Raw genomic sequence first — 142,231 nt, forward strand, 5'->3', positions numbered from 1 at the left:
TTTGTGGGGAATGGGTAATCTTGAGGGAACCAGAACAGGAGGGTGAGAATAAATACGCAAAGCGGGGAGAGGGGGTTAAGAAAGTATTCGGTGATAGAGGAGGGTTAGGTATGTTGTTATCTGGGTTATATAGACTAGGGAGAAGTGGGGTGAGTCATAAGGGGTGAAAGGGCAGAGTGATGGGCTGTCATCTTGGCCCAATTTTTGTCTTTACTGATAACGGAGGGGTCTGTCTTTGTGACTGTCCGATAGGAGGGAGCTGCTGTCCATGTAAAAAGTGTAGGCAGATGTAGGTAGAGAACCTGCTTATGTATGAGAGGGATGGGGAGGAGGTCCTTGAGAGCTTTTGGACAGGAGTGTAGGAGGGTTTGGGGAAGGTTGAGGCAAAGGGGTAAATGTGTGGAGACTGAAGAAAGAACAGGCGAGGAATGTGAGTGATGAGCTTTTGATAAGAGAGAGAATCTGAGATGGGGGAAGGGATTGGAGTCCTTTGTAAGTCGGGAGTTGAGGGAGATAGTGGTGCGAATAGGTGACCTGTGAGAGGGGTCCCAGAGTTAGTGTGTTAGATTTAGCCATAAGCAGAGAGGTGAGCCAAGAGTGTGTGAACAAGGAGATCAACCATGGATGCTGTTGTCTAGTTTTGCAGAGGTCGGCTATGGGGGCAAAGGTCAGTCCAAGAAAGTGTTTATGTGTTTTGGAAGTTTAAAGATGGAAAGCTCCGCATAGATTTGGGAGGCAGAGACTGGGGCAGAAAGGAGAACATTTTAAGTGTCCGAGATAGGTGGCTTGGAAAGAAGAGAAGATGGAGATCTGGTAACTCCTGGAACTAAGGAAATTGAGGAGTGAGGCAGTGTTAATGAAGTGATCACTTTAAATCACTTTCTAGGACCCTCATAACTTACTTAAGTTTTTATATTTTTAGACCTTTGTATACTTTAAATTGTTTTCTGAGATCTGCACAATTTCTATCATTTATTTTCTTTGGCCTGCATATCTTACTTGTCTGTTTCTCATAACCCTTAGAAACTCCAAATTTCTTTTAGTGTGAAGCCTGTCAGCAAGGTAAACTGTACACACGAAACAGACTGAACAGGCAGCAGGGTGTTTGCTGTTGTTAAAGCTACAGTTAGCCTTCAGCGTCATCAGAGATCTGAGAAGGGTAAGTTTGATCAGGAAGTATTATTTAAATGGTTTTTGTGTCAATTAAAATGACAGAGACTTATTTAGACAGCAGTTTGAGGCTTATGCTCATTGGAGACAGAAGCAGTGGTCTTTGAGTGTCAGACAAGAGCCACATTTATTCTTTAGTTGGACACACAGTGGGCCTTCGACTGTCAGACCCCTGTCTGAATGTTTCCTATGGAGGATGAACTTGGGAAAACTGACCTGACTTTGACCAGGCAGAGTACAGCAGTCAACCCCCAAATGTCCACAGTTTGTACAGGTTCCTGGTGCCAGGGGAAGCATGGGGCAGTTCTATCCAGTGATTGGCATTACCACAGTCCAGATGGTGTTGTCAGTGCAGCGTCCCATCCAGCTTCTTTAGACACCTTAAAATTGTTTTGTTAGGAGGAGGTCCTTGCGTATTGTGGGAAGTTTTTTTATTGAACATCTTAAATGCCAAATAAAGCAGATCTCTGAGGAGTTTGAAGACCAAGCAACTGTTAAGAATGCCTGATTTTAGGCTTAACCCTAACAACATGTACAAATTTATAAACTTTATTTATCAAATATATACTGTTATTTATCTAAATTTTCTTTAGAAGCCTGATGTTGAACAGTTAGTAAAGATATAAGTAGTTAGGTGTAAATCTTTAAATCAGCTTTTGTTAATCTGAGTAGACCACTATAACCTTAAAATTTTATCATCATATGAAATATATTTTAAACTAGACTTGAATCATATACATAGAACATTGCAGCAAATATAATTTTTAATATCATTCAAATCCATGCCAATTCAAAATAGTTTAGACTTCTCATTGTTTTTTTTTTTAGCCTATTTGGGAGATTCAATGATACTAAGGGCTCAGTAGACCTGAGAAGTTTCATAATTGTTCTTTTATACCAAGTGGTCATCTTAAGATGGTGAAGTCACGTGGCATGCACCCTTTAATCTTGGTAAAATGACTTCTAGCCATGTGGTTGCTTCCATTTTGATGAGGTCAGCAGTCAAGATAGGGGACAGTTACATGATTGTTATTTAAAACATTAATTCTTTTAAATAAGAGTTGAATCTAAGTTACATATACAGTATGCTATAGTAAATTAAGATTACCTATGTGTGATGGTTTGAAAGAAAATGGACCCCAAATTAAGAGGTATTATTAGGAAGTGTGGCTTTGTTGGAGTAGGTGTAGTCTTGTTGCAGGAAGTGTGTCACTGTGGAGGTAGGCTTTGAGGTTCCATATATGCTCAAGCCACCCCCAGTGTCTCAGTTCACTTCCTGTTGCCTTCAGATAAAAATGTAAAAACTTTCAGCTACTTCTCCAGCACCATGTCTGCCTACAAGCTGCCTTGCTTTCCACTCTAATGATAATGGACTAAATCTTTGAACTGTAAGACACCCCAAATATATGTTTTCCTTTATAAGAGTTTCCAATATCATGTTGTCTCTTCAGAGCAATAGAAACCCTAACTAAAGCAAAAGTTGGTATCAGGGACTGGGTTATTGCTATGATATTCCTGACTATGTCTTTGTTTAGAAGAATTTGGACTTTGGTACTTTGGCTAAGAAAGCAGTAAAATGTTTTAAGCACTACTTAATGGACCATATTAGTAAGATCATGGAAGATAAAGGTGCTGAGAATGATCTGAACTGTGGGGGGCTAGTTCAAGAGTTTTTAGAGGATAAGAATTTTAATATGTTGCCTAGAGATCATTCTTGTGATATTTTGGTGAAGAAAGTGGCTACTTTTAGCCCTTGTCTGAAGAGTCTGTCTGAAACTAAAGTGAAAAGATTTGGATTAACTCCATGGGCAGAAGAACTCTCAAAACAGCCTAGTACAGACTCTGTTGTGTGCTTACTAGTGTTCATGCTTATAAAGATTTATAATGAAAAGGAGTGAGCTGAGCAAGGACAAATAAAAATGTAAAATTTGAGAAGAAAGAGGGTACCAGGAAATGGAATGGAACTAAATCCTCTCCTCAAGGAGATAAACGGATTAAGGAATGGAATAAAGGTTGTGGTGACCTCAGGGCTAGATCCCACACAGTTAAGTTTTCAACTAATGAAAAGGAATTAAAGAAAAGTTTAGAGCTGGCTGTGGTGGTGCACACCTTTAAACCCAACACTCTGTTGGCAGAGGCTGGTGGATCTCTAAATTTGAGGCCAGTCTGGTTTACAGAGTGAGTTCCAGAACAGCCAAACCTAGGCAGTGAAGGAAACCATTGAAAACAGAAAGCTGGTGAAGATGTAATTGAACAAGAGGGCCATGTTCCAGCCCCAGCAAGCAGCAGAACTTGGCAGCTTCAGACGCATGCCTCTGTCTTTAGAGTTTAGGATAGAAGAAGGAGGCTATAGAATTTGCTTCTGTGACTAAGCCATTGAGGCCAGGCATATGTCAGGGATGTCCCTGAATGAAGGCCCAGAGAGGCCATTGTGTGAAACTATGAAGTTGAAGCCTACCAGCGTCATGTTTGCCATGCCAGGGCCTGGTAGAGCCCTTCAGGATTTCCAAGCATTGTCACACAAAACAATTTATCTCACTACTCAGTTTCAACTCCAGTAGCTGGCACCAAAGGATTCTTTTGAGACAATAGTTAAAACATGGACACAAAAGTATTGCTTGTATATGAATGTAGACTTTCAAGAGATCACTGGGGGTTTGATCAAGTTCATGGAAACACTCTGAGCATGGACGTAAAGGATTCTAGAGTTGGAAGAAAGAAATGAAGGAGAAAGTTAACTTATTGGATTTTGCTGAAAAGACTGATTATTTTTATATAATTTCCATAGAAATGGGGAGAAATATAGGATCATGGAAGTCTGGGTATTTCAAAAAAATGACAGCTCTTGAAAAGGGAGGGGCTATAGGAACCAATATCATCAGAGACCTACTATCTAGAACACTCTGTTGGCCCAGGTCTTGACATGTTTGTGGAAACCTGGCCTAAACTGTTGGGACACACTGCAGGATAGATGGGCCTAGACTGTTCAAGATAAAATCAATCAATTACCAGAAGCTTAGTGTGTTTCTTGGGAAACAGTGTTTGAGATCTGCTTGGGCCATACAGGCAAACTGCTGTTCAAACTGAGCCTCTGGGCCTGTCAACCAAGCCTGTCTTCGTGCTGATGCTGCCAGCATCCGTGGTCTCACTTGCGCCTTTCCTGCACTGTTTGGCAAAAAAACAAAAACAAAAACAAAAACAACTCATGCTCTTGGATCCTAGGTAGACTTGATTAATCAGTTACTCTTGAGTGGCTGTGACCAAAATACCTGGGAGTAGTTTTTCCTCATTGATTCAGAGTTTTCTCCCAGTTGTTTGTGTGTGTTGGTGGCGGGGGGGTGGGGAGGGGGTGGGGGGGCGGGGGGGGGACCAGAACACCTCACATAACTGTGTCAAATGAAGAGACTAGAGCAGTAACAGGAAGGTGTCAGGGCATGATAAGGCTCCGAAGGACACATCCTCAGTGACTTACTTCCTCCTACCAAACCCTATCTCCCAGTAGCCTAATATCCTGTTCAAAATTTGAATCCATTGTTTGATTAAACCCTTCATTAGGTCTGAGCCCTTGTGATCTAATCACTTTTGGGAAGATACTGACAGACAGGATGAAGAGGAGCTTTGCTAATCAGGGCATTGCCCAACCTAACCAAGTCGAAAATCAAGAGTAATCTTTAGACATGGGTTTAATCCCCTCCCTCACCCAACTAGCATTTTCTGAAGTCATTTCCTGCAAAATGTATTTGTAGCTGGGTTGTTGCTGTCTCTGCAGATTTACTTTTCCATGCCTGAGCTTGCTGATTGCTAACCACACAGACAGACTCGCGTCCACATCAAGGTCATTCTTGTCTGATGGCAGCTACTTGGTCAAGGTGTCCGAGAGAGGATCCATTCTGCCTATTCTGTGAATTCAATTCTCCCAGGAGCCCTGATTCCTACATAATGGAGAATGGATCTGGAACTCAAGGTCTGGGCACTAAGGTGTACTCGTGCCTATTGGCAAATGGCTGTTTCTAGGTTTTCACCAGACAGCTAGGAAGTGCACATATGTATGCCAACTTACATATTCACACACACACAGCTGTACTTAACCATGTTTGTGTCTGGGCCTGTCTTTAGGCAAACTTTAGCAAATACCTTGAGGTTTATTCCTAACCCCATTTAATCCAGCGTCTCTGGGTCCATTCTTATCTTTCCTCCTTACCCTGCTTGTAACATCTTTTTTTAAGACACGACTGTCATTAGCTTCCACACACGTGCTTATTTTTCAACCCTACTATGGATACAAAATAATCTCAAAATTGCTAACCTAACTGCTGAGAAAAATGTATTAACTAGAGGTTCAATGTTGGCAGGCAATTTGTTTTGTGTTTAGTTTGCAGCTTTCTGTCAAAACACCGCTTCCAAAGTTACCCATTCAGTTCCTGTTTTCCTTGCTCCTTTCAGTGTGGTTATGATTCATCTGTAGCATGCACCGTCTGTCTTAGTTCGCATTCTATTTCTGAGCACCTCTCAGTGCCTGCTAATAGCCAAAATTTTTACATGCAATAGAATTCATTCCCTTGGTGGGACCCCAGGGAGGTGATTAGGGCATAAAAATTCACTCCATTGTAACAAAACTCCTTTTAGGAAGTTTGTTTGGGTTTTTTTTTTGTTTGTTTGTTTTGGTTTTTGTTGTTGTTTTGGTAACTCCTTTAGGTTGTAATAAGTGAGATAATGTATCCCATCACCACAGATCTATATAAAACAGTCCTATTATTTCCAAAATCTCCTACACTGTTCTATAGTCAATCCCTATGACCAAACTCAATCCCAGGAGCCCTTGATTCACTGCCCATCTCTATATTCTTTTGCAAGAGTGTCATATAAAAAATTGTCAGTATGGAAATCTTTTGTACCTTTTAGAAATTTGGAATCATTTAGATCTACCCATCCAGTTTTGTGCATTGGCCCTTTGTTTATTTTGGGTTAGTGTTCCTTCCATAGATGTAATACAATTTCTTTAAGTGTTTACATATTGATGGATGTAAGAACTGGTTCTCCATTTTACTCTCATGAATAAAGTTTCTTTGTACATTCACAGACATTGTCATTCCTCTCAAATATATTATTAATGATTTAAGGTAACAAGGAGGAGTTTTAGGTATGGTCATGTAAACTTTAATCCCAACACTTGGGAGACTGAGGAAGGCAGATCTCTGTAAGTTTGAGGTCAGCCTGGTCTACATGGAGAGTTCCAGGCCAGCCAGTGCTACACAGAGAGACGATGTCTCAAAACAAACAAACAAATAACTAAATAAAAAGAAAGGAATGAAAGTAATGAGCAAATTACGTTCGTATGTAAGCACTAAAAGCATTAGATTTTTATATTTAAATTATCCTACAAGTTGTTGGGTGTTTTGACTACAATTACAATTGTCCGTTTATAACTGAGATGGGGTCTGGGTTTAAAGTGGCTGAGAAATTCTACAATGTGGAAAATCTTCAGAGTCCAAAGATAGAATAAGGACTGACCTGCTGGTCTGCTAACCGCAGCTCAATTATTGCTACAAACCTCTGACAGATGGTATGCTAGGATGATATCACAAATGACAGTCCTTGTATGTGTGGGAAGGAGCCAAGGATGTGAACTTTCACACCAGCCAAAACAATCTATGTCCCTGTCTCATTCTCTATAGTCAACCTGGCTTTCCCTCAGTTGCCAGCAGCTCTTCCTCTCGCCCTTGACAGGAGGTCTCCTTGAGAGACTTAAATTTGTAATTTTCAAAGATGTAGGCAGAAGCCCTCCAGTCTTATAAGGTAGGGGCATCCTCCAGCTGAAACCCAAGGACAAAATCTCCACAGATCTGCTACTTCCCTTAGAACACCAACGTCCTTGATGTCCTGCTTTCCACACTCCTCAGCTTCAAGCTAAAGTGACTGAAGCCCCAGTGTTCTACAACAGGACAATATATCTCCATCTGGTTTGCTTTTTGTGGTGTTTTTATTCCTTGGGGCTGGAATTTTCCTTGTTTCTTTATTCCCACTCATGAGTCTGATCCCAGAGAACAGGGTAAGAAACTGCTCCTTTGCTGGCCAGGCCTCCTCTGAGTTCACGTGGCCCGTGAATGTCATTCTCTGTTACAGACAGATGCTCAGTCTATAGTGACCCAGTGAAGCCATCCTCTGCCCCAGCACTCTGCATATGCATTTATGCCGTGTCCAGATTCTCTCTTACTGTCTTTTTAATATTTAATTTCCTGATGACTAGTGTAGATAGACTTTCTTTCCTGCTGCCAGCTCCAAATAATGACACAGAGACTTCTTATTAATTAAAAAAGCTTGACCTTAGCTTAGACTTGTCTCAATGAGCTATTATAACTTAAATTAATTAATTTATATTAACCTATGTTCTGTCACATGGCATGACCTTTCTTTCATCTTGCACCTCCTGTTTCCTCCCCATCTGGCTGGCGACTCCACCCTTCTTCCCAGAGTCCTCTCTGTCCCTTGAAGTCCCACCTAACCTCTTCCTAGCTACTGGCTGTTCAGTTTTTTTTATCATACCAATCACAGCAATATATTTTCACACAGTGTACAAATATCCCACAACATTTCCCCCTTTTGGTCTAAATAAAAAGTAAAGGTTTTAACTCTACTACAGTAAAATTATATAAGAATAATTATCAGTAAGAGTTACATTCACAATGCTCAGTCCATTAGTATTGGTCAAATTTGGAGAAATTGCTTTATTATATATCTTATCTTGATGAGTCCAAAGTTTTATACCTAAACCATTTTCTATTATAACTTGTATTACCAACCTAAAATATTTTTTAGACCTTAAAACATCTTCTTAGATAAACAACTTAGGCTTTTACGTTTCTCAACCTTATAAACTTTATATCTCTTATGTATGTCTCTTTTCTGAATTTGGTAACAAGAAAATCTGTAACTATAACTATCTGGCCTTTGACCCCATCAAAGTCCCAAGAAGGATATAATATTACATCAGCAAACAGGAAGTGCAGAACAAGCAACTTCAAAAACTACAGAAATGACAGAAACAATAGTCTTCCTGAACAGTCACCTAAGGTTCCTCTGCAACGTTGGGGCACCCATCTTCAGCCTACAGGCCTAGAATATCTGACAGACCTTTTGAGAAGCAGGAAACTTTCGAAGGACTGTCCAGTCCTGTCTTGTCAAAGTTCAGCATTCGCTTTCCTTTGTGTCCCACTTGTCCAATTTGGACAGCATACTGTCATCAGTCAAGGCAAGGCAATTTCTTCTCCAGTGGTTAACTTTGCCACAATAAAAGCAAACTTTTATATGGAGGTGCTTTGATGCCCATAATCCTTTTTTTAAAAGTAAATTGGTTTGCTTACAGAAACAAACATGTCTTACTGTCATGAAAATCTTAGTTTTTTTTTTAATCTTAAATTCCATATTCTGTAGATCTCTGAAGTGTTTGGAGATCATCTGACTATATGTCTATCTAAAATATATCTCTGTTGTTTGACCTTGAAAACATATCTAACATGACCACAAATTTGATTGCTGGATGACTAACTATAAACCTGTATTTCTTAATTATCCTAAATAGTTTGTAATAATAACTTTCAAGGACTAGAAATTTACATTACACTGTTAAATGAGCTACATAGGTACAAAACCTTAAACAAAAATAGAAACATATATACATATATATTTAGTATAACAAAAATAGCCTTAAATTTGAATCGATATACAAAAATATCTTAAACAAGAGTAGAAGCATATATAGTGTATTTTCTAACAATATAACTTTAAATTTGTATCAATATGCAAAAATCCATATCAATGTAAAATGTTTGAGATTAATAGCTGTTTTTTAGTTTAAAGTGGATCAATAATCTACTCTTTCACCCTATCATTCCTATATCCCCCTTTTTTCTTTTCAGAAAGAGATCCCTCATGTCTGCAGCCAAGATCCTCAAAAGGTTTCCCCTGATCAAATCTGATCTTTATTAATTTTGAAGAGAACCATAACATTTTGTTTCCTGTGAAAACAAAGGCATAACCTCTCCCCCAAAGCAACATATTTTCTGACTTCCATTTTAAAGTTAGTTTTCATAATCCAATGTATCTTAACAGCTATTGGTTTTTGAACATTAACATTTTAAAAATTCAAACTCAACAAAGCACCACACAGGATCCAGACACCCCATGTATTTCCATCTTTAAGTGACTTATTTTTATATTACTTTACTTCCTCTTTAAAGACTTTATTATTTTTAAAATATTTTTTATGTGACTGTCTATATCCATTTTCTTTTCTTTATTTGGCATCTAAGCACATTTTTAAGCATATTGAACCTTTTTGGAGGTTTTTTTGTGTCTGGACCTGGCTTTACTAAGAACCTGCAGCATTCTCTGACCATGTGAGACAAATCTTAAACCGCCATGTCAGCTGCCATGCGGCTCTGCTTAGCGCATAATGCTGGTGCATGCAACTCCATATTCTGAGACCTGGCCCACCTGAGAGACTGCAGGACTAGGAATCCACATCCAGCTCCTTGCCTAGAACTTTTCTTAGCTTTCTCAGGCCCTGTGTTTGGATGTTTTAGCCTCCAAGTTGGCCACCATATGTAGACTTTCCTTTCGGCTGCCAGCCCCAAATAACAACATAGAGACTTCTTATTAATTAATTAATTATGAAAGTGTGGCTGTTAGGGTAGGCCTGTCTCACCTAGTGTACAAATATCCCACGACAGATTAGTGATGTTTAGCATCTTCTGTGAGCCTGTTGCCATCCCCATGTCTTTGCTGAATATGTCACTCCACTGCTTTCCAACCCCACAGTTCTGGTGAGAATTTAGCTCCGATTTCACCCAGGGTCCATCATGCACAAGGATTTGCTTCTCTCTGCTTTTTGGACTCTCTCTTTATCTTTTGCATTTTGGGTTCTGATGTGCCCACAAACATGTTTCCTTTGATGAAACAGACATATATTTCAATTGTTCCTCATAAGGGTGTTGTATCCAAACGCTGCTCTTCCACAGTGCCAAGGTGAGTTCAGGGATCTAAACTGAAGCCCAGTCAACGCACAGACATTTTGCAGCTCTGTGACTCTTTATCTGCTTTCATAAATTATGTCCTCTGGAGTCAGGTAAACTATAAAGTAGTGACTGACTGATGAGGGAGAAGGGAGGCTTTCCTGGGCCTGTTCTCATGTGACTCATCTCATAATTGGGGTTCGCGGGGGCATAGGTTAAAGGAGACAGCAATCAAGAGGAGGACAGAATCATAGATTTGACTCAGAACAACACTTTTTAAAGTTTTTTGTTTTAAAAAAACCAGTTTACTGAGGTACAATTGAGGTACATTAAACTGCAGTATTTAAAATGTGTGTAGACTGATAGTACTAATACATTTCAGCATTGTGCATGCTGGTGAAACCCAGCACCATAATCAGGATAACAAACCCATCGTCCCCAAAAGTGCCTTCGGAACTTCTCCCTCTTGACTCTCATACCTGCTGGTGACCCTCAAAGACACACTAATCTGTTGACTTTCTTTCTTTTGTTTTTTCCCTCCAAAGTCACCTGTTTGTTTTTGAGATTATATAGCACAAATGCCAAACTTCTGTCTAACATCATAAGCAACCCTCCTGCTCCTGTCTCAAACCAAAATGACTCGGAGTCCACACTCACTGTGTTTTCCCTAAACTGACACGTTGTTTGGAGAAACTTTTCAGTTTTGCTTTTCAAAACAGGGTTTCTCTGTAGCCCCGGAACTTGCTTTGTAGACCAGGCTGGCCTCGAACTCACAGAGATCCGCCTGCCTCTGCTTCCCGAGTGCTGGGATTAAAAGCATGCGCCATCGCCGCCTGCCTTACTTTTCCTTTTTCTTTTTCTTTTTAATGGAGGTCATATGGCATCACCAGCAGGCCTAAAATATAATTGAGGTTGTTTGAACCTTCTAGAATTGATGAGATTGACTCCCAACCACCTTGCATTGACTTGGCACAACTCAGTAATGCCGCTTTGCTGATTGTTGGTGAAGCATGTAGGCATCAAAGACATTTACTTTGGAGATGACAGCAATGACAGCAGTGGCCTCTGCTGTGCTCTAAATGATGGCTTTCTCAACAGCCTTGCCCTTGGACACACATCAGGTATACTCTATGTCGTAAAGAGGCCGTGTGTGGCCCTTAGGTTCAACCTATTGTACCTTCTGGTTTGTTTCGTTTTTGTGATCTTGGAAGACAAACCTTGAAGTTCTTTTTTAAAAAAAAAATCCATTGTTTTAAGTTTTTGTTTTTCAGAGACAGGGTCTCAGCTCAGATGGCTGTGAAACAGCTGTCCAGCAAGGATGATCTTAGAATGACCTTGCGCTCCTGATCCTTCGGCCTCCACTTGTCAAGTTCTGGCATTACAGGTTTGTGCTGTGACCCTCTTCAAACCCACGGCTTCCTGCACACGAGGCAGGCACTCTGCACCCTGAGCCACATCCTTACAGTCTTGGATGCTTTCAATCGTCTCTAGGTCACTAAGAATGTACAAGGCAATGGGAAGGCTATGGAAATAACTGCTTTACTCTATTGTTTAGGGAATGATGACAAAAAGAAAGGTTTACCCATGTTCAGTACAGGTAATAACTTTTTCCTTCTGAACATTTCCAACCTGTTAGATCTATGGACGGAAAACCCACAAATTCAAAGAGCTGACTGGATAGACCACTGGTTGTGTTTTTCTGACATGTAACTAACACATAAAAAGCTAATGACGAGAGTACATAAAAATCCAGGCCATTCTTGACATCGGGGTGCAGATTCTTTCCATACTCTGCTAAAAACTATGAACTCTTTTGAGAAAGTGTTTCAATCAGAACCCTAGAGGTAAAATTTTGACTCCAATTCCAGGATCTCAGATTTTAAAAGTTAGATTTATAGGAATCAGTAGGTAAGGAGAAATATTAAAAAAACAGTATATTTGTACAAAGATAATATTAATTATGTTTACATAATCAAATATCCTATACCTCCACACCATGTGTACAATAACAATTTTGCATACAATTTCGACAGGTTGATTTTGATGTAAGTTTGATTTGGTTCTAAAAATGAACTGTGGATGTAGGCCCCATCCTTTTTATTTATTGCTCAGGTAACACAGTAGTTGTCTATTAACAGAAGGATCTGAAATGCTATACTTTTTTTTTCAAGGTCTGACAATTTATTACTCCTGAAGATTTGCAGTTTTGACGGGACTCAAACTTAAAAGTAGAAGTTCTCATCAAAGACAGCCTACATCTCCTGTTATTCTGATCCTGGCATTTTTTTTTTATTTCCCTCACTCTCCTGGAGAAAAGTTTAGCATATTCTGAAGCCTTCTCTTTGCTTTTTTCTTCATAGAGTACGTCAGTGTTTGTGTTACAGGACACAAGGAATGATAAAATGTTGAATCTTGGGTACTTTGGTACTGGACTTCTTAGCTTCTTTAAGAGCTTTCTGACAACGGATCGGTGGACATCATCTTTAGAGAGAATGAAAAGCTTTCAGATTCTTTCAGACTCTTTTCAGAGCTCGTTGGGGCCCCAGCTGCTGAGACACAGCTGTATCTGTCAGCCCAAAAATATCCTTCTCTTCTCTTATTCCAAGTTGAGAACACTCAGCAACATCCACACTGCATCTGCAGAAAGACTCGCACTTTCTTCCTCCGGTTCTCCTTGGTCTAGGACAAGAATGCCCCTTACTCAACAGCAGGAGCCCTCTGCCAAGGGTCAAGACCCCTTGCTTCATGAGGAAACTTTGCCTGTCATTTCCACTCCTGCTTTGGACCACACAGCCCTCTGGTCTTCGCCCAGAGTACCTATCGGCAGGTACTTCTGTGTCCATGCTTCTCACACAAAGTGTGGTGTTTGTGGTTGTTGTCCACTTCAGTGAGCTCCTCACAGCCAGGGGCTGAGGAGGAGATACTCGGCGTCATCTTGACACCAATGTGTCAAGAACCTAGGAGGTTCGCTGAAGAAAAGGTTAATTTTATTATTCTGAGTGGTGGTGGTGCAGGTGCCACAGAGCATGTATGGAGGTGAGGGGACAACTCGGTGAAGTTGCTTTTCTTGTTCCAAGGCTTAAGCTTAGGTCATCATGCGGGTTCTCCAGCCCTTAACTGATTGTTTTCTTAGTGTATTGGGTTTTTGTTTGTTTGAAATAAGATCTTGACCTTGAGATTCTCCTGCATTAATGTCTCCAGTGCTGGGAATCCAAACATCAACCCCCACACCTGGCAAGTCTCATCTTTAAGAAGGAAATCGAGTGCTTTACTCTTTAGTGAGCCAGTCTCCGTGGCTTGATCTATTGAAATCATCACTCAGTTGGAAACTGTGTGTTCTTAAGGAGGTGGGCGGGAGACAGTAAGTCAGTAGAAGGTTTGAGGCCCTGATAGATAGGCCACATGGAATCCAGCTTCTCCCGCTTCAGCCCTCATTAATAATCCCTGGCCTTTGCTAACTTCATCTCTAAATGGGAATAAAGTACCTCTTGGAGGTGTTTCTACGAGGGTTAGAGTCAATAAAAACAAACTGTATTACATCCTAATAAGTGGGTGCTGTTTGTGGCGCGTTCTTGGTGTACACAAAGAGTAAGATGCCTAGGATTTCTGTGCCCTATAATCAAACTGCCATGAAATTCCTCAGTCCAGGTAACAATTGCTTATTCGGATGAAGGAGCAGCAACTGTCAGAGAACCAATGTTGATATTGCCAAACTGCCAGAATTAAATTCATACCATCTTTCCTTTGACACTCCAGTGAACCACGGCTTCTGAATGTCACTTAGGTGGTTTGGCAGGGGTTGGTGAGGGATCTAAAGTGGGTAATAATCCAGAACCAACATGCACAGGAGAAAAACCAGTTCTTAAAAACACCCTTCCTTCCTTATTGCTGGCTTCCTTGTTTTTTCTCTGGCTTCCTTGTTTTTTTCTTTCTCTGGCTCAATGCATTCCAACACAACGACCAATATATCTGTCCTATAGTTTTGCTTTTTATTTCCAAGAATATGTTTTCATGTCTTTGTGACATAACGTCCCCTGGTTTCCTTGAGGAAAAAAATGACTATGTTCTTTCAATCACATCCAACTGCTTAGGCCAAAGTTTTCTTTTAAAAAATTATATATATATATATATATATGGGCTTTTGCCTGAACGTATGTCTGGGTACCACATGTTCTGGAAGAAGGGAAGGTGTCTGATCGCCTGGATCTGGACTTACAGACAAGTGTGAGTAGCTAGGTGGGTGCTGGGAACCAAACCCAGGTCCTCTGGAAGAGCAGCCACTGACCACTTAACCACTAAGCCATTTCTCCAGCCCCGTGGGTCCAAGTTTTCAAATGTTCAGTGGAAGGCAGTGTTTGCTCAGAAAGCAAGGACTCAGGTCATCTGGTTCTGACCCCAGCACCATTTTTACACTTAAACGAAGTGGCTGATGGCGGTTTCCTTATTTCTGCCGTGCATCGACTCTCACCTTGGTTGTGGGTGAGCTTTATTCACCAGGACAATCCAGCCTGCAGACCTTACGTGACAGCACCCAGTACTGAGGGTACCGCTGCCGGACTAGGGACGAGCTCCCGCGGGACTGGAGAGCTGCGTGCGCAGCGCCACCGTTGCCTAGGAAGCCAGCGTCTCCGTTGCCAGGGGAACGGCACCGCGCTTTCCGGCACGGTCGCAGCGCGAAGCGGCTGTCATGGCGGAAGCGGTCTGGAGCACTGACACCGGCGAGGCCGTGTATCGCTCCCGGGACCCTGTGCGCAACCTGCGCCTCCGGTAGTCACGCCACCCCAGCTCCGGGGCCCCCTAACTTAATGCTCTCAGACAATTTCATCCTAAACTTTTGGGTGTTCGGAGGCCCCCACTTCCGCTTGCAATTCCAACTACTTCCTCTGCCATCTCCGCACATCTAACTACCAAGACCTTTTCCCACTGAAAGCTTTCAAGCACACCTTCCAGACCTCACTCCTGTCCAAGCCCCTTCAAGTTCTGGTCACTTTCAAACTCCTCAGGCCCTTGTGTCCCAACACGCCCTCTCACTGACTTCTCCGACGCCCCTAACCCACCTCCTCCCCGCCGTGGTCCGCTTGCAGACGCCTCGGCATCTCCGCCTCTGTGATTCCGGTTTTCCTATCCTTGCTGTGTTTTATCTCCTGGCTGTGTGTCTTTGATACGCATATTTTGGACTTCTCTTTTCTTGACAGAGTTCATCTGAAAAGAATCACATCAAGCAACTTTCTTCATTACCAGCCTGCTGCCCAGATGGGGAAGGACCTCATAGATTTGGCCACTTTTAGGCCTCCTCAAGTTGCTAGTGGGTGTTTTTGTTGATGATGATAAGAATTGAGAAAAGGGTGCGGGCAGTAGAGGGGAGGTACAGAGGAGAACCGAAGCCTCAGAGAGGTTGAGCTGGTTGCCCCCTGCCACATAGCTGGGGCATGTGGGAGCGTTTGATCTTTTTTACATTTTTTATATGTGAGCATGTCCATGCCACAGTGCAAGAGTGAAGCTCGGAGGACAATCTTTGGGGGTCAGTTCAGTTATCTCTTTCACCCCATGAGTCCTGAGGCTTGAAATCAGGTTGGCTACGGGCCTCTTTACCCATGGGCCCCTTTACCCACTGAGCCATCTCACCCACCCCAAGTGTGACTTTTGTGGGGAGGGGGCTTCGAAGAGAAATGTGTTCCTAACTCCAAATGTGAAAACCATTTTTAAAAAGGAGTCTGCATGTAAATGTGATTTTCCTTGCCTTGGAGGCCAAAAGAGAGGACAGAATGCTTATATTGGGCCGATAATCTTGCATGCTGTTGTTATTTCTCCTTCTATTCAGAAATATTCTTAGGCAAAAAGGATAGACTGGTGGCTCACAAGGTGTGCATCTTTCCAAAGGCGCACAGAGCCAGGACTGTACTAAATAGGGTTCTTTAAAGTATCATTTGTTTGCCTTCCCTGTCTTTCCTGAGTCAGTGTTTCTGGATGCTTCTGTGGCGGCTTCGGGATGTGAGAGAAAAGCACTAGACTCCTCATCCAGCAAATGCGGGAAGGGCTGGCCTCACGCTCTAACTAAATTTCAGTTCCTAATACTGGGTTCAAAGTATTTCCTGGAAGGCAGGACTGCGTTTTATTCAAATTAGAGCAGTGATTAAGATGCCTCAGGTCCTAATCTTGGCTTCTAGTATTAGCCAAAGTGTGTCCATGACCTCCATTCTTTGTCTAGACTGAGTACTTATGAGTCACTGAACTCCAGTGGGGTTTGCGGGGTCAGTGTGCAGAGGGACTTTGAAGGCAAACCTGGTGATATACACATGTAATGTCGGCACCACCTGGCTGAGGCAGGAGGATCTGTACGAGGAGGCGAGACTGGGTTGCACAGTGAGACACTGTCCCAAACAGCAATAATGGATTTTTAAAAACCCAAATAAAGCAAGAATAGGAACGCTGGTTGTAATCAACCACAGAGGAAGGCGTGTTGCCCGGCTGACTCATTCTGTTGTGTTTGGAGGTGGACACCGCCCCGATGAAGAAGAGGAGGAAGAGGTTGTGATTGGGTGGCAGGAGAAACTCTTTAGCCAGGTGAGCCAGTATTACCTGTCCTCAGTCTCCCTCCGCCTGCCCGCCTCCCCCCTGGCTGGTGACTCACACCGCCAAACTAATTTCCAGAAAAGGTTGTGGAGGTTCACACTTGCCCGTTTTGTTTATTTGAATTTTGTTCTATAATGGCTGTAATGTCCGTAAACTGCTCGGTTTAGTGTTCTGGATCAGGTGCTCCCCGTCTCTGGACTCTGCAGCATCTCTAGTAGCAGAGCTGAATTAGAATGTCCACTTGGTTTCCTCTAACTCTCACATGCTTAGATCCCCTGCCCATCATTATTAAAATAAGTGGTAGTTGGTTATCAAAACATGTCGACCAGCTCCGTAGAAGTGATTTGGTTTGGTAGCTATAGAAGCCAAAGTCTGAGGCAGTCCCAGCCAATCTGTTTCTTTGGGATGATTTCAGTTTGAAGTAGATCTGTATCAAAATGAATCCGCGTGTCAGAGTCCATTGGATCATCAGTACCACCAAGAGGTCCTGAAGCTGGAGAATTCCGGCGGCAGGAGAAACCGGCGCATCTTCACCTACACCGACTCTGATAGATACACTGACTTGGAAGAGGTACTGTTTCTTTTGAGGTACCATTGCTTCCTTGTTTGTCCCCCCTAGTTTTCTAGTCTTGCTGATACTGTGTGGTAAGTGGGATACTCAGTAAGGGTAGAGCTGTGATTCTAGAAACTGCTGTGAGCTGCTGGCAGCCAGGCTGGAGTGGGCAGAGTCTGCAGGTAGTGTGGCTGTTACACTCTTCGCCCTCCTAGAGGGCCGTGGGGGTCAGGGAGGGCAGACAGAATCTAGAACGATCTATTTAAAATTCGTTCAAAGCCAGGCAAGTGGCAGTGGTGGCACACGCCTTTAATCACAGCACGGAGGGCAGAGGCAGGTGGATCTCTGTAGTTTGAGGCTAGCCTGGTCTACAGAGCGAGTTCCAGGAAAGCCAGGGCTACACAAAGAAACTCTGCCTGAAAAAACAATTAATTATTAAATTCCATCAAGACTCAGGAATTTGCAGGTGAGAAGAGGAATTTGTCTAGGCCGTGGGGAATGCCTGTGTTTCTGCAGGCACCAGTGAGCCCTTTGTGGGCTTTTTTTTACATTCTCTCCCGCCATTAGCTACGTCTTCTCAGGAAGATCGGAAGTTCCTTGAAGGTGAACTGTATTTTCTGATTTTTGTGTTTCGGATCCCAGAGCTCTGCCAGGAGCAGATGTTAGTGTGTTTCTTTTGAAAGATTTGGACTGTTTTCTTCAGGAGAGCTGTGAGCTGGCAGAATCTAAATTCTAGACCATTTTGGAAAAGCAAATAAAAATACAGCTGGTGCTAGCTTTCCCAAGTGCGAACTTCCTCCAAAGCCCACATCCTATCTGGCATTTTTGACCACTTAGTTAGCATCGCTATTTACTGGGCACACTTACCCAACCTTTTTGTTGGCACGTGTCCAGAGAATGCAGGCTGAAGTTACTATTAGCATAAACGACTCTTTTCTAGAATCCTAAGGAAAACCATGGTACAGTAGGAGATTTCCTTGGATTGTGCCATCTCTCCCCTTCCTTGGCACCGGTAACTATGAGGTTCTATCGGTTGAGTTTGCACCCTGGAGGACGGGTCAGAAGGAAGGCTTCCTCTCTGGTGTTTTTACCCACGTGGCCCTGTCCTCTTTTCCCAGTACTGCCAGAGAGTAACGACTGCAACCAGCGAGGTGCCATCGTTCCTGGTTGAGCGGATGGCGCACGTCAGGCGGCGCCGCCAGGACAGGCGGGGGACGTGAGTGCAAGCGGGATCGGGGCTCTCCGTGGTGTCTCGGGCTAAGGTTCCTGTACGTTCTACTGACCGCTACTTCCCACCCAGTTAGAGACCCAGTGGGAAGGGGTTCCCTTATGATCTCCTTCAGGCGCTTTGTGGGGTGTCAGGGAAGTGACCCTTTCCTGTGATTCCCTCCCAGGGAGGGCAGCAAACTCAAGTCTCGCATTATCACCTGGGAGCCCTCGGAAGACTTCATCAGAAACAACCACGCCATTAACACCCCCCTTCAGACCATGTACATTATGGCAGACCTGGGACCCTATGGAAAGTAAGTGACACTTCGCCTTGCCAGCCCGGTCCTTCCCCTTTTCTCCTGTCACTCACCCCAGCTTCCTGTTACAACCATCTGGGACCTTTGCGGCGGAGGGTCTTTTCTCTTTTGCTGTACTCAGAAGAAACAACGTCACCATGAAAGCTCCTACTGCGTTCTGTGTCCCATCCCCGAGGTGTCTGACCACCTTTCTCTGTGTCTCCATGGTGACCCCAAACCTTGATGACGGTTTCTGGTTCCTAGGCTTGGCTATAAGGCGTATGAACATATCCTCTGCATTCTGAAGGTGGACAGCAATGGGGTGATCACCGTGAAGCCTGACTTCACCGGCATCAAAGGACCCTACAGGTGGGAAGGAGAAAAAGAGTATGCCCAGGCTTCTCTGCTTGCCCTCCCGCCTCTAGCTGAGCAGATTCCAGAAAGCCCTGAACTGCTCCTAAATGTTTAGTTTGCAGGCACTGATTCATATTCTGCCCTGGGTTATAGGCCTTTAGGAAACGTCCAGGAAGCATGGAGCCAAAGGAATCCCATTAGCTGTGCAGTTGAGTGAGAAGGATTCGTGCATTGCAGAGTATAGGGGCTGGCTAGGAAAGGGAAGGGGACTCAGCCAGATCAGGTCCAGTCTCCTCATCTATCCGAGAGGACAGCACTGTGAGAGACCAAACTCTCCCACCCTGTCCCCTCTTCAGGTGAGAGGACTGACTGCTGTCGGGGGTCCCGTGTCAGTGAGGTAGAACAGGTCCAGAACTGGTCTGGTACCCTTTCCGCTTTGCCACTATTTCCCTCTCTTGGTCATCTTTAGGCCGTCTTCATCATATACTTCAAGTGAGTGGTGTCACCAGCCATGTTGACTCCCTGGGCAGGGTCTGGAAGGCCACTCCTCTCGCCGACAGAAATGATCCTTTTTGTGGCTTTGACCTTACAGAATCGAGACTGAGGGAGAAAAGCAGGAACATACTTCTGCTTGGAAATACACAATCGACAATGTGTCCTCACTAGCACAGCCAGAGGAGGAGGAGCGGGAGCAGCGTGTGTTCAAGGACGTAAGCACTAGTTTACGTGAAACCACGTCCGGGTGGCTGCTGAGGGGCAGCCCACCACCATCCAGGAAACACAGGAAAAGCAGGCGGCTTTGACCATACGGGAGCATAATACCAGTGACCATGTACCTGAGTATTGATTGTGCTCCATGCCAGGCATATCCCAAGCATTCTGTTTAGCTCTTCCCACCCTGGGAGGTGAGCATTCGTACCACTTTATAAACAAGGACCCCGAAGTTAAGGACCCAAGTAATAGAGCTTATACACTTGAGAGCCAGGTTCACTCCCAGACTGGCCAACTTCAGCACCTCTGGGTATCACTGTTAGTTATTAGCAGGGATGTGTTGTTGGGACTGGGCGACCTGTTCTCACTTGATCAAAAAGGGGAGTGAGGATTGAGGAAAGGAATAGACAAGAGGCTGAAGATAGAGTTGGGAGAGCTTCTGGTGAATACTGTAACAACCCCAAGTCTATCACTCATAGATAGATCACTCATAGTCCTTATATACCCCAATCAAAAGCCGTGGGCACAAGACTTCCTTCCCATGATATAAGGAATAAACCATTATAATTACCTTCTTACTTCTCAAAACACCTAGTAACCTCACCCTAAGGCAAACATCCCATTGTTTGGCCTTTGAGGAGCAAGACATTCAGTAACCATATCTTTGACCCAACATCCTGTTTGGCCTTGAGGAAGAATAGGTTTGAACTCTCTGACCATGATGAATCAAGATGGAATGGATTCAGAACTGTGGGCTCCCACAATGTGTGTGTGTGTTGAGACTGTCTCATGCTAGCTCAGACTACCCAGGAACTCCTAGGTAGCCCAGGTTGGCCTTGAGTTGGCAGCATCCAATGTTGGGATGGCTGGCACAAACTTGGTGGTATCTAGTTTGCTTACCCAGCCCCGATTTCCTCCCAGTCAGAACCAAACCCTGGCCTGGCTCTGTCTGCATTTTGAGGATTGGTTCACTTTGTTTCCTCAGCTTTATGGCCGCCACAAGGAGTACCTCAGCAGCCTCGTGGGCACAGACTTTGAGATGGTGAGCAGCTCAGTTTCCTGCAGTGCTGTGAGTTGCTAGGCGGCGTCTGGCTGTGGAGGCCCTTATAGTACCTCTCTCAGAAGGCTCCAAGACGCGCTCTGCAGATGCATTACACGACTCTGCACATTGATGAGGACCCTGCATGCCTAGAACAGGGTCTGAAAGGGAACACACACGCTATGTGAGCCTCTCTTAGACCAGGCTGGGTGATGGTGGTCAATGGGCATTGGGCAGCGAAAAGAATATTTTGACTTCTTGTCCTCCATGTTTAGGTGGTTTTTGGTTTTTATCAGTGGTAATGCATTAATGTATTAATTTACAATTAATTAAAATATATATAGAAATCAAAAAATATCTTCCTCATACTTCATGTGGATGTTGTTGTAGAGCAACTCAGACAGGGGAAGAGGTGTCATTTCTGCTGATCAAGTGTTTTGGATCTTAGAAATGAAACCTGTAAGCAGTCTAGGTCAGTCACCTGGGTGCTGTCTGGGTTTCCCTCTCACCAGGGATTCCATTTCTAGATCTGCACACAAGGCTAGAACTGCTCACTGGCTTCCCTTTCTCTGTCTCTAGGAAAGTAACTCATACTGTTTTTATAGTATCTAGGTAACAAATTCTAATGTTAAAAAAAAAAGTCAAGACAGATAACATAAACACTTTAAAAAGAAACTTGGTGACCTGAAGAGCCCCAGGGTTACCTTCTCTGCCATCTCAGTACTGTGCTGTGTCTCTATGAGTCTGGAAACAGGAACAGTTCTGTGGAGAAGTGCCAGGGCAGAAGGATATGCAGTAATGTGGCAGAGGTGGGAGATTCAGTGGAAGGTTTTCTGCAGGTTTGGGGACAGGGTTGGAGGGGCAGCTTGATTCCCTCTGCTCCCAACACCTTCCCATTTCTCTCCGCTGCAGACTGTCCCAGGTGCCCTCCGGCTCTTTGTAAACGGAGAAGTAGGTAAGTGTCTTGTCTTGGAGTCAGACAAGGGTCTGCTGGAACTCTGAGTGCCCTACTCACCTCCACTTAGTCTGGGCTGAACATAGGAGACTGAGTGGTGAGACGTTTCTGGAAGCAGAGAATTCTGGTTCTCCGAGGGCTTATTTGCAGAGCACGTGGCCCCTTTAAGACCTGACCAAGAAGGGCAGTGAGAGAACGGGCTACTCTCGTGCTCTGTTTTCTCTCTTAAGTTTCAGCCCAAGGCTACGAGTATGACCACCTCTGCATCCATTTCTTTGTGGAACTGCCAGCTGCTAGTAAGTGCGTTTTCTTGCATTTCTTCTTTTCTATCTTTTCCGACAGTTCTCGGGGCTTTCCTTTCACTCCCACAGGACCAGTTCATAGGTCACCCCCACCTTGCCAGTTCTAAAGGTTGCTCAGATCCTTCCCCGTAATGAACCTCCCTGACGCAGCTGACCCAGCTGACCCAGCTGACCCAGCTCACTTTCTTCATGAAGCATCTCTCTTGGCCCAGCGCCCTCCTTCTCACCAAGAGCTCTTTGGGCTCTTTGGTGGATTCCTCCTCATCTCCTTGTCCTAAACTGTGAGCACATCGCAGCTAAACCTGACCTGGGTCTCTAGTCTCCAGAGGCAGTTAGACCCATCCCATAGCTTAAATCACACCCATGTCTGTTGCCCTCCAGGATAGACAATCCTGGTCACTAATATCCTCAGAACCGATCAGCTTTGAGCACTCAGTCAATGGCGGTAAATGGCTAACGCATTGCGTGAAAGAGTGAATGAATGAATGAATGAATGAACAAATGAATGAATGGATGTCTAAAAGAACTCTGTCCTCGCTCAATGACTTCCTGGCCTTTCTAGTGAGCTCATTGTGTCTTCGGCTTTCAGATTGGTCAAGTCCATCATTCCCGCAGTTCTCGGGAGTGACCCAGACCTGTGCCACCAAATCGCAGGGAATGGTATGGCGGATGAGAGGGTGTACCTGGGAGGGAATGACAGCTCCAGGTGGCATTTGAAGCTTCACGAGGCCAACCCCCTGTGTAGTGTGTGGAGGAGTCATAATTGGGGCTGTTTCTATGTTTGCCTGCAGGGCTGCCCCGGCTGTCTTGATCTCTCAGAGAATGACAGCAGCTCATGTGGCTGTCCCTTAGCCTGTTGGCTTCCTACGAGGCTGGCAGTTTCTCTTTCCCCTGTGTGAAGGTGACCTTGGCTTTGGACACAAAGAGAACCAATTCCACCCTGTGACACCGAACATAAATGACACTCCTCCTTTTTAGGACAAGGTGGCCTATTTCTCCTACCCGTTCGCGTTTGAAGCCTTCTTTCTCCACGAGGATGAATCAGCTGGTGAGTGGCTGCGGTCCCCAGCCTCACTTCTCTCCCAGGGCCCCCTCTCCACAACGGTCCCTGTGACCAGATTGTGCCACCTCACCTACTTTCCAGACGCCCTCCCGGAGTGGCCCGTGCTCTACTGTAAGGTCCTCTCCCTGGACTTCTGGCAGAGGTACCGTGTGGAAGGCTATGGGGCTGCAGTGCTGCCGGCCACCCCAGGTAAGCTCTGTCCCTGCTCTTCCCTATGCCCTCGGCCCTAGCAACAAGACTAGCACTTCCATAAGACCCCCATGCTCCTGAGGAGAAGTAGAGGTGATTAGGGATCAGGCTCTCTGACTTGAAAGATTGCTTGTAGCTTGGCAGGATTTCTCCCGTGCCCTGAGAGAACTGTGAAGCTGACCTTCTGAAGTCCAGCAGCCTGATGGTTGTCATATGCCCCAGTCCTCCAGTTAGACCACAGCCTTGACAGAGAAGCCGCGCGGTCAGTGGGCTCTGGGCCTGCAGGTACCGAATGAGGCAGCGATCCTTCTGAAGTAGAAGTACAGGCCTGCTGATTACTGTTCTCCCAGACCCTCTGTGAGGTGTATGTTGCACTTGCTCCTACATTTTCCTAGGTCCAAAGAGAAAGAGGCTCTTGGAGGTTGGCAAGCTTGTCTTGAGCACACAGTGATCCCTGGAATAGCTGGGATTAGGAGTTCTGTCTTACTGTCTTCCGGTCAGGCGGTCACCCACCATGATAATCTTTACATAGGTCAAGCCATCACCAACTCAGGTCACTGCTGGGAAGTCAAGCATGGAACCTGGCCCTTTCCCCTCTTGCTTACACAGGATCACACACCCTGACCATCTCCACATGGAGGCCCATGGAGATGGGCCTTGTGGCAGAGCTAAGGAGGTTCTTCATAGGCGGTTCCTTGGAGCTGGAGGACCCCTCCTACGTGAGAATCCCGGGAACCTTCAAGGTGACTTATCTTTGGGGAGACTGCTGAGTGTTTCTGTTCCTGTAGTGTCTGGACTGAGGCCCCTCCCCTCATTGTTCGTTGCCCCTTCCTTCCTGTGGCTTGTGCTGCAGGTCCCGCCCTATGATATCTGTACTAGGAGATCCTTGGGAAAGAGTGTATTTAGAGATTCCTTTACCCCCATTAGATAACTGGCCCCTTCTGTCACTGAAGGCCTTGGTCAGCAGATGCAGGGTGGACTTCTAAGAAACAAATAAACCTTCTCATTCTCAAATGAGGGTAGAATGTTGCTGGAGTTACGAGAGGGGAGCCTGGTGTTACCCTTGTGCTGGGGTCAGGATGACAGAGTGAAGCTTCCTCAGTGATGCTACCCGTCCCAAGGCTAGGAATAGGAATGGCAGCAAAGCCTCTGGTCTAAGTCTGCACAAACTGATCGCATCTCCGCTGTCTGCTCAGGGGGAAAGGCTGAGCCGCTTTGGATTCCGCACTGAGACGACAGGTACTGTCACCTTCCGCTTGCACTGCCTGCAGCAGTCCAGGTGAGTGACACTGTCCCCCACCCGTCCTTGTCCTTGTTGGTTGGTGAGCAGTCTTGACTATCTACTGGGCCTCCCTGCAGGGCTTTCATGGAATCGAACTCCCTCCGGAAACAGATGCGGAGTGTGTTGGACCGCCTGGAAGGGTTCAGCCAGCAGAGCTCCACACACAATGTACTAGGTAGGTTCCTCCTTCCCCAAACTGGACACCCGGAGCCACTTTCTTCTCCACACCACAGTAGCTGACTAGGTGACAATATTTCCCTCCCTTACAGAAGCCTTCCGTAGAGCCCGGCGCCGCATGCAGGAGGCCCGAGAGAGCCTCCCCCAGGACCTTGTGAGCCCCTCCGGAACACTAGCCTAGCTCTCTGCAACCCTGGCTGTGGAGCAAGAGGACAAGGTGAAGGATGTCTCATCCGGTGCTCTCTCACTTCATCTTGCTTTTTAGAGGCCACATTGGTCTACCAAACTGGAGGATCTAGAAATTTCCAGCTGGCTCCTCTGTGTAGCCTTTAGCAGGACTTTCTTCCCTGTGGAAGTAAAGCCGGAGACTCTGGGGCCCCGTGTGACTCCTCTTCCTATTTCAGCTGCCAAACGTGGGCACCATAACAAGGCCGGCTGTGTAGTCTGAGACTGGCTTGGTGTGAGCCCAGCGTTAGCCTGTCCTCAACCCCGGATCTTTCTGGTTTGTCACATCATCTCAGTGGCTTCGCAGCCCTTAAAAATGGAGTTTGGTGGTCAGGAGTAGTGGCACCGCCTTTAATCCAGCACTTGGGAGGCAGAGGCAAGTGGATCTCTGTGAGTTCGAGGCCAGCCTGGTCTACATAGATAGTTCCAAGACAGCCAGAGCAGCACAGTGAGACCCTGTCTCAAAAAACAAACAACAACAACAACAACAAGATGCAATTTGACATCATCCAAGGAGGAAGATGCATGAGGGAGCTCAGTCTCTCCCTTCTCCCAAGAAGAGTGGAGGCTTAGAGGCCTCAGCTTCCTGAGTAAATCTCTGTCCCCTCCCCTCAGGCAGCTTCATTCTACAGTGTAGGGCTGGCTGGCTGGGTTGAGGACATGGCCTAGGGCAGTTCCCTGCCCTTCCTGCTAGCTGCATAGGGTCTTTCATTGTGTTTGTTTTTCATATAAAAAGTATTTATATTGACTGATCTTCTGTGGACTGTCATTCTTTCTACCTAAGGCCCAAACTCTTCCATCTTCCCTCCACAGAAGAGACCATGTGGGAGTCCCAGTCTGCATCTTAGTAACTCTTGTCTTCCATACTTGGGGTAAAGCTTGGAACCAAGGCCACACTCTCCCCAGCCCAACACAGAGACAGCAGGCCCTGTCCTCAGTATTGTTTTATTGCTAGAAGTAAAGAGTGCTGCCCTTCCTGCAGGGCCAGAGGAAGGTTGTGGCGTGGCTAAGATCCGGGACTGTGTGGTCTTCCAGTCATGCTCTGGGGCAGGGACAGGAGAAAGTGCTGGTAACCCTCCCACAGTCCCTTGCGGGAACCTCAGAACCTCGTGGCTTGACTCACAGGCTCTTATACCTGGTGCTGATTCATAACCGACTACCTAAGAGGTTGCCAAGGTTAACGGGTGCATTGCCATTGCATCCTTGGCACTCAACCAATGAAGCCAGCTCTGAGCTGTAGCCAGCGAAAGCTCCAGCAGGAAATGGGTTTGGGGGAGAAAGCAGCCTCATGATCTCCTCCTTACCCTCGTCTCCAAGACTTGAGGGTTTGGCATGGAATCCTGAGGAAACAGCAGAAATAAGCGAGGGAATTTGTTGGATATCCAGACAGAGATACTTTAGGACATTTGTGGTAAAACTAGGGGCAATGGAACACTTCTAATTTTCCCTGCCCCCTACGAAGTCCTAGACCCCAGAACTGACTATCGGCCCAGAAGCTAGCATTCCTAGAAGCCATTAGGAAAGAGTACCATACTCCTAGAGACAAGCTCTATCTCGGGGAGAGGTGTGAGGGCCTGGCTCGTTACAGGTCTCCCCTTACCTGCTGAAGCCTCATCTGCCTCGCCAGGCTGACAGGTTCAACTTGGGAACACGGCTACAGCTCACAAAGCCCCTTGGATAGATGTTAGCCCTGAAGATGTCCTTCGCAACAGTGGTAATACCAGTATTGTCGCATATAATCCGAGATAAAGAAACTCGTCTCAGGGCTTTGCGCTGTCTTCTGGTGAACACACCCCGTTTCTCCCACCAGAACCTGAAGGTCGAGAGATGCATGAGAAAGCTGGGGCATACTGCATAGTGAGTTCCTTTCACGTGCTTGGCACATTCTATGTCCTTCCTTCCATGTGGTGCTCCTGCCAGTTTCTGCCCAGTGAACTACACAGAGGTAAGCAGATGACAATCGAGGTGGCCAAGGAAGGATTTGAACCCACACTTATGCACATCCACTTAAGGACTCAGGTCCAGATTAGTTCTTTCTGCCCGTGCCTTCTGGGATCTTGCTCCTTAGAGGCCACATTGGTCTACCAAACTGGATGATCTAGAAATTTCCACCCAGAACAATGGAGCTACCTAGTCGCTCTTTTGGCCTAAGGAGGCTCCAGCTCAGTCTATGTCAGCCTTGCCTTGGTCAGCATTTCTTTCCCATGGGGGAACCCCCAGGTCTTCTTTAATGATTTATATATGTATTGGTGTTTTGCCTGCATGTCTGTGTGAAGGTGTTGAATCCCCTGAGTTGTCTTATGGGTGCTGGGAATTGAACCCTGTTCATCTTCAGTGCTCTTAACCACTGAACCATCTCTCCAGCCCCGAGAAACGAAGCTTTGAAAGGTGCTTTCTCACTCATTCAGTCACACCGCGCTGTCTGTCTCCTCTACTTTAGGTGCCAGGGCTCACTTACCTGTCCCCATCTCTGGCTCTTCTGAACTGGTTCTCAAAAAGACAAGCCAGGAGAGGCCCCACTCGGGCCCCAGGCAGAAGAGGCTCCGCAATGGCTCCCATCCAGATGTCAATGTTGTCAGGTGTCCCATACAGTCTCAGGAACTTCCTTGCCAAAGCCTGATTTCTTAGCACCTGGCTAAGCTGGGCCAAGTTTCGGGGCTGGGAAAGCCCACAGAAGCGTCGCCAGGCATTGTATCCTGCGGGAGAGCCAGGAAGCAGCTGTCAGTCTTCCATAGTTTTTGTTGCTCCCCACAAATCCTCCAGAGTATGTTCTGTGATCAATACTGAATGGAACCAGAAGATCACCATCCTCTCTAGATTGTAGGGGGACAGTCACGTTTTGTGTGTATCAGACTGAAGAGTGTGTCCTCATGTAAAAATCCCACAGACACAAATTTGCTATTGTGTACGTGTTTACATACGTGTGTGGGCTCACATGCATATGGAGGTCAAAGGTCAACATTAGGTGTCATTTCTCAGATACTGTCTATCTTTTTTTTAAACTGGCCTAGAACTCATCAAGTAACATAGGCTGGCTGGCTAGGGAACTCCAAGCATCTGCCTGTCTCCTGCCTCCCAAGCCCTGGGATTACAAAAAGCATGCCATCCAGGCCTGACTTGTTTTTTAAAAAGTGACTTACGGGCAATGAATCGGCTCCTCATGCTTGCAAGGCAAGCACTCTACCAACCCGGCCCCACAGATCTGACATTTCATGATATTATTAAATGTCATACACATTTTATAGGCACAATACTCAAAACATTTTTTTTTTAAAATTAGGTTTGAAGACTAAGTAAACAACTGGCTAAATAAGAAAATAAACCACAAACGACAAACATAGATACAAATGCACAGCAGAAATGGACCACACACCAGAAGATTCCATGAATATGAAAGATCCAGATGGGAAGCAGTGGTCCCCAGCGCTGGGGCAGGGCTGAGGGGTGACCTTTGCGACAGAGTTTCTTCTGAAGGGAATGGAAATGTCTAAATATTAGGTCACGGCCACTGTTTCTCAGCCTTTTAAGAATGCGGTGGCCGCTACACATCTCTAATTGTGCAGCTGTCTCTTTACAGAACTCGTGTGGGAGAACTGGACAGCAGGTGAACCTCAACAAAGCTGTTTCAAAACGTTCCCCAAACCGGCGGTGCTGATTCCTCTGCCCCCAGGATCCTACACCAGGGCTGGACTCCAGCAGCCCGTGGCATCCAAACACTGCCTTCCAGCCAGCAAAGGTGAACAATGCCCTGCTTTCTCACCACTAAGCACTGCTGCGCGGCTCTCAAGCGCTCCCAGGTACTCCTTTGTGGAGTACCCAGAGGTACACAGAGTTAAATCCAGCCAGCCTCCATCGGTCCCAGGTCGGTTAGTACTGAGTGGGGCTCAGAGGAGGCAGAACCGTTCCAGATTTGCTCCTGACTGGGGAAGGGGCTAGAGGAGACTGCAAAAGCCAGTGTCAGGATAGTACTTCTGAGATCGCCTGTAGGAAACAACTGTTTGTGGGACTGGAAAGTTAGAGTAGGAGTTCGAGTGGTTAGCAGTGCCAGTCTTCCAGCAGGGGGCGCCCACAGCTCCTTAGCTGTAGGGAGCACCAAGTTTAGGAAAGCTGGGGAGGTGACTCTGCTTGCCACACAAATATAAGGACCTGAATTGGATCTCCAGAATCCACTTTTAAATATATATATATATATATATATATATATATATATATATAGAGAGAGAGAGAGAGAGAGAGAGAGAGACACACACACTCTTATAATTCTAACAAATATGAGGACTTGAATTGGATCTCCAGAACTCATATATATGGATGTAGTCACGCACTCTTATAATCCTAGTCCTGGAGAGGTAGAGATAAGGAGGTTCAGGGCTGAGCACCCACCACAGCCTACATGGTGAGTTCCAGGTCAGTGAGAGACCCTGCCTAAAAAAGGCAGGGTTGAAACACCTGAGACTGGCCTCCAGCTTCCACGTGTGAGACACACACACACACACACACACACACGGAGGAAAAGGAAAGAGTCCTGACTGCTCCTGTGCCTGCCGTGTGCTGTAGTGAGCAGAGCAGGCTGTTGGAAGTCCCCAACCCCTTTACCTAGGAGTGAGCATCAGGGACACCTGAGGCCTCGGGTTCTATCTAAACAGGGAGGTTGGCTTTGGAAGGAAGAAAGGCAAGGCTGAAACATCTTCATGGTGGTGGATGGGGCCAAACAACAGGAAGAATGAAGACATTTTGAAATCAGATTTTTACTTCATACTGTGACTTTGAGCACATTACTATCCACCTCTAACTTACTCCCCATCTGGAACAGCTGCTGCAGAAGGTCTTTGGAACTAGGCAATGATATCAACAAAGCAAGCATCTGCTCTTTTCACCTCCTAATCCACTGACCTGACCCTGAGGTGGGCATAAACCTGAAGCCCCTATAGCAGATGGTGATGACCCAGGGAGTTGGCAAGCAAGGGATTGTGGGGGGCATCAGCATGGGCTTATCCTGCCCTGCACTGCCGCTCATCTTGTTCCTGTCAGAAGGGAGGGCCTAGGACTGCTCTGAGCTCCCCAAACGGCCCCGTCTGAGGTGCTGCCTCACCAGGAAGTCCGTGGTCCCGACTTCGCTGCATGTTCAGAGCCGCCAGGTCCAGCCCGATCCTTCTCACTTGCCGGAACAGCTTGTCCCGGAGCTCATCTACCACCATGGAGTCTTGCCGGTTTAGCTTAGCTGGCGTGGCCATGAGACCTCGGAGGATAGGGTCAATGCCACCTGGTCGCAAGGAATGAGAGAGGTACTGATTTGACTAACCTCTAACCTCTCAGAAGCTCCTGGGTTGGGGAGTGGGGACATCCCATGATGTCAAGCTAGCAAGTAGGAGTCCTTACAGGTTCATGATTTACCACTCTCATGCCAGTCTGTCCCCCTTAGAAATCCTCCCTTATCAGGCCTGATGATATGGACAATAAAGATATGATGATGATCTTAGCTACTTAGGAGGCTGAGGCAGGAGAGTCGTTAGTTTAAGGCCAGCCTAGGCTACTTTTTATAAAGCCCTTATATAAAAATTTAAAAGTAGGGGCTAGAGAGATGGATCAGAGGCTAAGAGCACTGCAAGTTCTTCCAGAGGTCCTGAGTTCAATTCCCAACAACCACATGGTGGCTCACAACCATATGTAATGAGCCCTCTCTGGCCTGCAGGCACAAATGCAGGCAGAACACTATATACATAATAAAAAAATCTAAAACACAATTTAAAGTAAAAGGTATGGGGTATAGCTTAATGGTAGAGCACTTTCATAGCATGCACAAGGCCCTAGGTTTAATTCCCAGTGAGTGAGAGAGGACAGTCGGGGAGTCCTCCCTTAGGACACAGAGACCCATTGATGGCTGCTTTCTTTTTACTGTCCTGGGAAGGCATCTGCAGAGGCCCGACCAGCATTCAGCAGCCCATCTAAGGAAGGGGTGCTTGGACCCTCACCACCCTTGCTTTTGGGAAACCCAGTCACCTTCATGTATGATTCGCCAGCTGGCAAAGAAAGCGGAGCTAAGTGGAACATGGGAGTTGGATCGTGAGGCCCGATACTGGTGGTCCAAGCGGAACATGAAGGGCTGCAGCATGGTGTGGCCAAAACGGAAGGCCAGGGTGAAAACATTGGCTACACGTGGGTCCACGTTGGAGCAATACCCTCTGTAGGGACCCAAGGTTCTTCTGATCCGGGCCTTGCCCAGCACCAGAGGCAGAAAGTCTCGGTAGGTGATGATCTGGAAGAGATGTCACGGGAGGAGTGTTGCCTGGGTAACCCACAGCACCCCCCTTTCCTCTGGATAGACTCCTGCTTTCCAAAAGGCTTCTTGGGCACAGTAGTGACTGCTGCCATTGTGTGGGGCATGGGGACACAGCCTCCTATTGGAGGATGAGATATTGAAACCCCAAGAGAACACCACAGATAAAGTTACGGTTAACGGCAGAACCAGGGTCAGAGATGCGCCCCAAGCATCCAGACCCAGCAGCCTTGAGGTACAGCCTCAAAGCCATGTTCATGAAGGTTGGGAGCCACTCTCTCAGATTTGTGCTGGCCTCTGGGCCCCATACCTGGACCATGGCACCCACGATCTTCCGGGCCTCATTATAGAGCTTGTCTCCACTCCAGCGGGGGTTCAGGCGCCTCAGTTCCATGGCCAGCCGATTGTGTTCTCTCACAAAGAGGGTATGCAAGGACGCCAGCTTGGGGGTTTCACTCGACCGGGTATCACCTTGAAAACCCCAAGTTCGGGTCTCTCGGTAAGGGCTGACTGAGGTCTGGGACCCAGGGACCCGGTGAGGCAAACTTCATACAGCTGTGCTTCCATCTCAACCGTACCACATGACTCCTTACCAACCAACACCTTCCTCTCCAGAGCAGAGAGCATGGTGGGCTCCTGGGTCCCTAAGGGGCTGGTCCAGGTTAGGACTAAGGCAGATACACTGAGCACCCACTGGTCTCCTTGCCTGCTGATTCTCTTCTACGAGAAGACCAGATCCTCAACCCTGACCACACATGGTGGGAGACAGCCCTGGGATGATAGAGGAAGGTCATTGGTTAAAAAATAAACTGCTTGGCCCTCATAGGTTAGAACATAGGTGGGTGGAGTAAACAGAACAGAATGCTGGGAGGAAGAGGAAGTGAGCTCAGACGCGATGCTGCTCCTCTCCAGAGCAGACGCGATGAAGCAAGCCGCCAGGTCAGACATGCTGAATCTTTCCTGGTAAGACTGGTGCTACACAGATTATTAGAGATGGGTTGATCGGGATATGAGAATTAGCCAGTAAGGGCTAGAGCTAATGGGCCAAGCAGTGTTTAAAAGAATACAGTTTGTGTGTTGTTATTTTGGGGCATAAGCTAGCTAGGCAACCAGGAGCTGGGGCGGCAGGAACACAGCCTGCAGCTCCCACTACACTGGGAACCTTGACCTTGGGACTACATACCACCTGTCTGCATCTGTCTACCTGTTCCCATACTTAAATGTGACATCATGCTGCCCTTCCATGGAAACAGGGGAGCAGGCACATTGGGTAGGGCCCATTTTTAGTACCCAGACCTTCCTCATAGGCAGGCCAGGCCAGGACAGCAAGTCCAGTCACCTCCTGGCTTCTCACCCAGCCCTCCTACAGAAGGTCTTGTTTAGACTGAGCTCCTGGAGACCTCTGATGAAGGTAAGCATTGCTTCCCCCGACCCCGGAATACACAGTGGTACAATCCTTACAGAGTGAGCTTTAGTTAAACAGTGGGACAGAGCAGCAAAGCAGAGGCCTGGGAGCTACACTGACTTCGTCCCAGTATAGACTCTGCCCTGAGAGCGCCGCTCTCTTGAACATGAGCAACCTTCCTGGGTCTCAGCCTCACATCTGTAAGTTGAGGATGATACTCCCTGCCTTTCGGGCTGCTGTGAGGTTCAGGGATTGTCCACCCAGAAGTGATTACTGTCCTTACCACAAACCCCACAGGAAGGCAGGGTAAGGACTGTGGACAGAATGCAGACTATATGTCTGCCGGAAGGGACCACATAAATGCATAACTGTGCAATAAGAAGGGAGGCACTGGATAAGAAAACAACCTAAAGAAGAAAAAACTGAGGTACATGGGCTGGAGAGAGGGCTCAGCGGTGAAGAGCATTGCCTGTTCTTCCAAAGGTCCTGAGTTCAATTCCTAGCAACCACATGGTGGCTTACAATCATCTGTAATGAGGTCTGGTGCCCTCTTTTGGACTACAGGCATACATGCAGACAGAATATTGTATACATAATAAATAAATATTTTAAAAAAACCTGAGGTACAGGGAACAGTTACTTTCAGGTAACTGAAGAAATGTTCCCTTTCTGTCACAGGGGAAGGGGTCAGCCTTAGGTCTTCTCTTAGCTCCCAATAGCATGACTAAGAGCAATGGGCAGACACTGATTCAAAATAAAAGGGGCGCTTCCTATAGTCGGCTGGAGTGCCATTCAGGTGGTGAGCCCCTCGTCACTGGAGTCATCAAAGCAGGGATATCTAACCACGCCCAGGGGATGGGCAAAGGGACCCATTCCCACCTACCAGCTTTCCCAGATCTACTGATGGTCCCCCGAGGTCCCGAATAGTGTTTCCTCACGACACCCCATCCTTCCCCTCCATTCTGGGAAGACTCAAACTGCCCCCCACATACACACAGACCCACCTGCCAGAAAGCAGGGGATGCGCACAGCGCGGTTGGTGAGGAGACAGGGGTCCTCATGCAGGTTGTCGAAGGGCAGTAGGGCTCGGCCGTTGTCCTGGAAACGCTGGTTGGTGGCCAGCAGTCCCCAGTAGTTGGTCCGATTGCGGAGCCTCAGGGCGAGGGAGACCTCGCTGCCGTACACCATGCTGGCATCCACGAAGGATGTGAGTGCGTTGATCTGGTTGCGAACTTTGTTCTTGTTTTGGGGGCACGCCGGCGCAGAGCGGAAGAAAGGGATGCAGTCACGCTGGTTCTTGATGCGGGGGTCATTGGGCGGAATCTAGAGTGAAGAGCACTCAGTGACCCTGGGCCTTCCCCGTATCAGGCTCACTAATCTGGGGTATCCCCCACTCACTTTTGACATTGCTCAAAACTTCCCTACTTCAGGAAGTCCTCCAGGACTCACCCAGACTCAAACCTGGGGCTTTTTTGCCTGCTAGGCCAGGGCTCTACTCCTGAGATGAACCCCCAGCCCCGGACGAAGCTTTGGAAGCGATGAAGAGCTTCCTATAGCTGGAGGAGAGACAGACTGAGCCTCTGAGAGACAAGTTGCTGAGCATGTAGTTAAGCAATACTCAAGGGAGGCAGCTGTCGTGCTTGCTGTACGAGCCAAATGCTAACACTGTGCTATGAGGACTAGAAGAGGGTGTGCCCCTGCGCTAAAACTGGAGGAAGGGGTTTCCTGACACACAGGCCCCTGTGAGTGCCTCCCAACCTACTGCAAGCAAGTAAACCTGTAGGCATAGGCAAGTGTGTGTGTGTGTGTGTGTGACATACAGAGAGAGAGAGAGAGAGAGAGAGAGAGAGAGAACTCCCCACTTCCCAAAGGAAACTCTGCTCCTTTCAATCTGGAGGAGGACCCTGCTCATAGCCCAACCCCAGGAGTTGGCAAGAACTGCAGGGATCTTAGTCCAGGAACAGCAGAAGATAAGACCGAATAGTCTCCGAAAACAGGAGCCCAGAGGCCTTCTCCGCTGGACTTAGACCCATGGGTCAAGGCCTGTCTCCGACATGTCTCCTCTGTGAAGCTCCAATAGAGCCCAGCCTCCCCCACCCCTCCAACACACACAGCGGGGGCATTTCTCCCAGATTCCTGTGGATGGGGCTCATTTCTCCCAGATTCCTCCATCCCTGTTTCTGGGCTGGAGGCTACTGCAGGGACCTGGAGGGTTGGCCAAGGAGGGTACCTTGATGGGGAAGCAAGGAGGCAGCTGGGCACAGGTCTTCTCACAGTCCACACCCACAGTGAAGGCCACTCTGGCTGGGGACTCTGGGGCGAAGTCCAAATCATGGTCGATAAACTGGCCCCACTGCATGAACATGAGGGACCGGCCCTGGTCTGAGGTCAGCTTCTTGTTGGGGAAGCGCACAATCTGATTGGAGACAGCCCGGACCTGGTGGGGAAGTACAGTGAGCCTGCGTCTGGGCTCATGAATCAGGCCAGGTGCTGAGACCATCCCAGCGTTCAGGGAATGCCAGGCCCCTGCCAGAGCTGACAGTTTCCCACCAACCCCTTCCTCTCCTGTTCTTAGACACGCAGCCCCCTCTTCTGGTGGTTGTCATTTCCAGAAGGACGGTCTACAGCTTGGCCCCAGGCTTCTGGTGGCACATGCTTATGTCCCAGGATTCGTGAGACTGAGGCAGGAGGATTGTAAATTCAGTTGAGTTACCTGCCAATCTGAGCTACACAGAAAGATCCTATCTCAACAGATGAGAGGGAGCTGGTTCAGACCGGCAGGCCAGCCTCACCAGGCCTCCCAGGGAGATGAGATCAGTGCGCAGACAGATAGGTTAGAGGGCTGATGATCTTTAGATACAGAACTAAGGTGGTCTAGTATAGAGAACTGGACAGACAGAAGAAAATTTAACATATTAATACTGAGGCAGGTAGGAAACTGTTATATTAATACATCAATAGAAAGTTGACAAGTGTAAAATTGCAGATCATAGATTCACAAGTGCATAGAACTTTATATTCAGCAGGAAACCGATCTGAACATGGAGTCTTACACCGATAATCCCAGCCCTAGGAAGCAGAAGTAGGAAGATTGCTCTGAGTTGAGACCAGCCTGGATTACATCCTAAACTCAGTCCAGGACAGGCTATAGAGTAAGACCTCGTCTCAAAAAGTAAAACAAAGGGACTTGGAGATGGTTTAATGGGTAAGAATGCTTGCTATGACCTGAATTCAAATCCCCAGAGCCTACACAGAAGCCAAGCATGGCTACACGGGCCCGTAGTCCCTACATTGAGGGCTGAGACAGGCTAATCCCACTAGTCAATCAACTGACATGAAACAGCAAGCTTCAGGCTGGATGGGAGACCTCGCCTCGTGTGTGTGTGTGTGTGTGTGTGTGTGTGTGTGTTTACGTATGTATATGCATATAAATTCATATATTTTTATGGTGTGGGTAATTAAAAAGGAAGACTCCCAGCTTCTTCCTCTGGCCTCCGCATGCCTGTGTAGACCTGTACACACAGAGATATGAGAGAGAGAGAGAGAGAGAGAGAGAGAGAGAGAGAGAGAGAGAGACTCTGACACCCGTTCTCTCACGCAAACAACAAAACCACTCCATTCCATAATAGGTAGCACAGGTGCCACAGATCAAGGTCTATACGGTTGTTTATGCCAAGGACTTCCATTCCCACGAGCTGAGATTTTTCTACTTGCAGGTGGAGAAACTGAGACTCAGGAAGTAAGCCACTCAGCAGGTCAGTGGGACAGCCTAGATTTGAGCATGATGACTCAGGACTGCGTTTTACCCTCTGCATTTCAAAGACATCAAGCATTTTCCAGGCCCTCCACTCCAACTCACAAGAGGAAGGAGGAAGCCATTGCGCCTCTTGCCGGGGGTCCAGCCGAAAGGGAGCGACCTGTTGTCTTCATACTCAGCAGGCAACCAGCGGGCCAGGGCCTGGTTGGAGGCTCCCAGCCAGGGTCTCTTCCTGCGGCAGCGAATGGGTAGGAGTTTGGGGGGGGGGAGCAGGGCCTGAGAGAGTGGCTAGCAAAGGCAGGACCCCGAGGTTGGCAAGCAAAGGCAGGACCCCGAGGGTGGCCAGCAGAGGCAGGACCCCGAGGGTGGCCAGCAGAGGCAGGACCCCGAGGGTGGCCAGCAGAGGCAGGACCCCGAGGGTGGCCAGCAGAGGCAGGCCCCCGACACCCACTTGTTGTTGCATCTCCCTGTGATGGTGCGGTACTTGTTGCTGCACCTCTCCACCTGGTCCTGGAGCGCGCAGCCGCTGGCCTGGGACAGCAGGTGCAACTGTGGTTCTGTGAGCACATCTGGGGAGGAGGGGGCAGGGCTCTGAGTCCAGAACCCTAGTTCTTCCCTGGGGTGCTCAATCCCATCCGTTTGTCATCTCTAACATCCCCTAGGCTTTTCACCCTGCCTCTCACATCTGACTTTTTTCCCCTCCCAGGCTTGGGCAGGCCTTGGGGGACGCAAGGGGAAACACCATACCAGTGACATTGAAAGGTCTGGATCCCGGGGACTGCAGCTTCTCTTCTAGCAGCCCTAAGGCCACGTGCATGTAATCAGCAGCCTGAACAACTCTTCTGGTGGCTGCTACTGGCTGCTTGAAGTAGGCCAGGAGGTCCATGGGACTGGCCGAGCCGCTGCGAAGGCGCTGCTTGATGCTGTCACAGAGAGACAGAGAAAGAGGAGGCTGGGGGGGAGTGAGGGTACAGGCTACCAACAGAGCTTCAGCCCAGCAGAGCCAGGTTGGATAGGATGATTTTGCCAAGAGCCCATCCACCCTCACTGACCCTCCCAGGCTGATAAAGTCCCAGGCCCAGGCCTACCTCTTCTGTGTCCAGTTATAGGCAGCATCCACCAGCAACTTGGCCTCTGCTATGCAGTTGCGAAGGACTGAATTCTCCACTTGACTGGGGGAAGCTGTTCAAAAGCATGGGCACTCAGTGTTCAAGGGAGCTGCGGACTCCCCTGATTTAAGCACTTTTCCCTCCACACCAAGCTTCTGCCTTGGTATCCAAGGGCTTCTTACCTGGGGCAGTGCCCCCAGAGGGTTGGGTGAGGATGAATGTGGCTAGGGCCCCTACCAGGGCCAGTAGCAACTGCATCATGCAACCTGAATCCCTGCTGCAGCTGAGCAGGCAAGCAATGCCACAGACGCCACAAGGGAGTCTCCCGACTCCCGTTCCTTTCTCCCCCAGAGGACCGGAGATGGTTTCTTTCCTCTTACTCTTCTCTGAAAGGAGCTAAGGACTTTATATCCCACCCTGGTGGGGTAGAGGGGGTAGGTCTTTGCACCCAGAAGCCCAGCCCCCAAGGCGGAGCTCTAGAATCTTGCTTCACTCCTCCTCAGGATGGGGACATCGCCCCTCTTCGTTCCCCTCACCTCCTTTGTTCCATACCCATCTCAACACTTGGGTCCACGGATGCATTTCTCCCACAATCCAAAGCAGTGCTGGGGCTGGAGATGGCACCCACCGAACAATGGGTGACCAAGGAGCTGACAAGGCTTGGCCCCATCGTTAACTGTGGCCTGGGGAAGTCGCTCCTCATTCCCAGACCTCATTCACATCCCTAAAATAGGTAGATGTTTGGAAAGGGCAGAAACGGGATCTGGACTTACTGTCATCTCCCCCATTCTCAGCACAAGGCTTCATTCATGTATTCATTACATGTCTGTACACTAAATGAGCAGTCAATGATTCAGCTCCCTCTCCCATCCCTTACCTCTCTAGGGCTCTCAGCCCTCTCCAAGGTGCCAGATAAATATCCCAGGGCACACCCGGAGTCACAGCGTGGTGTCACAGGTAAAATCATGCTGCACTGAGCTCAAGGCCCACTGTGGGTCTGGGAGAGCCCTGGTCTTTCCTGGATGCACAGCCATGGTGGGTTTACCATGTGCTACTATGGGCTTGACAAAAAGAGCCTGCTGCACTAGTCCAGAATGGCCTGGGTCTCAGTCTGGCTTTTCACTGGCAGGGAGATCTCGGGTGGACTCTCATTCCTCAGTGGAGAATTCAACTCAGTTCTTCGGCCCCTGTTCATTCCTCCATGCTTTTCCTCCTGGCAGGCCCTTCACTCGAGGAGCCTGGTGACTCCATCCCCACGCGCCTGGAAAGCTAGGGTTCATCTCTGAACTAGGCTCCAAAGCCACTGCCCCTGCACCCATATCCTGGCCCCTTCAGGAGGCCACATCCGCTCCTTCGTCAGTGCAGACCCTGTACCTTCTAGACCTCAGGAGATTCTTCCCAGTCTCCTCGGCCCCTGCCCCACCTCAACCTGCACAATGCCTTCCCTACCCCTCCTCCCACAGCAGTGCCCCCTCCACAGCCAACCCGCCTCAACAGTTGCTCCTGAAACAGGCACTTCGCTTTGGCAACTCCTTTCACAAGCTCCAGTTGATAGGGCCTCCCTATCTTAACCTCCATCTTCAACAGAGGCCCCAGCCTGTGTGCCAAGGTATAAAAAGTTACAGGGAAGAACAGAAGTCCACCAGGTCCCCTGATGACACCCTGATAGACCTCAGTTTCCAAACGTGTGAGCCAGAACCATGATCCCAAGAGACTTTAAACTAGGACATGCAGAGCCAAACTTCTCTCCCCTCAAGATGCCCCAGACTGGAACTGAGTGCGCCAGGTCACCACAGTGGTCTTCTCTCCCCCACAGGAGTCACTGGTTTTTAGCAGCAGGCAGTAAGGTGAGAGTGGCCATAGCCATGGATTGTAGTGACCTTGGGGATAAGCTAGAGACAGAACCCTGAGCTCTAGACCCAGCCCTACCTGCTACATTGGTGATATTTAAATAGCTTAAACATTTGGGCTTATTGACTGCTCAGTATAATAATGATGAGGTAATAGATGGGCAGGGACCCCATAAGGGACCCTGCAAGCTTGATCATGGAAGACAAGTTCTGAAGGCATTGCTAGGGCTAGTCCTTGGGTCTAGATCGATAAAAGTTCGTGCAGGAGACTGAAGGGAGAAGCATGGCCTGTCGTGTAGTTTCCCTAAACCCTGAAGCTAAGTCCTTCTTTCATCTTATATTCAACTGCCCTCCTATGGGTCCCTGTACGTAGGCTCCAACCATGCTGTCTGGTTATAATCCCCACCCTTTGACCACTTTCAGAGCCCCCACTTTTGCCTAGCTCCCTCCAGGAGACCATCTAATCATAAAGGACCGAAAGAGGGGAGGGACCAGAAAAAGAGTGTAGGCAAGGGTCATGGGTCCCCATGCCTTTCCCCATGGGGCTTTTTCCCATGAGACATCATTGGGGTTCTTTTATTTTCCTTATAGCTAAGTTTTGTCCAGTGGTCATCAAGTTTATCAGACACTAGGACCTTTTTCAGTATCCTCCTCTACACATTAAAATAATTTGAGTGATATGCATTAAATGAAACAAATAATAATGGCTAGAAATGTATGGAAGTTTTCTTTGATGATCTTTGTGTACATAATCATGCCAGTAAAATATATATGTGTATACCCACACACATACATACACAAACACACATACACACACATGCATATATACTATATACACACAACTGTATGCATAAACACATGCACACGTACATACATACACAAGTACACGCATATATACACATAATACACACATAAATAAATATGCACACGTATACATACACACTACACACATACACACTAGCTGGATGTGTGGTGGCACATGCCTGTAATCTCAGCACTTAGAAGGTGGAGACAAGAGTATCTGGAGTTCATCAGCCTCGGCATCACAGGGAGTTTGAGGTCAGCCTGAAGTGCAGGAAACTCTGTGGAAATAAACAAACACATGCATACACTCATGCAGACATGCTAACTATATAATACAATGGATTAATGCGTTTTAATTAGGTTAATGCGTCTTAAGTTAAGAGGAAATATAAACATACAGCTAGTTTTGTTGTTGGTTTTGGTGTTTGGGACATGAAGCCCCAGCTGGCTTGAAACTCATCCTCCTGCCTCCACCTCTCAAATCATGATATTACAGGCATGTGCCACCACTCCTGGCTTATAATAGCAGTTTTAGTATTTAATATATCATTGCATTTTCTCAGTTTGCTCTTTAGTCTTAAAGTCAGCAGTTACGCCAGGTGCGGTGCACACACCTGTCATCCAGCACACGGGAGGGAGGCTGATGGAGATCAAGACCCTCCGAGCTTCACAAGAATATCTTAGCAACAAACACAAGAGTTAAAGAGAAGAAGCAGCTCAATCTTGAAGATCTAAATAAACTAGTAAAATATTTCACATGTAAAGTAAATTGTATTTAACGATACCGTTTGCAGGGCTGGAGAGGTGACTTAGTGGCTATGAGTTTGCACTGCTCTTCCAGGGGACCTGACTTCAGTTCCCAGCACCCAGAGTTGACAACTCAGAACTGCCTATAACTCCAGCTCAGATTCAATGCCCTCTTCTGGATTCCTGCACCTGTGCTCATACACACATACCCACACACATACCTGTGCATGTATATGTCTATGTATGCATATATAGACATATATATATATGAAATTAAAATTAATAAAAATAAATCTTTTTTTAAAAAAATACAGTTTTCAGCTGGGTGATGGTAGCACACACCTTTAACCCCAGTACTCCAGATGTAGAGGAAGATGGATCTCTGTGAGTATGAGGCCAGCCTGGTCTACAGAGCAAGTTCCAGGACAGCCAAGGTTGCACAGAGAAATCTTATCTCAAAACCATCCCAAAGATATACTTTTCACACACTGTTTTAAACTTAAATATTAATTAAAATGCTAGTCTTCATATAGAACAACAGAATTAAGGGGGCTGGAGAGATGGCTCAGTGGTTAAGAGCATTGCTTGCTCTTCCAAAGGTCCTGAGTTCAATTCCCGGCAACCACATGGTGGCTCACAACCATCTGTAAAGAGGTCTGGCGCCCTCTTCTGGCCTTCAGGCATACAGACAGAATATTGTATACATAATAAATAAATAAATATTTAAAAAAAAAGAACAACAGAATTAAAAGGAAATCAAACTCTATCTCTTCAACTTTATGAGTGCTGTGCTATCGTCATTGATAGCAACTATTTTTTGTCTTGTTTAAGACAGGTTTTCATGTAGCCCAGGCTAGCCTGAACTTGCTGCGTAGGCACAGATGACATTGAACTTCAGCTTCCCCTAACTATTCTCACTCAGAGCTGCAATTACAGACATATACCACCATACCCAGTTTGTGTGGTGCCGGAGAATAAGCCCAGGGCCTTACACATGCTGGGCAAGCCCTCTTCCAGCTGAGCTACGTCCCCAACCAAAGGGAATGTTTAAATGCAAGGGTGCCCAGCTTAGTCCTTACTCTTGAAATAAACGCACACAGCTGAGGCAGCCATTGCATAACTGGGAATTTTCTAAATTACCCATCGTACTCATGAGCAATAAAAAACCCACTAACTCGAAGCTCACAAGGTTTTTTTAGAGTTGTACAGTGTTTGCAACAATTACTTATCACACAGTGCAACCCAAACTGTAATTAGGGAGGAGAATTTTATTGCTGAGACTAGTGGCAATCGCAGGGTGGCCGTGAGTGGCCTGACCCATGTACTTGACCTGTGCAAGTTCGGAGAACCTCCTACTTTCTGTTCAGGGGTCACCAGCTTGCCCTGCTTCTTCATTGGTGACAACACACCGCTACAGTTACACGTATTTTGGGTCCCTGGTCTTTGAGCACCTGGGGGGGAGTAGGGGCCGTTCACATGTTGTCCTACAGGTGCATAGTCCTAGGGGAAGAGTCACTCTGAGGAGTCTGTGTACCTTGTCTCTGGAGCAGCAGGAACCCCAGATGTTCCCACACCTCCTCAAACCCGCAGCGTCTCTCCAGCCTCCACCATCATTCCTCCCCACCATCCACCACATCTGCCCTTAGCGGATATACCCTCCCCCACACACACCTCTGGGTCCTAGGTGCTACCTTTTGACACAATTACTCATTTTACTCCAATTTCCTCCAGGAAACCTTCCAATGGCCATTTTCTGCTTGCCCTCAAATACACCTCAGATGCCCCTCTTTAATCTATGGGGTGCCACACAATGACATTTCTCATGGCACATGTTAAACTTTGTCCATCTTCTAGATGGTTGGGAGAGGAGACCCCACACACGACCTTTCTGGTGAATATCCAGCACCCAGCATAGGGCTGGGCCAGGTCTCAGAAGGGAGCAGCATTTTCACTTAACCCCCTAAATCCACCCTGAGAAGAAGCACACATCCTCTCCCTGATCTAGCTGGAGCTTCTCAAATTCTCTTTGTTCTCAGGGTTCAGTTAGGTCACGGATCCGGGGTGGAGGGCAGGACCTGAGTCGTGAAGTAAAGAGAAGGTAGACAGCCCACTAAGTGTGCTAAGGATACCAGTAGGGATACCCTGCAGGATTGGGTGTTTGGAAAGCTTGACTCTCTCTGAGGCTGGTGTGAGCTCTTCCTTCAGCAAGTGGAGCCTGGAACCTGCTTCTGAGCCTGGGTAGGTTTCCTCCCAGGCCTGCCAGGGACACAGGCTGGGGAGTCTCAAGGGCAAGCTCTTCTTTGAAAGGAAAATGGCCAAAATAAAAAGCTGAAGTCACCCCATTCAGGACCTATCAGGAGGACCACACTTAGGGCAGGGATGAGACTCAAGGCTGTGTTCCATGCCCAGCACTGAGTGGAAAGATGAAGAAGAGGAGGGAGAGTTGGGGGGGGGGTAGAGAAGGAGGAGGCGGAGGGAAAGGGCACTACATTGGGTCACAGGAGATTACAAGGCTTCTTGGAGTGCTCGGGAAGTGGGGCTCTGACCAGCCTGCCCCTCAGCTACTTGTCTGTACTCCCTGCTACCACCACCCCCCACCTCAGGCTGTGAGGATATGAGACCACGAAGGAGCTGGTTCCAGTAGCTGATGTCAGCATCTGATCTCTCCTGTTGTCTCCTTCTAACCCCCAGCAGCTCCTACACAAAGAGGCACACGGGGGTGGGGGAGTGGGGGGGTGTCACACAATCTGACTCCTACCCCGCTTGCAGGGTTAACCTGCTCTTCCTCTGCTTTCTAAATACACTGGCTTTCAGCTTCATGGCAGATGCTACCCTCTTCCAGACAGGAGTCGAAAACTGTGAGGGCTCTTGTCCTCAGCTTGGCTGTCTCTCACTGAGTGCCCAGGTCCCTTCTATCCACAGGGGATCCTTGTCCTCTGTACCACCAGCTGTGACTCAGCAGGCTTAGGTCTTCCAGTCCTTAATCTCACAGCTCCTTTCCTAGCTTCCTGATGCGCTAATGAGTTGATTCTGCTCCTCCTGTTCCCTGTAGGTCTGTGAGAGCATACAGAAAAGGCGGCTGTGAGCTCATTCGTAAGCGTGCCTGGCAGGCCTGAAGAGGATTTATGGAACTCGTGTGATTGCTGTGACCATGCCTGCCATGGCTGCTGGGTCAGGAGGTGGATTTGTGCCTGTACATTTCAGGTACCTTTGGTAAGGGCCATTATTCTCCCGGAACCAGACTAGTTGTGGGTCAATGGGTGCTGTGGCAGAGCCAACCAACATCCAGACCCTACCCCACAAGGACAGCTTCCTCCTCAGGTCCCTTATGCCACAGCACTGGAGACCCTTCCCTTCCATCCTCCCTGGGCAGTCTGAAACCTCAGGCTTCTGCAACCACTTTCACAAGAACCGTCTACCCGCCACGGTGGAACTGCTGGCCACAGCCCTGATTAGATCTCTTTATCGCCTCTGCTTCAACTGTCCCGGTAAGACAAGGGACACAGCAAGGTTCTGAACTTGGCAGACCCACTCTTGACCCCAGGGAATCTTTGGAAAGAGGATTGTTTACCCTAGTGTCTCAAAAAACACTAAGATGTGTATGAAAAAGGGGCTCGATTAAACCGTAGTAGCTCTGCTCTATGCTAGAGGCGAGGAGTGTGTTTGTGTGTGTGTGTGTGTGTGTGTACTGTGTACTCTTGAAAGAGGTGGTTCTGAGTTCTCTGCTTTTATTTAGCAAGTTCTGAAAATGCAATTTGGAGCACTGGAGGGCTGGCTTGGACGTCCAACATTATGACCCCCTCTCCACTATACCCCTGCACCGCCTGTGTGCCTCTGAGCAGGAACTTGACCTCTCGGAACTGCTAGTCAAGTCAGAAAGAGGCAGAAAGTCTCAGAACTAACTCTGCAGCTGACCTGGAGCTGGCCCAGCACTGTCTCCTGGATCAGGATCCTGTGCACTGACTGCTCAGCTGGTGGAGATAAAAGAGCCTGGAACAGGGGTTGGTGGGAACCTGGGAGGGAAACCTGCATCCTTCTTTAACTCTCCTGTATAAACGGAGCCTCCTCATTTGTTTCCCAGAAACCTAGACCCAAATAATCACACAAAAACTGTATTAATTACAACACTGTTTGGTCAATAGTTTGGGAGTATTCCTAGCTAGCTCTTACATCTTAAATTCATCCATTTCTATCAATCTGTGTATCACCACGAGGCTGTGGCCTGCCAGTAAGATTACGGCATCCTTCTCATTTGGCAGCTACATGGCAAGTCTCTGACTTCGCCTTCTTTCTTCCTGCCTTAGTTTTCCCGCCTAGTTCTATTCTGCCCTGCCATAGACCAAAGCAGCGTCTTTATTAACCAATGGTAATAAAACATACAGCATACAGGGGTGAATCCCACATCACCCCTGGGCTTGCATGCCTTTAATAGAGAACCAGCATAGGGCAAGAAAACTCAGTTGATAAAATGCTTGCTGCTCAAACATGAGGATCCAAGTTTGATCCCTAGGATACGCTTAAGAAAAAAGGTATCGAGGGCTGGACAAGTGGCTTCTCAGTTAAGGGCATCTGTACCCACACCCACAATGAGCGGCTCACGGCCACTTGTAATTCCAATCCCAAGGAATCCGAAGCTCTCTTCTGACCACTGTGGGTCCCAAGCACATCACTGGTGCACACACATATGTGCAGGAACTCACTTGTTTTGGAAACAGGGTCTCGCTACAAAGCCATGGCTATCCCAGAACTCACTCTGTAGACCAAACTGGCCTTAAACTCACAGAGATCCACCTACCTCTGCCTCCCATGTGCTGGGGTTAAAGGTGTGCCCCACCATGCCTGACTACATATGCATTGTTTTGTTTTTTTTAAGCCAGAAGAGGCAGAGCCTGGACTATCCCTGGGGTATGATAGCCAGGGAACCTAGCCTGATCAGCAAGCCCCAGGGCCCAGTGAGAGAGTTTGTCTCAAAAAACAAGGCGGGGAAGCCCCTAGCATCCACGCCAGACAATTCACAACCACCTCCAAGTCCAGGAAGCTTAGAGCCCTCTACTGGCCTCCATAGGTACTGTGCCCACATGCACAAACATACAGAGATTCATAATTCATAAAAAAATTAAAGCAAGATTGACAGTGTCTAAGGCAAAATATCCAGGGTTGACCTCTGGCCTCCATACATATTGCACCCATATACACACATATGCACACACATACACACATATGTACACACACATATACACATATGCACACACATGCATGCAGGAGCACAGACACAGCCTCCATAAGAAAATTATTGCACCCACATACACCTCCATAAGAAAATATTGCACCCACATACACTTCCATAAGAAAATATTGCACCCACATACACACATATGCACACACACACACACACACATGCATGCAGGTGCACAGACATTTCCTCCATAAGAAAAGACCCACAGTGATGCATTTTTGCATCTCCAAATACCTAAAATCATGACTGCATGGGGCTTTAGGAATTCAGACACTTCCCTGGGGCCCCTGAAAGAGTCAGAATGTAAAACAACAGTTTAATCAGGAAAGGATGTAGGGACTGCAATTCAGCTGATGTTCTCCCCAGGTGGTAGTCCTGGTCTTGAGGATTTTTAAAAATATTTATTTATTTATTTATTTATTTATTTATTTATTTATTTATTTATTATGTATACAATATTCTGTCTGTGTGTATGTCTGCAGGCCAGAAGAGGGCACTAGATCTCATTATAGATGGTTGTGAGCCACCATGTGGTTGCTGGGAATTGAACTCAGGACCTTTGGAAGAGCAGGTAATGCTCTTAACCACTGAGCCATCTCTCCAGCCCCTGGTCTTGAGTTTTATCAGTCCCAGGAATACCTTTGTCTAATTCCCATGAAGGCACAAAGGCTTTTCTTTTCTTTCTTCCTGTCTTTCTTTTTTTTTTTTTTGGACAGGGATTCTCTGTGTAACAGCCCTGACTGTCCTGGAACTTGCTGGCCTCAAACTCAGATCCTCCTGCCTCTGCATCCCAAGTGCTGGGATTAAAGGTATGCACCACCAAAGCCTGGCATCCCACGAGGGCTTCAAACAATCCCCACCATCACTACCACACTGAGTGACAGCATCTGATCTTAAAAGGTATTGAGCCTCTGCTTCCAGTGATAAAAGCCACAAAGGCACACACAACCAATGGGTAAGAAAACCTTGAAGCAGGAGATCACACAATACACGCGTTATTTTTCTCATCGTTGTGGGAAGGTGTTTGTCAGAAGGCTTATTCTTATGGCTCATGGTTTAAGGAAGTCATAGCCCATGGTGTCTAAGAAGGCTGGATGGATGAGGCACGAGATAGCTGGCCATATTCCTCTGCCATAAGGAAGCAATGAGGGAGGGGGAGGAAGGGAGGAAGAGAGAGAAAGAGAGGAATCCTGGTCTCCTCTGTGATCTCAGATCCCATCCAGTCAAGCCAACAATGAGTACCATCCATCCCACAAGGCAGCCAGGCACACTGAATTCTGGTGAGACGCTAGCTCCTGTGAAGGACAAAGACCCCTTTTTCAGGCTTAGTGTTGGCAGCTCTGAATCTCAGCTGGGCATCCCAGAGCCTGCAGTGCCTGCGGAAAAGGCCATCTGCACAGCCGCCTTCATGAATGACCCCCATCCCCCAACCTGACATCTCTCCAGCTCTCCTGTGATGGGCCCTCAGGATGGAGAGCTGTCCTAGGGGAGTGGTACAGGAATACACTACTTAGGCATTGAGGCAGAGACTGAGCTGGCAGAATGCTGAGAGGGTGGAGTGGTGTCTAACCTCGCACATAAAATCACCCCACACCCTTTCAGAGACAAACAGAAAGCTGGAAGAACCAGCCACATGTCAAATCATACCCTCTCAGGGGAACTAGAGTAGAGGCCCGACCCATAGAAGGGTCACATTATACTGCGGGATTCAGATCCCCTTTAATGTGTTCAATTAAATATAGAAATAAATCCAAGTAGGTCATTTTTTCTGTGGTCCAGGGAACTGAACCTACAGCCTTGCACTTGATAAACAAGCATTCCAACTGAGTTTTTAAATTTTTATTTCTAAGTAGGTACTTGATAAGTCTAGGCTAGCTTTGAACTCACTCTACAGTTCAGGCAGGCTTTGGATGTACAATCCTCCTGCCTCAGATTTGGGGGATAAGGCTTACGCCTTATTCTTGGTGGGTTGGAGGATTGTTTGTTTTAAATGTCCAAATACTGTCACATGACATGTCACATGACATCAGTGTCCAGATTTGTGGTTGAGTTTACACTACAGCTGTTCTCAAATAATCCAGACTTTCAAGAAAAAAATATGACATAAACTAGTATTCTTGGTGCCTTTTGAATGAAGCACTCTTTCAATGGGGGCTCTAATGAGGAGGAGTCATAGGAAAACTGAGTCTGAACCCTGGTTACGTGGCAGAATGGTCAGGCTGCATTCATTCAGCAGGGACACATGTAGCCCACAAGGAACTGGGTTTTTTCTATTTGTATTCTATGCGTGTATTTATTTACGTTTGCGATCGTAGGAAGAAGATGAATAAGAAAATCACACCTGTTCTTGTGCTATGGGTTGGAGAGATACCATGTGACCTGCTTAGCAAGTAACCTCTGCTCCTTGAAGAATAAACCTGAAAAGGCTTTGTTTTCCCCAGACTGCTCCTGTCTAGACATCATCAACGACCCCACCTCGCTGAGTGACCCTTTCCCCCAGCAACATCTCAATCCAGTCCTATCACTTACCATTGCTTTTGTGTATGGCAGCAATTGATGGTTTTAATCTGGTGTGTGCTGAGCTGTGTATTTAAGATGCTCTTTCACATTTGCCCCAAGTCCTTGCATCACGCCTCAAGGTGGTGGTCCAGGTGCCTCAGGGTAGAGAGTGGGGAGGGGTCTGCTCTCTTGCTCTGCTTCCTCTGTCTTTGCAGCATCTGCTTGCCTATGCAGGTGCAGAATGGGGTAGAAAAGGGAAAATGATATATACTTCCTTCAGGCTGAGTTCAGACCCAACCCCACTCTGGCAAAGCCACCACCTCCTGGTTGGCAGAGCTTCTTTGTCAGCTGGAGCCATAGGGCAGGTCCAGGGACCCATGACTCCACCTCTTGGTTCTCAGAAGGGCTGATTGGGGGATTCCTCTTAAGTCCTACGGCTTGGGAGTTGGGGATCTGCATCAACTCCCTTCTCCCGCTCAACCTTCACTTCAGCAGTCAGCCATCCCCAGGTTTGCACTTTGACTGGCTCCAAATCAGTCAGAGACTCCAAGCCCCTCTTCCCGTGTTCATCCTCCCTTCCCACAATGCTCCATCCAGTTCTTATTCTCTTCTGATTTTCTCAGTTCTCTTAGTGGCATGCGTTCCCCGTATGTAGTGGAGCTGCAGGAAGGTTTACAGCTAGTAATTACCCGCCTACTGGAGCATGGCCTCACACACTATTTACCGGGATGCTGAAGCACATCCGGTCCTTCTCTCCTCCCCCCCCACCCCATTCCCGTTTGCTGCTTCGAATTGTTTGGATCCCATCTCCATTCACCGTTCAAGCAGAGAATCCTGATTTATAAGTTTTCCCTCAAAATAAATATCTATCTCTCATTTCTGGGCTACTGTGGGATTTCTTTTAAGCATCCGATCTCTGAACCAACATAGTAGACCATACACACACACACACGCACACACACACACACTCAACACACATATACACACTCATACACACATTCACACTCAGGCCCATTGTCTTAAAGTTGTCGGAATCTCCCAAACAATGCCACCATGCCTTGAACACTTCAGCCGAGTGTGTGTGTGAGGTGTGTGTTCATAATCATAACACAAGCAGCACACACACACAAACACAGAGATAGATAGATAGATAGATAGATAGATAGATAGATAGATAGATGATAGATAGATAGATAGACAGATAGACAGATAGACAGATAGATAGATAGATAGATAGATAGATAGATAGATAGATAGATAGATAGACAGATACAGAGAAAGAACACATACATTATCCAGGAAGTATCTTATCTGACATTGTTCAGGATTGCCAAGGTGTGGCGATAATAAAAAAGCATTTCTGTAATTTTATTGTTGATGATGAATTATCCAGAGAAATCCGACTCCCATATGACTTGCCCAGAGACACCCTGCCCTGTCTTTGTTGTGCCCCTGCATCTATCATGAGCACCTCCAGGGCAGGAGTCATTATCTTTGACTGTCCCAATGGCTTCTTCTCTAACAGCGGTGTCATTGGATGGTGCCATTTAAGGGATGTTCTCAGTGCTTTCACAGCAGGCAGTGCTGGGAGGCTCTCCTACGTTTATCTCTTCTACGTTTATCTCCTAACTCCCTCAGCGCTTGCTCTGGGTACCTGTTGGGTGCTTTGCCATGGATACCACTACGTATATCTGTTTGGGGTTCCTTGGTTCTTCAGGCATCTGACCAAAGGTAGAATGGTCTCTCTTCCCTTTCATTAGCCGAAACAAAACCAGGAACTTTTCCTAAGAATTCACAGTGTGTGTGTGTGTGTGTGTGTGTGTGTGTGTGTGTAATATAATATATATATATAATATACATATATGTTACAATAGAACTCAATGAGTAAACAGATGACATTCAAAATAAACACTTGTTCAGTGAATGAATACAAGACACGGGCATAGATCGTGATGGATGGACTGGATGGTGCCAATTAAGCCATGCTAGTCTTATTGCTTTTGTGGTATACAATATTGGAGATACCAACCCACTTCCATCATCACTCTCTTGGAACAACCCTCACCCACAACCCTGCTGAAGGGGGACAATATGATGACACTTATATTACAAGGACCTAAATATTCCCCAGCCAGTGGGGCACATGGCCCAACCTCATTGTGCTGGATACTTCTATTTCAACATGACACAAGCTATAGTCGTCGGAGAGAATGAAACCCTAATGGAGAAAACTGTCTTCATATAATTGGCCTGCAGGCAAGCCTATGAGGCATTTTTTTAAATTAGTAAATTGATGGGGGAAAGCCCAATCCATTGTGAGTAGGGCCACTCCTAGGTGGGTGGTCCTAGGTTCCATAAGAAAGCAAGCAGAACAAGTCATGAAGAGAAAACCAGTAGGCAGCTTTCCTCCATGACCTCTGCATCAGCACCTGCCTCTAGGTTCCTGTCCTGCTTACGTTGCTGTCCTGACTTCCTTCCTTAGTGATGGACTACAATGTGGAAGTGGAAGCCAAATAAACCCTTTCCTTCCCAAGTTGCTTTTGGTCATTGGGCTCCATCAAAGCAATGTTAACCCGAACTAAAACACTCACCCAATCAAATGATCCTGATATCATTAGAAGCCTGATAGACTGAATTAGGCAGTTACAGAAAGTAAAAACCAAGTCTCACAATTTGGAACAATGACTCCCATTTTTGTCATGTACAAGATGGTTACACAAGCACCAAGAGATGAAGGCAGAAAGGAAGGGAGCGATGTGGGATCATTCCTGTGGTTTCTTAGTCCCACCATAGACTATATTTTACACCTAGGAGACCTTTCAATCCTTTTTGTTTCTTTTGTGGCATGTGTGTGTATACATGTTCATGTGTGTACATAAATACATGGGTATATATGCTAATGCAAATGCTTGTGGAGGCCAGAGTTCATTGTGTCTTCCTCAATTACTCTCCACTTATTTTATTTTAATTTTTTAGGACAATTCTCTCATCACATTTGAAGCTTACCACTTTGGTTAGCCTGGCAGGCCAGCAAGGCTCAGAGATCCCCTGTCTCTGCCTCTCCTTCACTGGTCCCACAGATGCATGACACCATACCTGGCTGTTTTCCTGTGTTCTGAGGGTTGAACTTGGATCTTCAGTAGACTGAGCCTTCTTCCTAGCTCACAGATCCTTCAAAACAAAAACAAAGCCCACAATACTCTCAGTTTTGAATTGTCTAGGATGCAGCCTCTTTTGCAATGTAAGCCATAGCCTGTTTCTTCTCTTAGCCTGACACCCTTCCACACTGATGTGGAGGGAAGAGAGAATAGGTGTGTGATAAAGGGAAGCAAAGCACACAGTGAACTGGAAAAGAAATAGCTCTAGATCACTGTAGACGGCTTTGAGGACCATCAAAGAAGGAAGTGGGAGGAAGAAGAGCTAGAAAGTGATCAATGAAACAAGAATCAACAAACTAGCACATCCTGTGGATCAAAATAGTACACAGTGTATCCTGTGGATCAAAATAGTAATGGTGTATCCTATGGATCAAAATAGCACACAGTATATCCTATGAATCAAAATAGTACACAGTATATCCTATGGATCAAAATAGTACACGGTGTATCCTATGGATCAAAAATAGTACACGGTGTATCCTATGGATCAAAATAGTACACGGTGTATCCTTGGATCAAAATATTACACGGTGTATCCTATGGATCAAAATAGTACATGGTGTATCCTATGGATCAAAATAGTACATGGTGTATCCTTGGATCAAAATAGTACACGGTGTATCCTATGGATCAAAATAGTACACGGTGTATCCTTGGATCAAAATAGTACACGGTGTATCCTATGGATCAAATAGTACACAGTGTATCCTATGGATCAAAATAGTACATGGTGTATCCTATGGATCAAATAGTACACGGTGTATCCTATGGATCAAAATAGTACATGGTGTATCCTATGGATCAAAATACTGCATCAAGCCCCAAATGCAAATTTGTAAAAGAGAATGAGAGAAAAATGAATGATCAAGCAAATTAATCGTATTCTGTTCACAATTTGCAAGAAACTGTTGCCTCTGGAAACAGGCATGGATGGGAGACAAGAGCAAGTAGCAGACTCTTACCAGACATGATCCTGCTTCTTACGGGTTTCACCACCCGGGCATGGTGCACAACCATCCTCACTGTGTCCCATCCTCTTTGTGTCTCCTTTATGTCACAGAGAAACTCCTGGCCACTTCAGCTCATGATTCAACTGACAGAAGAAAAATGCCAACGGTGATAATAGCAGCAACGCTTCCTGGTTCTATGTCTTCACAGTATCCTCTCGTACACTCTTAGATCTTGACGGTTCTGTGATTATTGAGAGTGTTGTTTGGTGAAGAGAGTTGAGGTAGGACATGTTGGGGACCATCTACATTCACGGGCACTAGTTTGATGTGAAAGATCAGAGCTCCTAAAAGGACTAGGAGTGCAAATCATGTAACCCCAGCCCCCATGCTCTGGTCTCGGAGCAAAAGGACTGTTTAGAAGATGGATGATACACAGAAATGCTCTTCTAGGGGAGATGCCATCAACACAGAAGAGAAGTGTCCATCAATCAGAGTAAGGACAAAGAATTATGGCTGATCTGGGACAAGCAAACATTTTTTGTCACTGTGGGAGTGTTAGAATTCTTGGTCACAAACTTTAACCACAAAGACAGTGCTTCCATTTTTCATCAAAAACTAAGTTGGGTCCCTGGGACTGAAGCAATTTAAAGGATAAAAGATTTTGATAGGCTCACAATTTCAGAACACAGAGTCCAATCTTGTGGGGATGGTGCGGTGGGTGAGGAAGCTTGTTCCATGTTCGCAGGATGGTGAGGTGTCAGAAACCCAAAGTAGCTGATAACACTGTATTGGTGCAGCAGAATCAGAGAGCTCTGGAAGTGGGGCTGTTGTATAGTCTTCATGGTCTACACCAATAACACATGTCACACAGCTAGGTCCTAGATTCAAAGGCTCTATAACCTCCCAAAACAGTTACCTCCGTTACCAGCTTGGGTCCAAGTATCCTCACCGCTGAGCTGGTCTGAAACAGTTCAGACTCAAACCATAGCAGTTACTAAATTTCAAAGCAGATCCTTTACAAAGAGAGACTACACAAACATAACTAAGCAATGAACAGAGAGGATGTACTCTTCTGAGGACAGGCCACAAAGCAAGACCTTACCAATAGTCACTCTTTTATACAAGCCAGCAGGTACATCCCTAATCTCTTCAATGCTGCCTGCATCTCCTGGTTCCTGAGGGTATAGATCATAGGGTTGAGCATGGGAGTCATGACCGTGTGACTGATAGACACAGCCTTGTCCATGGGGAAGGGGGTGAAGGGCCGGGCATACAGGTAAATGCTTGGAATGAAGATCATAGACACAACAATGATGTGGGTGGTGCAGGTGGAAGCCACTTTCCTCCTCGCCTCTCCTGAGTGGGACCTCAGCATCACCAGGATGACCAAGTAGGAGATCAGAAGCAGAAGGAACCAGATGACATCCAGCATCCCACTGTTGAAGATCATGAGGAGCTCCAGCAGGGAGGTGTCTGTGCAGGCGAGTCTCAGCACTTGGGGGACATCACAATAGAAGTTATCCAGCACATTGGGGCCACAGAAGGGCAGTGGGAGCATCAGAGACAGCTGGACAATGGAATGGACAAAGCCCACAATCCATGCAGTAACCACCAGTACCATACAGTGCTGGGTGTTCATGATGGTGACATAGTGGAGAGGCCGGGAGATAGCCACGAGGCGATCATAGGCCATCACTGAGAGGAAGAAGACCATGGCCCCACCCAGGAAGTGGAAGAAAAAGAGCTGGGTCATGCAGCCTTGGTAGGAGATGGTCTTCTTTTCAGAGAGGAAGTCCACCAGCATCTTTGGGCAGGTGACTGAGGAGAAGCAGAGGTCTAAGACAGCGAGATTGCGGAGCAAGAAGTACATAGGTGTGTGGAGCCTGGCATCCAAGGTCACCGTGACTATGATGAGGAGGTTTCCCAACACAGTTGTGCTGTAGACGAACAAGAACACCAGAAACAGGAAGAACTGAAGCTCACAGCTCTCTGAGAACCCCAGGAAGATGAACTCTGACACCCATGTGAGGTTCCCTGGGTCCATGGTGTCCTGTGCATACGCTTAAAGGGAACGGCTGACAGATACAGACGCATGAAGTGACTCCTTGCCCTTTCAGTATGCAAGGACTCAGACTGAGTTGTTCAAGTTTGTAAGATGCAAATCTTCATGTGAAGAGTATGATACCACCTACCTTGTCCCTGGGAAATTGACTAGTAGGTTCTGGAATATACATTCATGAGTTATCTTAAAGCCATCCAAAAGAATATGCAATTTTCTCTCCCAAGATCACTATAGTAATGGAAAGATCCTTAGAGTGAGACCCTCTAGGATAAATTTAAGATATTCTTTTTTCTCCCACAGTTAACCAGAAGTAACTAACTTATTTCCTTGGGATCTCAGCTCTGAGTGTGCAGCTGGGAATAAGAAAGGCTTTTTGTCTTGAGTTTTCTCTTAGGTTGAATAGGATGACACATTTGAAATTCCTCTGAGTGGTGCTTGAGATAAGCCATAACCCTTGCCCTCTGGGTATCTCAGTGTGATTCTCACTCCCATCCCAGTCTTTAGATTTTTGTGCTTGTTTTCACACAAAATATTAGCAGGCTTTTCTGTGTCTGTTTTTACTGTACAAGTCACAAGATCCTGAGAACATAGATTTGGATCTCAAAATTCATTTGTTCCCAGCGGAGGGCCTCCTGATCATAAGCAGTATTTATTCAGGAGCTGATGCTGCTTACAGGGTGGGTGAGTAATTATAGAACACTTGGGTCCCTGTGGAGGAACCCCTGGACATAACTGAATATTTGATATGGAGTTGCTTCTCCTCCCCAACACAGGAGCCTTCTGCTTGGTGATGCTCCACGGGGCAGGTGTGTAGGTGATAGCGAAATGGAGATCGAGAGGTCCAGGTAGTTAAGACATAGATTATGCATCGTTGGAAGGGATGCTCGAAGCTCCTCTGAAAGGATATCAGATTTATAAGATGTTATAAAATCTGAGAAAAAGGGAGGAGTTGGATGCAAAGAAAAGGGAATGGATGAAGTAAGATTACAAAGAAGGGAGACAAGTTAGAGGTCAGGAAAAAGATTGGGAAGTGGTAGAAAGAGTGGGCGGGGCGGACACAGTTAGACGAGTTGGTGCATAGAGAGACGGAGATGGGGACAGAGACAGAGAGACCGACCAGGCGAGGGCTCCTAGCACTGTTGTTCCGTCTCAGTCTTTTCTAATCTCTCCTCTCTGACTGACTGCCATCTATTAGCTCTGGAGACCATTCACTTCTCATCCTTCACTTCCGTGTTTACACGCCCGACCCCGTTTCACACAGACACCTGGGTGGCGAGACTCCCTGGATGGGATGTGACAGTGGTTTCTCATTACAGTCTTCGGTGACTGTCTAGTGCCCACAGCTTAAACCTCCAGCTTGTAGAGGCTGTGCACGACGCTCTGTGCAGAGAACTGGGTTGGAACAGCATGTTTACACACACACACACACACACACACACACGACGCCCTTTCAGTACTTCTTACAAGACTAAAGATGCCACCCCCATTCAACTTTGCGGTCATGTCGCTAAGGACCCCTTTGCTGTCTGAAGAATGTACAGTTTTTCTGCAGGTGCTGTCTCTTTGTTTATTTCCATATCATTAATAGTAATTCCCATTTAAAAAAAAAAAACCTGTGTGAGAATAAATTCTTCATCTTTAGATTTCTCAAAGCAGTTTACAAGCAACCCCCTCGGCCGGGCGGTGGTGGCACACGCCTTTAATCCCAGCACTTGGGAGGCAGAGGCAGGCGGATCTCTGTGAGTTCGAGACCAGCCTGGTCTACAAGAGCTAGTTCTAGGACAGGCACCACAGCTACAGAGAAACCCTGTCTCGAAAAAAAACGAAAAAAAAAAAAAAAAAAACAAGCAACCCCCTCGTGGCACTGAGAATTTTTCCTGCTGCCTCTATTAACGATATTTTATTTTATTTTTTTTTTTTTTTTTTTTTTGGTTTTTTTGAGACAGGGTTTCTCTGTGGTTTTGGAGCCTGTCCTGGAACTAGCTCTTGTAGACCAGGCTGGTCTCGAACTCACAGAGATCCGCGTGCCTCTGCCTCCCAAGTGCTGGGATTAAAGGCATGCGCCACCCGTATTAACGATATTTTAAATCCTATAGCATTGTAAACCTAGCAGCAACCCAAGCAACTCTGACTCAGAAGTTGTTTCAGCTGCTAGCTAACTTCATGAATTAACAATCAACTATGTAAACTTGCTATGTGCGGCTCTGCAAAGAATTTGATACTGATTTCCCTGAAAAATAGGTTTGGTTTTCAGCCGCCTCCTGCTGACTCCTAGGGCCCAGTTCTACGCTCAGCTGCTCTCAGTTCTCACCTGGGTACCTGATATCCACGTCACATCATCCACCCCAGCTGGACCGGCAGACTCTGCTCCCTGCAGTCTCTCATGGCACTTAGATTGGTTCTCAGGTCTGTCACTCATTCGCTCCCACGTACTGGCAGGCATTCGCAAGGTTCTTCCAACAGCTGACCAGTGTGCCGGAGAGCAAACAAACCCCTTTCTCTCACCTTGACTTCAACCCCGCATGGCAGTCCATGGCTTTCCATCTTTTTGGAGGTTCTTTGCTGAGGCTTCAGCTTTCCAGTCCTTGGCCATCCCTCAAGTAAGCTACATGTTTGGGACCCTAGAGGAACAGGGAATATCCCAGGGGAAACCTATTGGACATGGATCAGGAGGCAGGGCTCGACTCATTACTACCGAGGCCTGAGCAGCAATATGGGACTTGTTAAAAAAAAAAAAAAGTTTCCGTATGTCTCAAAGCAATGCTCTCTGAGAGATCTTCCTTGGGGACCCAAAGCACAAGAAACATGAATAATATTAGAGATTCACATGAGGTAATTATTTGCTGACCAAGTTCGGAAGGGCGATAGGGTCTTCAAGAGAAGCAGAGAATTGAGAAGAATATGTCTTGGTCGCTCTTAACCCTGAGAGAATTGCCTCTATGCTCTGAATTGTCTTATTTGAAATTGTTTAATTTTTACTTTTTAAATTTTATTATATATTTTTAACATTTATGTTTGTGTTAGTGCACACACCCAGGCTTGCACATGCGGGCTCACATGCACACACACACACCATTGTGTGCATACAGAGATTGAGGAAATCTTTCAGGAGTCAGCCTTCTCCTTCCGTTAGATGGGTTGGTCAGGTTTCTCAACAACTGCTTCACCTGATAAGCCCTCTCACTGGCCCAACATCGTTTAATGTAACTTTATAGCCACTGTCAGTTTTACAAGAAGGAATGCAACAGAGTGTAAGGAGGTCATCAAGAAATACTGGGGCAATCTGATTTATTGTAGGTAAGGACTTTCCTTCACCTTTCTCTTGGGATAACACAAGTGCAGAGATTTCTGATGTGAAATCATCATGTTTAAATCTCACTCCCTGTTGCAAATTGCAAGGCGCTTCGCAAGTTTCTTCAACGCTGCCTGCATCTCCTGGTTCCTGAGGGTATAGATCATAGGGTTGAGCATGGGAGTCATGACCGTGTGACTGACAGACACAGCCTTGTCCATGGGGAAGGGGGTGAAGGGCCGGGCATACAGGTAAATGCTTGGAATGAAGATCATAGACACAACAATGATGTGGGTGGTGCAGGTGGAAGCCACTTTCCTCCTCGCCTCTCCTGAGTGGGACCTCAGCATCACCAGGATGACCAAGTAGGAGATCAGAAGCAGAAGGAACCAGATGACATCCAGCATCCCACTGTTGGAGATCATGAGGAGCTCCAGCAGGGAGGTGTCTGTGCAGGCGAGTCTCAGCACTTGGGGGACATCACAATAGAAGTTATCCAGCACATTGGGGCCACAGAAGGGCAGTGGGAGCATCAGAGACAGTTGGACAATGGAATGAGCAAAGCCTCCTATCCATGCAGCAACCACCAGTACCATACAGTGCTGGGTGTTCATGATGGTGACATAGTGGAGAGGCCGGGAGATAGCCACGAGGCGATCATAGGCCATCACTGAGAGGAAGAAGACCATGGCCCCGCCCAGGAAGTGGAAGAAGAAGACCTGGACCATGCAGCCCTGGTAGGAGATGGTCTTGGTCTCATGAAAGAAGTCCGCCAGCATCTTTGGGCAGGTGACTGAGGAGAAGCAGAGGTCTATGACCGCCAGATTGCGGAGCAGGAAGTACATAGGTGTGTGGAGCCTGGCATCCGAGGTCACGGTGGCTATGATGAGGAGGTTTCCCACCACAGTCGTGCTGTAGACGAACAAGAACACCAGAAACAGGAAGAACTGAAGTTCATGAGTCTGGGAGAGTCCCAGGAAGATGAACTCTGACACCCATGTGAAGTTCCCTGGTTCCATGGTGTCCTGCGTGTCCACTCAAAGGGAATGGCTGACAGATACAGATGCATGAAGTGACTCCTTGCCCTTTTAGTATGCAGGAGCTCAGTCTGAGCTGTTATGTCCATAAGATGCATGCCCTCATGTGACAACCAGGATACCACCTGCTGGCTGGTCTCTGAAAAGTCTGTGAGTGTCGCTACACACACTCAGGAGATGGTGTTCCAGTTTTGCGTTTGTTTGCTTGGTTCCCTGGGACAAGGTGTCACTGTGTATCTCAGACTGCCACGTAACTCAAGCTCCTCCAATCTCAGCCTCTCCGACACTAAAACGACAATTGTGTGGTACCATGCCAAGCTCATGAACTCCCTTAAAGCCATGCGATAGAGTCTATGACCTGCCTGCCCAAATCTGCATAGCAGTGGGAAGACACTTAGCAAGACGCTCTCAGGTGAGTTTCAGGTTTCATTTTCCTTGAGATGGGTGACTTGTTTTTTTAGGATCCCACCTGGCACACCAGTGAAGAGGGAACAACGACAACATAATATTTCCTTTTCTCATTTCCTGTGGAATAAACAGAAAGGCACACGAAATCCCTGGAGCCATGCCTGGAATAGCGGACCGTATTCAGCTCAGTGTCCCGGTCCCTTCATCCTCCCAGACTCCCATCCTCACTTGTTTGTATCAGATCTGATACATTTAACACATCAATGCTAATGGAGCCTTCACATTGCTAGTGCTTCCTCCTCACCTCAATGACATGGTCCTGGAAACAAGGGTTTGGCTTACAAATTTCTCTGTCCCCAGCATCGCCCAGGACCTGATAATAGAAAGCACTTACCTTGAAGCTGTGGATGGGGTCAGGGTGAACAAATAGTTATAGTGTGTGCAGTTTCCTGCTGTGATGGAACACAGTGACCAAAAGCAACCTGGGGAGGGAAGGGTTTATTTCATTCACAGTTCCTTATTGCAGTTCATCATCAAAAGCAGTGAGGGCAGAAACTCAAGCAGGGCAGGAACCTGGAGGCAGGAGCAGATGCTAGAGCCATGGAGAGGTAGTCCTTACTGGGTGCTCCTCATGGCTTGCTCAGTCCATTTCCCTCTAGAATCTAGGACCAGCAGCCCAGGAATGGCGCCACACACAAGGGGCTGGACCCTTGTCCAGCAATCACTAATTAAGAAAATGTCCTGCATCCAGACCTTATGAAGGCATTTTCTCACTTGAGGTTCCCTCTTTTCGGATGACACAAGCTTGTGTCAGGTTAACATAAAACTAGGAGTACACACGCCCAGTAATAACTGGACACAGTTGGAACCCAGGGCCATCGAGCTACTTCCCACTCCTCGGCACGGAGGCCTCTTCATTTGGTGAGGTTTCATAGGGCAAATATGCAGGCAAGAGTGAGCTGGGGTTGAGGGGTTTGTGAAATTAAGACATAGATGGTGACCCCTGCTGGAACAGGGCTCAGAGAGATCTTCTGGAAGCATACTGAATTTACAGACATAAAATTATAAGCTAGACAGAAAGGAAGTTGCTGAATAATCGTAATGGGGATAGACGAAGAGAAGGGAGATGCAAAAAGGAAATGAGGGAGTAGAGAAGGTGAAGAAAGAAACTGGAATTGTTAGGGCTGAAGAGTGAACAGGAGCTGGAAAGACAAGGGGGACAGATATAGTGACCAAGTGAAGGCAAGGGGTCTCCCCACCTTCCGTCCTCTCTCAGTCTCCCCCATTCTTACCCCTCTGATCTATTGCAATCTACTAGGTGCTGGATCCCATCATGTCTCTTCCCATTCTCCACGTTCATGTGCTCTCTGCTCCTGTCTCCGTTCACACAGCAGCCTGGGAGACCTTTCTGAAAGGGGATGTGGCCATGCTCCTTCCTTGCCATATACTGAATGGCCATCTTGTGCCCACAGCTTAAAGCTCTGACTCTGAGAAGCTGCACAAAATCCTGCACACAGAAACCGCAGAGAATAAAGCTCTGCACACTGCGTGCAATTCCCCCTAGCATTCCACGTGAGGCTGGAAAGGTCACCTCCATATCCCACACCTCTGTAATCAGTGTCCCTGTCACCCAAGAACCAACATCTATCTGAGGAATTCACAATTTCTACATATACCATCCACTCAACTAAACCTGAATCTTCTGGAAGAGCTCCTGCTTCCTTAAATAACTTTTGTTAGGAATCCAACCTAGAAACCCAGACACACCTCTCTCTGGCTCCTTTTCCTGCATCTCCCACAAGAACTAATTCTCCACCTTCCTGGGCTCCAACCATACTTCATAAGCATCTCTGGGACAAAGCTGAACACTTTTCCTATGACCTCCTTAACTGATGGCAAAACCAGTAACAGCATCCACAGCAGAAATTCTGATTTAGATGATGCTCCAACAACATCTTCCAGTTTCATGTAATGGTTTTAGGCGACCTTGCTTTGTAGACTGTGGAGACATGAGCTGGGGTTTTGCCCATCCTTTCTGTCTTTTGCTCTCAGCATCCTCCCTCCCAACAGCAGGGTCAATTTTAAGCTCAGCCTGCTCCCCGTGTAACCTAGAACACCTTTTTATCTTCACGGCTACCATGTCTGCAGTACCTCAGTCTCCCCCACACTTCAGGCTCACTTCTAGGCAAGCCTGTGCTGCTACTCACTTATTCTTACCTTCTGCTGGATGTTTGCAAGGCCCTTCCAACAGCTGCCAGTGTACGGGAAAGCAAACCCTTTCCTCTCACTGTGCTTCAGTCCAGGACGGGACTGTGTGGCTTACATCTTCTTGGAGGTCCTTTGCATGGCTTCAGCTTCCTATTCCTTGGCCATCCCTCATGTGGGCTATGTGTATGGGATCCTAGAGGAACAGGGAATGTCCTCAGGGTAAACCTATTGGACAGGACTCAGGAGGCTGAGCTGGGTACATTACTACTGGGGCCTGGGCAACAATGGGACTTGTTAAAAAGTTTCTGCATGTCTCAAAACATATGTTTTTTAGGAAGTCATCCTTGGTGGTTCAACATACCAAGATACTGAGAATTTTTGTGATTCCCTTGATGTAGAGTTTGCCATCTAAGATCCAAAAGACAAAGTCCTCAGTGGGGGCTGGAGAGATGGCTCAGTGGTTAAGACGTGTACTGCTCTTAAATAGGACCGGAGTTAAGTTTGTAGCACCCGTATCAGGTGGCTCACAACCACCTGTAACTCCAGCTCTAGAGAATTTGACATCTCTTGTTTCTGTAGGCGCCTGTACTCATGCACACGTGCACAGGCACACACATGCACACAGATACACACACACACAGAATTTAGAAATGAAAACTTTTGCTATCTATGACAGAGCTCCCTCCAGACTCAGGGCAAAGAATGCAGAATTATGCCCTTTAGTGAGAAGAAGATGAGCCAGTATTTGAGGAAGCTCATTGAATAAAAGAAGTTGACCTGGTCAGCTAAGGAAAATACATATGCCACAAGCCATCCATCTAATCTTGAAGACACTTTCCCTGCTCTCTGATTGCACCTTTCTAAAACAACATTCGAATCCTGTTTCCAAATTTGTGTTACAGTTTTTTAAGTTCCCCATCCTGTGCCTTTTCCGAGGGGCATTGATATTCTACTGCATTACACCGTGGTCTAGCAAAGGTCCTCTGGCTTAGTGCATTTGATCGGCTACCACGTGTTCCATGGCCTGGGTGACTTGTAAGCAACGGCCATAAATGCAAGAAAAATTAGACATCCCTATAGCTCCCTCCCAGGCTCAGAGAAGAGCAAGGAGGGCCGGAAAGAATGGAGGAGCTGGAAGAAGAGGTGGAGCATCATGTATCTATCTCCTCCCGACTGAATCAGGTCCACCAGGAGAGAAGACTCGGGACATGGACAAAATTCACCCACAAGGCTGTTCCCCGGCGTTATACCATGCAGGACACTGTTCTGCGGAAGAAAAGACTCTGACGGAAGCTGCATAGGAACCTACATGGATTCACCTTCCATTCCATGAGTCATCACCCTTTCCTGGGTGAGCCTAGTTGTGTAGTCACCCATGCTCCTGTGGGTAATCCATCCTAATCAGGCCATTGGTTCTCCAAGCCAGACTCTGGGGCAATTGTTTCTTTGGTCTATCGGTGCTCTCTCTGGACTGGAGAGACATGTGTGCTCATCTTGTTGAATGACATCCCTTATCTCCCAAGCCACCAGGATTTGATTACATTTCAGTGTGTGAATGTAGGGAGAACACAAAAATTTACCCAGTAACAGTTCCTACGAGAAGAAGTTGGGAAGAGTTATAGTAGAAAGATATTTAACTTGTTTTTACAGCTTCAAGTACAATTTTCAAAGTAAAAAGTTCAATTAGAAACATTTTTAAGATTGGGCATGGTGGCTCACACCTTGAATCTCAGCACTTGGAAAGTAGAAGTAGGAAGATCTCTGTGAGTTCAAAGCCAACCTGGTCTACATAGCAAGTTCCAGGAGAGCCAGGACAATGTAGAAAGACCCTGGCTTAAAACACACACACACCTACTACCCATCTATTTATCTTTCAACCTATCTATTTATCTATCTATCCACTCATCCATCTATCTATCCATCTATTATCTATCATCTATCTATCTATCCATCTATTATCTATCATCTATCTATCTGTCTGTCTGTCTGTCTGTCTCTTCCTTGAATTGTCACTGGTTTCCTGAAGTTCCTCTTCTTTCTCCAGTTTCTCATTTTGTTGGGTTTTAGTACCTGTCTTTTATGGTGGAAGACTTCTTCATCTGCCTGATTATCTGTGCTTAGGCATCACAATTTGAACTCAAACCACTCACAAGCTCCCCGGATGCTGGGTGTGACCAGGGCTTGGTCAGTCGTTTTTCGAGAAGCCCCCTGAGTGACACATTACAACTGTACACCTGGGCTTTCTTTTTTTAAACTATCTCTGAATAAAATGGTCTGTTAGCTCTCCCATCTCAGAGTTCTGCAGTAGCAGGAGGAAGACCAGGAGGGAGAGCCTCCCTCGGCCTGTATGAGTTCTCAGCAGCTGACCTTGGTTTCCCTGGTCCTCTCAGCTTGCCATGCTACGTGTTGGCTTCACCAAACATTTGAGTTGGTGACCCTGACCACAGTAGTGTTTTCTTCTCATTGTCAGGACTTCTTACTCAAGACAACTGTGTCATCTCCTGTCGTCTTGGGTACCACATGCAGACACTGTGGTTTGACCTGGAAGAAAGTCCTCTGTCCTTTTCTGTACAGACTGAGCTGACCACAGTGCTGGCCAAGTGGGTCCTATGAGGATTCTACTGAGGTAGTTCTAGGGAATTTTCTCCCCCAACACACACACACACACACATAGTTATTTCGTGCTTTTCTCTTTTATTTTTTCCTCACTAAATGTAAAAATGAGAAGATATGACACCCAAAACCGTAGCAACCATATTCGGCATGAGAGGAAAGGTAAGGTATCACCAAGAAGACAACACAGAGCCATAACATATTTTGATCTGCTGAATTAACCAACTCAAAAGTACTTGTCCTAAGGTCTTCTATCTGAGACAGTGGTTTCCTCCTAATTTGAGGTGTCATTAGCTTAGTTATCTGTTGACCAGCAAAGGCATCTCATTGATACAGATCTCAGAGGAGATGGTCAATGTTTTCTGGACAATTTACTCCACCCCCACCCCGGTCCAGAAGTATCACACAGTGAGCACCACATTGAGTGGAGGCTGTTGTCACACAGAGTGAAGATGGGAGATTTGTCCAGCATGGTGGATCAGGAGGTTGTGACAGAGAAAACATCTGGGGGACCACAGACCCTGCTCCTGGAGAAGAGGCGACCTGGAGGACGTGAACGGTGTCATGAGACATTTAAAAGTCTTTATTGTGAAGAGAGAACCTGGCTGAGATGACACTGAACACACAAGTCCATGTCACTCTCCTCTCTAGTTCAAACTTTGCCTGTGAATATGGATAAATGCGTGAGGAAGAAAGGGAGACAGAGACAGAGATGGGACAGACTCAGAGCTGCCATCATGGCGCACAGAGAAACCAAGAGGAGCCTGTGACTTCCATGTCTCATTTGGGATGACCCTGGAGGGAAGCGGGGGAAGCTCCTGCATGTGCTTTTAAGCCTGCATTGGTTTGCAAAATGGTGCGCCTCCTCAGGAAGACACAGAGAATACACACAGAGATAAAGCAGGAGGAGAGGGCAAGGCTAGGATGCAGGGGAATGGAGAAATATCTGCTTGCCAGATACAGTTCAGGGTGCTTGAAGACTTTCAGAGAAATGCTCTGCACCCTTGACCCCCAGGGGCTTTCCCTCCAGGGTTGGGGATCCCCACCTGTGGCCCCGAGGCTAGACTCAGTGGAACCACATTCTCCTAACACTTGCTTTGACTTTTGAGCAGGTCGCTGTGTTCTGAGTGCCCCTGTTTGTTTGTAAAATTGTTTAACAGGATGGTAACCTATTCACTGTCACGTTTCTGAGGACAAATGAGACACAGGTGTGAGAGTCCCTAACACAGTTTCTGTTACAGGAGTGGGCTATCAAGGACTATTAGTGAAATCCAACTTGAACTTTGTGAGGGCTTTCCTTTGCATTTACCCGGGATCATGCAAGCTCAGGGAAATTTGCCATTTAAAGTCATCAGGTTTAACATTCACTGCTGTGGGATAATGCTCTTGTACACTCTAAAGATTTGTCACTCGTATTGGTTTAATAAAATGCTGATTGTCCAGTAGCCAGGCTTTAAGTATAAGTGGAGCAACCAGACTAGGAGAATTCTGGAAACAGAAAAGGCAGAGATGAATTCACCAGCCAGACACAGAGGAAGCAAAATGAGAATGCTTTACTGAGAAAAGGTACCAAGCCACGCGGCTAAACATAGACAAGAATTATGGGTTAATATAATATAATTTTAAGAGCTAGTTAAGAATAAGTCTAAGCTAATAGGCCAAACAGTTTATAATTAAGCCTCTGTATGTTTCTTTGGAACTGAACAGCTACAGAGCCAGGCGGGAGAGAAACTACTGTCTATAATTTACTTCCGGTTGCAAATTGTTAGGTTCTTTGCTAATTTCTTCATGGCTGCCTGCATCTCCTGGTTTCTGAGGGTGTAGATCATGGGGTTGAGCATGGGGGTCAAGACTGTGTAGCTGATGGACACAGCCTTGTCCAAGGGAAAGGGAGTGAACGGCCGAGAATAGATATAGATGCAGGGGATGAAGATCATAGACACCACAATGATGTGCGTGGTGCACGTGGAAGCCACTTTCCTCCTTGCCTGCCCTGAGTGAGACCTCAGCATCACCAGGATGACAGTGTAGGAGATCAGAAGGAGGAGGAACCAGATGAGGACCAGCATCCCACTGTTGGAGATCATGAGGAACTCCAGCAGGGAGGTGTCCGTGCAGGCGAGTCTCAGCACTTGGGGAACATCACAGAAGAAGTTATCCAGGACATTGGGGCCACAGAAGGGCAGTGGGAGCATCAGAGACAGCTGAACAATGGAATGGGCAAAGCCGCCTACCCAGGCAGCCACCACCAGTCCCACGCACAGCCTGGTGTTCATGATGGAGATGTAGTGGAGGGGGCGGGAGATGGCTATGTAGCGGTCATAGGCCATCACGGAGAGGAAGAAGACAGTCCCCCCACCCAGAAAGTGGAAGAAGAAGATCTGGACCATGCAGCCCTGGTAGGAGATGGTCTTGGTCTCATGAAAGAAGTCCACCAGCATCTTTGGGCAGGTGACTGAGGAGAAGCAGAGGTCTATGACCGCCAGATTGCGGAGCAGGAAGTACATAGGTGTGTGGAGCCTGGCATCCAAGGTCACGGTGGCTATGATGAGGAGGTTTCCCACCACAGTCGTGCTGTAGACGAACAAGAACACCAGAAACAGGAAGGACTGGAGCTCAGGACTCTGTGAGAACCCCGTCAAGATGAATTCTGACACCCATGTGAGGTTGATCTGGTCCATAGTGTCTTCTCCATGCACTTAGAGGAAATGGACGACAATATGGATGCCTGAATGTCTCCCTGCCCTTTTCAGTATCAGAACTGTTCAGGTCCCTAGGATGGGCACCTCATGTGAAGACCACGACATCACTTGCCAGCTCGGCTCTGTGGAATTGGCGAGTAGCTGCTGCAATGCACATTCATGAGATACGGATTTTGTTTTGCCTGTCTGTCTGTTCAGGACAGGGTGTCGCTATGTAGCCCAGGCAGGCCTCAGACTCCTGAGTCCTCATGAGATCTCTTAAAGCCACCCTCAAGAACCTGGGACCTGCCTTTCCATGCTTGACAGAGTGTTAAGAAGACATTCAGAGTGAGACACTCTGGAGCAAATTATGGGTCTTTATTTCCCTTAAGATCTGATCAAGAATAACAGACTTACTTTGTTAAGATCTCAGTCTCTGCATGTATAGCATACAAAGAAAAGGGTTTTCCTAGCTAGGCATGGTGGTGCAAGCCTACAGTTATAGCATTCAAGAGGTGGAGGCAGGAGGACCAGGAGTTCTTGGTCAGCCTTGTCTACACAGGTATAAGAGACCAGCCTGAGCTACCTGTCCTCCAATCTTTAAGAGAGGGTGGAGCTTTCTTTACTGGCTTCTCTGTGGGACTGGAGAGGATGCCACCTTTGAAACCCTTGTGTTTGCGCTGGTGAGCAATGCTCGCCAGCCCCGGGTTTCCCAGGCAGCCCTTCTCCTCCCTCGTCCCAGGTTTACATTTTTGCAAAGCTTCTTTCACGGTTGATTGTTTTTCCCCCAAAATTCAGTCACAAGGGTCTGGGGACATGGGTCTGAATTTCACAATTAATTTGCTGCCAGCAGTGGGCAGCCTGGTTATAAGCAATGCTTAATGAGATTCTGCTGACAGTTGCAGGGTATGTGAGGAGTTACAAAGATGTGCAGTTTCATGCCAGAACCGCTAGACACAGCGGGAGACCTGAAGTGTCCTGTTTCTTCCCATTCCCTTACCAGGTGAGGCTCCACGGGACACCCGTGCAGGCAAAGGGAGCCAGGGGTGGGCAATCCGTGAGAGGAAGGAGGATGACACTCAGAGCTCTTCCGGGACGAGCTTGATTTTATCACCTGTCACAAATCTAAGGAGAAAGAGTTGAATGAGAAAGACTTGGAGCTGGTAAAGCCAAAGAAAATTCCAAGGAAAAAAGTGGAAAATAAAACAGGTTAAGGAGGGAAAGGAAACATTGGGTTAGGGAAACACGTGACGTAGAAATGGAAAGCCCGATGGATAGAAGACTGACAGGGTGAGGGCAAGGGGTCTCCCCACCTTCCCATCCTGTCTCTGTCTCCCCCATGCTTCCTCCTCTAGCCTGTTGCAATCTATGAGCTGCTGGATGCCATCATATCTCTTCCCATTCTCCACGTTCGTGTGCTCTCTTCTCCTGTCTCCGTTCACACAGCAACCTGGGAGGCCTTTCTGAAAGGGAATGCGGCCATGCTCCTTCCTTGTCATATACTGAATGGCCACCTCCTGCCCACAGCTTAAAACTCCGACTCTGAGAAGCTGCTCAAAATCCTGCACACTGCGTGCAACTCCACCAGCATTCCACGTGAGGCTGGAAAGGTCACCTCCATGTCCCACACCTCTGTAATCAGTGTCCCTGTCACCCAAGAACCAACAGCTATCTGAGGAATTCACAGTTTCCACATATACCATCCACTCAACTAAACCTGAATCTTCTGGAAGAGCTCCTGCTTCCTTAAATAACTTTTGTTAGGAATCCAACCTAGAAACCCAGACACACCTCTCTCTGGCTCCTTTTCCTGCATCTCCCACAAGAACTAATTCTCCATCTTCCTGGGCTCCAACCACACTTCATAAGCATGAACACTTATGAACACTGCCCTCACCCTGTCAGTCTTCCATCCATCGGGCTTTCCATTTCTACGTCACGTGTTTCCCTAACCCAATGTTTCCTTTCCCTCCTTAACCTGTTTTATTTTCCACTCTTTTCCTTGGAATTTTCTTTGGCTTTACCAGCTCCCAGTCTTTCCCATTCAACTCTTTCTCCTTAGATTTGTGGCAGGTGATAAAATCACACGCACACCCCCAGAAGAGCTCTGAGTGTCATCCTCCTCCCTCTCACGGATTGCCCACCCCTGGGACAGCGCTGAACACTCTTTTCCTGTGACCTCCTTAACCAATGGCAAATCCAGTGACAGCATCCACGGCAGAAACTCTGATTTAGATGATGCTCCAACAACATCTTCCAGTTTCATGTAATGGTTTTAGGCGACCTTGCTTTGTAGACTGTGGAGACATGAGCTGGGGTTTTGCCCATCCTTTCTGTCTTTTGCTCTCAGCATCCTCCCTCCCAACAGCAGGGTCAATTTTAAGCTCAGCTGCTCCCCGTGTAACCTGGAACACCTTTTTATCTTCACGGCCGCCATGCCTGCAGTACCTCAGTCTCCCCCCCACACACACACACACTTCAGGCTCACTTCTAGGCAAGCCTGTGCTGCTACTCACTTATTCTTACCTTCTGCTGGATGTTTGCAAGGCCCTTCCAACAGCTGCCAGTGTACGGGAAAGCAAACCCTTTCCTCTCACTGTGCTTCAGTCCAGGACGGGACTGCGTGGCTTACATCTTCTTGGAGGTCCTTTGCATGGCTTCAGCTTCCTATTCCTTGGCCATCCCTCATGTGGGCTATGTGTATGGGATCCTAGAGGAACAGGGAATGTCCTCAGGGTAAACCTATTGGACAGGACTCAGGAGGCTGAGCTGGGCTCATTACTACTGGGGCCTGTGCAGCAATGGGACTTGTTAAAAAGTTTCTGCATGTCTCAAAACACAGTTCTTTTTTTTTTTTTTGTTTTTCAGGAGTCTCCCTTGAGGACCCAAAGCACCAAGAAAAGCAGCAATTGTGCTTTAGGGTTTGCCATTCATGATCTTAAAAGACAAGATCTGTCGCAGGGGCTGGTGAAATGGCTCAGTGGCTAAGGGCACTTAGTGCTCTTGCAGAGGATCCAGGTTCAATTCCCAGCACCCACGTTTCGGTGAACTACCATCTGTAACTCTAGCTCCAGGAGCTCTGAAGCCCTCTTATAGCCTGAAGCTCTCTTTTCTGTCCTCTCTGGGCACCAGGCTGCATGTGGGGCACATTTCTACATGCAGGCAAAAATTTGTACATATGCATTTAAAAGTAAAATACCTTCTAATGTCTAATGAAAATGGATAAATGTGTGAGGAAAAAAACAGGGAGGAAAAAACAGAGATGGGACAGACTCGGAACTACCATCATGGTGCACAGAAAAACCAGGAGGAGCCCGTGACTTCCATGTCTTGGTGGGGATGGCACCAGAGGGAAGCGGGGGAAGCTCTTGCATTGTGGTCTAAACTTAGCATCACCTTATGCTGAGACTTTTGCAAAATGTTGTATACGCCACAGTGAATAAATGTACAGAAATAAAGTTATGATAAAACCAGGTACCAGAAGGTTAGAAAAAAAAAAGAGAAACACCTGTCCCCATCAGATGCAACTGAAGGCACCAGGAGATTTTCTAGGGACTGTTGCATGTTCTCAGGTCCCCTCAAAGCTCTCATCCCAACTGGGAGGTCACATCTGTGCCTCTCAACTTGGAGGAACCAAGTTCTATTGTTCAGTTGCTTTTACTTTGACCAAGTAGCCAGATCCTGAGCTTTCTTATCTGTAATGTTTTAATAAAAAGTATGAAAGAATCAAATAGTGCCTGACACAAGAGTAGCTCATCAAGATATATTACTGTAATCTGATTGGTTGGTATGTGTGTGTGTGTGTCAGCACACATGTGTGCGTGCACACATGAATGTGTGTTCATGCGGAAGGCAGAAGGAGAGCTCAGGAATTGTTCCTCAGATACTGTCTACAAGAGTTGGTTTTTTTTTTTTTTTTTTTACACAGTGTATCTCATCGGTCTTGAAATTATCAAAGTTGATTGGCCAGTGATCCCCAGCACCCACACCTCCTTCTCCAGGTCTCGAGTTCTGGGTTTACAAACAAGCACAGCTACACCTGGGATTTTGCATGAGCATTCTGTGGATCAAATTCAGGTCTTTGTGTTCTCAAGATAAACACTTTACAGCTGGGCTTTCTCCCTAGTCCTGGTCATTCTGTATAAGGACTTTCCTCTGCTTTTTCTCCCCATGTAACTCAAGTCCAGAGAAAGTTGGAGCTGAAACCCAACTTATTTAAAGTTCATCCCCTTTACTAAGCATGAAGTGTTTTGCTAGTCTCTTCATGGCTGCCTGCATCTCCTGGTTTCTGAGTGTGTAGATCATGGGGTTGAGCATGGGGGTCAAGACTGTGTAGCTGATGGACACAGCCTTGTCCAAGGGAAAGGGAGTGAACGGCCGAGAATAGATATAGATGCAGGGGATGAAGATCATAGACACCACAATGATGTGCGTGGTGCACGTGGAAGCCGCCTTCCTCCTTGCCTGCCCTGAGTGAGACCTCAGCATCACCAGGATGACAGTGTAGGAGATCAGAAGGAGGAGGAACCAGATGAGGACCAGCATCCCACTGTTGGAGATCATGAGGAACTCCAGCAGGGAGGTGTCCGTGCAGGCGAGTCTCAGCACTTGGGGAACATCACAGAAGAAGTTATCCAGGACATTGGGGCCACAGAAGGGCAGTGGGAGCATCAGAGACAGCTGGACAATGGAATGGGCAAAGCCGCCTACCCAGGCAGCCACCACCAGTCCCACGCACAGCCTGGTGTTCATGATGGAGATGTAGTGGAGGGGGCGGGAGATGGCTATGTAGCGGTCATAGGCCATCACGGAGAGGAAGAAGACAGTCCCCCCACCCAGAAAGTGGAAGAAGAAGATCTGGACCATGCAGCCCTGGTAGGAGATGGTCTTGGTCTCACGAAAGAAGTCCACCAGCATCTTGGGGGAGGTGACTGTGGAATAGCTGAGGTCTATGACAGCCAGGTTCCGGAGTAAAAAATACATAGGCATGTCCAGCCGGGGGTCAAAGGTCACAGTGACTATGATAAGGAGGTTTCCCACCACGGTGGTGACGTAGACAAACAGGAACACCACGAACAGGAGTTTTTGGAGATCTTGAGTCTGTGAGAACCCTAACAGAATAAATTCTGACACCCATGTGATGTTCTGGGTTTCCATGGGGCCCTCCCCTTGTGCCTAGAGAGAGATGACACCAAGTAAAACATTGTGAGTTCAGTCAGGATTTTTGTTTGCTTGCTTGTTTTGGAGGACCAAGATTGGTTGGTCAAAGTGATTTCAAGGTATGACTTGACAGAGTTTCCTGGGAGTATAAAGACTTTGCCGAATTCCTGCAGGCTTAGCTCCCTGGTCACATCTGTCATGGCCATCAATAGGTAAGCTCCCTGCTCCCCTGGACCACAGTGTATTTGTGCGATGGTTTATTTCTAACTCCTTCTTATACAAGCATATGGCCTTGTGAAATCCAGCTTTCACAAGTCTGCTTGAATCTATTAGTAAATAAACATGTCATTGCATACCTGGGACCTCAGACCCAGCCACCTATGAGCATAAATCATGAGAGGGTACAGAGACTAAGGACTTTAGGTAAACAGAGGCTGCATGGCAGGAATTTGGGGGCAGGGTATGCAGACTTGAGGTATGTGCACTAAGAAAGTGTGATGCACACCGACACACACACGCGTGGAGGAAGAGACAAGCAGACGATGTTGGATAACGAGTGGGCATGATTCACGATTCATGCTGCTTGTATTTTCCTACTTCTGTGGGTCTCTAATGGCATGCGTGTTTCTGCTGCTGAGTAACTTAAGCTCAGGACAAAGGAATTTCCCGGAAACTCTGACACTATGTATTCACATTTTATGCAAATACTCTGTAGACACATCATGCTAGGCAATCTTTGTGACATTTTCAAATTTATGTATGGTGACCGAGGAGATGACTCAGCAGTTCAAAGCACTTCCTGCTCATTCAAAGGACCCAAGTTTAGTTTCTAGTTGCCATGTAGAGTGGCTCACGACTTCCTATAGGGTCAGGGGACTTGATGCCCTTTTCTGGCCTCCTTAGGTGCTGCATTCACACATTTACACACAGATATAATTGCAAGTAAGATTTAAATGTGGTGAGTAGGGGCTGGTAGGAAATACAAGACAGAGCTCTCCATAAGATGATCTACATCAATGGGCAGTGGCGGTGCGCACCTTTAATACCAGCGCTCGCGAGGCAGAGCTGGATGGATCTCTGAGTTCAAGGTCAGCTTGGTCTATAGAGAAAGTTCCAGGACAGCCAGGGCTACACAGAGAAATCCTGTCTCAAACAAACAAACAAAAAATTATCTACATCTAAGAGGCATAACAAGCCCCTAAATATTATCATGTTAATCATCATGTGACATCCTTATTTATCTTCAAGTATTTGTGTAAAAGAGATGTTCCAGGAAGATGCAGTCTGTTTACCCTGTGACCTTCCTGTCCCCTGAAGGGAGGCAGATCTCTGTCAGTTCAAGGCTAATGAGTTCCAAGACAACCAGAGTCACAGAGAGAGGAGACCCTGTCTTGAAGAAGAGGAGGAAGAGGGAGGGAGGGAGGGAGGGAGGGAGGGAGGGAGGGAGGGAGGGAGGGAGGGAGGGCCCCTGGCAACTGGAAGGCCCTACAAGCTCATCAGTGGGAAGAAAGTGATGTAGGTGAGATAGAAAACAGCAGGGGGCGGGCAGGAAGCTATGGGACAGGCAGGAGCTGGGCATTGTGGGAGCTGCCCCAGTAGAGGGCAGGACACTTTTATCTTCTGCTTCTCCCTATGGTGTAACGTTCCTGCTTGATGGCAGACTCGGAAAATGACAGTACAGCCCCCCCTTTTTCTGTCCTTGTGGCCTTTGCTCCGGCTCCGACTACAGCCACCACACGCTCCTCTGCGCCCTCACCAGTCGGAGTTGCAGGCTGATATCTCCTCGGAGGAGTCATAGTCTTGACCTTGCCTTACAATGCTCTGTGAACGGGGAGAAGAGGCCAAGCCTGGTCATATGAGCCTGTAGCTCCAGCTGCTCAGGAGACTCAGTCGGGAGGATTGCAAGTTCAAGACCAGCCTGGGTATCAAGCAAACTAAAGGCCATCCTGAGCAACTTGGTGAACCCTGCTTTAAAGGAGAGTAAGATGCTGGGAATAGCTCAATAGCTGGATGCTAACCTCACATGCACAGGGACCTTGTCTGGTACCTGACTCTGCCCCCAAGAAAAGGGGAGCTGAGTGCAAGAAATGAGATTCACAAACTGCTAGTAATTGCCAGGAAGGGCAATGAGTGAACATTAAAGTTCACTTATCTCTCTACTCTGTGGATTAAAAATAATAAAATGAGGCTGAGCAGTGGTGGTGAAAACCTTTAATCCCAGCACTCAGGAGGCAGAAGCAGGGAATCTCTGTGCATTTGAGGCCAGCCTGGTCTACTGAGTAAGTTCCAGGACAGCCAGGGATACACAGAGAAACCCTGTCTCAAAAAAAAAAAAAAAAAAAAAAAAAAAAAAAAAACCAAAATAATGATGATGATAAAGAGGAGGGCTGGTGAAAGGCTCAGTGGGCAATGAACCTGTGGCAAACCTGAGGACCTAAGATTGACCCCAGAAACCTCTGAAAAGTTAGAAGGAGAGAACTGATTCCACAAAGATGTCTTCTGACCATGTGTGCCATGACAAGCATGCTCCCCATACAGACACATCACACACACACCACCGCCGCCCCCACCACCACACACACTACACACACCACCACTACCACACACACACCACACACATACATACACTCATACACTACACACACACCACACCACAGACACACAACACACACACCACCATACATACCACACACACACACATACACACACATACACACACACACACACCACACAAAGAAAAAAATCGAATTTGAACAAATAAGATGGATGCACTAGAGAAACAACTCAGGGGCTCAGCCACCTGTGTGACAAGCACAAGGCCCAGGACTGGGAGCCCCAGGACCCAGAGTGACTGACAAGGACAGCGATGTCACCCACTGGCCGCCACACATTTGCACACCACACACACATTTTTAGTAAATATTGAAGACCTCAGAGGTACTCTAATTTGATATTTGTCTTCGTAGTACTTGGAATTTTTACTTTAAATTAACTATGCATAAATCATGATAAAAAAATAAATTTGAAAATAAAGTAGCTCGTGAAGGAAGAGTGTCTCCTAGACAAGGTTGTGGGCAGCTATGACGCGGTGCTCCTAGATATATAGGATTCACTTCCAATGTACCAGAGCCACAAAACCCACAGATGACAATGCACACCACCATTCATCACCCCACTCCCAAACACCAAGCAGCACTACCAGCAACTTTCCTGCTAGTGTAAATGAATTCTCATTTGTTCCTGAGAACCGATTATGATGACCAGAGACATGACAGACACTGAATCCTGATGCCACCAAAGCTCTAAAGGATTGAGAGATTTAACTTTTGTCTTTTAAAAATTCAACTCTTGTCTTTTAAAAAATATTCAGAGCTAATTATTTCCTATGGAAAAATACTTAAGATTTACATATAAGGGTTGGAGAGATGGCTCAGAGGTTAAGAGCACTGGCTGATCTTCCAGAGGTCCTGAGTTCAATTCCCAGCAACCATATGGTGGCTCACAACCATCTATAATTTGATCCGGCTCCCTCTTCTGGCATGCAGACTGAACACTGTGTAATAATAAATAAATATTTTAAAAAAATAAAAAAATTAAAATAAAAAAAAAGATTTACCTATAATTCACCAACCACCCAAGAAATTATAATAAAATATAAGAAGAAATTCATTTCTTGGATTACCACATTGGCAAGATAGGTTGTAAAGACTGGACTCCTCAACAGTGAGAGAGACTTGAGGGAGGCAGAAATCACTGTGCCTAACAATTCTGAAGACAACTTGAAATATATACTACATACCTTTTTATATTCTTGCCTATTTGTTAGAACAATAAAATCTTATTCTTAGACTGTATATTTAAATACATTCCACATAGAATTCTTATAATATCAATAAACCAGAAGCAATGTAAACATGCAAGTACAACATACTATCTAAATAAAACGTGACACCTCCACGTGATGAAATTCTAACTGCAATAAGTACGCATTCTAAAATGACATTTGGGGGCTGGAGAGATGGATGGCTCAGTGATTAAGGGCACTGACTGCTCGTCCAGAGGACCCAGGTTCAATTCCAGACACCTACATGGCAGCTCACAACTGTCTGTAACTACAAGATCTGACACCCTCATGCAGACATATGTGCAGGTAAAACACCAAAGCACATAAAATAAAAATAATAGTTAAAAATAAATAAAATGACATTTGATTATATTGATTTTATTATATATATATAATTTTAAAGAGATAATTACAAAATATTTTTAGCATTTGGAGTTGTTTTTGAGATGGGCTCTCACTCTGAAGCTCTGGCCTGGGTATAAATCAGGCTAGCCTCAAACTTGGGGTGATCTCCCTGCCCCCGAGCACTGGGTTTGTAAGCAGTGGCCCCCACACCTGACTGACATTTTGCTACAACGTTAGAAAGGCAGGGAAAAGGTTAAAAATAAAAATATCAAATGCTGACGGTGGAAGTAGCATTTACATCTGTGAAGAAACTGACTGCATTTTTCTCCTTCACAATTTTTCTCTTTCCTCATAGTTTAGAAATGGTCACAAGATTTCCACTTAGAAGCCAGGTGGTGGTGGCGCACGCCTTACTCGGGAGGCAGAGGCAGGCGGATCTCTGTGAGTTCAAGGCCAGCCTGGTCTACAAGAGCTAGTTCCAGGACAGGCTCCAAAAAGCTAAAGCCTTCCAGGTGAAGTTCAATGCCATCCCTGTCTGCTGAGCCCTGTCCTTGTAAAGATGGCCTGAGGGACAGGAACCTCAGAACACCAACAGGAAAGGTGGAGGAGAAGGGGAGGAGGAGGAGGGGAGAAAAGGGGGAAGGAAGGGGGAAGGAGAAATGTGTGTATGTGTGTGTGTGTGTGTGTGTGTGTGTGTAAGAGAACCAACGTCCTCCTGCAAGCTCTGTGAAAAGAAAATGGAAAACAGCAAGCCCCCATTGCACAACAACCCCCCCTTCTTGTGACAGGCTGTCATTCGCACTTCCCAAGGTCACCTTAATGGTTGCAGTCAGCCAGCAACCAAGTGTCCTTTCTCCTAGAAGCTGGGCTCCAAGAGACCCTACCTGCCCGGTCAGTCTGTGGTCACTCACTCCTTCACTTCACACCGACCTTTCTCTCTGGCTGTCTGGTCTCCCAGTCCCACCCCCAGCAAGGCTTCTTTCCCCTCCACTCCGCACATCTTGTCATCAAAGCAGAGGAGCCCTTCCTTGGAATCACTGGCCGGTCATTACTCCTACCTGACTCACTGCTCGGGGCTCTCAGGAGGGTTCCTTCCTCCAAATTGTGCTTCATTTTAATCAACACTGTGGTGTATACAGTATGTCATCAACTTCTCAAGAGATACCTTCCCCCATCTAATTCAAAAATGTTTTTAAAAGAATTTCAAGGCCTTCAAAATTTTTACAGAATTCCAATTAGTGTCTACAGGGAAGAAGTGACATTTAGGTAGAGTTTCAGGAATGTCCTCATATCTATTCTAGAGAGCGGTCCATCTTTCTTGAACAATCTGCCACTTAGTAGCATTTACAGTCATTTATTGTCATGATAATATTCACCAGTATTTATTTCCTGGGTGTGTCCTGTGTGCTAAAAACTGTGGTAAACAGTTCAAACACGTTCTCTTATGTAATGCTTATAAAGTATAGGAAAGACAATGACTTTTCTCTATGTGTAAGTAACCTGAGGCTTACCGAGGGTAAATAACCACCCAGATCTCACCAAGAAGGACCAGCAGAGCCAGATCTGATTGGCCCCAGAATCTATACTCAGAGCTACCATTCTCTTCGCCCTTGCTTTCCTCTAAAAAGCCTCAGTGCAAACAAACTGAGCCCCTCCAAGGTCCCTCAGAAGACAGACAGGGTGGCATGTGGACACTATTTGGTCCTGCTCAGCCATCTGAACCCCACCCTTCTATGAAGGTGCAGAAGTCACTAGGTCGTCTAGAACATTGTCATGTGTCAGTATTTTTCCATAAGGATGTCTCTGACACCTCACAGGTTATACTCTCAGCATGAGGTCAATATGCCAACTACTACATGGTGCCCAGTGCACACACCCTCTCCCATAAATGGCTCCCAGGAGAATACCTGTTCTGTGGTGATTAGAGCATTGAAATGGACAGAACCCCTGGCAGCTGAGGAATGGGGGAATAGCTCCAGGTGAAGGAACCTGGAAAGGCATGCAAGGGTCCTGATATTTGGGGAAGCACAAGCCTTGCCTTTGTAAGATCAGTGTTCCTCACACAAACCCCTAAGAGTCTTTGCAAATGCTTCCTCTACCTATAGGAACAAGAGAGTGGGCTTGGAGGGGCTGCAGACAGGGAGATACATGGATGGAAATGGGTGGGTAAAGCCAAGGACTCCCAAGACTTTCTGTTGTTACTCGGTTGTGTCTCTCGTTGGCCATTACTCTTAGGAAATCAGTCCGCATGACACTAAGAGAGAGAGGAGGCTAGTGAGCTTCCACCATGATCATCCCAGTGCGAGCAGTAACGGGACTGACTCAGGAGCAGGCATGATAATGCCGCAGAGAGACCATGGATAAGAAATTAAAATCTGGGGTGAGTAGGAGCGGCAGGAAGAGGAAGGTGGAAGCAGAGACTTAAAAAGGAATATTAGAGAGTGGGAAGTGAGAGCGTAAGGCCTGGTTGTCTTTTCTCTAGGTGTGGGAAGAAGCTGCAGTATGGATGTGGGTGTTGGGGGAGAAAACTGCGGCTATATTTTACCTTTCCTCCCACCCTCTGTCCTAAATTCTCCCCAACACATAAACCAGTATAGACAAAAGTCTTAACTCCAGATAGAACTGCTCCCCATATCTCACTCCTCCGGGTTTCTGGCCCAATGACTTCTTACTTTCCCTACAACCTTATCTGGAGTCTCTCAGTCATGACTTGGTCACAGGAAGGACGCCAAGGCCATCACCTACCTGTAGCCCAAAGGGCCAGTAAGACTCAGAGCCCCCATCTTCTACCCATCCTTCCCCTGCAGGTCCATTCTCCTGTCCTCTCTCGGGCTAGAACATAGAAGATTACCCTTAAGAAGAACAATTTCTCGAGGGACAAAAGTCTTAATTTACTTAAAGGAAAGATGGGCTTCGACCGCTGAGGGCAAAGGAGCAATGGGAGTCATTAAAAAAAAAAAAAGTATGTGATCTATTGCATCAGATGCAGGTAATGACTGAGAGACTGCCTTGGGGCCAGTGCTTCAGGACAACAGCTCACAGGACCAGGAGTAAGAGCCCTGAGGGGAAGTGAATCCAGGGAGATCTCCAAGAACTAACGCCCTGGGAGTCAGCACCATGGACAGCGCTGAGAAGGTTCCAGCTTCTCTGTCACCTTAGTTGGAAAAGTGATCTCTGTCCTAAGACACTATCTAGGGGGCAATTGCGACCTAGTAAGCCCCAAAGCCTTTCTCACCTACACTCCCTCATCTCGGCTTCCAGTCTCCTCTCCTTGTAGCCAGAGTGAAGTTACTCATCATAGTTTGGCTACGTTCACTCTCAAACGTAACTCACATCTGAAACTCACAGTGTTTCGGGGGCTGTATCCAGGACATCACATGAGCCATGCTAGTGCTCTCTCGCGGCACTGCAGCCCCACCTCTCCTCTTACTTAGTTCTAAAGCAGGGTCTCACACGTTGCCCAAGCACTTAGGAGCCCAGGACCCGGCACATGGATATTTGTAATTGTTATAGCTCCTTGATGAACAGCTTCTGCCTCTGTGAGTTGAAATTTTCTGCTTAACAGCTTTTTAGCATTATTTACGGGCTTCATAATTTTGACATCTCGGCAATGGTATTTTATGAAGTTTTTTCTCTGGCCATGTCTACTTGGGGTTCTGTATGCTTTTCTGTTTACATACTCATTTCTTTTCTAGGTTTGGGAGAATTTCTGCTCTAATTTAATGGAATAGATAGTCTATGTCTTTAGGTTTTATTTCAGTTCCTATCTCTAGACTTTGGATTCTTAGGTTTGGTCTCTTAGATATTGCTAGAGTTCTTGGAAGTCTGGGTCACAATCATTCATTTTTTTCTTTATGAATGTCTGAATGTATTATTGTCTCAGTCTTGTCTGCCATCCCTAAAATTTGTTGTTCTGAGTCTTAATTTCCTTTCTGAATTCACTCCCCAAGTTTAAATTTCTCCTAGTTACTGATACTTTCATCTACTTGATAAATTTCTTGCCTGGGTCCTGAATTGCTTTCCTTACCTCATTCATTTGGTTATGAGCTCTTTCCAAGGTCACTGATACATTTAAAAAGTCCGATCATGAAAGTCTTCCCCTGGAGTTAAACTGTTTCATGATCTTTTTGGTTTCTGGCACTGAAGAGTTGAGATCTTGTGGAGGCGTCTGAGTGGAATGAAAACCTAAACCTCTTAGATGAAATAAACCCAATCTCCATGTGATGTGGGGTTTCATTGGTTGGTCAATAAAGAAACTGCCTTGGCCCATCTGATAGGGCAGAATTTAGATAGGCGGAGTAAACAGAACAGAATGCTGGGAGGAAGAGGAAGTGAGCTCAGATGTAGGGCAGCTCCTCTCAGAGCCAGACGCGATGCCACTCTTCCCCAGGGCAGACGCGATGAAGCTCCGACCCAAGATGGATGTAGGCTAGAATCTTCCTGGTAAGCGCACCTCAAGGTGCTACACACATTAATAGAAATGGGCCAGGCAGTGTTTAAAAGAATATAGTTTGTGTGTTATTATTTTGGGGCATAAGCTAGCCAGGTGGCCGGGAGCTCGGTGGCAGGAACGCAGCCCGCAGCTCCCTTCAACATCCATGTACCCAGGTGTGGCACTGGAGTACTAAGCTTGGCACCAAGAGCATAACAAAATCAACCAAACAAACACATCAGGTTTTATAAATATTAGGTATTCTTTATATCATGTTTATGTTTTTTTGCAATAGGGTTTCTCTGTGTAACAGCCCTGTTTTTTTTTTAAAAAGATGAAAACAATCTTTATTCATTTTATATACCAATCCCAGTTCCCACTCCCTCCCTTCCTCCAATTCCCTCCACTGATGCCCCCCCACCATGCCCCCCCATCCACTCCTCAGAGAGGGTAAGGCACATTACTTTGGGGAACATCCAAGGCCCTCCCTACTATATCTAGGCAGAACAAGGTATCCAGCTAAAGAGAATAGGTTCCCAAAAACTAATACATGGAGTAAGAATAAATCCTGGTGCCTCTGCCAGTGGCCCTTCAGTCTGCCCCAGCCATACAACTGTCACCCACATTCAGAGGGAATAGTTTGGGCCTATGCTGTTTCCTTCCCTGTCCAGCTGGAGGTGGTGAGCTCCCATTAGCTCAGATAAACTGGTTCAGTGGTGTTCCCATTATGGTCTTGACCTTTTCGCTCATATTCTCACTCCTTCTACTCTTCAACTGGACTTTAACTCTAACTCTGTTTCCATCAGTTGCTGGATGAAGGTTCTATAGTGATATTTAAAATATTCCTCAGTCTGACTACAGGGAAAAGCAATAGGGTTTCTCTGTGTAACAGCCCTGTTTTTTTTTAAAAAAGATGAAAACAATCTTTTTTCATTTTATATACCAATCCCAGTTCCCACTCCCTCACTTCCTCCAATTCCTTCCACTGATGCCCCCCCACCATGCCTCCCCATCCACTCCTCAGAGAGACCCTATTGCTTAGGGTCTTAGCTGGGGTTGTCTTGTGGATTCCTGGGAATTTTGCTAGTGCTAGGTTTCTTGATAGCCCCTTAATGGCTCCCTCAATCAAAATATCTCTTATCTTGCTCTCATCTTTCTCCTTACTCCATCTCAACTATCCCATTCCCTCAAGTTCTCCTTCCTCCTCCCCTTGTCCCCTCGGTTTTCCCCTTATGCCCTCCCTACTCCCCCTACCCCCATGCTCCCAATTTTGTCAGGCAGTCTTGTCTATTTCCCCTTTCCAGGTGGATCTATGTATGTTTTTCTTAGGGTTCACCTTGCTACTTAGCTTCTCTAGAATCATAAACTATAGCCTGAATATCCTTTGCAGGGAAATGCAAATCAAAACAACTTTGAGATACCTAATCTTGCACCAGTCAGAATAGCTCAGATCAAAAACACCAGTGATAGCTTATGCTGGAAAGGATGTGGAGTAAGGGGTACATTCCTCAATTGTTGGTGGGAATACGAACTTTTACAACCATTCTGGAAATCAGTATGGCAGCTTATCAGAAAACTGGACCCAGAAATACCACTCTTTGGCATATACCCAAAAGATGTTCAACCATACTACAAGGACATGTGCTCAGCTATGTTCATAGCAGCATTATTTGTAACAGCCAGAACCTGGAAACAACCTAGATGCCCCTCAACCAAAGAACTGAAAATTCTTAAATGGTGGAATTCATAAAAAGCACACAAGTGACTTAATGGCACACCTGAAAGCTCTAGAAATAAAGAAGCAAAACATAACCAGGAGGAGTAGATGACAGGAAACATTTAAAGGAAATGAAAATTTTTCTGGAAAGGTACCACATACCAAAATTAAATCAAGACCAAATGAACAACTTAAATAGACCTCTAAGGAAATAGAAGCAGTCATCAAAAGTCTCCCCACCCCAAAAAAAGGCCTGGGGTCAGATGGCTTCAGTGCAGAATTCTATCAGAATTTCAAAAAAGAACCAATACCAATACTCCTCAAATTGTTCCACACAACAGGAACATTGCCAAACTCTTTCTAATGTTACAATTACCCTGATACACAAACCACACAAAGAACTGCAGACCAATCTTCTTCATCAACATTGATGTTCAAAAAAATACTGGAAAACCAAATCCAAGAACACATCAGAAAGACCACCCACTATATGGTTCAACATATGAAAATTTGTCAATGCAATCCACCATGTGAACAAACTGAATAAAAACATTCACATGATCATTAGATGCTGAAAAACTCTTTGACAAAAGAGTCGTATCTATCAAGCATCTCATTTAAGCCACACATGCAGTGTCAGTCACGTGTGTCGTTATTTGTCATGCGTGTCTTTTTTGTCACAAGTGTTGTATCTGTCACGCGCGTTGCATCTGACATGCGTGTCGTGTCGTGTCCATCACGCGTGCTATAATGGTTTGCACATGTCGTTTGATCCAGTTTGAGTCAGTTTGGGCAGTCAGAACCGGTTTGAACTGGTTCGGAACCAGCCGGAGCCGGTTTGAGCCAGTCAGAGCCAGTCTAGACCGGTTTGATCCAGTCTGGACCGGTCGAAACCGGTTTGAACCAGCCTGAACCAGCTTGATCTGGTCGGGACTGTTTCGGGCTGGTCGGAACCGGTTTGATCCAGTCTGGACCTGACGAAATCTGGTTTGAACTGGCCAGAACCTGTCTAAACCAGTTGAAACCGGTTTTAACTGGTCTGAACCTGTTTTTGAGCTGGTCTGAGCCTGTTTGATCTGGTCGGAACAGGTTTGAGCTGGTATGAGGCAGTCTGACCCGGTTTGAGCCAGTCGGAACCGGTCTGGACCGGTCGAAACCGACTTTGGGCCCATCTGAGCCGGTTTGAGCTGGTCAGAGCTTGTTTGAGCCGGTCAGAGCCGCTTTGATCCAGTCGAAACCGGTTTGAGCTGGCTTGGACCAGTCTGAGACGGTTTGAACTGGTTGATTCTGTCGTAACTGGTTTGACCCGGTCGGGACTGGTTTGATGTGGTCAGAACCGGTTTGAACTGGTTCAGGCTGGTTGGAACCAGTTTGAGGCAGTCAGAACCGGTTTGAACTGGTTGGGAACTAGCCGGAGCCGGTTTGAGCCAGTCAGAGCCAGTCTAGACCGGTTTGAACCAGTTTGATCCAGACTGGACCGGTCGAAACCAGTTTGAGCCGGTCTGATCCAGTCTGCACCGGTCGAACCCGGTTTGAACCGGTAGGAACCGGTTTGGTCCAGTCTGGACTGGTCGGAACCGGTTTGAACCGGTCAGAACTGGTTTGATCCAGTCTGTGCTGGTCGAAACCGGTTTGAACCGGTCGGAGCCGGTCTGGTCCAGTCTGGACCGGTCGGAACCGGTTTGATCCAGTCTGGACCGGCCGGAACCGGTCTGAACCGGTCGGAACCGGTCGGAACCGATCTGGACCAGTCAAAGCCTGTTTGATCCAGTCTGGACCGGTCGGAAACGGTCTGGACCGGTCGAAGCCGGTTTGAACCGGTCGGAACCGGTTTGATCCAGTCTGGAACGGTCGAAACCGGTTTGAGCCGGTTTGAACCAGTCGGAACCGGTTTGACCAGTCAGGACCGATCGAAGCCGGTCGGAACCGGTTTGAGCCGGTCTGATCCAGTCTGGACGGGTCGGAACCGGTCTGGACCGGTCGAAGCCGATTTGATCCAGTCTGGATGGGCCGAAACCGGTCTGAGCCGGCCGGAACCGGTTTGATCCAGTCTGGACCGGTCGGAACCGGTCTGAGCCGGTCGGAACCGGTTTGATCCAGTCTGGACCGGTCGGAACCGGTCTGGACCGGTCGAAGCCGGTTTGAACCGGTCGGAACCGGTTTGATCCAGTCTGGACCGGTCGAAGCCGGTTTGAACCGGTCGGAGCCGGTTTGATCCAGTCTGGACCGGCTGAAACCGGTCGAAGCCGGTCGGAACCGGTTTGATCCAGTCTGGACCGGTCGAAGCCGGTTTGAACCGGTCGGAACCGGTTTGAACCAGTCTGGACCGGTTCGAAACCGGTTTGAGCCAGTTGGAACTGGTTTGGTTCAGTCTGGACCGGTCGAAACCGGTTTGAACAGGTTTGAACCGGTCGGAGCCGGTTTGATCCAGTCTGGACCGGCTGAAACCGGTCGAAGCCGGTCGGAACCGGTTTGATCCGGTCTGGACCGGTCGAAACCGGTTTGACCGGTCGGAACCGGTTTGATCCAGTCTGGACGGGTCGGAACCGGTTTGAGCCGGTCGGAACCGGTTTGATCCAGTCTGGACCGGTCGGAACCGGTCTGGACCGGTCGAAGCCGGTTTGAACCGGTCGGAACCGGTTTGATCCAGTCCGGACCGGTCGGAACCGGTTTGATCCAGTCTGGACCGGTCGGAACCGGTTTGAACCGGTCGGAACCGGTTTGATCCAGTCTGGACCGGTCGGAACCGGTTTGAACCGGTCAGAACCGGTTTGATCCAGTATGGGCCGGTCGAAGCCGGTCAGAACCGGTTTGATCCAGTCTGGACCGGCTGAATCCGGTCGAAGCCGGTCGGAACCGGTTTGATCCAGTCTGGACCGGTTGAAACCGGTTTGACCCGGTCGAAACCGGTTTGAACCGGTCGGAACCGGTTTGAACCGGTCAGAACCGGTTTGACCCAGTCTTGACCGGTCGGAACCGGTTTGAACACGTCAGAACCGGTTTGATCCAGTCTGGACCGGTCGGAACCGGTCTGGACCGGTCGAAGCCGGTCAGAACCGGTTTGATCCAGTCTGGGCCGGTCGGAACCGGTTTGAACCGGTCGGAACCGGTTTGATCCAGTCTGGACCGGTCGGAACCGGTTTGATCCAGTCTGGACCGGTCGAAACCGGTTTGAGCCGGTCGGAACCGGTTCGATCCAGTCTGGACCGGTCGAAGCCGGTTGGAACCGGTCGGAACCGGTTTGATCCAGTCTGGACCGGTCGGAACCGGTTTGAACCGGGGGGAACCGGTTTGATCCAGTCTAGACTGGCCGAAACCGGTTTGAACCGGTCGGAACCGGTTTGATCCAGTCTGGACCGGTCGGAACCGGTTTGAACCGGTCAGAACCGGTTTGATCCAGTCTGGACCGGTCGGAACCGGTCTGGACCGGTCGAAGCCGGTCAGAACCGGTGTGATCCAGTCTGGACCGGTCGGAACCGGTTTGAACCGGTCAAAACCGGTTTGATCCAGTCTGGGCCGGTCGAAGCCGGTCAGAACCGGTTTGATCCAGTCTGGACCGGCCGGAACCGGTTTGAACCGGTCGGAACCGGTTTGATCCAGTCTAGACCGGCCGAAACCGGTTTGAACCGGTCGGACCCGGTTTGATCCAGTCTGGACCGGTCGGAACCGGTTTGATCCAGTCAGAACCGGTTTGATCCAGTCTGGACCGGTCGGAACCGGTTTGAACCGGTCAGAACCGGTTTGATCCAGTCTGGACCGGTCGGAACCGGTCTGGACCGGTCGAAGCCGGTCAGAACCGGTTTGATCCAGTCTGGACCGGTCGGAACCGGTTTGAACCAGTCGGAACCGGTTTGATCCAGTCTAGACTGGCCGAAACCGGTTTGAACCGGTCGGAACCGGTTTGATCCAGTCTGGACCGGTCGGAACCGGTTTGAACCGGTCAGAACCGGTTTGATCCAGTCTGGACCGGTCGGAACCGGTCTGGACCGGTCGAAGCCGGTCAGAACCGGTTTGATCCAGTCTGGACCGGTCGGAACCGGTTTGAACCGGTCAGAACCGGTTTGATCCAGTCTGGGCCGGTCGAAGCCGGTCAGAACCGGTTTGATCCGGTCTGGACCGGTCGGAACCGGTTTGAACCGGTCGGAACCGGTTTGATCCAGTCTAGACCGGCCGAAACCGGTTTGAACCGGTCGGAACCGGTTTGATCCAGTCTGGACCGGTCGGAACCGGTTTGAACCGGTCGGAACCGGTTTGAACCGGTCGGAACCGGTTTGATCCAGTCTAGACCGGCCGAAACCGGTTTGAACCGGTCGGAACCGGTTTGATCCAGTCTGGACCGGTCGGAACCGGTTTGAACCGGTCAGAACCGGTTTGATCCAGTCTGGACCGGTCGGAACCGGTCTGGACCGGTCGAAGCCGGTCAGAACCGGTTTGATCCAGTCTGGACCGGTCGGAACCGGTTTGAACCGGTCAGAACCGGTTTGATCCAGTCTGGGCCGGTCGAAGCCGGTCAGAACCGGTTTGATCCGGTCTGGACCGGTCGGAACCGGTTTGAACCGGTCGGAACCGGTTTGATCCAGTCTGGACCGGTCGGAACCGGTTTGAACCGGTCAGAACCGGTTTGAGCCGGTCGGAACCGGTTTGATCCGGTCTGGACCGGTCGGAGCCGGTTTGAACCGGTCGGAACCGGTTTGATCCGGTCTGGACCGGTCGAAACAGGTTTGAACCGGTCTGGACCGGTCGAAACCGGTTTGAGCCGGTCGGAACCGGTTTGATCCTGTCTGGACCGGTCGAAACCGGTTTGAACCGGTCGGAGCCGGTTTGATCCAGTCTGGACCGGCTGAAACCGTTCGAAGCCGGTCGGAACCGGTTTGATCCAGTCTGGACCGGTTGAAGCCGGTTTGACCCGGTCGAAACCGGTTCGAACCGGTCGGAACCGGTTTGAACCGGTCAGAACCGGTTTGACCCAGTCTTGACCGGTCGGAACCGGTTTGAACAGGTCAGAACCGGTTTGATCCAGTCTGGACCGGTCGGAACCGGTCTGGACCGGTCGAAGCCGGTCAGAACCGGTTTGATCCAGTCTGGACCGGTCGGAACCGGTTTGAACCGGTCGAAACCGGTTCGAACCGGTCTGGACCGGTCGAAACCGGTTTGAGCCAGTCGGAACCGGTTTGATCCAGTCTGGACCGGTCGAAACCGGTTTGAGCCGGTCGGAACCGGTTTGATCCAGTCTGGACCGGTCGGACCCGGTCTGGACCGGTCGGAACAGGTTTGGTCCAGTCTGGACCGGTCGGAACCGGTCTGAACCGGTCAGAACCGGTTTGAACCGGTCAGAACCGGTTTGACCCAGTCTGTACCGGTCGGAACCGGTCTGGACCGGTCGAAGCCGGTTTGAACCGGTCGGAACCGGTTTGATCCAGTCTGGACCGGTCGGAACCGGTTTGAACCAGTCAGAACCGGTTTGATCCAGTCTGGACCGGTCGGAACCGGTTTGAACCAGTCAGAACCGGTTTGATCCAGTCTGGACCGGTCGGAACTGGTCTGGACCGGTCGAAGCCGGTCAGAACCGGTTTGATCCAGTCTGGACCGGTCGGAACTGGTTTGAACCGGTCGGAACCGGTTTGAACCAGTCTGGGCCGGTCGAAACCGGTTTGAACCGGTCGTAGCCGGTTTGATCCAGTCTGGACCGGCTGAAACCGGTCGAAGCCGGTCGGAACCGGTTTGATCCAGTCTGGACCGGTTGAAGCCGGTTTGACCCGGTCGAAACCGGTTTGAACCGGTCGGAACCGGTTTGAACCGGTCAGAACCGGTTTGACCCAGTCTTGACCGGTCGGAACCGGTTTGAACAGGTCAGAACCGGTTTGATCCAGTCTGGACCGGTCGGAACCGGTCTGGACCGGTCGAAGCCGGTCAGAAACGGTTTGATCCAGTCTGGGCCGGTCGGAACCGGTTTGAACCGGTCGGAACCGGTTTGAACCGGTCAGAACCGGTTTGACCCAGTCTTGACCGGTCGGAACCGGTTTGAACAGGTCAGAACCGGTTTGATCCAGTCTGGACCGGTCGGAACCGGTCTGGACCGGTCGAAGCCGGTCAGAACCGGTTTGATCCAGTCTGGGCCGGTCGGAACCGGTTTGAACCGGTCGGAACAGGTTTGATCCAGTCTGGACCGGTCGGAACCGGTTTGATCCAGTCTGGACCGGTCGAAACCGGTTTGAGCCGGTCGGAACCGGTTCGATCCAGTCTGGACCGGTCGAAGCCGGTTGGAACCGGTCGGAACCGGTTTGATCCAGTCTGGACCGGTCGGACCCGGTCTGGACCGGTCGGAACAGGTTTGGTCCAGTCTGGACCGGTCGGAACCGGTCTGAACCGGTCAGAACCGGTTTGAACCGGTCAGAACCGGTTTGACCCAGTCTGTACCGGTCGGAACCGGTCTGGACCGGTCGAAGCCGGTTTGAACCGGTCGGAACCGGTTTGATCCAGTCCGGACCGGTCGGAACCGGTTTGATCCAGTCCGGACCGGTCGGAACCGGTTTGAACCGGTCGGAACCGGTTTGATCCAGTCTGGACCGGTCGGAACCGGTTTGAACCGGTCAGAACCGGTTTGATCCAGTATGGGCCGGTCGAAGCCGGTCAGAACCGGTTTGATCCAGTCTGGACCGGTCGGAACCGGTTTGAACCGGTCGGAACCGGTTTGATCCAGTCTAGACCGGCCGAAACCGGTTTGAACCGGTCGGAACCGGTTTGATCCAGTCTGGACCGGTCGGAACCGGTTTGAACCAGTCAGAACCGGTTTGATCCAGTCTGGACCGGTCGGAACGGGTCTGGACCGGTCGAAGCCGGTCAGAACCGGTTTGATCCAGTCTGGACCGGTCGGAACTGGTTTGAACCGGTCGGAACTGGTTTGATCCAGTCTGGGCCGGTCGAAACCGGTTTGAACCGGTCGTAGCCGGTTTGATCCAGTCTGGACCGGCTGAAACCGGTCGAAGCCGGTCGGAACCGGTTTGATCCAGTCTGGACCGGTTGAAGCCGGTTTGACCCGGTCGAAACCGGTTTGAACCGGTCGGAACCGGTTTGAACCGGTCAAAACCGGTTTGACCCAGTCTTGACCGGTCGGAACCGGTTTGAACAGGTCAGAACCGGTTTGATCCAGTCTGGACCGGTCGGAACCGGTCTGGACCGGTCGAAGCCGGTCAGAACCGGTTTGATCCAGTCTGGGCCGGTCGGAACCGGTTTGAACCGGTCGGAACCGGTTTGATCCAGTCTGGACCGGTCGGAACCGGTTTGAACCGGTCAGAACCGGTTTGATCCAGTATGGGCCGGTCGAAGCCGGTCAGAACCGGTTTGATCCAGTCTGGACCGGTCGGAACCGGTTTGAACCGGTCGGAACCGGTTTGATCCAGTCTAGACCGGCCGAAACCGGTTTGAACCGGTCGGAACCGGTTTGATCCAGTCTGGACCGGTCGGAACCGGTTTGAACCAGTCAGAACCGGTTTGATCCAGTCTGGACCGGTCGGAACGGGTCTGGACCGGTCGAAGCCGGTCAGAACCGGTTTGATCCAGTCTGGACCGGTCGGAACTGGTTTGAACCGGTCGGAACTGGTTTGATCCAGTCTGGGCCGGTCGAAACCGGTTTGAACCGGTCGTAGCCGGTTTGATCCAGTCTGGACCGGCTGAAACCGGTCGAAGCCGGTCGGAACCGGTTTGATCCAGTCTGGACCGGTTGAAGCCGGTTTGACCCGGTCGAAACCGGTTTGAACCGGTCGGAACCGGTTTGAACCGGTCAAAACCGGTTTGACCCAGTCTTGACCGGTCGGAACCGGTTTGAACAGGTCAGAACCGGTTTGATCCAGTCTGGACCGGTCGGAACCGGTCTGGACCGGTCGAAGCCGGTCAGAACCGGTTTGATCCAGTCTGGGCCGGTCGGAACCGGTTTGAACCGGTCGGAACCGGTTTGATCCAGTCTGGACCGGTCGGAACCGGTTTGAACCGGTCAGAACCGGTTTGATCCAGTCGGAACCGGTCTGGACCGGTCGAAGCCGGTCAGAACCGGTTTGATCCAGTCTGGACCGGTTCGGTTTGATCCAGTCTGGACCGGTCGGAACCGGTTTGAACCGGTCGGAACCGGTTTGATCCAGTCTGGACCGGCCGAAACCGGTTTGAGCCGGTCGGAACCGGTTTGATCCTGTCTGGACCGGTCGGAACCGGTTTGAACCGGTCAGAACCGGTTTGATCCAGTCTGGACCGGTCGGAACCGGTTTGAGCCGGTCAGAACCGGTTTGATCCAGTCTGGACCGGTCGGAACCGGTTTGAGCCGGTCGGAACCGGTTTGATCCGGTCTGGACCGGTCGGAACCGGTTTGAACCGGTCGGAACCGGTTTGATCCGGTCTGGACCGGTCGAAACAGGTTTGAACCGGTCTGGACCGGTCGAAACCGGTTTGAGCCGGTCGGAACCGGTTTGATCCTGTCTGGACCGGTCGAAACCGGTTTGAACCGGTCGGAGCCGGTTTGATCCAGTCTGGACCTGCTGAAACCGTTCGAAGCCGGTCGGAACCGGTTTGATCCAGTCTGGACCGGTTGAAGCCGGTTTGACCCGGTCGGAACCGGTTTGAACCGGTCAGAACCGGTTTGACCCAGTCTTGCCTGGTCGGAACCGGTTTGAACGGGTCAGAAGCGGTTTGATCCAGTCTGGACCGGTCGGAACCGGTCTGGACCGGTCGAAGCCGGTCAGAACCGGTTTGATCCAGTCTGGGCCGGTCGGATCCGGTTTGAGCCGGTCGGAACCGGTTCGATCCAGTCTGGACCGGTCGGAACCGGTTTGAACCGGTCGAATCCGGTTTGAACCGGTCTGGACCGGTCGAAACCGGTTTGAGCCGGTCGGAACCGGTCGAAACCGGTTTGAACCGGTCGGAACCGGTTTGATCCAGTCTGGACCGGTCGAAACCGGTTTGAACCGGTCGGAGCCGGTTTGATCCAGTCTGGACCAGCTGAAACCGGTCGAAGCCGGTCGGAACCGGTTTGATCCAGTCTGGACCGGTCGAAGCCGGTTTGAACCGGTCGAAAGCGGTTTGAACCGGTCGGAACCGGTTTGAACCGGTCAGAACCGGTTTGACCCAGTCTGTACCGGTCGGAACCGGTCTGGACCGGTCGAAGCCGGTTTGAACCGGTCGGAACCGGTTTGATCCAGTCTGGACCGGTCGGAACCGGTTTGAACCAGTCAGAACCGGTTTGATCCAGTCTGGACCGGTCGGAACTGGTCTGGACCGGTCGAAGCCGGTCAGAACCGGTTTGATCCAGTCTGGACCGGTCGGAACTGGTTTGAACCGGTCGGAACCGGTTTGAACCAGTCTGGGCCGGTCGAAACCGGTTTGAACCGGTCGTAGCCGGTTTGATCCAGTCTGGACCGGCTGAAACCGGTCGAAGCCGGTCGGAACCGGTTTGATCCAGTCTGGACCGGTTGAAGCCGGTTTGACCCGGTCGAAACCGGTTTGAACCGGTCGGAACCGGTTTGAACCGGTCAGAACCGGTTTGACCCAGTCTCGACCGGTCGAAACCGGTTTGAACAGGTCAGAACCGGTTTGATCCAGTCTGGGCCGGTCGGAACCGGTTTGGGCCGGTCGGAACCGGTTTGAACCGGTCGGAACCGGTTTGAACCGGTCAGAACCGGTTTGGCCCAGTCTTGACCGGTCGGAACCGGTTTGAACAGGTCAGAACCGGTTTGATCCAGTCTGGACCGTTCGGAACCGGTCTGGACCGGTCGAAGCCGGTCAGAACCGGTTTGATCCAGTCTGGGCCGGTCGGAACCGGTTTGAACCGGTCGGAACAGGTTTGATCCAGTCTGGACCGGTCGGAACCGGTTTGATCCAGTCTGGACCGGTCGAAACCGGTTTGAGCCGGTCGGAACCGGTTCGATCCAGTCTGGACCGGTCGAAGCCGGTTGGAACCGGTCGGAACCGGTTTGATCCAGTCTGGACCGGTCGGAACCGGTTTGAACCGGCCGGAACCGGTTTGATCCATTCTAGACTGGCCGAAACCGGTTTGAACCGGTCGGAACCGGTTTGACCCAGTCTGGACCGGTTGAAGCCGGTTTGACCCGGTCAGAACCGGTTTGATCCAGTCTGGACCGGTCGGAACCGGTCGAAGCCGGTCAGAACCGGTTTGATCCAGTCTGGACCGGTCGGAACCGGTTCGAACCGGTCGAAACCGGTTCGAACCGGTCTGGACCGGTCGAAACCGGTTTGAGCCAGTCGGAACCGGTTTGATCCAGTCTGGACCGGTCGAAACCGGTTTGAGCCGGTCGGAACCGGTTTGATCCAGTCTGGACCGGTCGGACCCGGTCTGGACCGGTCGGAACAGGTTTGGTCCAGTCTGGACCGGTCGGAACCGGTCTGAACCGGTCAGAACCGGTTTGAACCGGTCAGAACCGGTTTGACCCAGTCTGTACCGGTCGGAACCGGTCTGGACCGGTCGAAGCCGGTTTGAACCGGTCGGAACCGGTTTGATCCAGTCCGGACCGGTCGGAACCGGTTTGAACCGGTCGGAACCGGTTTGATCCAGTCTGTACCGGTCGGAACCGGTCTGGACCGGTCGAAGCCGGTTTGAACCGGTCGGAACCGGTTTGATCCAGTCCGGACCGGTCGGAACCGGTTTGAACCGGTCAGAACCGGTTTGATCCAGTATGGGCCGGTCGAAGCCGGTCAGAACCGGTTTGATCCAGTCTGGACCGGTCGGAACCGGTTTGAACCGGTCGGAACCGGTTTGATCCAGTCTAGACCGGCCGAAACCGGTTTGAACCGGTCGGAACCGGTTTGATCCAGTCTGGACCGGTCGGAACCGGTTTGAACCAGTCAGAACCGGTTTGATCCAGTCTGGACCGGTCGGAACGGGTCTGGACCGGTCGAAGCCGGTCAGAACCGGTTTGATCCAGTCTGGACCGGTCGGAACTGGTTTGAACCGGTCGGAACTGGTTTGATCCAGTCTGGGCCGGTCGAAACCGGTTTGAACCGGTCGTAGCCGGTTTGATCCAGTCTGGACCGGCTGAAACCGGTCGAAGCCGGTCGGAACCGGTTTGATCCAGTCTGGACCGGTTGAAGCCGGTTTGACTCGGTCGAAACCGGTTTGAACCGGTCGGAACCGGTTTGAACCGGTCAGAACCGGTTTGACCCAGTCTTGACCGGTCGGAACCGGTTTGAACAGGTCAGAACCGGTTTGATCCAGTCTGGACCGGTCGGAACCGGTCTGGACCGGTCGAAGCCGGTCAGAACCGGTTTGATCCAGTCTGGGCCGGTCGGAACCGGTTTGAACCGGTCAGAACCGGTTTGATCCAGTCGGAACCGGTCTGGACCGGTCGAAGCCGGTCAGAACCGGTTTGATCCAGTCTGGACCGGTCGGAACCGGTTTGAACCGGTCAGAACCGGTTTGATCCAGTCTGGGCCGGTCGAAGCCGGTCAGAACCGGTTTGATCCAGTCTGGACCGGTCGGAACCGGTTTGAACCGGTCGGAACCGGTTTGATCCAGTCTGGACCGGCCGAAACCGGTTTGAGCCGGTCGGAACCGGTTTGATCCTGTCTGGACCGGTCGGAACCGGTTTGAACCAGTCAGAACCGGTTTGATCCAGTCTGGACCGGTCGGAACCGGTTTGAGCCGGTCAGAACCGGTTTGATCCAGTCTGGACCGGTCGGAACCGGTTTGAGCCGGTCGGAACCGGTTTGATCCGGTCTGGACCGGTCGGAACCGGTTTGAACCGGTCGGAACCGGTTTGATCCGGTCTGGACCGGTCGAAACAGGTTTGAACCGGTCTGGACCGGTCGAAACCGGTTTGAGCCGGTCGGAACCGGTTTGATCCTGTCTGGACCGGTCGAAACCGGTTTGAACCGGTCGGAACCGGTTTGATCCAGTCTGGACCGGTCGAAACCGGTTTGAACCGGTCGGAGCCGGTTTGATCCAGTCTGGACCAGCTGAAACCGGTCGAAGCCGGTCGGAACCGGTTTGATCCAGTCTGGACCGGTCGAAGCCGGTTTGAACCGGTCGAAAGCGGTTTGAACCGGTCGGAACCGGTTTGAACCGGTCAGAACCGGTTTGACCCAGTCTGTACCGGTCGGAACCGGTCTGGACCGGTCGAAGCCGGTTTGAACCGGTCGGAACCGGTTTGATCCAGTCTGGACCGGTCGGAACCGGTTTGAACCAGTCAGAACCGGTTTGATCCAGTCTGGACCGGTCGGAACTGGTCTGGACCGGTCGAAGCCGGTCAGAACCGGTTTGATCCAGTCTGGACCGGTCGGAACTGGTTTGAACCGGTCGGAACCGGTTTGAACCAGTCTGGGCCGGTCGAAACCGGTTTGAACCGGTCGTAGCCGGTTTGATCCAGTCTGGACCGGCTGAAACCGGTCGAAGCCGGTCGGAACCGGTTTGATCCAGTCTGGACCGGTTGAAGCCGGTTTGACCCGGTCGAAACCGGTTTGAACCGGTCGGAACCGGTTTGAACCGGTCAGAACCGGTTTGACCCAGTCTCGACCGGTCGAAACCGGTTTGAACAGGTCAGAACCGGTTTGATCCAGTCTGGACCGGTCGGAACTGGTCTGGACCGGTCGAAGCCGGTCAGAACCGGTTTGATCCAGTCTGGGCCGGTCGGAACCGGTTTGAACCGGTCGGAACCGGTTTGAACCGGTCAGAACCGGTTTGACCCAGTCTTGACCGGTCGGAACCGGTTTGAACAGGTCAGAACCGGTTTGATCCAGTCTGGACCGTTCGGAACCGGTCTGGACCGGTCGAAGCCGGTCAGAACCGGTTTGATCCAGTCTGGGCCGGTCGGAACCGGTTTGAACCGGTCGGAACAGGTTTGATCCAGTCTGGACCGGTCGGAACCAGTTTGATCCAGTCTGGACCGGTCGAAACCGGTTTGAGCCGGTCGGAACCGGTTCGATCCAGTCTGGACCGGTCGAAGCCGGTTGGAACCGGTCGGAACCGGTTTGATCCAGTCTGGACCGGTCGGAACCGGTTTGAACCGGCCGGAACCGGTTTGATCCATTCTAGACTGGCCGAAACCGGTTTGAACCGGTCGGAACCGGTTTGACCCAGTCTGGACCGGTTGAAGCCGGTTTGACCCGGTCAGAACCGGTTTGATCCAGTCTGGACCGGTCGGAACCGGTTCGAACCGGTTTCTGGACCGGTCGAAACCGGTTTGAGCCAGTCGGAACCGGTTTGATCCAGTCTGGACCGGTCGAAACCGGTTTGAGCCGGTCGGAACCGGTTTGATCCAGTCTGGACCGGTCGGACCCGGTCTGGACCGGTCGGAACAGGTTTGGTCCAGTCTGGACCGGTCGGAACCGGTCTGAACCGGTCAGAACCGGTTTGAACCGGTCAGAACCGGTTTGACCCAGTCTGTACCGGTCGGAACCGGTCTGGACCGGTCGAAGCCGGTTTGAACCGGTCGGAACCGGTTTGATCCAGTCCGGACCGGTCGGAACCGGTTTGGACCGGTCAGAACCGGTTTGATCCAGTATGGGCCGGTCGAAGCCGGTCAGAACCGGTTTGATCCAGTCTGGACCGGTCGGAACCGGTTTGAACCGGTCGGAACCGGTTTGATCCAGTCTAGACCGGCCGAAACCGGTTTGAACCGGTCGGAACCGGTTTGATCCAGTCTGGACCGGTCGGAACCGGTTTGAACCAGTCAGAACCGGTTTGATCCAGTCTGGACCGGTCGGAACGGGTCTGGACCGGTCGAAGCCGGTCAGAACCGGTTTGATCCAGTCTGGACCGGTCGGAACTGGTTTGAACCGGTCGGAACTGGTTTGATCCAGTCTGGGCCGGTCGAAACCGGTTTGAACCGGTCGTAGCCGGTTTGATCCAGTCTGGACCGGCTGAAACCGGTCGAAGCCGGTCGGAACCGGTTTGATCCAGTCTGGACCGGTTGAAGCCGGTTTGACCCGGTCGAAACCGGTTTGAACCGGTCGGAACCGGTTTGAACCGGTCAGAACCGGTTTGACCCAGTCTTGACCGGTCGGAACCGGTTTGAACAGGTCAGAACCGGTTTGATCCAGTCTGGACCGGTCTGGACCGGTCGAAGCCGGTCAGAACCGGTTTGATCCAGTCTGGGCCGGTCGGAACCGGTTTGAACCGGTCGAAACCGGTTTGATCCAGTCGGAACCGGTTTGAACCGGTCAGAACCGGTTTGATCCAGTCTGGACCGGTCGGAACCGGTTTGAACCGGTCAGAACCGGTTTGATCCAGTCTGGGCCGGTCGAAGCCGGTCAGAACCGGTTTGATCCAGTCTGGACCGGTCGGAACCGGTTTGAACCGGTCGGAACCGGTTTGATCCAGTCTGGACCGGCCGAAACCGGTTTGAGCCGGTCGGAACCGGTTTGATCCAGTCTGGACCGGTCGGAACCGGTTTGAACCAGTCAGAACCGGTTTGATCCAGTCTGGACCGGTCGGAACCGGTTTGAGCCGGTCGGAACCGGTTTGAGCCGGTCTGGACCGGTCGGAACCGGTTTGAACCGGTCGGAACCGGTTTGATCCGGTCTGGACCGGTCGAAACAGGTTTGAACCGGTCTGGACCGGTCGAAACCGGTTTGAGCCGGTCGGAACCGGTTTGATCCTGTCTGGACCGGTCGAAACCGGTTTGAACCGGTCGGAACCGGTTTGATCCAGTCTGGACCGGCTGAAACCGGTCGAAGCCGGTCGGAACCGGTTTGATCCAGTCTGGACCGGTCGGAAGCCGGTTTGACCCGGTCGAAACCGGTTTGAACCGGTCGGAACCGGTTTGAACCGGTCAGAACCGGTTTGACCCAGTCTTGACCGGTCGGAACCGGTTTGAACGGGTCAGAACCGGTTTGATCCAGTCTGGACCGGTCGGAACCGGTCTGGGCCGGTCGAAGCCGGTCAGAACCGGTTTGATCCAGTCTGGGCCGGTCGGTTCCGGTTTGAGCCGGTCGGAACCGGTTCGATCCAGTCTGGACCGGTCGGAACCGGTTTGAACCGGTCGAAACCGGTTTGAACCGGTCTGGACCGGTCGAAACCGGTTTGAGCCGGTCGGAACCGGTTTGATCCTGTCTGGGCCGGTCGAAACCGGTTTGAACCGGTCGGAACCGGTTTGATCCAGTCTGGACCGGTCGAAACCGGTTTGAACCGGTCGGAGCCGGTTTGATCCAGTCTGGACCGGCTGAAACCGGTCGAAGCCGGTCGGAACCGGTTTGATCCAGTCTGGACCGGTCGAAGCCGGTTTGAACCGGTCGAAAGCGGTTTGAACCGGTCGGAACCGGTTTGAACCGGTCAGAACCGGTTTGACCCAGTCTGGACCGGTCGGAACCGGTTTGTACCGGTCAGGACCGGTTTGATCCAGTCTGGACCGGTCGGAACCGGTTTGAACCGGTCGAAACCGGTTCGAACCGGTCTGGACCGGTCGAAACCGGTTTGAGCCGGTCGGAACCGGTTTGATCCAGTCTGGACCGGTCGAAACCAGTTTGAGCCGGTCGGAACCGGTTTGATCCAGTCTGGGCCGGTCGAAACCGGTTTGAACCGGTCGTAGCCGGTTTGATCCAGTCTGGACCGGCTGAAACCGGTCGAAGCCGGTCGGAACCGGTTTGATCCAGTCTGGACCGGTCGAAGCCGGTTTGTGCCGGTTTGATGGAGTCTGGACCGGTCGGTACCGGTTTGAGCCGGTCAGAACCGGTTTGATCCAGTCTGGACTGGTCGGAGCCGGTCTGGACCGGTCAAAGCCGGTTTGAGCCGGTCGGAACCGGTTCGATCCAGTCTGGACCGGTCGAAGCCGGTTGGAACCAGTCAGAACCGGTTTGATCCAGTTTGGACCGGTCGGAACCGGTTTGAACCGGTCGGAACCGGTTTGATCCAGTCTGGACCGGTCAGATCCAGTCTGGACCAGTCGGAACCGGTCTGGACCGGTCGAAGCCGGTTGGAACCGGTTTGATCCAGTCTGGACCGGTCGGAACCGGTCTGGACCTGTCAAAGCCGGTTTGAGCCGGTCGGAACCGGTCCGATCCAGTCTGGACCGGTCGAAACCGGCTTGAGCCGGTTTGAGCCGGTCTGATCCAGTCTGGACCGGTCGAAGCCGGTTGGAACCGGTCAGAACCCGTTTGATCCAGTCTGGACCGGTCGGAACCGGTTTGAACCGGTCGGAACCGGTTTGATCCAGTCTGGACCGGTCGAAACCGGTTTGAGCCGGTTTGAACCGGTCGGAGCCGGTTTGATCCGGTCTGGACCGGCTGAGGCCGGCCGGAGCCGGTTGGAACCGGTTTGATCCAGTCTGGACCGGTCGGAACCGGTCTGGACCGGTCACAGCCGGTTTGAGCCGGTCGGAACCGGTTCGATCCAGTCTGGACCGGTCGAAACCGGTTTGAACCGGTCGGAAACGGTTTGATCCAGTCTGGACCGGTCGGAACCGGTCTGGACCGGTCGAAGCCGGTCAGAACCGGTTTGATCCAGTCCGGACCGGTCCGAACCGGTTTGATCCAGTCTGGATGGTCGGAACCGGTCTGGGCCGGTTGAAGCCGGTTTGAACCGGTCGGAACCGGTCTGATCCAGTCTGGACCGGTCGAAACCGGTTTGAACCGGTCGGAGCCGGTTTGATCCAGTCTGGACCGGCTGAAACCGGTCGAAGCTGGTCGGAACCGGTCTGGACCGGTCGGAGCCGGCTGGAACCGGTCAGAACCGGTTTGATCCAGTCTGGACCGGTCGGAACCGGTCTGGACCGGTCGAAGCCGGTCGGAACCGGTTTGATCCAGTCTGGACCGGTCGGAACCGGTGTGAGCCGGTCGGAACCGGTTCGATCCGGTCTGGACCGGTCGGAGCCGGTTTGAGCCGGTCTGATCCAGTCTGGACCGGTCGAAGCCGGTTGGAACCGGTCGGAACCGGTTTGATCCAGTCTGGACCGGTCGGAACCGGTTTGAACCGGTCGGAACCGGTTTGATCCAGCCTGGACCGGTCGAAACCGGTTTGAGCCGGTCGGAACCGGTTTGATCCAGTCTGGACCGGTCGGGACCGGTTTGAACCGGTCGGAACCGGTTTGATCCAGTCTGGACCGGTCGGAACCGGTCTGGGCCGGTCGAAGCCGGTTGGAACCGGTTTGATCCAGTCTGGACTGGTCGGAACCGGTTTGAACCGGTCAGAACCGGTTTGATCCAGTCTGGACCGGTCGGAACCGGTCTGGACCGGTCAAAGCCGGTTTGAGCCGGTCTGATCCAGTCTGGACCGGTCGAAGCCGGTTGGAGCCGGTCAGAACCGGTTTGATCCAGTCTGGGCCGGTCGAAACCGGTTTGAGCCGGTCTGATGCAGTCTGGACCGGTCGGAACCGGTTTGATCCAGTCTGGACCAGTCTGAACCGGTCAGAACCGGTTTGATCCAGTCTGGACCGGTCGGAACCGGTTTGAACCGGTCAGAGCCGGTTTGATCCAGTCCGGACCGGTCGGAACCGGTCTGTGCCGGTCAAAGCCGGTTTGAGCCGGTTTGAGCTGGTCTGATCCAGTCTGAACCGGTCAGAACCGGTTTGATCCAGTCTGGACCGGTCTAAACCGGTTTGAGCCGGTTTGATCCAGTCTGGACCGGTCGAATCCGGTTAGAGCCGGTCGGAACCGGTTTGATCCAGTCTGGACCGGTCGGAACCGGTTTGAGCTGGTCTGGGGCGGTTTGACCTGGTTCAGACCGGTCGGAGCTGGTCTGAGCCGGTTTGAACCGGTCGAAACCAGTTTGAGCCGGTCGGAATCAGTTTGAGCTGGTTGGAGCCAGTTTAAGCTGGTCAGAACCAGTTTGAGCCCGCCAGAACCGGTCAAAACCAGCTTGATCTGGTCGGGACTGGTTCGGGCTTGTCGGAACCGGTTTGATCCAGTCTGGACCGGATGAAATCTGGTTTGAACTGGCCAGAACCTGTCTAAATCAGTTGAAACCGGTTTGAACTGGTCTGAACCTGTTTTTGAGCTGGTCTGAGCCTGTTTGATCTGGTCGGAACCGGTTTGAGCCAGTCAGAACCGGTCTGGACCGTTCGAAACCGACTTTGGGCCTATCTGAGCAGGTTTGAGCTGGTCAGAGCTTGTTTGAGCTGGTCAGAGCCGGTTTGATCCAGTCGAAACCAGTTTGAACTGGCTTGGACCAGTCTGAGACGGTTTGAACTGGTTCGATTCTGTCATAACTGGTTTGACCCGGTAGGGACTGGTTTGATCCGGTCAGAACTGGTTTGAACTGGCCGAGGCTCTGAAACGGAAATTCTCTTGGAATTTTGCCACACTCATTCTTTTTTTTTTTTTTGCCTTTTTGTTCATTTGTATTATTTTTAATAAATACTTTATTACTATATATTTCTTTTTCTTTCATTTTTTTAAAGTTTCTAGAGACAGGGTTTCTTTTTCTTTTTTTTTGCTTTAAATCTTTTTTATTTATTTATTTATTAAAGATTTCTGCCTTCTCCCTGCCACCACCTCCCATTTCCCTCCCCCTCCCCCATCAAGTTCCCCTCCCTCATCATCCCTAAGAGTAATCCGGGTTCCCTGCCCTGTGGGAAGTCCAAGGACCACCCACCTCCATCCAGGTCTAGTAAGGTGAGCATCCAAACTGCCTAGGCTCCCACAAAGCCAGTACGTGCAGTAGGATCAAAAACCCATTGCCATTGTTCTTGAGTTCTCAGTAGTCCTCATTGTCCATTATGTTCAGCAAGTCCGGTTTTATCCCATGCTTTTTCAGACCCAGGCCAGCTGGCCTTGGTGAGTTCCTGATAGAACATCCCCATTGTCTCAGTGTGCCACACTCATTCTTATTTTGGGTTTGTGATGGTTTGAAAGAAAATGGCCCACAGGCTTGCAGGGAGTGACCTAATTAGGAGGTGTGGCTTGCTAGAGGAAGTGTGTTGTTGTTGGAGGAGTAACGGCACTTGGGATGGGCTTGGAGGTCTCAGATGCTCAAACCACACCCAGTGTGGCAGACTCTTCCTGCGCCTGTAGATCCATATAGAACTCTCAGTGCCTTCTCCAGCACCTTGCCTGCCTGCGTACCACCATGCTTCCCACTTGGATGATAATGAACTAAACCTGAACCATAAGCCAGCCCCTTTTAAATGTTTTCTTTCACAAGAGTTTGTTGTGGTCATGCATGATGTCTCTTCACAGCAATAGAAACCCTAACTAAGTGAGGTCCCTTCCTGACCTCTACGCCTACAATGGCCTCGGGTCATCACAGTTGCCCTGTCACTGTGAGGTGCCTGGCCTAACATCCTTTCTCCTAACCAGTGCTTTGCAGCCTGTAGGGCACTGTTTCACATCCCCTGCCCTTAGGCCTGAAAGCAGTGGAGACCAAGTCCCGTGCAATGAATGTGTGTGGTTTGTGCTACTGCCAACAATAGAGATGGGCAGAGCTTTGCAGTGCAGGGAAAGTCTGAGAAAGGATCGTGTTCAAGGAAGAGCAGAGACAAGAAAATGACCATGTCTAGTCCTTCTGCCTGGCACAAAGACACACGTGTGAGGAGGCCAGGTATTTACCTTTTCATTTTGTTAGCTTCCTGAGCCCTGTAAGCTTCACTTACTTCCTGGATCTTTCTTGTTTCATTTACTTCCTGAGTAGTATAAGTTTCCCTCCTCTCTCCAAGAGGGAATGCAAAGAAAACAGCTATACGACATGAGACAGTGACAGCCTGGATTGCTGCCACTGTTCTACCACAGATAACCTTTGGAACCTGGAACAGGACAAAACCAGAGAATTTGGAAACTCTAAGTGGCTTCAGCCACCATCTGATGCAACTTTGTGAGCAGGGACGACAATTAGAAGGGAGATATAACTTGCTTCGAGACTTGCGTTTGGTTAATGGCATGGCTGGCTGCGATGTACAGTGTTTTCCACGGACGCTCAGATGCTCTCTCCATGCTCACACCCAGAGCCTCCGTTTTCACACCGCGCAAGAGCACTGCAAGGCTTAAAGAGACGATCAAATGTGTTAATGGCGAAAAAAGCTGTTTGAAAATAGAAAATATCATTCAAACAAGAGCTTATGGACTTCCCTGGCAATCCCATTGGAAAGGAGGCTGCTCTGCTGTGTCCCAGTGGAAGGTCACAGCTCACAGGAAGTCTGTGTTCACTCGTCCACCTCTCCCGGGGCCTGCAAACTTTTAATGGAAGCATTGAACGCCAGCCAAGGCTGCTGTTGCTAATGAGCCTCCCTGGAACCACTTTAAAAGTTGTGCCACTAAACAACTGGCAGCAAATGCCAGATCTGACAGTAAATGTGTTAAGGGATATGGGTATAGATCTTCTCCCTTCCTTTCCCTATTTCACAGGCCAGTGACCATGTCGTTAATGGATCTAGCATACCTTGCCAGGTCTATCATGGGATTCAGAAAAATCTTTGTTAAAGATAGAAGTAATAATTTAAAATAAAATTTCTTGAAGGGTAGAAGAGAAGTGAGGCATGTCTAAGCTACACCTCTGTTTTCAATACTGCTTAGTGTTTCGTTGTTGTTTTTTCTTCCTTTCGTTCTTTTTTTTCCAAGACAGGGTTTCCCTGAGTAGCCCTGGCTATCTTGGAACTCACTCTGTAGACCAGGCTGACCTCAAACTCACAGAGATCCACCTGCCTCTGCCTTTCAAGGCGTGTGCCACTACTGCCTGGCGAATCATGCTTGAAACCTGTAAAGGTGTGCGTGCTATGCTTTTTTCTTTCTTTCTTCTTCTTTTTTTTTTCTTGAGAAAGGGTTTATTTGTGTAGCCCTGGCTGTCCTGGAATGTGCTCTGTAACCAGGCTGGTCTTGAACTCAGAGATCTACCTGCCTGTGCCTTCCAAGTGCTTCAATTAAAAACATGTAATACCATGCCTGGCTGCTGGCCAGTTCTTTCAAAGATTTATTTATTTTTATACATTTTTTATTGAGCTCTACATTTTTCTCTACTCCCCTCCCTGCCTCTCCCCTCCCCCATTCAATCCTCCCTCAAGGTCCCCATGCTCCCAATTTACTCAAGAGATCTTGTCTTTTTCTACTTTCTACTTCCCATATAGATTACATCTATGTAAGTCTCTCTTAGTGACCTCGTTGTTGTCTAAATTCTCTGGGATTGTGGTTTGTAGGCTGGCTTTCTTTGCTTTATGTTTAAAAACCACCTATGAGTGAGTACATGTGATAATTGTCTTTCTGTGTCTGGGTTACCTCACTCAAAATAATGTTTTCTAGCTCCATCCATTTTCCTGCAAAGTTTAAAATGTCGTTATTTTTTTCTGCTGTGTAGTACTTCAGTGTGTAAATGTACCACATTTTCCTTATCCATTCTTCAGTTGAGGGGCATTTAGTTTGTTTCCAGGTTCTGGCTATGACAAACAAAGCTGCTGTGAACATAGTTGAGCACACGTCCTTGTGGCACAATTGAGCATCCTTTGGATATATATCCAAAAGTGGTATTACTGGGTCTTGAGGAAGGTTGTTTCATAATTGTCTGAGAAGTCACCACACTGACATCCAAAGGGGTTGTACCAGCTTGCTCTCCCACCAGCAATGCAGAAGTGTTCCCTTTCCCCACAGCCTCTCCAGCATAAGTTGTCATCAGTGTTTTTGATCTTGGCCATTCTTACAGGTGTAAGATGGAATCTCAGAGTTGTTTTGATTTGCATTTCTCTGATGACTAAGGATGTTGACCATTTCCTTAAGTGTCTTTCAGCCATTTTAGATTCCTCTGTTGAGAGTTCTCTGTTTAGGTCTGTGCTCCATTTTTTTTATTGGATTATGTGATCTTTTGGTGTCAAATTTCTTGAGTTCTCTGTATATTTTGGAGATCAGACCTCTGTCTGATGTGGGGTTTCCCATTCTGTAGGCTGTCGTTTTGTCTTGTTGATTGTGTCCTTTGCTTTACAGAAGCTTTTCAGTTTTAGGAGGTCCCATTTATTAATTGTTTATCTCAGTGTCTGTGCTGCTGGGGTTATATTTAGGAAGTGGTTCCCCGTGCCAATGAGTTCAAGTGTACTTCCCACTTTCTCTTCTATAAGGTTCAGTGTGGCTGGCTTTATGTTGAAGTCTTTCATCCATTTGGACTTGAGTTTTGTGCATGGTGATAGCTATGGGTCGATTTTCATTCTTCTACATGTTGATATCCAGTTATGCCAGCACCACTTGTTAAATATGCTTTCTTTTTCTATTTGATATTTTTTTGCTTCCTTGTCAAAGATCAGGTGTTTGGAGATGTGTGGATTGATATCCGGGTCTTCTATTCAGGTCCATTTTTCCTCCTGTCTATTTTTATGCCAATACCAGACTGTTTTCAGTACTGTAGCTTTGTAGTAGAGTTTCAAGTCAGGGATTGTGATGCCTCCAGAAGTTCTTTTATTGTACAGGATTGTTTTGGCTATCCTGGGTTTTTTGCTTTTCCATATGAAGTTGAGTACCATTCTTTCAAATTTGAAGAATTTTGCTGAGATTTTAATGGGCATTGTGTTGAATCTGTATAGATTTTTTTATGTATTATATATACTCTGTAGAATATTATGCAGTCTGAAAGGGAAAAAGGAGACATCATCTGATTTAAAACAACACGAATGAGCTTGGAAGACATTGTGCTGTTAAATAAGTCAAACACAGAGAGACAAATACAGTATAATTTTCCACTTACATTTAAAATCTTTTTTAAAAAAATCAAACTCAGTCAGGCATGGTGGTGCACGCCTTTAATCCTAACACTCAGGAGGCAGAGCCAAGTGGATCTCTGTGAGTTTGAGACCAGCCTAGTCTACAAAGCAAGTTTCAGGACAGCCAAAGCTACACAGAGAAACCCTGTCTCAAAAAAAAAAAATTTAAAAATTCAGACTCATAGAAACAACAACTAGTGGCTACCAGAGGTATGAGGGGGTGTTTAGACAAGGAAAGGGGAGGTGTTGGTCAACAGGTTCAATAGGAAGGACATTCTGGTGCTCTGCTACACACTATATTGATGAGTTATGTGTCCTTCTTGGTGGAGACTGAATTCACCCAGACAGAGAAAGCCCAGTTCAGCTTGGTGAGATGGTGGGTGATTTGGGTTTACCTCTGGGAGCAGAGGTGACTCAAAAGCAGCAACATTCCTGGGAAGTCCCCCGTGCACCTTACAGGCAGTTAGCACCACCAGGGAGTCTCTCTAGTCTTTCCTGATCTCTTATTGAGCCCTGGGGAAGAGAAGATCTCTTACTGAGCCCTGGGGAAGGGCAAGGCCTCCTGAGACTATTGTGAGGGTTTATGAAGACTCGTGGGTCCTGAGAGCCTCCCCCTCCCTGACAGAATAGTATAGGTGGGACCTCAAGCCAGTCCTCTGAGACAGTCACAGGACCTCTGACTCATGATTGCAACAGTCATGTCCGAGTCATGTTGGATGACAATAGATGACCCAGACGTAGACTTCAAAATATCTAAAAGGGAAGATTTAGGCCGGGCGACGGTGGCGCACGCCTTTAATCCCAGCACTCGGGAGGCAGAGGCAGGCGGATCTCTGTGAGTTCGAGACCAGCCTGGTCTACAGAGCTAGTTCCAGGACAGGCTCCAAAGCCACAGAGAAACCCTGTCTCGAAAAAAAAAAACAAAAAAAAAAAAGGAAGATTTAGGTGCTCTAAACACAAATAAGTAGTAAGTATTTAAGGTAATCTCTATGCTAATTAGTCCATTCCATAAAGTGCACATGTTTCCAAAACTTCACATTGAAAAGAGAACTTCAGCCGGGCGGTGGTGGCGCACGCCTTTAATCCCAGCACTCGGGAGGCAGAGGCAGGCAGATCTCTGGGAGTTTGAGGCCAGCCTGGTCTACAAGAGCTAGTTCAGGGACAGGCACCAAAGCTACAGAGAAACCCTGTCTCGGAAAACCAAAAAAAAAAAAGAAAAAAAGAAAAGAGAACTTCAAGTTGTGTGTGGTAGGACACGCCTATAATCCCAGCACTTGAGAAATGGAGACAATGCTAAGAATTCAAGGCTAGCCTCAGCTACATAGCCTGGGCTACCTGAGATCCTGTCTCAAAAATCAAACAAGTAAATAAATAAATAGAGTAAGATAAGACTTAGAAAGAAAAGAAATCTTCAAAGTTGCAGTGACAGAAAGGTCAGTTAGTTGCCAGAAGACAGGAAGGGTAAGCTGCCAAGGAACACAAGGAACGGGTATTTGGAGGTGACAAGCAATGCTAGGTGTGATCGTGGGAGTGGGTTACATGGTTGGAGACATTTGTCAAAAGCCAGAAAATTGTGCACTCGAAATAGTAAATCTTACTGTCTATGAACTTACACTAATACAACTGTTTTTTTTTTTAATAAACACTATACTCTGGTTTCTCCTCAGACTGTATAAATCTTTCAACTCCTGAAAGTGAAGGAGATGCCTGAGATAGAGCGTGAGCTGAGAAATGCCTCCAACTTCCTCTCGGCTTTATTATGGTTTTCTTTTACTTCAGCTCTTGCTTAAACTTGTGGAGATCTTTTGGTAGTTTCTGTCTCCTGAGGAAGAACAGTTAGTGAAGGGGCAATCATCTCATTCAGTTTTACTTCAGTGTGTGTGTGTGTGTGTGTCTGTATGTCTGTTGTGTGTGTATGTGTGGTATGTAGTATGTGTGAGTTTCTGTATGATGTGTCTGTATGTCTGTGTAGTGTAGTATATGTGTTTCTGTGTATGTTGTATATATATATATGTGTGTGGTATATAGTACGTGTGTGTCTATCTGTGTGGTGTAGTATGGGTGCCTTGTATATGTTGTGTGTGTATACATGTGGTGTGTCGTATGTGTGAGTCTCTGTGTGATATGTGTGTTTGTGTGTGTGTATGTGTGCACGTGGAGGCCAGAGCACTGCGTGTGTTCTTCAAAAGCTGTCAACATTGTTTTTTGGGCCAGCAAGCCCCAAGAATAATTGTCATTGCCTCAGAGATGAGATTTGAAACATATACCACCATACTCAACTTTTTTTACGTGTGTTCTGGGACTCAAACCTTGGTTCTTGTGCTCGCAAGACAGATGCTTCAGCCTCTTGAATTTCTTCTTCCTCTATTAAATTTGAGTAAAATTAAGTTTTGCTTGCATGTTTAGCAAAATGTGGCGTAATAATAGTTTGTATGCAGTCATTTTTCTAATCTTGCCTGTTAATACTTACTCCTACACACTCTTCATTTTGTGTACAAGCAAAGAAACATACTTGAAATCATGTCACTTAGACCTACTGTTTTCGCCTGATCTAAAATGTGAGTTTTTTCTAACATATAAGCAACTGAAGTCTGGTGCACAAGTTAGCCATGGGGCCAGTGGCAGTCATGAAGTAGTTGTCACTGCTGACACCTTCTGGTAAAACAATGTCAATGCCAGCATCAGAACTATCTGAGTATACTGAAAATCCAGAGACAAGTATCGAATACCTCTCAAAAGATGCTGTGTTGCTAGACGTCTTTATGCACTAAAGAGTCTACTGTGTTCATACAGACACACACGGACCAGCACACACAGAGATGGATGGGTAGATGTGATTCAGGGCAGGCATGATGATGCCTGTCTGTAATTCCAGCACGTAGGAGAGTGAGGTGGGAGCATCCCGGTGAGTGCAAGGCCAGCCTGGGTTACATGGTGAGTTCAAGTCAACCTGAGCTACAGAATTATACCTTGTTTCAAAAGAAAGTCAGTCCTAAGAATTAAACTCTAAATGTGAGGATATTTGCGAGCAGTACTAACCAACTTCATTTTTATGCCTGCATATAAGCAGTGTACTAGGAAAATGTATTTAGAGAAGTTACTAATCCCAATTGCAAATTGATGAGATCTAGAATCCCCTAGGAGATGGCCTTCTGGGTACACCTGTGGGAGCTAAGGTAATTGACAGAGAAGACTCATCTATTGCAGACAGCACCATTCCCTGGGCTAGGGTCCTGGACTGTACAAACAAGAGAAAGTTAACACAGCCCAAGCATTCGATGCTCTCAGTTTCTTGACTATGAATGCAGCATGACAAGCTCCCTCCCCACCATGATGGACTGTGACCATGAACTGTGTGTTGCGGGATAATGCTCTTGTACCCTGTAAAGATTTGTCACTTGTACTCATTTAACAAAATGCTGATTTGGCCAGTAGCCAGACAGGAAGTCTAGACAGGGTGACCAAACTAGAAAAATTCTAGGAAGAGGAAAGGCAGAGACAAGGTTGCAAGGAAGCAAGGTGAGAATGCATTGCTGAGAGAAGGTACCAAGCTACCTTGGTACATGGCTAAACATAGATAAAATTTATTAAGTTGAAGAGCTAGTTAGTAATAAGCCTGAGCAATAGGCAAAACAATTTATAATTAATATAAACCTCTGTGTGTTTCTTTGGGACTGAACAGCTGTGGGATCAAGCAGGACAGAAACTTTCTTCTACAATTGTGAGCTGAAATAAACCCTTCCTGTTTTTCTTGGGGTATTTCATCCCAGCAACAGGAAGAGAAACTAAAATGCAGAAGAGTTCTATGGGGTGTGAGAGTGCTCAGTATCAGTGTACCTGCTGAACATATAAGACATCCTGAGTCTGTCCTCAGTGTGAAAGAAGGATTGATTGACACCTGCTTAACTTGTAACATGTCCTAGGTCCCATACTTAGTGTGGAAGAAGGATTGATTGACACTTGCTTAACTTGTAAGATGTCCTAGGTCCCATACTTAGTGCAGAAGAAGGATTGACTGATTGATGATTTGGGTTATAATACAAACCTAGAATTGATCCAATTTGGTATTTATGGGAAACAGAGGCAGACAGTTTGTTGCTTTCTTCTTTAAACTTTTCTTTGTGGTTAGCTTCTGTAATGAGTACATTTAATATTATGTAATTATGTTTAATAGACTAGTAATATATATGACATCTAAAAGACATAATTTTTTAAAGAGATAATTTTTTGTTTTTGTTTTTTTCAAGACAGGGTTTCTCTGTGTAGCCCTGGCTATCCTGGAACTTGCTTTGTAGATCAGGCTAGCCTTAAACTCATTGAGATCCTCCTGCCTCTGCCTTCAGAGTGCTGGGATTAAAGGCATGCACCACCACTGCCCAGCTAAAAGACTTAATTTTTATATGTCAATAGATATCACATAATAGATATGTAGCATTTTCTGCATAGGGCAGTTTGTTTGATGTCATAACTGGTGCTTTCCAGGGACCATTTTGACATCACTCTCTCAGCCTTATCCATACTCACCCACCTTGCCTTAGCCCTACATATTTCTCCACCGTTCTCCAGCTTTCAGTATTTAGGCCCTGTGCTCCTGCAATAGAAAACACAGACCCGTGCCAAAGAACGATTCAGAACCACGGACAGTGACACACAGCTTTCTAGTTATGCTGGCGGTGAACATCTTGCAAGCTAAATAAATCTAAGGTCTTTCTCCAAGTGTGGTGGTTTGTACATGGTAGTTTGTATAAGAGTGATCCATGTGGGTTCATTATTTTTTTTTTGAATACTTGGTCCCCAGTTGATGAAACTGGTTGGAAAAGATTAGGAAGTGTGGCCTTGTTGGAGGAGGTGTGTCATTGAGAGTGGCCTTTGATGTTTCAAAAGCCCATACCAGGCCTGTGTCTCTCTCTGCCTGCCTGTGGATCAGGATATAAGTAAACTGGCAGTCCCATACCTGCCTGCCTGGGGCCATGCTTCCTACCATGATGATAATGGACTAATCCTTTGAAGCTGTAAGCAAACCCCCATTTAAATGCTTTATTTTATGAGTTGCCTTGGTCATAGTGTCTCTTCACAGCAACAGAACAGTAACTAAGACACAAATTTAATGCATGATCAATAAAAACTCAGAGAGAGAAATTAGGGTTCAACCTGAAGATCCAAAAAGCAAAGCAGTCAGCCACTGGCTCTTACCTCAACCTCAGTCCAAAATGGCAATCCTGCCTCCAAGAATCTCAGAATAAGATTATGTCTGAGAGCTGTCTCCTCCCATTTTATAATCCTCTCTAGTTCTGGGATTAAAGGCATGCACCACTACTGCCTGAGTTCAATGGCAAGTTAGGGTGTCTGCTGTGTGTTCTTCCTGCCTGGTCTACAAGGCTGGCCAGTGTGGCTGTTTTACTTTTCTGATCCTCAAGCGAATTTTATTTATTAAAATACAAATGCCACTACACAAAGTAAAATTATAAAATCCTCCCCCAGAAAGATATCATGACATTGATACTCAAAACATTTTGCAAATGAATGGAGATTAAAAGTTTATTCCATCAAAGAGCTACAGCTTCATGCTAAATGTAGTCAATGAGTATATGTCTGAGCACCTACTGCATGTCATGCAGGACTTTTTCAAACAATCTTTATGCCTGTGTTAGTTAGAGTTCTCCAAATGATGAGCAAAACAGATAGAATGAACCTATAAACATTAAAGGAGAATTGATAGGGGTGGAGAGATGGCTCAGAGGTTAAGAGCACTGGCTGCTCTTCCAGAGGTCCTGAGTTCAATTCCCAGCACCCACATGGTGGCTCACAACCATCTGTAATGAGATCTTGCGTCCTCCTCTGGCCTGCAGGCAAACATGCAAATAGAACAGAGAGAGAGAGAGAGAGAGAGAGAGAGAGAGAGAGAGAGAGAGAATTGATTTGATTAGAGTGGCTTAAAGGCAATGATTCAAGTGAATCCAATAATGGTTGTCTTCCGACAGAAAGGCCAAGAATAAGATTTGGTCTAGGATACTGGATATCTCAGCGAGTCTTCAGTCTAGGTTGTTCTAATGCCTTTGAAGGAAGGCCTCAGCAGCAGGATAGATGGACTTGCTAGCAGGAGTCGAGCAGGCAATAAAAGGAGAGTTTCTCTCTTTGGTGTCCTGAGATGTGAGCTGCCACCAGAAGGTGTGGCCCAGACTTAGGGCAGGTCTTTCCATCACAGTGACCAAGGCTCTTGTTGTCCTCTATGTGGCTGACTTTTACGGCCATAGAAAACCCCGCTTCGTGACTTGCAGGAAACACAGGCGGATAAAGCTTTGGCCATTTTTTCCTGTTACAATCTGGGTAGCTTGTTCTCTGTCAACATTTCCCCTTTAATGATTGCCATCATTTTTCCTACATTACCCTAAGACACTAGAGAAATGAAGCAAAGCCTTCTGTCCTTGCCTCCATTACTGGCACTATGTCCTCTAATGTTTCAGATATATTTTTTAGACTCATGTTATTTTTATGCATGTGAGCCTGTGCATCGGGTACATGCCTAGTGTCTATAGTGGCCAGAAGAGGACGTCAGATCCCCCTGGATCTGGAGTTGTGATCCGCTGTGTGGGTGCTGGGAGGCAAGCCTAGGTCCTCTATGACAATGACAAGTGCTCTTAACCACTGAGCCATCTCTGCAGCCTCTATTTCAGATTTTATCTGTGACTACCACCTGCCCCTCCCCCATTGCTTCCACCCACTCTTTAAACACGTACAACTGAAATCTGTTATTATTGTTTCTGAAGGTGGGCTCTCATCATACTGTCCAGACTTGCCCCGAACTCCTGGACTAAAGTGATCCTCCTGTCTCAGCTTCCCAACTAGCTGAGACCACTGGTGCGTGCACCACCACATCCAGCAAATGAACGTCTTGAAGAAGGAGACTCTACTTTATCTCTTCTGGAAGTACTCGGCATGGTACCGACTCACCGTCCTGTCTCAATAAAACACGAATCATGAGAACACACCCTGAATGAGGACAAAGACTTTGGCTATTTTTGTCATATATTCGGCACTCGATAAATATATATTGAATGAATTGCTTAAAATTCATAAAGTTGGGCTGGAGAGAAGGTTCAAAGGTTAAAGTGCAAGTGTGAGAACTGGAGTTTGGACCCCCCTAAAACCCACTTAAATGCTGGATGAAATGACAGAATGCGCATAAAGAGTGTCCCCAGAGCAAGGTGACTAGGTCTATTTTCTTAGTTCTGAGCTAGTGTGAGATTCCTTTTTTTTTTTTTTTTTGGTTTTTTCGAGACAGGGTTTCTCTGTGGTTTTGGAGCCTGTCCTGGAACTAGCTCTTGTAGACCAGGCTGGTCTCGAACTCACAGAGATCCGCCTGCCTCTGCCTCCCGAGTGCTGGGATTAAAGGCGTGCGCCACCACTGCCCGGCGATTCCTTTTTTTTTTTAAGCGTCCGATCATTCTGCCCTCACTCTGCCCTCTACAGGTATATGTATTCACATGCACACACACACACACACAACACACACATAAAATTAAATAGTTTTAGAAATAAATAAATAAGCGTCTCTGCCTCCCACTGCCTTTCTTGCATTCTTGGCCCTCCTGAGGCCATGAAGAACACTAACAGAGCGGCAGGTCTACATGGTTTTGTGGACCTTTGGAGCTCACTTATTGGGGTCCCGGTCTTGGGTTGATATTCTGAGAGGTCTTGAAACGTCTCTGTGGCCCTCTCTGGGCCACAAGCACCCTGCAAACAGAAGACCTGGCCTCTCTCCTAAAGCTTCCACTGCCTTTGTTACGATGTTGCAGTCTCTCGACCTTTACTGGAGACCGCAGCATGGATGGATATTGACTGAGGCAAAGCCCCTCTCAGAGTATCTGAAGGAGGGGCCAGGACTATGCCTTACCGGGAAGCTAGCTGGCTGGTGGCTTCCCAGGGTCTCTGCCTCCACTCCCTCTGGGAAAGCTTCTAATAGGAGCCCATCTCCATGAACCAGCTACACACGTGGCTAAAGGAGCTGCGTCTGAGGATGGGGACCCACAGTCTAAAGACACTCACCCCGCCCCCAAAGTGCCTGCCCTCTTCACTGCCCAGAACCTCCAAAGTTTCTGCCATCCAAGATCATCCTATCATCTCAGGATGTAAGGCCTCCGGATTCCTGCAACTCTCATATTATTTTGCCTTTGCTGTATGCTTTTCTTTCGAGTCTTTTGAGACAGAGTCTCACTAACTAGATATACAGCCCTGGCTGGTCTAGAACTCACTATGTAGACTAGGCAGGCCTTGACCTTGCCAGGCGAGCTGGGATAGCAGCATGTGTGTCGCTCATTTCTTTCTCTGGGCTCCTCAGTGAACACCAGATGGACTGACAAGGTCTGTTCTCTCTAGAAGCTTCGGGTCAAATGAAACCATAAAATAGTGATCAGGCAATACCTACACCTAGAGGCAAGGTGGGGCCATGATGGATCAGAGAGGGTAGTCCATCAGCCACACTCAGAGGAAGAACGCCATCGTGTCCTTGACTAAACTGTGGAGGGAATGGACCTGGGTGGTGAGAGATAACATGGGGAGTGGGTTAAGTGGGATGGTAGAGAGCTGGGGTGCCAGTAAAATGGGCCCAGTGTTTATATAGAAAGAAAGAGAGAGGTCGGGCGGTGATGATGCACTTCTTTAACCACAGCACTCGGGAGGTAGATCTCTGAGTTCTGAGTTCAAGGCCAGCCTGGTCTACAGAGTGATTTCCAGGACAGCCAGAGCTACAGAGAGAAACCTTGCCTTGAAAACCCACAAAAGGAGAAGGAGGAGGGGGAGGAGGAGGAGGAAGAGTAGGAGGAGAAGGAGGAAGAGGAAGAGGAGTGGGGAAAGGGATGGGGCAAAGCATCCCTGCAGAGCCCTGAGAAGAGAGCCGTGATGTCAAACAAAGCAATGTCTAAGTGAAGAATTGGGGCAGGGAGACCAGAGAGTCATCAAGGCTTCAGCCCAACCCAGACACAAAGAGGCAGGGACTGACAGACCTAACCTTCTGAGGCATAGGCTGCCTGGGGACACGGGTCATCAGCACCTGGTTCCCCATATACAGCATTTCCCTTAGAGTGTCCCTGAGCCCCAAAGGCCCTGAGGGGAGGGATGCCAGGGACAGGCCATGGGAGTGTCAGGTAAGCAACTTGTAATGGGGACCAGGGTAGGGCATGGAGAACTTCTGGTGCTGCCGACACTTGGCGTAGTCACACACAGCATACCAATCACATGATGTAGTGGCTTGAGGCTGGGCAGAGGCAGGAGGACCCTGGCTCAAAGCAGGGTTCTTCCTCCCACTATGAACTCTTTAACACTCAAGCTCTCTGAACCCCAGTTTTCTCACCTGTAAAGCATCAACAATAAGCCCTACATCCTGATTTTCTATGCAGATTAAAATAGCTTTAATGGCTACAAAAGAAAACCCACGTGGCTGCATGCCCCTGCCCCTCCTGCAGCCACGCCGTGCAGTGTGAGGCTCCTCCCCTCACAGGTGAGCCCTTGCGTTGATGGCTTGCCTTGGCAAAGAGCCAGTAAAGTGATTCTAGAATAGCCCTGAAAAGCGACAGCTGACTCCTTGGGTGTGCTTTTGGAAGCTAGCGCCACACTGGCAAGCCCAGGCTGGTCTGCCAGTTGAGGAGAGACACGTGACCCAGTTTCCTAGACCGCCCCAATCAACAGCCAGCAAATGCAGGTGACAACGGACCTGTGCCAGCACCAGCAGACCTGCCTCGACTCATGGGGACCCCCGTCTGTAGAACTGGGGAAATAACAGCTGCTGTTGAAAGCCCGAGGGGAAGAACCGGCTGACAGGCTTAGGCTTCTCCCCAAGATGAGTAACAGCAACCACATTTGTCTTCCACCTAACAATCAAAATATCCAGGCAAGAATCGGGGCATGGAGGTTGCAGGGGGGGAGGGGGCTACAAATTACCACCTCTCCTGAGAGACAAGAAAATAAACAATACGAATTCTAGGAGAACCCACCTTTCTGCCTAGAGAAAAAGGCTCTAGTCCATGGTGCAGACGAGGGGAAGCCAGAGGGAACAGGGATTACCTGAGCTTGGGAGAACCAGAGTGGCCAACTTGCTCCGTGGAGAGAACAGGACCTAGAGGTTTGCAGGGGGTCCCCCAGCACTCAATAGAACACTTCCCAGCACCTGGAGCTTGAGGGAGGTGGGGAGCAATACCCGCCATTTCCTGCATGCAGCCTGGAAGAACACTGAAGGTGGGGACCCTTCCAAACCTGCCTAATGACAGCAAGGCCCAAGAGGACCAGGCTGTTACCAGACAACTGCATCCGTAGAACTAACTAAAATTCATGGGATGCTTGCTGCGTTCCAACAACCTTACCCATTAGCAAGCACTTTACATCTTAAGACATTTTTATTGCCCTGTAATAAAGAGATGCCATTATAACCACCATCGTACAAATGATAAAGTCTAAGACAGTTGGAAGCTGGAGACATAACTCAATTGGTAAAGTGAACACACAGAACCTGGGTTCAATCCTCAGGAGTCACATTAAATAAATAATCGATGATTTAAAAAATGTGCACGGTGACTTGGGTTTGAAATCCCAGCACCAAGGAGGCAGACACAGGCAGATCCCTGGGCAGCCAGGCAGGTCTAGACAGGAGAGCCCCAGGCCAGTGAAAGAGCCTGTCTCAAAAACCACGGTGGATGATGGTGCTTGAGGATAAAACCAGAGCTTGGCCTCTGACCTCCACATGCATACACATCCATAAAAACACACATAAAGTTAAAATATAAACCTAGCAAATAGCACATTCAATTAGTCACATTTCCACCCCTGTAAAGCCCCAAACAAAATGACTTTTCCTAGTTGCACGTCCATTGAAGACTACGGATTTTTAAAAGCCAAACACCAGCATTCGGGAGAAAATAATTTTCCAGGCCAAGGGACGGCTGCTGTGCACTGCAGGTCAAACCAACACAGACGCTTGAGCTTCTCCGGCTCTGTGCTGCACTATTCACTGAGGCCAGAAGATGGCGCTGCTTCTCCGCGGTTATTCAAGTATGTGCATTTTTGAAGTTTAATGGTTTGAGGATTTGTATGTCCGGGACAATGTGATAGAGGCACAGGTAATGTACAATGCAGGTTACAAGATGGACCTCATTTTCAAGAACCTTACATTCTAATCATAACGAAATGTAAAACTGGAACTTCTCTGAGTAGAAACATCGGGAAGTGCTGCCGGGTAGAACCTTTCATTCCAAAAGCCCAAGCTTCTTTCCACAAACCAAAAAGTCATTTTTTTCAGGAGCTGGAGGGATGACTCAGTGTTCAGGACTTGCAGAGAAAGAGAGTTCAGGTCTCAGCACTCAGATCAGACAGCTCACAACCACCTGTAACTTGATTCCAGCTCCACGGGATCCAATGCCCTCTTCTGAGCACTGCAGGCACCATGCTTGTGTGTACACAAACACACGCACTCGCCTGTGTTTGTGAGTGCGCACACACACACAATTTAAAATAAAATAATTCTTTCTTTTTTTTCAACTATCTTAATATTTATTTTAAACCCAGGATGGTGTTGAACTTATATTATAGTCTTTCTGTCTCTACCTCCTGACTTCTGGGATCCCAAGTATGGAATACCACATCTGAGGTTTTTTTGTTGTTATTGTTGCTATTCCTCTGTAGCTTTGGAGCCTGTCCTGGAACTAGCTCTTGTAGACCAGGCTGGCCTCGAACTCACAGACATTCCCCTACCTCTGCCTCCCGAGTTCTGAGATTAAAGGCCTACACCACCACCGCCAGGCTAAAATAATTCTTTTTTAAAAATTCTAAATATCGACTGAGCAGTGATGGTGCACGCGTTGAATCCCAGTACTTGGGAGGCAGAGGCAAGAGGATCTCAGTGAGTTTGAGGCCAACCTGATCTACAAAGCGAATTCCAGGACAAGCAGAGAAACCCCGTCTTGACAAACCAAAATAAATAAATAAATTCTAAATATCTTTTTTTTTTTCCAGCCTGGTGTGACGGATGATCCTTGGCTATAATTTGAGCTACTAGGGATTCTGGGAGGGTAGGATTCCAAGTTTGAGGTCAGCCTGGGAAAGTCAATGAAACTATCTCTAAAGAAACAAAATTTGAAAGGGCTGAGTTTGTAGTTCAGTGGTAGAGTGCTTCCCCAGTGTACACAAGGTACGGGGTTCCATCCCCAAACTGCTGCCGCTGCCTCCGCCGCCGCCACCACCACCACCACTGCCGACAGCAAACACACTGTTTTGTGTACTGTACATATGCATAACTTTCACTTGTTCACTTGAAAATACGTATGAAAATAAAAACGGGCCGGGCCTGGAAGTTACCTCTAATCTCAGCACTCGGGGTAGAGGCGGGTGGGTGAATCGCGGTGAGTTTGAAACCAGCCTGGTCGGTGCAGTGAGTTTCAGGCCAGCCAAGAATACAGAGTGAGACCTATCTCAAACACATAGATAGATAGATAGATAGATAGATAGATAGATAGATAGATAGATAGATAGATAGATAGATAGATAGATAGATAGATGATAGATAGATGATAGATAGATAATAGATAGATAGATAGATAGATAGATAGATAGATAGATAGATAGATAGACAGACAGATGATAGATACATAGATACATAGATAGATACATAGATAGATAGATATGCATAAGTAAATAATCACAAAAGGAATAATGAGCCAGGGGCTCTAATGCTCAAGGAAGGTGAAAGCACAAAGCTGAGCGCTGCAGGTTTGAGTTCCTCTTCCCTGTACCCTTTCCGGTACAGGTTACTCATTTATTGATCAAGGAAACTGAATTACAGTTCTTGTAAGTTAGGGTTTCTATTGCTCTCAAGAGACACCATGACCACTGCATCCTTTTTTGTTTGTTTGTATTCGAGACAGGGTTTCACTGTAGCTTTGGAGCCTACCTACCTCTGAGACCAGGCCTCGAACTCACAGAGATCCCCCTGCCTCTGCCTCTCGAGTGCTGGGATTAAAGGCGTGTGCTACCACCGCCCAGTCAACCACAGCAACTTCTATAAAGGAAAAGTTTTAAGTGGAGCTTGCTTACAGTTCAGAGGTTCAGTCCATTATCATCATGTAGAACACATGGTGACGTGAAAGCAGACATAGCACTAGAAAAGGAACTGAGAGTTCTACCTCTTGATGCGAAGACGGCAGGAAGAGACTGTGAGCCACTAAGCCCAGCTTGAGCTTCTGAGACCTCGAACCCACCCCCAGTGACACACCTCCTCCAACAACGCCATTTTCATTCAAACTACCACACAACTACAAAGTTTTCCAGAATGTCAGGACCAGAGAGGGCACTGTCCAAACACTACCTAGAAAATGCAGTCTTAAAAGATGTGGCAAGAAAACATGCCTGGCCCACGGCAGGTCCTCTCCAGACGCTTGCTAAACTGAAGAGTGAAGCCCCCTCTGGCGGCAGAGTCACTCTCCATCACTATAGTTTTCACCCCCACTTTACAGGTGAGGAACACAAGGCTGCCCGCAGGAGCCCAACTTTATGAACTTTAAACAGCATTGATCCAGACTTTAAATCGTGCAGATGCAACACCCAGCTGGGGTTGATGGGGCATGCATCAGACTTAGGAGTTAAGAGCAGAACCCATTCAAGGCTACCCTGGTCCACACGGGCAAATTCAGGGTCATATGCAGTGGTTGATAGTCCTCACGGATTCTTCACGGGGGCTAGAACTTGGAACCAGACAAAGGAAGAAAAAGAGTAGCATTAGTGCCATTCACTTGAATAATTTTGCAATTCTCTTTGTATTTCATCTGTGAATTTGCATTTAGCCCTCGTCACAGCCACCGCTTAAGAGCTCTTTGCACACATTAACGCCTGGTTCAAACTCGAGTGATATATTCTAACAAAACTAATTTATCACCAGGATAAGTCATTCCTTAGCTCAAGCTGGCATTGAATTTATGATGATCCTCCTGCCTCAGCCTTATGAATGCTAGAATCAGAGGCAACATCACCATACCTGGTTCGTTTGTTTCCATTTAAAAGACTGTGTGGGGCCAGCGAGACGGCTCAGGGAAGGAAAGCTTTTCCTGCCGCATCTCAGTGTGATCCTAAAGTCGCCCTCCGATCTTCACACAAGTGCTTCTCTCTCTCTCTCTCTCTCTCTCTCTCTCTCTCTCTCTCTCTCTCTCTCACACACACACACACACACACACACACACACACACACAAAGACTGTATCCACAGCGAGTGAAGTTAGACACATGGATCATTTTGTTTCTCCGAGGAGTGGGCAGTAGCGAAGGGCAGAAGAGCAGAGTCAAGACAGGCCTGGTCATCCGGGTACACAGACTCTAGGAAGTAGTGACATATCCAGTCTACATAACCAGTTACATAGTTATTAGTTATGAAACTATATAACCATGATGGCACCCTAAGAGAGGTAGATGTCGCTTAAAGAATGAGGGAGTAGTGAGTATGTGGTTTGTGTATGTGCATGTGTGTGTGCGTGTGTGTGTAAAACCATCTCAAGAATCACTAATAAGCCGGGCGATGGTGGCGCACGCCTTTAATCCCAGCACTCGGGAGGCAAAGGCAGGCGGATCTCTGTGAGTTCGAGGCCAGCCTGGTCTACAGAGCTAGTTCCAGGACAGGCTCCAAAACCACAGAGAAACCCTGTCTCGAAAAACCCATAAAAAAAAAATCACTAATAAGCCATCGCGCCCACTCTCCGGAGCAGTTGTCCACTCTGGTAAGTGTACGGCTGTCTGGAAACTGCCTCTGTTTGCCACAGGTCAGCATTCCCAGGAATATGCATCACTGATAAAGAACAAAACTCAGGTTTTGAAGTGTGTTTTCCACTGAGCATGTGCTGCTTTTATACATATGTGCTGGGAGCATCAAAAGACCTTAAGGCACCGTGTGGTAGAAACTGTCTTGACGGCCTTTACTGAGGTCTGATGTCCCACATATTGTGGGTGACGCCATTCCCTGGGCTTGGGGCCCAGGCTGTGTGAGGGCTGAGCACAGCGGGTGTACACGCATAGGTCCCCTATCTGTTCCTGACCATGGATGCTACTGGCTGCTTTCAGCCTGGGCCTTGGCTCCCCTGCAATGACAGGCTGTAAATCAAGAATTGGACACCAAATGAACCCTTTCTCCCCCGGCTTGCTTTTTGTCAGGGTAGCTTATCACAGAAGGAAACAGAAATAGAAATTGGTGGCCAATGGGGTATGGTCTTTTCTATGATAAACCTGCCATGTGGCTTTTAAGGCTTTGGAACCTCTCTTTGTGAGGAACATGGAAGTACTTGGTACGTTGAGCTAGAAAAGCTGTTGAATGCTGGGAGAAGAATTTGGCTCTAGTAGAAGCTTGAGAGACAGTGACTGTGGAGCCCCAGCTCTCGAATCCAGCGGGGACAAGAACTTGAGCAGGAACGGGGACGAGGGCCATTTACATACTGCTCTGACCAAGCAAGAATCTGGATTTATTCTTCCTGACCTGAGACTTTGAATAACGCTGGATTGAGAGACGGACTCTTTTGTTTGGCAGAGGGAATTGCAATACGGGAGAGCATTCTGGCTAATGCTTGAGAGCGCAGCTGTCCCCAGTGCCGCTGCAGGGAGACCTCAAGTGCCTTACTGGGACACTGGGGAAGAATGTCCTGAAGGCAAGGCCCCAACCCATCAGAGGCTCCACCTTCTGGGGATCTGAATCTGTTCAAAGGAAGAATGCCTGGACTGATGGGGTTCTCTGCTCCTCAAGTAACTGCATGAGAAACTTTCTCCATAGCCAATCCAGGAAACCCATACAGCTGCGGTCCAAACGGGCCAGACTACATCCCAGGAGGGCAGCACAAGTTGATGGTGTCAAAACCATTATCCTCATGGTACTGGTTTCAAAGGCAAAGATGCAAGATTAAAGGGGCCATGGAAAGCAGCTGAGGCCAGGCACTGGGTGACAGGATCTTTGTTCCGGCAGAGAGGCCCTGAAAGAATAGTGTATGGAGATGTGAGGGTGAAGCCATGGTTGCAATAGACCTCATGGTATTAGAGATGCCAGGACCTTTGGTCATGGTTACAATAGAGACCTCAGGGTATTGACAATGCCAGGACCATTGTACGTCTGCCAAGGCCAGCTGTAGGTGTGGAGTGTGTGCAGCCTAAGAAGATGTGGGGCTTCAGCAAGTGCAGAGTTGGGGGTGCAGCTACTTAATCCATTTGGAGCCCAGAGACTGCAGGATCCAGATATTTGACACAAGATTTGGTGCTATCCCTGCAGGGCTTCAGTTTTGCTTTGGGGAACTGTCCATTTGCTACAGACCCCTGGCCTTTCATTTTTTTTTTAATATTTATTTATTATATATACAATAATCTGTCTGTGTGTATGCCTGCAGGCCAGAAGAGGGCACCAGACCTCATTACAGATGGTTGTGAGCCACCATGTGGTTGCTGGGAATTGAACTCAGGACCTTTGGAAGAGCAGGCAATGCTCTTAACCTCTGAGCCATCTCTCCAACCCCCCCCCCCCATTTCTTCTGAACAAAAACAGCATATAAATAAAAAAAAATCCAATGAGGCATTTGACAAATCATGAAAACACCACGTAGCTAGACTCAAAGGCCAGCTTTTGGATATTGCATGGTTCCATTTGTGTGAAATGTGAACAGGCAAATTCTGAGACACAAAGCAGATTAGTGGGCTGGCGAGGCAGCTCAGTAAAATGCTTGCCACACAAGCATGATGACCTTAGTTTGATTTCCCAGGATTAATGTTTAAAAAACCAGGTATAGGAACTAGAGATGACTCAGCAGTTAAGAGCACTGGCTGCTCTTCCAGAGGTTCAACTCACAGGACCCACACTGCAGCTCACAACTGTAACTCCAGTTCCAGGGGACCCAATATTATAGGTACCGGACATACACATGTACAGACATGTATACATGCAAAGCATCCATAATTTAAAAAAATCAAATGCAGAGGCACATGCCAGTAATCCCAGCACCGTGGAGGCCGAGAGGTTAATGCCTGGGACTTGCTGCCATTCAGTGTAGCCAAGTCAGCAAACTCCAGGTTCAATGAGACTGTCTCAAAATCTAAGGAAGTGACGGAGACACCCAATGTCAACCACTGGGCTTCACACGTGGACACATGGACAGACAGATGGATAGAGGATGTTTTTCAAAAGGCTGAATTGACTTCAAAGAGCTACAGGGTTTCTTTCAAGAATGCAAACATTCTGGAGCTGTTTGCATAAGCGCGTATCTGAGATATACTAAAATCCACTGACCTATGTACCTGCAGAGTTCAGTAGGGAACCCAGAACCTAGTGACAAACCTCCTCTGCTACCTTAAACCAAGATCAAACCTGGCTGTAAATCAGTAGCCAGAGTTTACAACCCCACTTGTCCTAGCATCCATGACTTTAGGTGTTTCTGGTTTGCGTGCAAATGTGTGGGGAGGAGAAAGGCTGGCCTGATGTGTGTGAAAGGGATCTTGATTTTCCCCGGAATTCTTTGTCTCCTGACTTCATTACATGGTTATCTTTACTTCTCACACACTTTAGGAAAGCAGCATTTTCTTCATATACTGATTATGGTTCAGAAAGGTCAAACAACTCATCCATATGCAGGAGTGGACGACGGGGACTGGAGCCAAGACCTCACATTTTCCCACAACACTTTTTTTTTGTTTTTCATGACAGGGTTTCTTTGTGGCTTTGGAGCCTGTCCTGGAACTAGCTCTTGTAGACCAGGCTGATCTCGAACTCACAGAGATTCACCTGCCTCTGTCTCCCAAGTGCTGGGATTAAAGCCCACAACACTGTTTTTGCATACTGGACTTCTCTAAAAAGCCCACGTATCATAACAGGAGGCAGCAGCAGAACCTGGCACTCTGCTGGTCCTCTTTAACCTTTTTTTACAGGCCTCTGAGCACAGCAGCCACCCATGGGTGATTAGGGCTAGCCCCAAACCTTAAGGTGTACCAATGAGAAGTCCGCCACCCCACTTAATCTGTAGTGTTGGCAAGATGGTTTAAGGCTTGCTATTCCTCCAAGAGTCTTGTGGAAGGACAGGTGACCCACATCAAGGGGACTGCCTAGACTGGCAAACGCTGCTTCCATTTGGCCAGGAATACTTTTCTAGCACTTGCTGATGGGCACAGCTGTGCTTGAAGATAAAGCATGGATGATGTGGGTGGAGAAATAAGCGAGGCAGGTTGGCAGAGACTATGCAGAATGAAAAGTGGTCAGGGAAATGGTGGGAGAAGGGCACACCATTATGCATGACATCCAGGCCTAGGCTTGAGGTCACTAGGACTCAGGGAAAGAGACTGATAGCAACACACTACAGTGGGCAACTCCTACCCGCTGTAAACTGTTGTCTTTGTCTCTACCAGGTACCCTTCACTTATTCCCAGTGCTCTTATTCTCCAGAAGGAGGGGACTGACCCCCTTGAGACCCTTCCCAAATGGTTGGGGTGGCCCCATGACTGGGAAAAAGGGCAGATACTGACGCCCCTTTTCTCTACCCCACCTGGCCACAGCTTTGAGTGGCCGTTTCCTCTGCACGAATTCCAGTTCCCAACTTTGTCTCGTGTGGTCCTATTTTCATTCCCTTCCAGGGCCCCACAAGATGGGACTGGTCACCAAGCCCTGAAGAATTAGATCAGACTTACCTGTTATAGGTAATGTGCTGTCCAGATGAGGTCTGGAGCAAAAGTAGATGCTTTGGGCACTATAGTCCTATTATCACAGTTGAAACGTGAACTGAGGCCTTGTCTCAGCATACCCCAAGGCTCCAGCTCTGCCAATCACTAACTAGAAAAGGCTGAGCAACACTGTGGGGTCTTCAGTCCCTTCTTAATCCCTTGGTACCTACCTCACTGTCTCAGAGGCAGTCTTCCCAAGATCCAGCAAATCAGCTTCAAATCTGAAGCCCTGCTGACCTCCATGACCCACTGGTAACACGCTCCCATTCTCCTTCACCCTAGGAAACACCACTCTACCCACCGTGTGGCACCAACAGCACCAGGCCAACCAACCAAACCTTCACCCCTAAAGAAACCTCAACACCTCAGAAATGCATCAATCGACCTTTAATGTCCAAAAGAGGCGTGGATGCAGAGCATAGATGTGGCAGGGTCTCAGTCCCTGCACCAAAAATGAGAGATGAACAAAAACTAGACACTTCCAACTGGCCAGTCTTGGAGGGTAGGGAGAAACACAGATCTGGACATTCGTAAGAAAAATAAAACCTAAAATCAAACATTCAATCTTGTACCCAATGAAAGGTTTGAACAGGGAACTCGGTCACTACCAGTTCCCACCCTCCCCTGCCAGAATTGAAGAAAAAATAGCTCAATACACACTAAGGGATCAGGAGGAAGGGGCATTCTCCTGCCTTCCCCCACCCCCAAGAATGGGCTGGGGGAGCTAGATTTCCCCCACCCTTACAGTGTCACCCCACTCAATGTTCTGAATGTGACTCATTAGAACCAGCAGCTCAATTGGCAATGACGACCCCCACCCACCCCAATCATGTCAACAGCAAGGTTTCCCTTGCACCCTCTCTCTGGAAGGTCCTCCCACTCAGTCCTTCACCTCCAGACTCCCAGAGCTTCATTACTGTACTTCAGACCTGTTCCAAGGAGTTCCCCTCTCTGCCCTCATTTCTTTCATTCCCAATTCCCACTAGAGGTTGGGACACAAGTTGCCCCCTGCCCCCAGATCCAACTCCAGGGTGGATGGCAGCCGTCTTGTCCTGGATGACCTTCCAAAAACATTCCCAGGAACAGGCAGCTATAGGGCAAAGCAAGGTGTCCAAGCTAGATGGCTGAGGGAACACCAACCTGTCCTTGCCCCAAAAGATAACATAAAAGCCCACTTAGAACTAACTGTGCCCCCTACCTACCCATACACCCTAGAGACTTCACATATCCTGCCCCTTCCCTCCCTTCTACCCCAGACCCACCCCACGCGCACGTGCGCGCGCATACACATACATACACACACACACACACAAGGAAGAATCGAGTGGACACCGGTTAGGTTGGATCGCTAAGACCTAACTAAGGACTACAGTCACCAGAAATTCCCTTGCCAGCCAACAACAGGGCTGCTCTAAGAGAACTGAGGAATGAGAAAAACGAGGGCTAAGCAGGGAGCAGACAGAAGAATGGAAAGGGGAGGAGTCAAGCTAACCCTACTCCCAGCATCCTCCCCACATGACCTCTGGCTGGAAGAATAAAGGAAGGTAATCCACAAAGACACAGCCCTTACTTAGAGACCCTGACAAGGACAGCAAGACACATCTGCTCCCCACTCCCACACCATAAACACATCTATCTCAGGGCCTCTTCTTAAAGACTGCACCCCACCACCCCTGCCCCAAGCCATAAAGTCACAGTTCTGTGGAATATTCTCCCTGGTACTAGATCAATCCCCCCACCCGACTTCCTATCCCTCTCCTTGCCAATCCTTAAAGCTGTCCTCACAGTCTCCGGCCCTTCTAAAGCAGCATCCACCCCAAGAAGAGGCAGCTGCAGTTTTCCCTCCACCTCCAGAGACCTACTCCAAGTCCTCAGCCTCCTAGTCTCTTGGGCTTTGCTGAGGGCATTTTATACAGAGAGAGAAAGAGAAAATGAGGGGTGGGAGAGAGTTCCTAGTGCAGTACAACCAAAAAAAAAAAATATCTTTAAAGTCTTAAAAAAAAATAAACATAAAGCAGCCTTCTTCCCCAGGCAACTAAACAGAAAGAAGTTTGGTTTTTGTTTACTGCGACACACACATGAAATCGAGTATACAGTCCATGCAGTAGCACAGCCATTGGAGAGAACTTCCTGATGCTGGCCCCAGTGCAAAACAGTCCCAGCAACGCCGCCTGCTTGCCATTGCTGCCGCCGCCACTGACACCTTCCTCGGCCACCTAGCCTGACTTGAAGAGGAGGATTGCAACTTGACCCAAGTAAAAATAGATGAAGTGCTTCGTCTCGTGTGTGACATAGCTGCCGAAATTCCGGCCCACGATACAGTGCCAGGTAGGGTTATATTTCTTGTCAAATTCCTACAAAAAGAGAGAGAAAGAAAGGTGGTACAAACTCAGAAGGGGAGTCACTGCAGTAGTTCCAGCACACACATTCAGTTGTTCCCACCAACCTAGTCAGTAACCAAGCCAACCCTGCACCCCAGCCCAGGGCCTCAGAGGCTCAGGTTCTAAGGCTGGCAACAACACTCCCACCCTCATCAATAATCAACACCACAAAGGCTCCATTATTCCTCGGAGCCAAGCCTCTAGCACTCTGCACCCTGATCATCTCCCCATCCTCTAGTTACCCCACACCCAGACCTGCCCACCCTATGACTCGTCAAGATAATAATCAGAACCCAGGATGGCAAACAGCTAAGTGGGGCCTGGTCACCCACTGCCTCACACATTGCTAAGGCAGCATTCCACGCAGGAACAAATGGGGACTAACTGCCAAAGTCCCAGGGAGCAGCGACATGGCCCCACGTGTGATATGCACACCAATTCCCTCACTCTACAAACTACCCAAGCAATCCGTGAGCACAGCAGAGCCCAGCCCACAGCTCAGTTCTAGACTGTGAAAGGACAGTCGCCCCCCACCCCACGGCTGCCCCATGGCTCTTGTCTAACTTCCTAAAAGCGCCCACACCACAATTCCAGGAGGCAGTAAGGAACAAAGGAAGCCAAATTAACTTCAATCCTAATTCTAGACTGTCTGAAGGAGAGCCATCATCACTTTCCTCTCAGGCTGAGAGACTAAGAGTCTACTTTCTCTCTGGGTGGACTGGTGAGGTCATCAATCACGTATGACTGACTGACTCTGTAGCCCCAGCCCCACACATAGCAAGGTGTCATGATTCCCATGTCTGATTCTACCCTTCAAGGGCAGGAAAACAAGAGTTCTGTGAAACTGGAGCCCCCACTGAGCACATCTTACTACACAGACTGCCTTCACACTCTTCACATCCTTTTTAAAATGCCAGCGCTTAGATGACCAATGACAAGGCCTATGGCTCTAGTTAAGACATGGGTCCTGGGGGCTAGAGAGAGGGAGAGCAGTGAGCAGCACTGGCTACTCTTGTCAACGCCCTGGGCTCAATTCTCTGCACCCACACAGCAGCTCACAGCTACCTGTAACTCCTATTCCAAATAATCTAATGCCTCTTCTGACCTCCACAGGGACCAAGCACACATGTGACAAACAGACACACATGAAGAGCAACACAGTCATACGATAAGGATGTAAACAATACAGCAAGGTCTTGACTAGAAATCAGGAGCCCATGCTTATTCCTCTTCCACTGTCTCTTCAGTGTTAACAATTTCCACTCAGGTATTCATTTAGGAATTTTTCTTTTAAATATTTGCATTTATTTGTTTATTTGGGAGTGGTTGAATACGCCACAACACACGTGTAGAAGTCAGAAGACAACTTGCAGGAGTCCATTCTCCCCTCCCACCATGTGAGCTTCCGGAATCAAACGCAGGTCATCAGGCTTGGCAGCAACCACCCTTGCCCACTGCACCATCTCACCAGCCCCATTTAGGAATTTTTCAATAACCAAACTATTGTTGAACCATTTCTATAAAAATTACACTGTCAGCTCATCTGTGGGTTCTATATCCATATTTTCAACCAACCATATATTTAAAATATTCAGAAAAAAAACACACCTATGTTGAATCAGAACAGATTTTCTTCTCTATTATTTCCTAAAGTCCCTACAGAAATCAAGAGTCTGAACATTCAAGATCCTGGACCTTGACATATAGGCCAGGCTGGCCTCAAACTTGGATCCGCCAGCCTCAGCTTCCAGAGTGCTGGGATTAAAGGCGTGCCCCACCATGGCCAGGCTTCATGCTCATGCTTTTAAGAATGTAGAGAGGGGGTTGTTGGAGTTGGCTCAGCAGTTAAGAACACCTGCTGCTCTCCCAGGGACCTAGATTCAACTCCCAGCACCCAGATAGCAGCTCACAACCATCTGTAACTCCAGTCCCAGGGGGTCTGATGGCCTCTTCTGGCCTCCACAGGTACCAGGCATGCACTGTGGTACAGAGACATACACATAAGCAAAATACCCATACACATAATTTCTTAAAAATAAGAGAATATAGGGAGAAGAGTAGTAAACATTGTAAAAATATGCAGACCCTAAGTCCTTTTGTAGGGAAAGGAAATGTTCCATATCACGAGGATTATAAAGGATACACCACTCTAAATGAAGACGTTCATTGAAAATCTGCTCAGGCCGGGCGATGGTGGCGCACGCCTTTAATCCCAGCACTCGGGAGGCAGAGGCAGGCGGATCTCTGTGAGTTCGAGACCAGCCTGGTCTGCAGAGCTAGTTCCAGGACAGGCTCCAAAGCCACAGAGAAACCCTGTCTCGAAAAAACCAAAAAAAAAAAAAAAAAAAAAAAAAGAAAATCTGCTCAGAATCAAACAGTATTCATTCAAATGTTAATTTTGAATATTGGATAATTCTCAACTGGGCCAGTAATATTAGTTCTGAAGCTTCTCCGCATAGTATTACCTTCCCCAGTGCCTTGCAGTGGCAAAATTATTTGTAAAACACACACAGCTTCAGCAGAGCTCTTATCAAGAATCATTAAGGTGACTGCTTTGGCAATTCAGAATCACCCCATAATCCAGCTGTTTTACACGTTTACAAGGTTTTGTCTGAAGGGCTACACCTGCTTTCTCAGAAACTGGCTGCCCCACCCCTGCCCCCATCTCGAATGTAGCTCAACTATCAATCCTCACGCTACAGGCTTACCTTCTTGATATAGGCAGCAATGTCCTTCTCTATGTTGTATTTCTCCATGGCCTGTGTGGCGCAGTCAACGGCATCCTGCTGCATGTCCTCAGACATGTCTGCGTTCTTGATCACTGCCTTGCGGTCAGACATCGTGGCACTGCAGTGGGAGCACAAAAGGACAGCTGACGACGTCTCAGCGTGGGCGAGAGGCTAAGCTATGGGGTGGGGGCCTCAAGGCGAGAGAAAGGGGATCATAGAAGGTGAAGAATATGAAACACAGACGAGAGACACTAAGGGAAACCTATGCTGGGTGAGGTGGAGCACACAATAATCCCAGCACCTAGGAGCCAGAGGTAGTTGGAGCTCTGCGTTCCAGGCCAACCAGAGTCAAACACTAACTAGCTTTCATAGAAATATGGTTCTTACTTTTTAGAAACACAGGGCAAGTTAAAGAGAAATGTAGATGTAAGATGTCATATTTTAAAAACACACAAAAAAATGAATTTTCTAACTCTACATATTTCATGCACTCTGAACTGCAAGACAACGGTGATAACCACAGTGGTACAATAAATCCCCTAACTGTATCTTTCAGCAAGTTAATTTACCTTTGTGTTATGCCACTGGTCATAAAATGGGGATTGCAGCGCTATCCTAAGGATAAAGCCAGAAGCTAACACGTGAAAAGATTAAGCGCATGATTGATTTATTGACTATTACCACTGGTCTCAAGGCAGACAACACCTGCTAGACATTAGTGTCCCTGATTTCTGGTCCTGACTTGTGGTCTGGGCAAGTCATCTGGCCTTTCTGTATCGATTACCTCCATTTTAGCAATGAGGTCAGCTCTCAATTAGAGGTTGTTTAAGAATTAACTAAGGTTATATGAGAACATCTGCAAACTAGAAGTCTACACAAGGGGGCTGGCTGTCCATCAGCCAGACACAACCAACACCTGCTTTTATAAATCAAAGCTTTATAGGAATACATTACAACAGCAGAGATGAGTCCTAAAGACTATTTTACTCATAAAGTCTAAAATATATTCACTATCCCTCACAGAAAAAAAGGCCAACTCCACTTTGGTACAAATAAAAGGAGCTTCGGACACAAGGCCTAGTGGCAAAGATGTAACAACAACCTCATAAATCCTGGGGGCTGGTACACCTCTAACTAGAGAAGCAGTCATATGCCATCATCACAGCCCATCCTTCTGCTTCCCCACTGCTTACTACCATGTTCAATCTTTTTTTTTTTTTTTTTTTTTTTTTTTTTTTGGTTTTTCGAGACAGGGTTTCTCTGTGGTTTTGGAGCCTGTCCTGGAACTAGCTCTTGTAGACCAGGCTGGTCTCGAACTCACAGAGATCCGCCTGCCTCTGCCTTCCGAGTGTACCATGTTCAATCTTTAAAGTGCAATACAATTTCTGAATTCTACAATTTAGTCACAGCCAACAGTGGCTTGTCATTTCTCTGAATTTTTGGTTCCTCACATGAAAATTATTTTTATTCACTCAAAAAGCATTAATGAAATAAAAAGTTGGAGAAATATCTTATTATCCTGACAGGAAAGCTAAGAACTTTGTCTTAAATAAAAAGAGGGCCAGGGTACAGTGATTCAGACCTGAAATTCTAACACTTGGGAAGACAGCAGCAAGAAGATCAATGCCTCAGCTACCATGAGACCCAAGAAAAACACAGGACCGAGAAAAACCTTTAGATGGACGAGGAGCATGACATAGACACATGAAGTCTAAGAACATGGCTGTTAACATGTCATAGCCTTGTTTCATAGCCATGCTTCCTGGGCCATGGCACCATCCAGCAAGCAACCAGACTTCCGAGGCTGATCCTGCACAGACCCTTTTACCCTGGCAGCCTCTGGGTTTAACAGGAGAAATGAGCCACAGTAACCTGCCCCTGTCCTTGACCATTCTCATTGATCCCCTCACCTCAACTCCAAAAGCACCACTGGTTGTGGTCCAGCCCAGTGGGAAAAAAAGATGATGTTCCCTCTGAGCAAGTCTGACACGCGGCTACACAGGAGCCTGGCTGCTCAAGGAGAGATTCCTGGTATCATTCCACATTACCCACTGGGTAAGATAAAAAGAACTCAGACCACGGCTGCCAGGCTGGAAGCCCTTGACGGGACCCAAGGCACCTTCGCATGACACTGTCAAGTGAAGCAAGACTTCTTCCACTTAAGCAGGCACCAGCTAGTGTTTAGATCAGAAGCCCTCACCCCCCTTTACCCCAGAAAATCTGGAGCATCCAAGGAGTCTGCGGTGGTGAAGAAAAGGTCAAGGGCTGCGGTTCAGAGGCTGACTATTCAATGACCTTGGGCAAACAATCACATTTAAAAAACAATGGCTGGAATGAGAGAAACAGGGCGGTCTGAGCAAAGAAAAAGGCTGGTGTGTCGTCAGAGACCTTTCTAGAAGTCAAGAAACAACAATGTCACCTGGTGGCCTGTTCCAGGTTACCACTCAGAAGGGGGCACTGTTTACAAATCCAGAGGTTGGGGGTGGAGCCTGGCTACAGACAACGAAGTATGAAATTGGCACCATTTTGCCAAAAAAGCTCACCTGCTTCACTGCCTCATTCCTCAAGCCCCAAGGATCAACTCTGTCACAGTAATTAAAAGCTATCTTACTCTCCGAGAGGGAGCCTGCGATTACATAATGCTGGTCTTGTGACTACAAAGCCACGATTCTTCACCCCTGGCCCCTCAGGCGTCGCAGAAAGGTGAGGCCCAGCCCCAGCAAACCCTATCCAAGGTGCCAGAGAGAAAAGGAAAAGGAGCTAGAAGCCCAGCTGGCCTTTCCCTCGGGGGGAGGGGGCAGCTGGGCCTCCAGATAAAAGGATGGCCAAAGGGCCCCAAGCCAGCTTCCTGAGTCACGAGCCAGTAGCTCCTGTGAAGACGCAAAAGGAGCTCTCCAGGACAGTTCTCATCGTCTGTCCCCGGTCTTGCGACAAAAAAAAAAAAAAAAAAAAAAAAAAAAAGGCTAAACCTCAAATGACACGGAGCACCTTGCACCATTCCTTAACACGTAAAAGCGTTATTGCCTCCCTTTGGATTTCCAAGGGGGCCGTACCCCCCCCCACACACACACCCCACCCCATCCTCCAGAAGACAGCGACCACGGGCAACATCTGGGAATTGAGAATGCATCGGCCGCCCCACCGGGTCCGCAGGCCGCGGTCAGTCCTCCGCCCTCCCCCTCCAGGCCTGGAGCGGCGCCGGAGTGACCGGGCGACCTCTCTGCAGGAAGGACGGCCCGAAGGTGGCGGTGGCGGCGGGAGGAGCCGCGTCATGCCCGAGCCCTCTCCACCCGCTCGCCTCGGACCCCAGAGGCCTCCCTGCAGCGCAAGGCAGGCGGCTTCTCCCCGGGGGCTGTGGGGCCTCCAGCCGTCGCCCGAGGGTCTCCGGAACTCGGGCCGCCCCCGTGCCCCAGCTCACCGTCACGCAGGCGAGTCCGCACAGGCCCCTGGGGAGCAGCGCTGGGCTGAAGCAGAGCGCGGTCAGGGGCGGTGTCCCCTGGGCTCGTCCTGCAGCAGCAGCCGCTGCCGCCGCGGTGTCCCCCTGCTCCCGCAGCCCCGGGCCGAGCGCTCGCGCCGCTGTCCGTCCGCCCTCCGAGCTCCCTCGGCCGCCCGCGCTCCGCCTCGCGCCACCCGGCAGCCCGCCTGGTCCCGCTGGTGCCTCGCCGTCCGCTCTGCTCCGCCGCTGAGCGCGGCCCGACGCGCGGCCCTGAAATAGAGCCCCGCCCCCGCCCCCCTGCCGCGCGCGCCGCCGCCCGCGCTCCCCATTGGCTGCGCCAGCCCGGCCCCGCACTGCGGGCTTCTCCCCGCGCCGCTCTCGCTCCACATCTTGTTTCCTCCCACAATGCCTCGGGGCGGAGGAGGCGGGGGGGGGGGGAGCTGGAAAGGTGGGGGGGAGGGAGCGGTGGCCTTTGGAAGAGGAGAAAGGAGGATGCCGACCCTCTCGGCTCAGGCCTGGAGAGGCCAGCCTGGGGAAGGTATAAAGAGAGGAGGACCAGAAAGGAAAAGAAAGAAGGGCGTGGAGACCCCAGTCTCAGGGAGAACGGAAGAATGGAGGGATGGAGATCTCAGACTCAGGAGGGAAGGCCTCCGGGTCCCAACTTTGCAAAGAGGCCGGGGAGGGCATGATAATCACCGGGGATGGGGGAAAACACAGGACACTATTTCCCTCGACTTGTGAACGGAACAGCCAAGCCCCATGGTGAAGTAAAGGCATAAGCAGTCCTCAGGGGCCCCTGCCCTCACATTCTGGAAAGGTCTCCTGCCTCTAGCTCAGCCTTTGTTCACGAATCTCATGGCCATTCTCCCTAGCCGTAGTTGGGGCCCTAGCCGCTATCTTCAAGAACAATGGAAGTACAACTTCTGCAGCTTATGTCCCTTGGGTCCTTCGGGGGTAGAGGTGAGAACCATTTCCGGCCAGTCATCCCCACCTATCCAGTTAAACAGGACCAGAGGGAACTGAACACAACCCTTATGAGTGCTGAGGTGTCTTTAAAAACCTCTTCATTCCAGTGGTGGCGAACCTTTAATCCCAACACTCACTCGGGAGACAGAGGCAGATGGATCTCTGTGAGTTCGAGGCCAGCCTGGTCAACAGAGTTCCAGGACTGTCAGAGCTACACAGAAAAAACCCTGTCTCGAAAACGAAAAAAGGCCGGGCGATGGTGGCGCACGCCTTTAATCCCAGCACTCGGGAGGCAGAGGCAGGCGGATCTCTGTGAGTTCGAGACCAGCCTGGTCTACAAGAGCTAGTACCAGGCAGGCTCCAAAACCACAGAGAAACCCTGTCTCGAAAAACAAACAAACAAACAAAAAAAAGAAAACGAAAAACAAAACAACAAAAATGTAAAAAGAACACAGATTCAGACCCCTTGCAAGGTCAGTTCCCTTGGGCTACAGTTGGGAAAATTCAGGCAGCAGACACTGTGGGGTGTGCTTGTGTATGTTTTGAATATGTTCTCAAGGGTTTTGTTCATGGTATGCCAACCCAAAAAGACAGGCATCGAAGAAATGTCTCCCCCCCCCAACTCTGATTCACAAAGGGTCTATGGAAAGGGTGTGCATAATAGAGTCTCCAGCAGGAGGTCAGCTGCCCCGGCCACTCAGTGGATGTTAGCAAATTGCCTGGCACAGCTCCCGTGCCCATCTTTTTCTCTCCCTTGACCTAAACCATGAGCGAGAAGTCAGTCGCTCTGGCCTTAGCCTGCCCTGCCTGGGAGTATCATAATTGAGTGTTCATTATGTGTCAGACAAAACTTGGAAAATCGTCCCCTCGGGCTTTGACATTCCACAGCTCTGTCTTCTCCTGCGTTCAGTCGGGTATTCAACCAGGCAAAGGCCTGAGGTATCCCTTCATTCAGGGGCATTCTGATGTCAGCCTGTGTTAATAAATGAGGGGTGGGGCACATGTGGGGAGGGGCCAGAGGATGAGTCGCCCACCTAGGGGGTTTTTGTGGAGTAACTCTTAGGGACTTCTAGGAAAAAGAGAGCTTCTCTTCTCTTTCCCCAACCTCCGTTAGCTTCCAGCCCTTCCCAAGGTCTGAAGGTCACAACTGTGTGGTGTGGTTGTTCAGGATGTTCACTGCTCAAGGACACCCAATGGGAGCCTGCCTAACACTTGCTTCCTGATGTGTCTTGGTACAGGCCGGCCAGCATTCAACCAAGTGGCCTTTTCTAGTGTGGACAAAAGCTATTATGAACTTTCATGGCCCTACTGTGTTCTCCCTACTCCTCTTGCCTTCAGGAGAGAGAAGAGAGATTAATTATTCCTAGTATGGATTAGAATGGAAACAGAGGCTAAAACTCTCAACAAAAGTCAGCCTAAGATTTGTGGCTCTTCAGAAATTTTGGGTATTGGAGTGTGTGTGTGTGTGTGTGTGTGTGTGTGTGTGTGTGTGTGTGTGTGGCTCGGCATGCTCAAGGTCCCGAGTCTGACCCCCCAAAGAGTAGTCTAGTTCACAGATAACAACTAACCTGTATGGAACCCTCGCTCTGTGCCAGGTTCTAAGTGTTTCAAAGGTATGCATTCTCTGCTACCACACTGGACTGGTTTTGAAGTGAATCATTACTGCCTCCCCTTTGGATGAGCAGCTATTGGTGTAATTTGTCCCCTGCAAGTTTCAAGCCCTGCCTGTCCCAAGTGCTTACGACCTCAGCCGTTAGACTACTGTGCCATCTAACAGTGAACTCAAATTATAGAGGAGGGACTTGGCTCTTTGCCCTAATCCTACCAGCATTTGTGAAACTTATCTAACTCCAAAATCCTTTTTCAAAAGTATTTTTCCTGTGATGTCTCTTTACTAATATTACATATGTGAGTCTTTTGCCTGCATGTATGCCTGTGTACCACATATGTACCTGATCCCTATGAACGTGTCAGATCCCTGGAAGTGGAGTTATGGATGGTTATAAAATACCACATGGGTACTGGGAATTGAATCCAGGTCCTCTGAAAGAGCAGCCAGTGCTCTTTTAGCTCTCCAATCCCCTCCAAAGTGTTTTTTTTTTTTTTAAAGACCAGGTCTCACTACATGTAGCTCTGACTGTCCTAGAGCTCACTGTGTAGACCAGCCTGGCCTCAGACTCATGAAGACCTGTCTCCCTCTGCCTCCTCTGTGCTGGGTTTAAGGATTTGCATCACCGTGCCTGGCTCCAAAGTTCTTTTTTTTAATCCAAACATGAATATCTCCAGGGACAGAGTTTAGGAAACTTGTCCTATACTAATTAATGCTACTTATGCAGAATGCTCAACTCCTCGGATAATTACTAGGCAGCGTTGCAACTATGATAATTAATATATTCACCCAACTCGGGGAAGTCTATTTGACGGAACTGTTTGAAATTGCCTGGTTTCCTCTTTCTTTGCTTTCAGTCATCTCTCTGATTTAAAACAGAAGGGTTTGATTTTGCCTTCTTTGAGGGTCCCTTACCCTCTGTCCGTTTTGATCTCAGGGCTCCTCAGATCATCCCTCAATTTATAAGTTCCACCCATATTCCTGGTTTTTAATGATGGCCTGGAACCTGGACACACTTCTCATCCACAGATTTCTCCACGCAGGCCCTTCAGACTCTATACACACACACACACACACACACACACACACTGTAGTTTTTATCTCCATTCAAAGCCCGCTGCATAAGCCAGAAAGCAGGTATCCTCGCTGGACTTGTATCTCCCCCTTAAATCCACCGCATACCCATCCATCACTGCTCACCTCCTGCCTCTTTTGCCAGTACCAGCCCACTCTCGCCCAGTGGCTCTCAACCTTCCTAATGCTATGCCCCTTTAATACAGTTCCTCAGGTTGTGGTGACCCCCCCCCCAACATAAAATAATTTCTTTCCTACTTCCAAACTGTAATTTTGCTACTGGCATGAATCGTAATGAATCTGATATGCAGGATATCTGATCTGCACCCCTGTGAAAGGGTCGTTCGACCCCCAATGGTCTGTCTATAGTAAGAATCCATTAACAATGCAGACATTTCTCTCCTGTTCAGAATAAGGGCTTTGCCCTTTTCCATAGCATGCTCCCCTCCCTTCCACACACACACCTCTCTGTTTGCCAGGTTCCCCCACACTTCCCATCTCATGCCTGCTGCTCCTCTAACACCTCAGCTGCCTGCATTTCCCACATGCAGATTCCATACCTCTGTTCAAATGGTTCTTTCCCCCTTGAGACTAGTCGCTTTCCTGCCTGACTTTCTCTCACATCTAGGATGCCTTCCTTCCCCAAATCTCACAAGGGATGTGTATCTGCCACGGATTCTGTGATGTCCGGGGCTTATCACTATCTCTTCTTATTAAATTTATCAGTATTAGGTTTGCCTGTCGTTTCTTGCTAATAGGGGTCACATGTGATTTCTGTGGATAATGAAGGACCTAACACAGTTCCCCAAGCAGGGGGGAGTTTTCCTAGTCATGGGCCCAACTGTGCTACAAAATGAAACCTGTCTTAGAATGAGAGAGATAGGGAAGGAGGGAGGGGAGAGGAGAGGAGAGTGAGGGTGTGGGGGGACATGAATTATATTAGGGAGACCTTGTCCTTACTGTCATAAAACTACGCACTTTCTTATCTTCAGTATCAGGGTGAGATAGGAACAGTGAGATGGGCTTCTACAAGATCTGCACAATCCTCCCCCCTCTCCCTCCCTCCCTTTCTCTTTCTCTCTTCTCTCTTCTCTGTCTCTCTCTCTCTCTCTCTGTGTCTCTCTCTCTTCTCTCTTCTCTCTCCAGTGCTGGAGCTTAAATCCAGAATTTCACACATGCCAGACAATTCGCTACCACTCAACAGTATCTCCTGCCCTTCCTTCTTATTTTTAATACTTTTAAAAAATTGCTTCTTTTTTTCTGTTCTGGGCATCAAGGCCTTGCCCATGCTAAACAAGAAAACTATCACTAAGCCACACCCCAGCCTTCTTTTGAGAGTAATTTTCAAAAACATAAAACCAAATAAACCAACCAGAAAATAAGCACTTGAACTTGTCAGGCATACTAAAATGTAGAGCCGGGCGGTGGTGGCACACGCCTCTAATCCCAGCACTCGGGAGGCAGAGGCAGGCGGATCTCTGAGAGTCCGAGGCCAGCCTGGTCCACAAGAGCTAGTTCCGGGACAGGCACCAAAGCTACAGAGAAACCCTGTCTCGAAAAACCAAAAAAAAAAAAAAAAAAAAGCTAACAAAGAACTTCAGGGAGTTCAGGGAGAATCTTTTCACTAGGAAAATGGAGGCCTATTTTACATTTCAACATAAAGTAACCCTCCCTTTTTCCACATTCATTCATTTATGGGTGAGCATGTGTTACAGTGCTCACATGTGGAGGTCAGAAGGTAGGTAGCTAGTTCTTGTCCATCTGATACAGACTAAGTTACCTGGGACTCTCAGCTAAGGCATTACTTCCATCAGATTGACCTATGGGTATGTCTGTGGGTCATTTTCTTGATTAATGATTGATGCAGGCTGGACAAGCCTACTGGGCAGTGCCACCCCTGGAAGGTGGCCCTGAGGAAGTCATCAGGAGCAAGGCAGAAAGCAGTGTTCCTCTATGGCCTGCTTGACGTTAGTTCCTGCCCTGGTGTCCTTCAGTGCAGAATTGGTGCCTAGAAATTACGTAAAATAAGCCTTTCCTCTCTACATTGCTTTCAGGCACAGTGTTTTTCGCAGCTATAGAAAGCTAGCTAGTACATGAGCGAGTTGTTGGAGTTAGTCTGGCCTTGCACCGCATGGAGCCCAGAGATTAAATTCAGGTTCTGACTTGACAACAGGTACCTAACTGAGCCATCTTGTCAGTCCAAAGCAAACTTTAAAAAAAATCTTTAAGGTGCATAACTTAGTAGCTTTTTAAAAATCTATGTTCACATCTTTGTAGCCAGCACCCTGTCAAAATTTAAAACTTTTCATCACCCCCAAAACAAAACCTGCGTGTGGTTTACAAATATTTTCTCCTTTTCTGTGGGTTTTATTTTCAGTTCCTTGACAAGTCCTTTGAAGTACAAAAGTATTAAATCTGGACAAAATACAATTTGTCTGTGTTGTGGAACATTGATTTAAGGTGTGTTATATTTGTTTATGCTGTGGAACATTTGTTTAATGACGCAAAGATGTGTTGCATTCCTTTGTATTGCATTTGTTTAACTCTGTGAAACTGTTACTTTGCCTGCCTAAAACACCTGATTGGTCTAATAAACAGCTGAACAACTGATCGCAAGGCAGGAGAAAGGATAGGCAGGGCTGGCAGGCAGAGAGAATAAATTGGAGGAGAAATCTGAGAAGACAGTTTGAGGAGTAAGAAAAGAAGGGACCAGCCACTAAACCATACAGCCAGATATGGAATAAGAAGAAGAGAAAAGATGTGCAGAAATAGAGGAAGGTAAAAGCACAAAGGCGAAAGGTGGATGGGATAATTTAAGAAAGGCTGGCAAGAAGCAAGCTAAGGATGGGCATTCATAAGAAAGCATAAGAAAAAGACCCCATGTGTTTATCTGGGAGCTGGGTGGTAGGACCCTCAAAGAGTCAAAGAGCTTAAACAACAACAACAAAAATAAGATGTGTGGTGGTGGTGCACACCTTTAACCCCGCACTCAGGAGGCAGAGGCAGGCAGATCTCTGTGAGTTCAAAGCTAGACTGGTCTACAGATCGCGTGCCAGGACAGGCTCCAAAGCTACACAGAGAAACCCTGTCTCGAAAAAAAACAAGCAAACAAAATCCCAGCTACATGTCTCTGTCTTCTTTTCCACTTGTGCTTTGCTGTTGTATCTAAAGTGTCACGTGACACCCAAATTATGAAGATTTACTCTTGCATTTTATTCTAAAAGTTTATTTTTATCTTTCTTTTTTTTCTTTTTTTTAATTTTTTTATTGAAAAAAAAAATTTCCGCCTCCTCCCCGCCTCCCATTTCCCTCCCCCTCCTCCCGCTTATTCTAAAAGTTTAAGTGCTTCCATTTTTAGATCAGTGATCTGATTTATTTGTTTGTTTGTTTGTAAAGAGGGTGTGCAGTCGTGGCTGGCCTCGAACACACAGAGATCTGCCTACCTCTCTGCCTCCTGAGTGCTGTGTTTAAAAGTGTGTGCCCCTGGGGCGATGTGGTGGCACACGCCTTTAATCCCAGCACTCGGGAGGCAGAGGCAGGCGGATCTCTGTGAGTTCAAGACCAGCCTGGTCTACAGAGCTAGTTCCAGGACAGGCTCCAAAGCCACAGAGAAACCCTGTCTCGAAAAAACCAAAAAAAAAAAAAAAAAAAAAAAAAAGTGTGTGCCCCTATACATGGCCTGACTGAGTTCTTTATGCATGAAGGTGGGGTCCGCATCCTTGTTTTGGATGTGATATCCAGGTATCCTGTGTTGTTAGCTGAAAAGACTTGTAACTACTATAAATGTAAACGTTCCCTTCTGGACTGTCAGTTCGACTTCATTTACTTTTTGGCCCTTCTTCCAGCATGGAACTATTTCCATTACTGCAGCTACTAAGCAGCAAATGAACGGCTTTGCCTTTCTCAGAGTTTGGGTGGAGGAAGCAGAGAAGGCTTAGTTGTGCACACCTTGACACTTGGGAGACTGAGACAGGAGGCTCGTGAGTTCCAGGCAGGCCAGCTTTGGCTATGTAGAGAGAGTTCTAGACAAGTTGGACTGCATGGAAAGACACTATTTCAAACACACACACACACACACACACACACCCCACTGATCCATTCTGGGTCTTTTAAATTTATAATTTATTAATTTATATTAGAAAGTCTAGTTGATATTTTATTTATTTATTTTGGTTTTTCGAGACAGGGTTTCTCTGTGGTTTTGGAGCCTGTCCTGGAACTAGCTCTTGTAGACCAGGCTGGTCTTGAACTCACAGAGATCCGCCTGCCTCTGCCTCCCAAGTGCTGGGATTAAAGGCGTGCGCCACCACCGTCCGGCTCTAATTGATATTTTAATAGGGATTGTATTGAATCTAGGAAGTACTGTCAATGTGGCAATATTAGTTTTTCCAAGTCCACCAAGTTTAATACAGGTCAGGCTCCACTGAGACTCATGACTGGGAATAAGCAAAGTGCTCAGAAGACACAGAGTTGGAGGCAACCAATTTGCCTGAAGAACCAGGGAGTCAAAAGAGCTGACATCTGATATAAAAAGTGGGTGGGACTTAGGGGGAAAGAAACGTTCTTCAGATAGAAGTACATGGACTCAGGCAAGGAATGGTAGGAAGCCATATAAATCAGGGACACAGTGTGCTAAGAAACAGAGTGGGTGAGAGACGAGAGTCAGACCTTAGCAAGGTCCAAAGGATGAGACAAGAAGTTAGAGCCTAAAATCCTAGTGAATCTACTGCAGGGCTCTGAGTAGGGAGACTTGAACACCCCTCCAAAGGACCACGTGGAGGGTTTGGTGCCTAACCCATGGGGCTGTTAAGAGGTAGTGAAGACTCTAGGAGGTGGACCTAGTAGAAAGAGGTTAGGTCATTGGGGATTGTAGTAGTATATTTTTTGTGTTTTAATAAATAAAGCTTGCCTGAAGATCAGAGTGCAAAGCAGCCACTGGCCAGCCAAACAGACCAGGCAGAGGTGGCACACAACCTTTAAACCAGCAGCCACACCAGTTAGCCATAGAGGCTGGGTGGCTGTGGTGCACGCCTTAAATCCTAGCACTAGAGAGTGATATGAGATGGGAGGAGGCAAGTCTCACCCCGAGACAATCTCAATCTGAGGATTCGTGGAGGCAGGATCGCCCATTTCCGTCTGAGGTACAAGTAAGAGCCAGTGACTGGCCACTTGGCTTTTCTGATACTCAGCTTGAACCCCAATATCTGTCTCTGGGTTTTTATTATTCGTGCTACAGGGATGCACTCTTGAGGGGCTATTTGGAAAGAGTATCATTATTCTGCTTAGCTTACCACCTCTGTCTGTCTGTCTCTCTCCCCTTCCTGACTGCATGAGGTACCACACTCTCCTGCCCTGGCAGAGCACTGGCCCAGGCCCAAAGCGGCAGGATCAAGTGGCTGTGAACAGAAATCTCTGAAAGCATGAGCCAAAAACCCAAGCCTTTGCTTCTTGTCAGTTGATGATGACAAGGGTTGTGTCAGTTTCAGAAAGTAACCCGGTAGGAGCAGAGACAACAGAAACCTAAATTTGTTTTCTGAGGCTCCAAAGTGGCTGATGTCAGCAAAAGTGGCTGCCTTCTCCACTGCTGGTCAGGTTCCCGTCTGGGCCTCCCCTCTGTGGGCTTCTGTGACATGGTGCTGCCCTGGTTTGAGCCTACCTCTCTGGTTAGTTACTCCCTCCAGCTTCCTCTGCAGGCTCCTCGTCCTCTGCCCATCCTTCAAATGTGGTGGTCCTCAGAATTCTCTGGATCCTGTTCTCTCCCTTAGTGAGCTCACGTTGCCATGGTTTCATGGCCAGTCATCAGCTGGTAAGTTCAAGTCTCTTGATTGCCTTCCCTAACCTGTCTTTCAGATTCATCAGCTTTAACAGATGATCGGATGTTTTTTATATTAACCAGAATTTTGTCCAGTTGTGAGAAGAGGAAAATCCTATGTCAAACGGTTTAAATAAAGTAGAACTTTTTGTGTCTTTTGGAGGAGGGAGAGAGAGTTTCAAGACAGAGTTTCTTGAAAACAGGATAGCCCTGGCTGTCCTG

General features: G+C 48.3%; 7 protein-coding genes across 9 annotated transcripts; 1 reads left to right on the forward strand and 6 right to left on the reverse strand.

The window, feature by feature from the left end:
- Positions 1–14,865: 14,865 nt before the first annotated feature.
- Positions 14,866–25,817, forward strand: Mks1 (MKS transition zone complex subunit 1). 2 transcript variants are annotated; one of them, XM_057774763.1, is made up of 18 exons: positions 14,866–14,948; positions 15,377–15,486; positions 16,675–16,745; positions 17,170–17,325; positions 18,426–18,523; positions 18,702–18,830; positions 19,077–19,181; positions 19,759–19,876; positions 20,863–20,919; positions 21,829–21,871; positions 22,102–22,167; positions 22,763–22,833; positions 23,152–23,221; positions 23,318–23,425; positions 24,035–24,168; positions 24,622–24,704; positions 24,785–24,882; positions 24,977–25,817. In XM_057774763.1, exons 1-18 carry the CDS (start codon positions 14,869–14,871, stop codon positions 25,063–25,065), a joined length of 1,686 nt encoding a protein of 561 aa, XP_057630746.1. In that variant the 5' UTR covers positions 14,866–14,868; the 3' UTR covers positions 25,066–25,817. The 2 variants fall into 2 exon arrangements, with proteins under 2 accessions (XP_057630746.1, XP_057630747.1); XM_057774764.1 differs by lacking the exons at positions 14,866–14,948; positions 15,377–15,486; positions 16,675–16,745; positions 17,170–17,325 and having other exon boundaries at positions 18,448–18,569.
- A 223-nt stretch (positions 25,818–26,040) lies between these two features.
- Epx (eosinophil peroxidase) lies at positions 26,041–38,024 on the reverse strand. Of its 2 annotated transcripts, none has more exons than XM_057775308.1 (13): positions 37,840–38,024; positions 37,637–37,730; positions 37,296–37,471; positions 37,000–37,117; positions 36,651–36,780; positions 35,022–35,228; positions 33,796–34,114; positions 31,697–31,857; positions 31,110–31,365; positions 30,202–30,348; positions 27,568–27,805; positions 26,710–26,922; positions 26,041–26,449 (listed from the first exon to the last, which is right to left on the reverse strand). In XM_057775308.1, the coding sequence occupies exons 1-12, from the start codon at positions 37,916–37,918 to the stop codon at positions 26,721–26,723; spliced, it is 2,127 nt and encodes a 708-aa protein (XP_057631291.1). In that variant the 5' UTR covers positions 37,919–38,024; the 3' UTR covers positions 26,041–26,449; positions 26,710–26,720. The 2 variants fall into 2 exon arrangements, with proteins under 2 accessions (XP_057631291.1, XP_057631289.1); XM_057775306.1 differs by having other exon boundaries at positions 30,202–30,372.
- Positions 38,025–54,009: 15,985 nt separating this feature from the next.
- Positions 54,010–54,945, reverse strand: LOC130878122 (olfactory receptor 4D2). Its single transcript, XM_057775916.1, has one exon. It carries the CDS (start codon positions 54,943–54,945, stop codon positions 54,010–54,012), a length of 936 nt encoding a protein of 311 aa, XP_057631899.1.
- A 3,393-nt stretch (positions 54,946–58,338) lies between these two features.
- On the reverse strand, positions 58,339–59,274 carry LOC130878117 (olfactory receptor 4D2-like). Its single transcript, XM_057775907.1, has one exon. The coding sequence runs from the start codon at positions 59,272–59,274 to the stop codon at positions 58,339–58,341; it is 936 nt and encodes a 311-aa protein (XP_057631890.1).
- A 6,992-nt stretch (positions 59,275–66,266) lies between these two features.
- Positions 66,267–67,202, reverse strand: LOC130878101 (olfactory receptor 4D1-like). The gene has a single exon (XM_057775892.1). It carries the CDS (start codon positions 67,200–67,202, stop codon positions 66,267–66,269), a length of 936 nt encoding a protein of 311 aa, XP_057631875.1.
- A 4,215-nt stretch (positions 67,203–71,417) lies between these two features.
- LOC130878105 (olfactory receptor 4D1-like) lies at positions 71,418–72,359 on the reverse strand. The gene has a single exon (XM_057775896.1). It carries the CDS (start codon positions 72,357–72,359, stop codon positions 71,418–71,420), a length of 942 nt encoding a protein of 313 aa, XP_057631879.1.
- A 52,015-nt stretch (positions 72,360–124,374) lies between these two features.
- Positions 124,375–132,820, reverse strand: Dynll2 (dynein light chain LC8-type 2). Its single transcript, XM_057774896.1, has 3 exons — positions 132,531–132,820; positions 129,092–129,230; positions 124,375–126,356 (listed from the first exon to the last, which is right to left on the reverse strand). Exons 2-3 carry the CDS (start codon positions 129,221–129,223, stop codon positions 126,219–126,221), a joined length of 270 nt encoding a protein of 89 aa, XP_057630879.1. The 5' UTR covers positions 129,224–129,230; positions 132,531–132,820; the 3' UTR covers positions 124,375–126,218.
- Between the last annotated feature and the right edge of the window lie 9,411 nt (positions 132,821–142,231).

The sequence above is a fragment of the Chionomys nivalis genome, chromosome 7 (assembly GCF_950005125.1).
Source record: "Chionomys nivalis chromosome 7, mChiNiv1.1, whole genome shotgun sequence".
NCBI classification, from domain to species: Eukaryota; Metazoa; Chordata; class Mammalia; order Rodentia; family Cricetidae; genus Chionomys; species Chionomys nivalis.

Coding starts and splice junctions, on each gene's coding strand:
- Mks1 (XM_057774763.1), top strand. CDS start 14,869: ATGGCGGAAGCGGTCTGGAGCACTGACACCGGCGAGGCCGTGTATCGC. Junction 17,326..18,425: donor GATACACTGACTTGGAAGAG/GTACTGTTTCTT, acceptor CTCTTTTCCCAG/TACTGCCAGAGAGTAACGAC. Junction 19,877..20,862: donor AGCAGCGTGTGTTCAAGGAC/GTAAGCACTAGT, acceptor TTGTTTCCTCAG/CTTTATGGCCGCCACAAGGA.
- Epx (XM_057775306.1), bottom strand. CDS start 37,918: ATGATGCAGTTGCTACTGGCCCTGGTAGGGGCCCTAGCCACATTCATC. Junction 37,118..37,295: donor CAGACCTTTCAATGTCACTG/GTATGGTGTTTC, acceptor CCTCCTCCCCAG/ATGTGCTCACAGAACCACAG. Junction 26,923..27,567: donor AGAGCCAGAGATGGGGACAG/GTAAGTGAGCCC, acceptor CTCGACCTTCAG/GTTCTGGTGGGAGAAACGGG.
- LOC130878122 (XM_057775916.1), bottom strand. CDS start 54,945: ATGGACCCAGGGAACCTCACATGGGTGTCAGAGTTCATCTTCCTGGGG.
- LOC130878117 (XM_057775907.1), bottom strand. CDS start 59,274: ATGGAACCAGGGAACTTCACATGGGTGTCAGAGTTCATCTTCCTGGGA.
- LOC130878101 (XM_057775892.1), bottom strand. CDS start 67,202: ATGGACCAGATCAACCTCACATGGGTGTCAGAATTCATCTTGACGGGG.
- LOC130878105 (XM_057775896.1), bottom strand. CDS start 72,359: ATGGAAACCCAGAACATCACATGGGTGTCAGAATTTATTCTGTTAGGG.
- Dynll2 (XM_057774896.1), bottom strand. CDS start 129,223: ATGTCTGACCGCAAGGCAGTGATCAAGAACGCAGACATGTCTGAGGAC. Junction 126,357..129,091: donor TTGCTGCCTATATCAAGAAG/GTAAGCCTGTAG, acceptor CTCTTTTTGTAG/GAATTTGACAAGAAATATAA.